Source organism: Jaculus jaculus, chromosome 12 (assembly GCF_020740685.1).
Source record: "Jaculus jaculus isolate mJacJac1 chromosome 12, mJacJac1.mat.Y.cur, whole genome shotgun sequence".
NCBI classification, from domain to species: domain Eukaryota; kingdom Metazoa; phylum Chordata; class Mammalia; order Rodentia; family Dipodidae; genus Jaculus; species Jaculus jaculus.
The window spans coordinates 91,870,511-92,014,689 of NC_059113.1; the positions used below are offsets into that span (position 1 = coordinate 91,870,511).

The following is a 144,179-nucleotide window of genomic DNA, read 5'->3' on the forward strand; positions in this document are numbered from 1 at the left end:
TGGGCATCAGGTTTACGTGAGTACTGGGGAATTGAACCTGGGTTCTTTGACTTTGCAGGCAAAAGCCTTAACCGCTAAGTCATCTCTCCAGCCCCCATGTCTTTTTCTTGGGGGGGGGTAGGGTCTCACTTTAGCCCAGGCTGACCTGGAGTTTAATATGTAGTCTCAGGCTGTCCTTGAACTCACAGTGATCCTCCTACTTCTGCCTCCAGAGTGCTGGGATTAAAGGCATATGTCACCATGCTTGGTGAGAGAACTTTAACTCTTACACCTCACTGCCTTTAGTACAGTAACATGTAAATGAATAATAAAAAGATGCCTTTCTGTATGAAGAACAGTATCATATCAACAAGAAAGGTGTGCAGGCTAGTGTAATAACCAAACCTCCATGCTCTTGTGTAGTGGACGTTTCATATGCATCATTCAAAGTTGCTTCCTCTCTGATGCTCATGCACAGATTGGGCATCAACCTGAAAATCTAAAATAAAAAATATAAAATTAAAGTTGACAGGATGCACAGTTTCAGATTTTGAAATATTTAGAATTTGGAGTTTTGGGTTAGGGAAACTCCACTAACAAACTCAATGAAAATACTCCAAAAATCTCCAAAATCTAACATCTGGTTCTAAGCATTTTGGATAAGGAATGCTTAATCTAAATTAAAGATAGACTTGTGATATTTCTAGGTAGCTGTCTAGCCATTTTCTTTCCCTCCCTCCCTCTCTCTCTCCCTCCCTCCCTCCCTTCCTTCCTTCCTCCCTCTCTCCTTCCCTCTCTTCCTTCCACCTCTTTCTTTCCTTCTTTCTTTCTTTCTTTCTTTCTTTCTTTCTTTCTTTCTTTCTTTCTTTCTTTCTTTCTTTCTTTTTCTTTCTCTCTATCTCCCTTGTTTCTTTCTGTAGGATCTTCCTCTAGTGCAAACTGACCTAAAATTCCCTATGTCTCAGGCTGGCTTCAAACTCACAGTGATCCTCCTACCTCTGCCTCCTGAGTGCTGGGATTAAAGGTGTGCGCCACCACGCCCAGCCTGCCTAGCCATTTTCTATTGTGTCACCTTGACTTGGTTCACGAATTGATACACATTGACGGCTTACTATTTGCCATTCAGAATTACTCTAGGCCCTAAGAATAGTGTAATTATCTGCCCCAAACTATGAAGTATATAACAGATGTAAAACATGATGGGAGCAGATAAACAATACACAAACCCTCTATCAGATGAGCAAGAAAAATATCGTTGAGTGATATGTGCTATGTAGAGATTATAAACAGACTGACTAGTTTAGATTGTGTGGTCAGACAAGGTCCCTCTGAGGAGGTGACATTTAAACAGAAATCAGGTTGACAATCTTTTACTTGTGGCATACTGTGCAATCAACAGCGGCAAGAGCTAGTAAAATTGTAGGTCACACATCTCAATTCCTGGATGAGGTGATGTAAGTGTAACCACAAACACTCCCCAGAGCATTGAAGAAACCCTGTGGAACAATGAGTGATCCCCAAATTGGTCAGAAGTTACGACATCATTATGCCTCAAGCAGTTCGCAGTTCAGTAGACTAAGTTCCTATGATCCTTCTGTGGTTTGATTGAAAAAGATCCTTGGCTGTCAGGCTGACTGCCAAAGTGGGTGTTTGTAACCGCCCAACAGAGCCCAAAGAACATTGCGATTTGTAAAGCAAATACTGGCTGTCTACAAATGATATAAAATCTGGGAAACAGTAGGGCCAATGTTGGAGAAAGATGGAAACTCGGGATTCCTCCTACCTAATACTATTGGGTCCAAGTGCACTTGGGAACCGACCATTTGGAGGAGGGAGGAGGGTAGGCAGAAAACAGTCCACCAGTTCACAGACTCCCAGGACAGATGCAAAAGGGTGCTCTAGACTGCTTCAGGACATCACTTCCCATGGCCACCATCATCGACGGATTTGGGTTCAGTGAGAAAGACTTCCTTAATGTGGACTGCTGTGGGGTTGGGAATGTCTCTAAAGTAAAGACATTAAGGCACGGCCATGTGGAGAGTGGGCATCTTTAGAGAAGTGGACATTTATCATCCTTGCTTGGCTCTATAAGAAAATATGTACATGTAATAAAAAGACTTTGCCAGGCATGGTGACACACGCCTTTAATGCCGGCACTTGGGAGGCAGAGGTTCAGGAGGATCACTGAGAGTTCGAGGCCACCCTGAGACTACCTAGTTAATTCCAGGTCCGCTTGGACCAGAGTGAGACCCTACCTCAAAAAAAACAAACAAACAACAACAACAAAAAAAAAAAACAAAAAAACAACTTTGATGTATCTTAGGTATTGTTTGAAAATTGATTCTTTAGAAAAAGTTCACCTGGGAAAGAGGGTACTTTCCCAGTGATAAAGTGCTTGACTTGGGCCTGGGTTTCATCGCCAGCATTGAAAACAAAAATTGAAGAAGATTGGCCGTTATTCTCATGTAATATTACATATCATAGCATATATATGTGTACACACTATTCCTGATAGTCACAGAAACTGATGTCAATTGTAGAAAAAGGCACCCAGTTTCCCCTGGTGCCCACAGACAGCAGTGAGTGAAGACGCGGCCCCTCCTGACTCGGGCTGTATGCCAGAGCTGGCCCACAGGAAGCCTTCAGGTAGGTGACTTGGCTGGTTCTCTCTCCACATGGTGCTTTGGAAGATACTGTTTCGCAGGGTTGGGGAGATGCTTCTGTCAGTAAAGTGCTTGTTTTTATGGGCGTGAGGTCCCGAGATCAGAGTCCTGGCATCCATTCACAGCTGGGAATGGCAGTGTGTGCTGCTTGGTGGAGGCAGAGGATCCATAGGGCTTCTTAGCTAGCTAGTCTAACTGAATCAGTGACAGCTCCAAGATCAGCAAGCACATCTATCTTAAAATAAAATAAAATAAAATAAAATAAAATAAAATAAAATGAAGAGACTTCCCGTTAAGATGGCAGAATGGGGGCTGGAGAGATGGCTCAGCAGTTAAGGCACTTGCCTGCAAAGGCTAATGACATGGGTTCAGTTCCCCAGTACCCACATAAATCCAGATGCACAAAGTGGCACATGAATATGGAGCTTGTTTGCAGTGGCTAGAGGTTCTGGTGTGCCCATTCTCTCCCTCTCTCTCTCCTTGGAAATAATAAAATAAATATCTAAACACCAACAACAAAAAAAGATGGTGGAATGTGACCCTTGCCAAAGAAAGCTGGGTAAGAAAAAAAAAAAAGAGGCAAGAGAACACATAATATATTCTGCCAAAAAGTGAAGGTGTGCTTCCAAGGCTCAGGATCTATTGCAGAAGAGGTAGGGGAAAGAATGTAAGAGCCAAAGGAAGGGTAGGACTCCTTACAACGTGCTCCTCCCAGACACAAAATGGCCTGGATATCCATGACCTCACAGTGCCTGACACTACCTACACAAGACCGTCATAATAGGAGGAAAAGATGATGACGTCAAAATAAAAGAGACTGATTGAGATGGGGCCGGGATATGATGGAGAATGGGGTTTCAAAGGAGAAAGTGGGGGGAGGGAGGGCATTACCATGGGATATTTAAAAAAAATTTGTTTTGTTTTTTATTTTTGCTTATTTATTTGAGAGTGACAGACAGAGAGAGAAAGAGGGAGATAGAGAGAGAATGGGTGTGTCAGGGCCTCCAGCCACTGCAGACAACCTCCAGATGCGTGCATCCCCTTGTGCATCTGGCCAACATGGGTCCTGGGGAATTGAGCCTCGAACCAGAGTCCTTAGGCTTCACAGGCAAGCACTTAAGCACTAAGCCATCTCTCCAGCTCATGGGATTTTTTTTTATAATCATTGAAGTTGTTAATAAAAATAATTTTTGAAGAAAAAAGTAGTGAAGATGTGTAAGGAATTATTAGCCTAGGGAAAACCTCTGGGGAGAAGCAGGAGGGAGCTAGGAACTCCACAATCAGCAAGGATTGGGCTGCAGCTGGTGGCTGCTGGAAGGAGCCTCTACTCCGCTGCCTTGCCTGTTCCAGCAAGAGCAAAACTATGGGGAAGGAATCCTCACAGTCACATTGGTCTTGAGAAAAAGAAAAAAAAAAAATCCCTGAAGGAGAAGACAACAGGGTCCAGCTAATCAGCTCCAGAATAACTTCGGACAGTTTTCCAGACCTGCCCTCCCACCACCGGCCCCAGGAACCAAGGGATTGGAGCCACCCCTCCCCCACACAGCACTCAACCCGGCTGATCTGAAGAGCAGGTGAACCTCGTCAGCTGAGCCGAGCCCAGAGTGCACCAAAGACGGAACCAGCTTCATACTCAACATAGGTGAGACATCCCAAACAAGAAGCTTTTTCTTCTTAGGTAGTTGTGACCACTGGAACGACTCAAAACTCACCAAAGCGCTGAGAAGAAGGGACAATGGAGTGTTCAGCACCGAAACAGCTCTATGACTCTACCAAGGCTCAGGACCCATTGCAGAAGAGGTGTTGGAAAGAATGTAAGAGCCAAAGGAAGGGGAGGAGGGCTTACAATGCTGTCTTCCAGACACAAAGTGGCCTTGATATTCATGACCTCAGTTACATGAGACCTGAATAATAGGAAGAAACAAAATGATGACATCAGTATAGATGACAGGTGAGGTGGAAAGAAAAAGGGATCCAGTGGAGGGGGACTTGGGAGGAGGGAAAAGGAGGGAGCTGAGAGGGGTTTAGGATCACTGCAGCAGACAGCTTCAGGTTCACTGAGATGAACTTTCACACCAGGCACAGTTATGGAGAAAGAGATATTTATAGAAGCTTACAGATCCAGGGGAAGTTCTATAATGGCAGAAGAAGCTGGCCTGCCTTCACAGGCCCAAGCAGAGAGAGAGAGAGAAGCAAAAGCCACATAGCACACTTTAGGAACTCCAGCTAGGCACACTTTACATATCTTTAGCTTGAAATCTGAAACCCACCACCACACCTTAAGATACACCCAGTGACACTGCCTCCAGCCAGGTGGCTGCAGATGCAAACTATAAGCAATAAAAAACTGAATATATTGGGGGCCATCTATTCAAACCACCACAAACTGTGGCTCTAACAATCTTTCCACTCCTTCTTCTGCAAAATTCCCTGTTGGGTGTATTTTTTTTTTTTTTTTTTTTTGAGGTAGGGTTTCACTCTAGTCCAGGCTGACCTGGAATTCACCATGTAGTCTCAGGCTGGCCTTGAACTCATGGCGATCCTCCTACCTCTGCTTCCCAAGTGCTGGGATAAAAGGTGTGTACTACCACGCCTGGCTTCATGTTGGGTCATTTTAAGTGTATTTCAGTGATGGGATCTGAGGAGCCTCTAGATGTCTGGTTTGGTAAGTGTTGAGTGTCCTCAGTGTCTGTCTCCTTCACCCTTGTGCTGACATCAAGTTCATAGAGAAAGCAGCACTCTTACTCATTTTCCCCAATTCCTCTGGGGTTTCAACAGGGGCCGGCGTGAAATGCGGTGGGTCATTTATCTCCTCAGGTCCTACTCCCATCTGAAAAAGAGAAACAGATTCTCTAATGGAGAGTGAGGTCAGCACAGGTTGAATGGGATAACCATTATTGATTTAGAGAGAATTTAAAGGGTGTAGAGCCTCTTATATGCCAAGATTAGTGGGAGCTTGACATTGGAAAACAAAATTCTTATCTGGATATGATTCTGACTTGTTTCCCAGTTCCAGATATGGTTTCATTTCCACTAAGCAGATCTGTTAGTCAATCCAAGAGCAGTTGGTTACCCACCGTGGCTGAGTGCCACTATTGCACTTGTGTGAGCATCATGTCAGGTTGTTTGCTTCTGAGTCACTTAGACTTTGAGTTGCTTGGACAGATGTTGGACACTTTCCCCTGGTAGCTCATGTAGTGCCTTCCAGCACTAGATGGGCTAATTGTCTTGGGGGCTCTTTTGGATTCCAACCAGGTCTCTGCATGGTCCTTGCCAACCACGTTTGGTGTCTTCAGCAGTAGAGTCTTACCATTAACCTCTGGTGGGTGGGTAATCAAGTGCTCTGACAGAAGTCTGTCTTCTTTGTTTTGGGAGATCTAGTAGGTCTCTCTGGTCAACAGCTCATTGTGGATGTAAACCACATCCTGGCACAGGGACTTACAGGCCAGTGCCAAGAGAAAAAATAAAAAGACAGAGAAGAAAGAGAAACAGTAGAAATTTAATGTTAGGCTCTATTTCACCTTCTCCAGGGTCTTTGGATTCAGGTGCTTCCCCTAAGGTCCTTGAGAGTTCCACCTTTAGTCTGACTTCCAGGACATAGGATAATGGTACAAGTTCAATATGGGTTCAGTTTTTTTTTTTTTAATTAAAATTTAAAAGAAAAGTGACCCAAAGGCATATGGACCTGCAGTGCCATATGGCCAGGGTCAGGTGGAGCCATGGCCACATGCCAGTGCTGTACAAATCTTGAACAACGGGGTTGGAGACATCCTAGAAATACTGAGTGATATTAACTATGCATAAACTCCGTGACCTATCAGCAGTCCATCACTCTGCTAATTCCCAGAGAAGTCAGGTAAGTCTCCATAGAAGATTGTACAGAGATGAAAGTACAGCCTCATTTGTGGTTGCAAAGATCTCAATATGTCCAATATATGATTATAGGCATACGTGTATATATGTATATTTGTTTGTATGTAAGTGTGTATCTCTCCACCTACCTGGGTCTCTGTCTTTATCTAGTTGGCCTTTCCAATCCACAGGTTCCTCACTCACAAAGTCAACCAAAAATTGATAGTGTTTGAAAGAAGCTATGTTGGTATTGAACATCTACAGATTTTTTTCTTGAGATAATTCCCTAAACAATATAACATAATAACAAATAGGTATTTAAGCTGGGTGTGTTTACACACACCTTTAATTCAAGAACTTGGGAGGCAGAGGTAGGGGTATTGCCATAAGGCCACCCTGAGACAACATAGTGAATTCCAGGTCAGCCTGAGCAAGAGCCTACCTTGAAAAAAAAAAAAAAAAAGAAAGAAAAGAAAATGTGTATTTATATAACATTGATGTTATGTAAAGTACTATACGCAACTTGGAAATGATTTAAAGCATAAAGGAAGATGTATGTGGATGATGGACTGTGTTATTTTATATAAGGGACATGGGTGTCTACAGAGTTTGGTATTTGAGGGATTCTGGAACAAATTCCATTCCCATACTGATGGATGACTTTCCTGGGTAGAGGATTCCCCTCTTGCATACATAGATTACTAAATACCATCCAGTATTCCACAAAGGCCTTAAATATAGTATACATGTGTGTGTGTGTGTGTGTGTGTATACACACACACAGAGGCACACACATATATAGACTATGCTCAGTTTGTGTTTTGGTTTTTTAAGGCAGGGTCTTCCTTTAGCCCAGGCTTACTTAGATTTCATTATGTAGTCTATCAGGCTGCCCTTGAACTTGTAGCGATCCTCTTACCTCTGCCTCCCAAGGTCTGGGATCCAAGGTGTTATGCTACCATGCCTGGTTAGAAAATTATCTTTTGGAAAAATAAAAATTGAAGACTAAAGTGACCTTAAAATGCCAGAAGGGAACAGAAATGAGGATTAGTTGCGTATATGGACAGTTTCTTCAAAGATTTAGAATGTAAATGATGTGGTCATCTTGCTTCTATTTTCTTTCTTTCTTTCTTTTTTTTTTTTTTAAAGGTAATGTCACACTCTTGGCCAGGCTGACCTGGAATTCACTGGGTACCCTTGAACTCACCGTGATCCTTCTACCTCTGCCTCCTGAGTGCTGGGATTAAAGGCGTGTGACACCACGCCTGGCTTACTTTCTTTGGGAAGATTTTCCTTTCTCCATTCTAATGCCAGGATTGTCTCTGCCAGGGCTAGGCTGACCAGAGTAATTCTGTTCTCTCCAGCAGACCATGACTGAGTATAAGAGACAGTAAACAGACCTGGGCCTGCTCATCTTCCTAACACTGAGGAAACATAGACCCAGAGCACCAGTTTTTCATTATGCACAAATATTGCCCCCAAACACCAAGAGAACAAACATACATGTACATTTCTGCTCACTGTTGGTAGACTATTTTTCCATCTTGGGATATTTTAAAAGCATGCAAACTTAATTGACATTAATCCTAACCGTTATGCTTGGAGAGAAATAGAAAGCTATAGTTGGTGGGGAAATGGCTATATTCTGGGAAAAACATGTGCCAGTGAGTAGTGAGTCAGGGTTGTGCCCTGGAGGGGCCTGGGCTTGTCACTTGGCTGACAATAGGCGACTACGTAGACTGGGCAAGGTCGTGACCCCCATCTGGGACAGATCTATCACACAAGACGGAATACACAATTGTATCCACCATCACAGAATCAACTTGAAATAAACAGTGATCATCAGCTAGATAAAAGGACTGTGGTTTAGGACCAAAGAGGGAAAATGTGTGGAATTCTCTTTACTCCCCTGGGAAGATTCCATGACTCTTCTGATTATATTTAGAGTTGGCATGGCTGTTCCTAATTTACTACCTCCCAGGAACAAACACCCTTGGTGACTCCACTGGGTCATATCCGTGCCCAGAGCTTAGGAAATGAGGAGATATTATGCATTGTGGCTTCAAGTCAAGAGTGGACATACTGGCCTGTTTCCTGAGGTGGGCAGGGGGAGGGGGGTGTTGGGAGACCCTGCTTTGCAGTGGCAAATTTTCTCTTTGATTATTTCTTGATTCGAGGAGCTGGGGCCTCCCTCCCTTCAGTTTTAGAAACGCAAAGTCAAACAGTGCCAGGGCTGACCAAATATAGACACTGGGTTACGGTGTTTTTACTACCCAGAGAAAAGCATGACAGAAGCTTTTCCAAATGTATATTATTCCAAAACTACGGGAACTTTTAAAAGGGGAGACACCAGTGGAATTTCTCAACAAGCCAAGTGCACATGGTGCACACGTGCTCTGACGTAAATTTGTTTCAAATATAGAGGAAAAGCAGTCAAAATAGCGCTGTGCTAGTGATTTCCCAAACACAGGAATGGAAGGCTCAGGATTACAAACCAGGAGGCAGGAGAGTACATCATCGCTGGGTGCATGGATCATGTCAGTGATGTGTAAAGGACTAGCAATACTATTGAAATCAATGGAGGTGACATGTCTGATAGGCACCATTTCTCTTGGCTATTTCCAATTAGTTTCATTGCTTTAGTCATTTAATGTTTGTTGGCTAGGTTTATTGTCTATCTACCTATCATCTATCTACTTACTTATCATCTCTCTATCTTCTATCATTTATCTATTATTCATCCATCTGTCATTATTTATTTTTGTAGCGCTGGGGAAGGAACCCATGCCCTTGCACTTGCTAAACAAACACTCTACCAATGACCTCCACGCTCAACCTCTGGCTGGGTTTAGTTTTGAATGGAAAATGATATTTACTGACCTAAAAAGCCCCTCACAATGTATAAATAACATTGAACTCCTTGTAAGGGTGCTGTTCTCCCATAGTGATGTCATATTTATGCTTACTAACTATGAGAGGTAGAGAAAAGGGCCTCACATTTTGTTCATGATGTTCAGCCCTGAAACAGAAAGAATTCTGACCATTCTGTCCTTTGTGCCAATGTCTGCTGAGTCACCACCAAGCATTTCATTGCTGTTGTTTATTTATGCATCTTATTTTAAGTTTCTGGCAATTAACAGGATGTATTGTGGTGGGTGTTCACTCTGTGTTGAGAGAAAAGATAAATTAGGGGCAGTGAAGGAGGGATGGAGAAAGGGAGGGAGGACAGAGCGAGAAAGTGGTGCAACAGGAAGACAGTCAGGTCAGGGAATCTGATGATTCATTTCTGCTTGTCAATTTGACAGGATTTAGTCACCGTGGAAATGAATCTCTGAGCATGTCTGTGAGAGATTTTCTAGATTGGGTAAGTTGAGGTGCGATGACCCACCGTAGCTGTAGGCAGTTTCCTTCCATGGGCTGAGGTCCGGGATGGAATAGCTAAGGTGGAAGGGGGCTGAGAGGAAGCATCTGCCACCCTCTGCTTCTGGGTGACAGACGCAATATGACCAGCTGCTTCCAGCTCCAGCTGTGAGGTCTTCCCTGCCTTGGCAGACTGTAATCTTGAACCGTACAATGAAATAGACCCTTCCTTAAGTTGCTTCTGGTCAGGTGTTTGGCCACAGCAATGAGAAATCCAGGGTGCTTTTCTGAATGAAGCTGTAGAGGTGGGCACGCATTTATCAAAACTCCTAGGATGGGGCTGGAGGGATGGCTTACCAGTTAAGGCATTTGCCTGCAAAGCCAAAGGACCCAGGTTCGATTCCCCAGGACCCACGTAAGCCAGATGCACAAGGGGGCGCACACGTCTAGAGTTCCTTTGCAGTGGCTGGAGGCTCTGGTGAGCCCATTCTCTCTCTCCCTCCCTTTCTCTGTCATATAAATAGATAAATAAAACATTTTTTAAAATCTCCCAGGATGTAGAGCAAAATGAAGCCTAGTGCAAACCATGGGCTTTAGTAATAACATGCATTGCTATAGGTCCATGACTGGTACCAAGTACACCACACTCATGTAAGTAACAGGGGAAACCGGAGAGAGGAGGAAACTTCATGTTTCGATCAATTTTCCTGTAAACCTTGAACTGATCTAAAAAATATCCAAAAACGCAAAAAGCTAAATTGAGACAACATAGGTGAGATGGTCTTAGAATATGTTTCTTCTATGTGACAGAAAACAGTATTTAACCAGCAGAAGTCGAAACGTAGTAACCGTGTTGATTCTCTTCAACAAACCATGGAAAGATATTGAGAACTGGAACTGGGGACCTAAAAATTTTCTTCAGTCTTTGTGATCTGAGAGAGAGATAGAGGGAGAGTGCGTATGAGTGAACCAGAGCTTCCTGCCACTGCAAACAAACTCCATATGCATGCACCACTCTGTGCATTTTTATTTTTATATTTTTACTTTTTGTTTTTTTGACATAGGGTCTCACTCTAGCTCAGGCTGACCTGGAATTCATTATGTAGTCTCAAGGTGGCCTTGAACTTATGGTGATCCTCCTACCTCTGCCTCCTGAGTGCTGGGATTAAAGGCGTGCGCCACCATGTCTGACTCACTTTTATTTTTTATTTATTTGAGAGAAAGAGAGAGAGAGAGAGAGAGAGAGAGAGAGAGAGAGAGAGAGAGAGAGAGGGAGGGAGGGAGGGAGGGAGGGAGGGAGGGAGAGAAAGAGAGAGAGAGAGAAGCAGAGACAGAGACAGAGACAGAGAGAAGTGCAGAGACAGGAGGTGGAGATGTACAGAAAGATGGCACAGTTGTGGGCATATTCTGAAGCAAGTGTCCCCAAAATCATGGGTAGAAGGTACTAGAGAAAGGAATGAGAAATAACTTCAAAGATTTAGTCTTGAATGGCTCTAAGATGGTGCTGTATTTAACCGAACAGAGGAATATGATGGTGGCTCTAATTCTTCTGGAGCTCCTGAGATTTTCCCCTGTTCTGTTCATTGCTATATCTCTAGTATCCATTTGTAGTGTGTTCAACATAATCTACTGGGATGATAAATAAAAGAATAAAGGAGAGAGTTAATTGCTCATTTACAGCAAAGTAGGTGGATGGAGAATTGAGCACAATTGGGAAGTATCTGTTTAAAAGGAAACTTTCTGGGGCTGCAGAGATGGCTTAGCAGTTAAGAGCTTGCCTGTGAAGTCTAAGCACCTTGGTTCAAGGCTCAATTCCCCAGGACCCACGTAAGCCAGATGCACAAGGTAGCACATGCTTCTGGAGTTCATTTGCAGTGGCTGGAGGCCCTGGCACGCCCATTTTCTCTCTCTGCATGTCTGCCACTCTCAAATAAGTAAATAAATAAAAATAAACAAAAAAATTAAAAAGAAAGAAAGAAAGAAAGGAAGAAAGAAAGAAAGAAAGGAAACTTTCTGGGGGCAGTGGAGATGGCTTAGCAGTTAAAGGCACTTGCTTGCAAAGGCTAATGGCCCGGGTTCACTTTCCTAATATCCACATAAAGTCAGACACACAAAGTGGCGCGTGTGTCTGGAGTTCGATTGAAGTGGCAGGAAGCCCCGATGTGCCCATACTTTCTCTCTATCAAATAAATAAACAATAAATATAAACAGTAAGAGGCTGGAGAGATGGCTTAGAGGTTAAGGCACTTGTCTGAAAAGTCTAACGACCCAGGTTTGATTCTGCAGTACCCAGCTAAGCCAGATGCACAAAGGTGGCACATGCATCTGGAATTTGTTGGCAGTGTGGCTGGAGGCCTTGGCACACCCATTCTTTCTCTCTCTATATGCCCCTCTCTCTCCCTTTCTCTCTCAATTAATGTAAGTAAACATTTTAAAAAAAAGTAGAATTGCTTGCCTGGCTATTAAGGAGAGATTTGGGAAGGCATTATGTAACCAACATTTATTTCCTAGAAAGAACTATGTATAACGAAGAGACACTTGCGAAGCTTCTGTAAACTTTTATTTTATATTCAACGGGCCACTGCGAACTCAAGGCCTTAGCTTCTGGCTCATTTCTACAAAGTCACTTGTTGGAAACATGTGGTAAAAGTAGAAATTGGAAATATTTCTACTAGCAAACCAGGGTACTTTACCAGTCCATAAACAAGATGCATGTCGAAGCCCGTGTATTCAGAGATCTGTGACTTTCTGAATTTATAAAATGCATTCTACACATAAGAAACAAAGTATCCTAAAACAACTGTCTAAACACAATGGTGTGGACCTATGTTAAAGATACGCATCACTGCACACGACACCCCAGTGCCAGACTGCAACTCCACTAACACACAGAGGAGCAGTAGCTAGCCCTGAAATTCAAGCAACCGGAACCCGATGGATTTGAGTTGTGACTGACTGTGATCAAACATGACCCAACAAATTACCTTAGCTAATTTTATCACCAATAAATCTATCTGGTCAAGTGTGCTAGAAACTTCAGGCAATTTGTCAATGTTGGCACCCCATTAAATTGAGGGTTAGAGCAACGTAACCCTATGCTGGGGTTACAGCTCAGTGGTAGGGCACTTGCCTAGCTTGTACAAAGCCCTGGGTTTCTTCCCCAGCACTACAAAAGAAAAAAAAAAAAGAAAAAAATAGAAAACAATATAATACTTCAAAGTGTCATAACTTTTGCTCCAGCATGGGAAACACTATGACTCCCAAATACTGCTTTGTCAAACCATCCAACCTAGTAGAACCCTGTATTGTTGGCTGGAGGCTCATTGTCTCTCATGATGCACCCATCAGTGCATCCCATCAGTAACAGTAAACATGGCCACAAGATTTCTGAATGCAGGAGATTCTTATGTATTAAGGCTGATCAAGGTGGGTTATGTGAACAACCTAAAATCCACTCAAAATATGACCTTTGGGGGCTGGAGAGATGGCTTAGCAGTTAAGGTGCTTTCTTGTGAAGCCTAAGGACCCATGTTTGACTCTCCAGATTCCACATAAGCCAGATGCACAAAGGTGAGGCAAGTGTAAGGTCGCACATGCCCACTAGGTGATGCAAACATCTGGAGTTGGATTGTAGTGGCTGAGGCCCTGGCCCACCAATTCTCTCTCCCCTTCTGTCTCTGTTTCTGCCTCTCTCTAAAAAAAATGTGCTTTGGCACAACCACAGGGCATTCTGATTAGATTAGATTAGATTAGATTAGATTAGATTAGATAACATCCATAGTACCATATATTACATACACAAATATATTCCATAGAGACAATCACAGAAAAATTGGCTAAAAAATTTACAATTGTTTATATATGAATACATACATATATATATATATATATATATACACACACACACATACACACACAATAAAAGATTATTATTTTTTTGTTCTCACAGTCTGTAAACATCTGGAACAGTTCCCAGTAAAGTCACTGTGGGCCCTTTGAAATGATGACCATTGGGAAGTTGGGAAGGAGTGGTTAAATAAAGATGTAGGTTCATATTGGAATCCCAGAGAAGTGAAGAATTAAAGGTTCTTGGTAGTAATAATTACATTTCACTGATACATTCAACTTATCAGGTTTCTTTGAAATTGTTTCCTATCTGGAAAAAAAAAAAGAATGACTAATAAAACCTTTTAAGCCAGTTAACACTGTGGGAGAAGTTAAAATGATAAAAGGGAATGTGCATTATATGTATGTATATATCTATTACTATTACAAAGTCCAAAGAAAATTTCCAGATTCTCAGATACATTCACTCTCTCCTGGATGTGCCTCAGATGTCTAATGTCTAATCATCATACTGAAAGTTTTAGGCATAGTTCCATGACACATTTTAAATTGTGGAATATGGCTTTTACATGAAAAAAAAATCACATAAAAATATTTGGCTTGTGAAAAAAATAGAACTATTTAACCCTAGTTTTGAGGCAGGGTCTCACTCTGCAATCCAGGCTGGGCTCCAACTCATGATTCTCCTGCCTCAGCCTCCCACATGTAGGGCATGTTCCCCATACATTATTCTTCTGTTTAACATAAAAAATTAAAAAAAATACCTTCCAAGATCTTCTCTAACTAAACATCTTAGTGCTATCTTTCTTTTGTTTCTCCAGGAAATGTCTTTCTCTAGCTCAGGCTGACCTAGAATTCCCTATGTAGCCTTAGGGAGGCCTTGATCCTCCTATCTGTGCCTCCCAAGTGCTGGGATTAAAGGTGTGCTCCACCTTGCCTGGCTTGTCTTTCTTTCTTTATTGTTTTAATAATAATAAATGTAAAGCTTTAAAAAATTCCTTGGGTAGCAGCTATTGAGCTGCGATACGATTTTATCCAGCTCGTACTTCCCGCGCTTGTCTCTGTTGCAGCTCTGGAACTCATGTTTTATGAACAAAACGGTGACCCAACCACTCACCTTAGTGTTTTCTTGTTTTCCCTCTTTTTTTATTTTTTTAACAAAGTATGTGAAAATAAGCTCAACAATCATGTCTAAGCTATTATGCAGCCAAAAAAAAAAATAATAATAATACTGGCATTTCAAAGAAAGGTACCCTAAACCCACACTGTTGAACAAAAAAGGTCATAATCTCTAAACATCCATGTTTTGTTTGTTGGTATTTTTGGAGACAAAGACTCACGTGGTCAAGGGTGACCTTGGATTTCGGATCCTCCTCCACCTCCCGAGTGTTGGGAGCCCAGGCCAGGCTCACCATGCTTGGCAAGTTCTCTAAACTCTTTCAATGACCAGTTCTCATTGGACATTCAACGGAACGGCTATGAAAGCCGCTAATGAACTTGAAAACTCTATTTTCACGCCAATGTCCCTTGAGTTTCCATTACCCCTTGACTCCTCACTTCTGAGTGCTGGGCATGCCATGCGAATTAGGAAAATTACAGAAGAAAGAGCTAGCAGCGAGTCCTCCATACACTGTGGGGGACCACACCGAGAGCGCATTTTCTTCTGCGGGTGGGAGCGAGTTAGAGAGAAAGGACCCGGGAAGGAAGTTCGGGAGGACGGCTGCTGCATGGTGTTTTCTCCACTGAGACTTGAGGCACACTCAAGTGCATTTCTGAAGATAGTTAGTTGACGCTGTCCTTGTGGCTGCTCCTCTCAGTGTTGTGGTTGTTCGGATCTTGGTTCTTCCACTGCATGCTGGTTCCATTCATGGGGACTGAGGTCATCAGGCTTTTGGATTGGTGACAACAGCAACAGAGGCATGACTAGGGAAGGGAAGAATACTTTAAATGACCTGAGCCACCCTGTCAACCTATTTCCAGTACAAGTGGACATTGGGGTCCACTTATGATATTTGAGCATGGACATCTGAGGACAGCCAGGTGGGCCCAGACAGTTATCTGGGGTATGGAGCCTGTCATATCCAGGCAGAGGTTAGGCTTCATCTTCAAGAGAGGGAAAGATCTCTAACTTCTTGTGTGAATTCTATTCTCCAAGTTCAAGAGCAAGGGAAGGCACCAGTGTGGGAGCTGTGTGTTCTACGGCATGGAGCCCAGTCATGGCTGTGCAGGGCCTGGAGGGACATGACTTTTCATCAGAATGTACTACTCAGCATTAGGTATCTCAGCTGATCCTCATTACAGGCTAGGGCACAGGTGCCCCTTTATGAAGGATAGTAGTGGGGTCCAAAGGATAAAAAGAACACAATTTAATGGGGTCGGAGAGATGGCTCAACAATTAAGACGCTTGCCTGCAAAGCCTGAGAACCTGGGTTTTATTTTCCAGGATGCACATAAAGCACAAGATGGCACATGCATCTGGAGTTCGTTAGCAGTGGCTAGAGGCCCTGGCATGTCCATTCTCTTTCTCATTCTGAATCTGCCTCTTTCTTTCTCTCTCTCTCATAAAAATAAATAAACAAATAAGAAAGTAAGTAATAAAAAAGAACACAAGGGTTTCCAGGTTAGCCTCTTCCTCTGGTATGCTGTGTTTTTGGAAGACTTAGCAAATATGTTTTTTTAAAACATTTTTTATTTGTGTGTGTGTGTGTGTGTGTGTGTGTGAGAAAGAGAGAGAGAGAGAGAGAGAGAGAGAGAAATTTGGCACACCAGGGCCTCCAGCCACTGCAATCAAACACCAGACATTTGGGCATGTGTGACCTTAGGCGTGCCTCACTTTTGGGTGGCTGGCTTACGTGGGGTCTGGAAAGTTGAACATGGTTCTTCAGGCTTCACAACCACTAAGCCATCTCTCCAGCCCTGTTTCCTTTTATTTATTTTAAATTTTTTAAAATGTTATTTATTTATTTGAGAGCAACAGAGAGAAAAAGAGGTAGAGAGAGAGAAAGAGAGAGAGAGAGAGAGAGAGAGAGAGAGAGAGAATGGGTGCGCCAGGGCCTCCAGCCACTGCAAAAGGATTCCAGATGTGTGGGCCCCCTTGTGCATCTGGCTAATGTGGGCCCTGGGGAATCGAGTCTCGAACCGGAGTCCTTAGGCATCACAGGGAAGTGCTTAACCACTAAGCCATCTCTCCAGTCTGTTTCTTGTTTCCTTTTAAATTGTAAGTTCTGCCAGGGTAGCTGCTGTGAGAGTTCTCCTTGTCTTCCCTATCCCAAAGCACTGCGCATAGACTGGGTACTTACTGCTCCAGAAGCTTTACGTATATGTCCCATTGAACGGAACTTGCGCGACAGCTGCTGAGCTCATGTAATTTTACAGAGGAGGAAGTGGAGGGAACAGAAGTACTGAGCGGCCCTGGGATCCATAATTAGCAAAGGCAGAGCTGCGATGTTGGGTGAGGCTGTTTGCTTCCAAGACCCATTCCTGTGACCTCTACACTGCTCGGCTTAACGTTAATGTGGGCTAACGTCAAACACCCTGGTCCAAGATAATGAATCCTAGTTATCATAGGTCCATGCTGAAGTTGTTCCAGAACTGAAAAATGCCACAGCACTAAGGCATGCTCGAGGCTCCAGAAGAGCATTATTGGCTGAGCTGGAAGGAGGCTTGGAGATAAACAGGCGGCCAGCTAATGAAATTACAGCAGCACAGATGTCTTGAGAAATAAGCATTTACTTTCCTTGAAGAAGCGGCTATTAAATGCACTATTTAGTCACTTTTGTGAGAGCTTTCTTAACAGTAGGGCTGATGTTTGGTTAAGACTGTGCTTCAAGTCTGAGAACTTGAAAGGTGTGAGTTGGTTTTATGAACTTGGGGTGCCTGGATCACATGTTTAAGCATTCCTTTCTGAAAGAGGGCACTAAACTGGCATGGATTTAATTAGCCCTGTTAGTCTTAACCTCTGAATACATACTGCTTTTCTGCTACCCTGACAACCTGACTCTCTTTCTACCCAACAGAATGTGATGATTTTCATTTCTCTAACCAAAAGGACTGTGGCTGATCAACATAGTAGGAAAATTGGCATTTTCTGTGCCCATTGGGTATTTAATATACTTCTTTGGCTGACCTTACAAAACACTTGCAAATAGTCTTACCTGGAAACAATTTTTGAATTTCTTGCTCACAAAATACAGAGCGATTGGGTTTATACACGAATTCATGGTTGCCAAGTTGATGCCGATGTAATCCATAAGCAGCAGGAAACTATAGCAAAAGAAAATGGTGTACCGTAATGAGAACTTGCTGTTTAAAAATCTGCCAAGTTGCATTTATCCCTATGCTAAGCATTTTTCTTGCCCAGGAGCCATGTCTTGTCGGTGGCAGTTAGGATTTTGTAAAAAAAAAAAAAAAAAAAAAAGTGCTGGTTTAAGCGGTGGCTTCGGTTTGGTGGAAGGGCTAATGCTAGATGAACCCTCGGTTACCTGAAACCTTTGTGCACAGCCCCAGGAGAGGAACAGCAAGATTATAGATGTGGCGTGCACAAATTTTGGAATCAGCTAAAAAAGAAAAATTATTGACTTTGCAATTTTAATTTCTGGGACTAACGAGAATGTGAGGTCGATGTAAAATTTTTATGAATGTGAAAAGCAGAGCTGGAGAGATTGCTTAGTGGTTAAGGCACTTGTCTGCAAATCCAAAGGACCCAGCTTCCCCAGCAGCCACATAAAACCAGATGCACAAGGTGGAATCTATGCCTGGAGTTCCTCTGGAATGGCTGGAGGCCCTGGTGTGGCCACTTTCTCTCTCTGTCTGCCTCTTTCTCTCTATCTCTCTCTCAAATAAATAAATAAGATAAAAATTTGGAGAAGCAGAGGAACCCTGATTTCCTAAAGGGGACGCAGAATCATACCTAAGCAATTCACATCGGTTCTTGTCCATCTCATCATATACAGTTTTCTTCAAGATACGGCTTAGGTGAAGCGGGAACCAGCACAGAGCAAAAATTACCACCAAGCAGAACACGGTTTTTGCCACTTCTCGGCGCTAGGAACAGGAGGAAGAGAAAGCAACACAGAAAGTTCAATGCCGTCGTACTAGTAAAAGTAACTACAGGACAAGGAGCGGGAGACACTAGGGAAGACCTGGGGGAGGCCTCCTCCACTCACTGGACCTTTGCTTTGCAAGCCGTAGAGCATAACTTTCTCATCAAGGAGTTGCTAACAAAGATGCTTTGCATGGCTTCCAGGAAGGATGATGGCCCCGGGCTGCTGTATGGCCACAGCAGAGGCTCTATGCCAGCAAAGCGGTGGGAAGTGGCTGGAATCAATCAACCCTGGGGGTCACCAGTGTCTGTGGGGGAGGTCTGATGGGTGGTGGTGCATACCATGGAGGAAAGAATTAGTTAATAGTGCATTAACACGTAACTAGCCTTAGAGATGCCTTGGTGGATATGGAGACTGAATATACCATGAATACCATGACATGCTGAACAGAAACAGCAAGGACAATCCATTCTTTCCTTTTCCTGACCTTAAAACTAGCATGGAAATATCTGTGCTTTTTATAATTTAATTAATTTATTTGCAAGAATATATATCCATAAATATGTATATGTATAGATATATATATGAATACACACACACACACACACACACACACACACACACACACACACATATGTATGTGTGTGGAGAGAGCTGCAAACAAACTCCAGATGCCACTTTATGCAACTAGCTTATGTGGGTACTGGGGAATTTGAACCCTGGGCAGTCAGGCTTTGCAAGTAGCACCTTTAATACCTGAGCCATCTCTCCAGCCCATACTTTTTTTTTTCTTTTATTTGTTATTTCATATTTTTTTTTCTTTTGAGGTAGGGTCTCACACTAGCTCAGGCTGATATGGAATTCACTATGTAGTCTCAGGGTGGCCTCAAACTCATGGAAATCCTCCTACCTCTGCTTCCTAAGTGCTAGGATTAAAGGTGTGTATCTGGCTCATTTCTTTCTTTTTTTAAAAAAATATTTTATTTGGGCTGGAGAGATGGCTTAGTGGTTAAGGTGTTTGCCTGCAAAGCCAAAAGACCCAGGTTCAGTTCCCCAGGACCCATGTAAGCCAGATACACAGGTGGTACATACATCTGGAGTTCATCTGCAGTGGGGTTAGAGGCCCTGGCACACCCATTCTATCTCTTCCTCTCTGACTCTCTCTCTCAAATAAATACATAAAAATAAAATATTAGAATATTATTTATTTGAAAGCAGAGACAGAGAGAGATAGAAGAAAGGCAGATAGAGAGAATGGGTCTACCAGGGCCTCTAGCCACTGCGAACGAACTCCAGATGCATATCCCACTGTGCGTCTGACTTTATGTGGGTACTGGGGAATAAAACTCTGGTCATTAGGTTTTGGGGGCAAATGACTTAACTGCTGAGCTATCTCTCCAGCCTCCCCCCTTCTTTTTTTTTTCTTTTAGTTTTCCCAGGCATGGTCTCGCTCTAGCTCAGGCTGACCTGGAATTCACTATGTAGTCTCAGGGTGGCACCGAACTCATGGCAATCCTTCTACCTCTGCCTCCCAAGTGCTGGGATTAAAGGTGTGTGCCACCATGCCAGGCTCCCCTCCTTAAAATTTTTTAAACAATTTTTTTTATTTTTATTTATTTATCTGAGAGTGACAGACAGACAGAAAGAGGCAGATCAAGAGAGAGAGAGAGAGAATGGGTGCGCCAGGGCCTCCAGCCACTGCAAACGAATGCCAAATGCATGTGCCACCTTGTACATCTGGCTAACATGGGTCCTGGGGAATCGAGCCTTGAACTGGGTCCTTAGGCTTCACAGGCAAGCGCTTAACTGCTAAGCCATCTCTCCAGTCCCCCTCTTTTTTTTTTTTTTTGATACAAGGTCTTGCTTTATTGCTCAGACTGGTCTCAAACTCCAGGGGCTAACAGACTCTCTTGCCTCAGCCTCTCTGGTGCTGGGAATACAGCATGTGCTCCTTTATTTAATAACATGTGGTTTTCAAAGGTCTATGTTTTGCAAAGAGAAGGATGAGGGCAAGTGATTATCAGCAGTGTTGATTATAAAACGAGAGCAGGCTGAACATGGGCTGACTTCAATGGAAGCTTTACACATCTCTGGGCCTGTTTGTCATCAGAATAACCACAGGCTGGGAATTCTTTCCATCCATTCATTTGTGTGCATTTTGCTGGAGTGTATCTACCATCTTCCGTTCTCTTACCAACCTAAGTAGGATTATAAAATGCAACTTGCCTGCAACTGGAGTCTATTAATGTCAAAACAAAACCAACTGACAACAGGTTGGGAAGATGATGTTGGCTCAATCTGGAGCATATAACCTTAAGTCTGGGAGCCTACCATAAATCCATATGATGAGTTGGGCCATGTAAAAATGCTGTGGCACTTGTCACAAATTGGCACTCAAACCAAACAACCAGGAGCTTTTAATCTCCCACACAGTAATTGGACAAGCTGAGATATGGTACCAGACTGATGATACAAGGGAAAAAAATAAAGCACTCCACTTGGTAAGGGATGGCAGTGTCTTGATTGTTTGTTTGTTTGTTTTGAGGTAGGGTCTCGCTCTAGCCCAGGCTGACCTGGACTTCACCATGTAGTCTCAGGGCGGCCTCAAACTCGCGGCGATCTTCCTGCCTCTGCCTCTGGAATGCTGGGACTAAAGGCATGCGCGCCACCATACCTGGCTGGGATGGGGTGTCTGAATGGGCCATTTTGTATACCTAGAAATCCACAGTACCTCCAAAAGATACAAAAGGAAGGCATTTGGGAGAGTATAGCCTTCCCTGCACATATCCTCAGAGGATAACTCTTACAAAAGGCAGTATATTAGTATACTGTCCTGACATCTGACACTCACGTAACCAACATCTCTCGTCCTCTCTCCCCTTCCCACCATTGCAGTCTTGGTTTTGCTAAGGCAGCTGCGGGGAACTGAACTATTCATCCACATGACCATCCGCACAGGTCTGACCAACTAGCTGAAACAGAGATGGCTGTGTGTCACGAGACTTAATAGGGAGATTGCACTGGTGACACGCGGATGCCTTCTGTGCCCTTCCCCTGCCTGCTGTCTGGGTATCAGATCTGAAACAGGGTTGGCACGGCTGTCTTTCAAGACTGAAAGATGGGTCAGCAAAATGACAGATGCCTGGCCTCTAAGCTCCTTCAGTCACAGTGGTTTGGACTGTACTAAAGCCACTTGAACTTCTTTTTGAAAGTTATTTATTTATTTATTTGAGAAGGGGGGATGGGTGTGTCAGGGCCTCCAGCCACTGCAAATGAACTCTAGACGCATGCGCCACCTTGTGCATCTGACTCACGTGGGTTCTGGGGAATTGAACTGAGGTATTTGGCTTTGCAGGCAAATGCCTTAACCACTAAGCCATCTCTCCAGCCCCTCAGAACACTATTTCCCCCACCCCCAAATTCATTATAATTAATTTTATCCACTTCAGGAATCAGAGTTAAGAATTGCTTAATATCTTTTCATCTGAAGGGTTTGAAACATTCATGCCTGAACAAAGCCATGCTAAAGTTTATTAATGCCACCGCTACCGAATGTCAATAAAAGATAATAGCTACCATTGGTGTGACACATTAGCTTTTACAAAGCATGCACATGGGCTTCATGCCCTTTGATTCTCATAATAACTCTGATTCATACATGCTTATGCCTGGTTTGCAGACGAAGAGCTGAAGCACAAAAACAGCCAGGGAATACTTGAAAAGGGTCGCTGGTGAGCAATGATGCTCACGTATGGTAATTATGCAGGGTAGGGTCTGGTCATCTATCAGCGGCTCCAGGCTCCTCACTTCCCTCCGTTGCTACCCAAGACTGACCCACAGCCATACTTTACTTTTTGTTTATTATTTATATTTCTATAATTTATTATTATGAGAGAGAGAAGAGGCAGATAAAGAGAATGGGTGTGCTAGGGCCTCTAGCCACTGCAAACAAACTCCAGATGCACATGCCACTTTGTGCATCTGGCTTTATGAGGGCAGTGGGGAATTGAACCTGGGTCCTAAGGCTTTGCAGCAAATGTCTTAACCACTAAGCTATCTGTCCAGCCCAAGGTTTACTTTTTTTTGGGGGGTGGGTTTCAAGGTAGGGTCTCACTCTGGCCCTTGAACTCGCAGCACTCCTCCTACCTTTGCCTCCTGAGTGCTGGGATTAAAGGCATGCACTACCATGCCTGGCTCAACTTTTTTTATTTAGTTATTTGAGAGATGGGGGGGGGAGAGAGACAGAGAGAGAGAGAGAGAGAGAGAGAAGTACATAAAGAGAATGCAAACAAACTCCAGACGCATGTGCCATCTTGTGCATCTGGCTTAAGTGGGTCCTGGGGAATTGAACTTGGGTCCTTTGGCTTTATAGACAACTGCCTTAACCACTAAGACATCTTTCCAGCCCCTAAGTTTTACTTTTTGAATTAATATAAATTAACATTTGCTGAATACCTACGAAGAAGTAGGTTCTACTAGGCATCTTTTATTCCTGTAAGAGTCCCCCAAATGTATTGCTACAAATATGTTAATGAGAAACTAGATGTTTAGAGAGGTTAAGCAACTTTGTTGAGGCCACATGACCAGGAAGTATAGGAATCCAGTTTTGTCTTCTAAAGTCTCAAAAAAATCTCTTCTAGGGCTGGAGAGATGGCTTAGCGGTTAAGCGCTTGCCTGTGAAGCCTAAGGATCCCGGTTCAAGGCTTGGTTCCCCAGGTCCCACGTTAGCCAGATGCACAAGGGGGCGCACGTGTCTGGAGTTCGTTTGCAGAGGCTGGAAGCCCTGGCGCGCCCATTCTCTCTCTCTCCCTCTATCTGTCTTTCTCTCTGTGTCTGTCGCTCTCAAATAAATACATAAATAATTTAAAAAAAAATCTCTTCTAGTTGCTGTCTAGAGGTGTCAACATTAACTCTGGGCCCACCCAGATGTTACTCTTTTCTGTGTACTCAGCTCTATTTCCTTTCATGAGTCATATTTTGCATATTTCAAATTAACCTCCATTTCTCCACTATCCGTGTGCTTAGTACCTGTGGTGGTTTGGATATGAATGTACGTCCTCCATTGCCTCAGGGATTTTGATTAAGGTTAAGCTTCCTGCTCAAGTCTCCAGCAGCCTGCTGGAGGAGCTGTCATTGGGGGCCGATCTTGCAGTCTAGCCCTAAGGTCTGTTCAAAGCCAGTTTGAGCTCTGGCTGTTCTCGATTGGTGGTGTTGGTTTGTGCTGTCTGTGGTGGATGCTGAAGTGAGCCAGATTCTTCTGCTATTGATGATGGTGTTTCCCCTGGAATCTGTAAGCCTGAAATAAACCCTTTCCTCCCATCAGCTGCTTCTGGTCAGGTGTTTGTCACAGCAGTGAGAAAGTAACTGCAGCAGCACTTATTTCACATTATAACACGGACCTTGTCCTCTTGCACAAAATAGCCTCAGTCCTCCGCTTCTCCACCCAACACCACTTACCCTCTGTCCTTCATACACAGACTGTTCCGCCACAGTTCCACCTCAGATAAAACTTGGCTTTGCACAGTAAATGCTTCATCATTCTATTTTAAAAAATATATATATTTTATTTATTTATATGAGAAAGAAAAAGAGGGAAGGAGGGAGGGAGGGAGGGAGGAAGGGAGGGAGGGAGAGGGAGAGAGAGAGAGAATGGGTGCACCAGGGCCTTCAGCCTCTGCAAATGAACTCCAGATGCATGCGCCCCTTTGTGCATCTGGCTTTCGTGGGTCCTGGGGATTTGAACCAGGATCCTTTGGCTTTGCAGGCAAACGCCTTAACCACTAAGCCATCTCTCCAGCCCCATCATTCTATTTTTAATAGTCTTGTGTTTGTATTTATGCTTTATTTATTTATTTTTTTGCATGTGTATGGTGTGCATGCATGTGCATATGTGATTGTGTGTGGAAGACAATAGCCAATATCTGGTCGCTTTCTTAATTGCTCTTCACCTAATTATTATGATGATTTAAAAGATCTTTAAAACTATTTTTACTATTTTATTTATTTGAAAAAGAGAGGGGAGAGAGAGAGATACAGATAGAGATAGAGATAGAGAGAGACAGAGAGAGAGAGAGAGAGGGAGAAAGAGAGAACAGATGCACCAGGGTCTCTAGCCACACAAAACAAACTCCAGACGCATGTGTCACCTTGTACTGGGGAACCGAACCTGGGTCCTTAGGCTTTGCAGGGAAGTACCTTAACCACTAAGCCATTTATCCAGTCCTATTATTTATTTTGAGATAGGGTCTCACTCTAGCTCAGGCTGACCTGGGATTCACTATGTCATCTCAGGGTGGCCCCAAACTCGCAGCAATCCTCCTATCTCTGCCTCCCAAGTGCTGGGATTAAAGGTGTGCGCCACCATGCCTGGCTTCAGTCCTTTCTTAAAAACATTTTTGTTTACTTATTTGCAAGGAGAGGAAGAGGGAAAGTGCGAGGGAGAGGGCAAGGATGAGAGCAAGAGAGAGACGGGCACACCAGTGCCTCTAGCTGCTGCAAATGAAATGCAGATGCACAAGCCACTTTGTGCATCTGGTTTTACACAGGTACTGGGGAACTGAACCTGGGTCATTAGATTTTGCAGGCAAGTGTCTTACTTAACCACTGAACCATCTCTCCGGCCCTATTATTATTTTCTGAGACAAGGTTTCTCACTGAACTTGGCACTTACTGATGCGGCTGGGTATGTTAGCCAGCTCTACCTCTCCAGAACTAGGCTTATAGGGACCTGCCACTATGCTCAGCTTTTATTTATTTATTTATTTATTTATTTATTTATTTATTTATTTATTTATTATTTATTTGAGAGTGACAGACACAGAGAGAAAGACAGATAGAGGGAGAGAGAGAGAATGGGCACGCCAGGGCTTCCAGCCTCTGCAAACGAACTCCAGACGCGTGTGCCCCCTTGTGCATCTGGCTAATGTGGGACCTGGGGAACCGATCCTCAAACCGGGGTCCTTAGGCTTCACAGGCAAGCGCTTAACTGCTAAGCCATCTCTCCAGCCCATATGCTCAGCTTTTACATGGGTTCTGGAAATCCCAACTCAGGTCTTCACGCTTGTGCAGCAAGAGCTGACCAATGAGCCACCTTCCCAGCCCGTGTCTTTTTTTTAAATATATTTATTTATTTGAGAGAGAGAAAAACAGAGACACAGAAAGAAGCAGGAGAGAGAGAAAGAGAGAGAGAGAGAGAGAAAGAAGAATGGGCACACCAGATCATCCAGTCACTGCAAACAAACTCCAGATGTATGAGCCACCTTGTGCATCTGGCTTACGTGGGTCCTGGGGAATCGAACCTGGGTCCTTAAGCTTGGCAGGCAAGCGCCTTAACTGCTGAGCCATCTCTCCAGCTCTTGCCCATGTCTTTTGCTCTATAACTAGACTATAAAGCCCACACAGGGAAAAGGTCACATGCTTCTTTCTGTCCTGACATAGTTCCCAGACCATATGCATATGCTCAATAAAACCTTGGCAGAACAACTGAGTACTCACTTTCTTTTGAAGCCCGGCCTTATAGGACCATCTGTTTCAAGGCAAGACCCTCTTTTCACAAAAGGAATCCCTAATACTATATAAAGAAAATAGTTCCAAGATGCAGTTTTATTTTTAGGAAACCAGCCTAAATCTGTTACATACGATGTGGTCACGTGTGACTGAGGGACAAGTGTGTGTTGTGAGAAATGCGTAGCTAGGCAATTTCATCACTGTGCCGTAATGAGTACACCTGCACAGGTCTAGATGGTTGTCTATGTCACACCAGGCTGTATGGATTTAGCACCAGGAATGTTCAATGTGTAGGCTGCTTGCATCCCAGGATAGCTATGGATGTATCCCTTTACATCTGCAGATGACGTCATATAGCAACGTCAAAATGTTGGCTAGCCATAGCTAGCCTGTTGCTTATGGGTTACAAACATACAGCAGAATATTCTATTGTACCAACTATCACACGCCACTGTACCATAATGGTGTTCACCCATCTTAACATGTCTAGACGTAGAAAAGATGCTGGAGGGCTGGAGGAATGGCTTAGCGGTTAAGGAACTTGCCTGCAAAGCCAAAGGACTCAGGTTCAATTCCCCAGGACCCACATTGGCCAGATGCACAAGAGGGCACACGCCTCTGGTGTTTGTTTGCAGTGGCTGGAAGTCTGGTGCCCCCATTCTCACTTTTGCTCTCTCTCTCTGATTCTAATAAATACATAATAAATAAAAAGAAATGTGGTTAAAGAAAAGACGCAGGAGGGACCAGGAGGATTGCTCATTGGTTAAAGGCACTTGCTTGCAAAGCCTGCTGGCCTGGGTTCAATTCTGAAGCCATCTCTGTAAGCTAGACACAAAAAGCAGTGCAAATGTCTAGTGTCTGCTTGCAGTGGCAAGAGGCCCTGGCATGCCTACATATACATTTGTGCATACAAATAAATGAAAAGAAAGAAAAGACACACCAGGCAGTTTAAAACTTCACTTCCGTTCTAAATCATACATAACCACCAATGTATATGCAGCGTCGCCTCGACTACAATGTCAGTGAAAGCCAACAGCCACACTCCCAGCCCTGCTGACCTCAAGGCAGGCTTGGCCAGGTTGTCGTGAACTGGGTGGGGTTACCTGCTTGAGGTGCTCGCTGAGGGCGATCCTGAGGCTGCCGTTCCTTCTGTTCAGCATCTCACACGTCATGAGGGTGTAGAAGATGGCGGTGCACACCAGGGGCATGCAGAAGTAGAACCCGAAGAGCCACCAGTCCTTCGCATCCTGGTAAAACTGCCCAGCGAAGAGAGGAAGAGGGACACGTGACATAGGGTAACAGTGCGGCATCTCGGGTCACCTCAGTGTTTGTGCTTGCACGGGGATTTGTTTATAGCCTCTTTGCTGGTGGTAGAGAAGCTTGCAATGGACTTGTTGCAGTCAGGTTCGCATTGCTGGCAGAAATCACCCGACCAAGAGCAGCTTGTGGGAAAACAGAAAGGGTTTATTGTGGCTTACAGACTCGAGGGGAAGCTCCATGATGGCAGGGAAAATGATGGCATGAGCAGAGGGTGGACATCGACCTCTTGGCCAACAACAGATGAGCCACAGCAACAGGAGAGTGTGCCAAACACTGCCGAGGGGAAACTGGCTGTAACACCCATAAGCCTGCCCCCAACAATATACTGTCTCCAGGAGGTGTTAATTCCCAAATCTCCATCATCTGGGAACCTGACATTCAGAACATCTAAGTTATGCAGGACACCTGAATAAAACCACCAGAGGACTCAAAACTCTTTTTATCCCCCTCTTTTTGGTTTTTCAAGGTATGGTCTCACTCTAGTCCAGGCTGACCTGGAGTTCACTATGTAGTCTCAGGGTGGCCTTGAACTCACAGTGATCCTCCTACCTCTGTCTCTCAAGTGATGGGATTGAAGGTGTGCGCCACCATGCCCAGCTCCAAACTCTTTATTTTTATGGGTCTGGAGAGATGGCTTAGCAGGTTAAAGGTTTTTGCACTTGCCAGCAAAGCCAAAGGACCCAGGTACTATTCCCCAGGACTCACATAAGCCAGATGCACAAAGTGGCACATGGGTCATTCATTTTCAGTGGCTGGAGGTCCTGCCATGGCTATTCTCCCTCTCTTTAAATAAATAAAATAAAAATTTTAATATTTTTATTTATTTATTTGCATGCATAGATAGATAGAGACAGACAGAATGGGGCCTTAGGATCTCCAGCCTCTCCAAACTGCAGATGAATGAGCCACTTGGGCACTGGGGAATCGAACCTGGGTCATTAGGTTTTGCAGGCAAGTTCCTTAACTGCTGAGGCATCTCTCCAGCCCCATCTTTTTTTTAAAAAAATATTCATTTATTTGAGAGAGAGAGGGAGAGAGAGAATGGGCATGCCAGGGCTTCTAGCCACTGCAAATAAACTCCAGACACATGTACCCCCTTGTGCATCTGGCTTATGTAGGCCCTGGAGAGTCGAACCGGGATCCTTTGGCTTTGCCGGCAAATGCCTGAACTACTAAGTCATCTCTCCAGCCCCCCAGCCCCATCTTTTATTTTTCTTCAGTGCTCGGGATCATATGCAGGGCCTTGTGCATGCTAGGCAAGTGCTAGACCACTGCATGCATCTCCAGCCCAATTTTAAAAAATCTTTGTATTGACAACCTCCATATATATGATCATAATCTTCTACCACAACCTTCCCTTTTTCCTACCCCAGGACCCCCTCCACTGAATCCCTTTTTCTTTCCAACTAATATCTCTTCTATTTTGATGTCATCATTTCCCCTCTCTTATTGTCCAAGTCTTGGGGTAGGTCACATCAGCCACTGTATGGTCATGAATACCATGGCCAGTCCAATTTATTTTTGGATACTTTGAAGTCAATTTCAATTACATAACAGAAGAGGGCTAACCAATCAAAAGAATTTACTTTCTGAAACTCTTAAAGTAGGATTTGAGATATTTGCCTTCATTTATTGATGGGCTTTACAAGTTTGCTAAGGCTTGGTTGGCTTTTTGGTTATTGTGGTTAAAGTGTAGTCAGTGAGAATGGCTGTTTGGGAACGGTGAAGGTTATGAATGGCTGATTTGTGTAGCCTTGGTTCATGGGAGTTAACCCTTTGCCTGGTATGCCTGCTATGTGACCCTGGAGCTAGGCAGTTTGAGCCATCAATAACTTCACTCTCTCCCCGCCCCCCCTTTTTTTAAAATACTTTCCACCTGGAAAGTATTGAGGCACACACCTTATCTGCAAGCTGACTTAGCATTATCTTCCCATGGGCAAGGATTTGTAAATATCCAGATAGTTTGTTTTTATGACTTTGTAAAGAAAAAAAAAAAAAACAAAAACCTCAATACCCTGTGAAAAAGAAAGCTGGATAATGATACCAAAATTCCCTTTCCTACCAAATTAACCACCAACTTGGGAAGCAATGCCTTCTCCTTCCCTGTGATCTTTTCCCAAGTTGTTTATTTAGTGAGGGCGATGTAGCCTCCTGTGATAGCTCAGTTCCCACAGTGAGAAGTGACCAGGCTGCTCTGTGAAAACTGGACCATTTCTGTACACAGGGAGAAGCCAAGTGGGCTGTATTTACAATATGCTTATTAAAATAATCTAAAATTCGTTCCAGGAGACAAAAGATCAGTCAGGGGTTCTCAATTCTTTTATGCCACAGACCCTCATGGAAGTCCGGTAAGCATGAAAATTTCTTCTGTGGACAATCCTTTACTAGGCAAAAAGTAAGATATGCATAATCAATGATACCAAAACATGGCCATCAAAATATTGAACATTAATTCCAGATATAGTAAGGTACATATCAAGATATTGAGAAGTAATGGTGGCCCTAATAACTATCAGGATGTTGACACAGGCCTAAACATAAATATTTCAGGATCACATGAGTACATTTCTGTTAGTGAAAAAGTCATGGTACTTTTAAAAAGTATTGCGGTTTGGGCTGGAGAGATGGCTTAGCGGTTAAGCACTTGCCTGTGAAGCCTAAGGACCCCGGTTCGAGGCTCGCTTCCCCAGGTCCCATGTTAGCCAGATGCACAAGGGGGCGCACGCGTCTGGAGTTCGTTTGCAGAGGCTGGAAGCCCTGGCGCGCCCATTCTCTCTCTCTCCCTCTATCTGTCTTTCTCTCTGTGTCTGTCGCTCTCAAATAAATAAATAAATTTAAAAAGAAAAAAAAAAAGTATTGCGGTTTGTTGCCTGCGTTCACAGTCAGAGGAAATGATACATTTCAGTTAGAATTTAATGAAAATAAACATATAATTTCTTCTCCATCCAAGCTGTCTGAACCCGTGGGTTTTAGTCTCTGGTTAAGCGCAAACTCCCCAAACGAGTTCGCTTATTCGAATCTATTACACAGATACTCCCCTAGTCCCATCATCGAGTAGAAGGATTTCGGTCTCCAACTAAAAGAGAAGCAGACTCATTCTGTCTGTCTTTTTTGTTTGGAGTGCAGCACAAACACCCTTTGAGTGCTCTAGTCTCTTACAGCTCCTCACACATGGTGCATTGCTGGCTGGGTGTGAACAGCCCACAAACAGCTGCCTGGGGCCTGGAGGCTGACCCCTGAGAGGCTGGCTGGGTACCCTGCCCCCTCCTTAGTAGAAGCCTGCTCAGAAAAGGCTCCTATTTCTTTTGAACTGTTGTCACCAGCCAGGGACTGGAAGGGGCCTCAGGCCATTCTCGGGTAGAACAAAGTTGAGGAGGGAAGAAGGGAAATAAAGTTTGAAGAACAGGGCTTTAGACTTGGAATGAATGGATCATCAATTCAACTCATACTCTTATTTATTTATTTGACAGAGAGAGAGAGGGGGGGGGGGAGACAGGGAGGGGGAGGGAGGGAGAGAAAGAATGGGCATGCCAGGGCCTCCAGCCACTGCAAATGAACTCCAGAAGCATGTGCCACCTTGTGCATCTGGCTTATGTGGGTCCTGGGGAATTGAACCTGGGTCCTTGGGCTTTGCAGGCATGTGCCTTAACTGCTAAGCCAGCCCTCAACTCATACCATTTTTGGCAATCTCAGAAGCTACCCCTTCTGTCACAGGTCACCCTTTGGTGAACACCTATATAGTGACATTGGTCTTTATGAAGTAACCCATTTAATTTTGTCTACCTCCAGTGGTTAGTAGGTCAGTGTCATTTTTTGTTTCTTCAAGGTAGGGTCTCACTCTAGCCCAGGCTGACTTGGAATTCACTATGGAGTCTCAGGGTGGCCCTGGGCTCATGGCAATCCTCCTACCTCTGCCTCCCGAGTGCTGGGATTAAAGGTGTGCGCCACCACGCTGGGCTTTGAATCCTCTTCTAGTAAGTTTCTCTCCCAAGCATTTTTCTCTAGACTATTTGGACTTCACTCTGTCCACATGCTCAGGAAAGCGCTGCATTGGCTCAGCACCCCGCCGCCTTGGTTCTCACTGGGAAGACTGACTCAGTGAAAGGCCAGCGGCCAAGCACACGTCCTCGACTTGAGGTGCACAGGCTGGCCGTTCTCGTGATCATTTTTAATCTCAAAGCAAGAATTTCCAGGCAGGATAATTGATCAATTGCAAAATCATGAATTCCATGAATTCTCCAGCTTAGGGAAGCGTACCTTGCGATGTCTGTAATTGATTAAATGTGGAATCCGAGCGGCATGATGCGTACATCAAAGCACTAAATTATGCCGACTTAAGGGACATAGTTCCTTTTGAGTCTTTCCTCAGTCCACATGTAATGTAATCATCTTTGCAAAGGAAATAAGCATTTTAAACATGTTTTCCAATATTCTCAGACATGTCGAGCTTCCCAGAGGAGCACTGATGTGGTCAGGTGTGCCAAAGAACAACTTAAACTTGTTAAACTAAAATACTCTTTTCACAAGTTCTCTAGTTTTCTCTTCCTTGCATGTCAGACTTAGGGCCCATATTGACATAGCAGAGGTAGGTTCAATTCTACTCTGTGTTACTCAACCCATATTTAAATGTTATTTATTTATTTGAAAGAGAGGGAAAGAGGCAGATTGAGAGACAGAGAATGGGTGCACCAGGGCACCCAGCCACTGCCGACAAACTCCAGATGCATGTACCACCTTGTGTATCTGGTTTATGTGGGTCCTGGGGAATTGAACCTGGGTCCTTTGGCTTTGCTGGCAAGCACCCTAATCACTAAGCCATCTCTCCAGCCCATGAACCCATATTTAAAAACAGTGACTAAATAAATTGCATGTCCCTAAGTAGCATGAAATCAGGATCTGTGAGAGAGAATGTCATGTGCTGTGTTTTTTATTATAAAAACAAATTACATTGTTTACGTACCTGTTTAGTCTCTTAGTAAATTAGCCTTAGAATTCTTAGTTGTGTCTACAGTTGTGCTACAAAACTGGAAAACAAAGCAATTTATCTTAAAAATTTAAAAATCTATTTATTTGCACAGGTGTGTGTGTGTGTATGTGTATGCAAACCAGGGTCTCTTGCCACTGCAAATGAATGCCTGTTTAGCTTTATGTGTGTGGCTGGGGAATTGAACCCAGGCAATCAGGCTTTGCACACCAGTGTCTTTAACCACTGAGCAATCTCTCCTCAGCCCCTAAGGCAGTTATTCTATAGGAGAAGCTACCCACTAGCCTAACATCCCCTCTTCCTGTGGCTGAAGGATACTGACTGAATTAAAAGAACACACAGCCAGGTGTGGTGGCGCACGCCTTTAATCCCAGCACTCTGAAGGCAGAGGTAGGAGGATTGCTATGAGTTCAAGGCCACCCTGAGACGACATAGTGAATTCCAGGTCAGCCTGGGCTACAGTGAGACCCTAAGCTTTTAGAGATAGTGACTTATGAAGGCCTCCTTCCTTCCCCACGGTGATTTGTCTCCAGTTCTAGCACGTTTTTCAGAGAATAATTTCGACTGGGAAAGTGTAGTTTGTTGTGAAAACAGCAGTACCTCCATGAACTTGGTCGTGGCGTTGAGCATGCAGGTCTTATGCTGTTCACCCTTGTATTCAAAGGGCACCATGACGAAGCCGATCGCCTCTGGGATGGCCAGGATGAAGGAGAGGATCCAGATGGAGACGATTTCAATGGCAGTGATCAAGGGAATCCCAATGCCCTGGACACGACTCCAGGAGGCAACTGCCCTGTACCTGGTGGGAGAATCAAGTGGTCAGGATATTCTGAATTTGTTTTGGTGATAAGCGCTACAAAGCGCTTCCCCTTGACTGAAGAATAATCATTGGCTCCCCCCGCCCTCCATTTTTGTTTTTTTGAGGTAGGATCTCACTCTAGCCCAGGGTGACCTAGAATTCACTATGTAGTCTCAGGGTGGCCTCGAATTCATGGCGATCCTCCTACATCTGCCTCCTGAGTGCTGGGATTAAAAGGTGTGCGCCACCACACCTGGCTCCAATCGTTAGCTTTATAAAAAAAATTTCTGTGAAGGTTGGGGTGATAAACCAGTTCCATCCATTTGGGGAATGATTGCCTATCCGTCCGGAAACATTAGTACCTGAGGTCTAGGGAAGTCTTGGGAGCTTCTAGAAAGTGGCTGGCACAGATGGCTAAGCCTGTGTCTATGTGCGTGTGTGTGGTATGTTAAATAGAAACTTTGTATGGGCACATCATGTGTTGGTACCATCCTTTCCCTCCCCTCTGGCCTCCTCGGTGGGATTGCTGGGATTCCCCAGGGGGTTGTGGGAGAGGAGTTGTGAAAGCAGCCATCAGTCATTGTGTGCTTTAAGCTGAGGGAAAACTGGATGGTGGAAGGGCTAGTGAAAGATGCTAGTAGTTTTTACATCATCAAATAACAATAATATTTATTCCTCTTTGTATATTAAGAAAACGGAAGGCCTGGGGAGATGACATGGTACAGGGGTTAAAGGTACTTCCTTACAAAGCCGATTGGCCCAAGTTCAATTCCACAGTCACCCACAAAAAGCTGGACTAGCATTCTTTGCAAGTGGCAAGAGACCCTGGTTTGGGCATGCACACTCATACACACACACACCTATGCAAATAAATAATTTTTTTTTTAACCTTTGAAGGTGGGGTCTCACTCTAGCCCAGGCTGACCTGGAATTCACTATGTAGTCTCAGGGTGGCCTCGAACTCACTGCAATCCTCCTACCTTTGCCTCCTGAGTGCTGAGATTAAAGGTGTGTGCCACCACGGCCAATAATAATTTTTGATTTTTTTCGAGGTAGGGTTTTATTCCATCCTGGGCTGACCTGGAATTCACTATGGAGTCTCAGGGTGGCCTCAAACTCACTGTGATCCTCCTACCTCTGCCTTCTGAGTGCTGGGATTAAAAGTGTGTGCCACCACACCCGGCAATAATTTTTTTTTTGGCACATGCACACATACATACACAGGTGCAAATAAATAAATGAAAATTTGAACTGAAAGAAAAAGAAAACTTAATTTACGTTTTATTTTAAAAATTCTTTTATTTCTTTATTTTTATTTGCAATCAAAGTGAGATAGAAGAGAGACAGACAGACAGAATGGGCATGCCAGGGCCTCTAGCTGCTGCAAATGGACTCCAGATGTATGTACCACATTCTGCATCTGGCCCTATGTGGGCGCTGGAGAACTGAAATCAGGTTGTTAGGCATTGCAGGCAAGCACCTTAACCACTGAGCCATGTCTCCACCCCAAATTTTATTATTTTTTATTTTATTATTATTGGGTTTTTTTTTTTTTGAGAGTGAGAGAGAGAGAGAGACAGAGAAAGAAAGAGAAAGAGGCAGAGAGAGAGAATTGACAAGCCAGGGCCTTCTCTGCTCTGTGAATGCACTCCAGATGCATGCGCCCCCTTGTGTGCGTGTGCAACATTGCACACACGTATCACTGTGTGTGGTAACGTGGGACCTGGAGATTTGAACATGTGTTCTTAGGCTTTGCAGGCAAGTGCCTTAACCACTAAGCAATCTCTCCAGGTCCCAATTTTTATTGTTTAAATAATATTTGTATTTATTTATTTGTAAGGGGAGACAGAAGAGGAGAATGGGAGCATCAGGTCTCTTGCTACTGAAAACAAACTCTAGAGGCACATGCTACTTTGTGCATCTGGCTTTACGTGGGCACTGGGGAATCGAACCTCGGACCATTCGACTTTGCAAGCAAGTGTCTTAATAGCTGAAGTGGTTCTAGGTATTCTATTTATCCTTGAGTGAGTAGTGACCAAACATACTCCTTTTATCTACCTTCAGAATATGATCACAGTGGGCTTGTAACAGGTAGCAGTTTTAGTAAATAAATGTCATTTCTGTAAATGTCAGAAGGTGATTATATCTCAACCCATTGTAGTTCTGTGCTGGAGTATATATATATATATATATATATATATATATATATAAATATACAAGTTACAATTACCTTGGTTCCTAACCTTTAGAAAGGTCTATAAACTAACAGAATGGTTCACACAGAGTTTAGGATATAGGTGCAACTGAACAATTATGTCAATAAAAGCTCTCTGACATTAATACATTATGCTTACTTTACTTTTTACTTTGTTTCTGTTGGTGGTCTGTGCGTGGGAGCTAGGGTCTCGCGTATTCCAGGCTGGACTAGAACTGACTATCTGATGATGACCTGAACTTCTGATCTGCCTACTTTCATTTCCCAAGTGCTGGTATTATAGGCATGTACAACCATGCTTGGTTACTTTAATATTTTTTTGTTCATTTTAATTTATTTATTTGAGAGTGACAGACAGAGAGAGAAAGAGAGAAAGAGAGAGAGAGAGAGAGAGAAAATGGGCACGCCAGGGCCTCCAGCCACTGCAAACGAACTCCAGATGCGTGTGCCCCTTGTGCATCTGGCTAAAGTGGGTCCTGGGGAATTGAGCCTCGAACTGGGGTCCTTAACCTTCCCAGGCAAGCGCTTAACCGCTAAGCCATTTCTCCAGCCCTTTTTTAAACTTTAATTTGTGTGTATGTGTAAGCATGCCAGGATCTCTTGCCACTGTAAATAAATGCCAGGGACATGCACCCCTATTTGCGTCTGGCATTATGTGGGCTCTGGGGAATCAAATCTGGGCTGGCAGGCTTTGCGAGCATGAGTCTTTAACTGCTGAGCTATCTCCCCAGCCCTTCTTGAACATTTCTGTGATAACAATCACAATCTGGTTTAGAAACTCCATGCCATGCTCTTTGACCTGGTGTGATGGTCTGATGCTAACTGATTTCAGACTTACTATGAAGAAAAGATCTGGGACCCGGCATGATATTTTTGTGGCTTCATTCTTGAAATTTTTGTTGCTGTTGTAATGGAAAGAGAACATTTTCTTTTTATAGCTTTCATTAGATAGTGCCAGAAGAAGGCTGTGAAACACACCAAAACACTGGAGACAGGTGCACTAGGGTTTGCAGGCATTTACTCTTGAAGGTTAGTCAATAAAGACAAAGTGACATTTAAGTTGTTCCCATCTACTAAAGTGAGCCCTTGTCAGGTATATTTAATGTGCCATCTTGGTGCGTCTATACATGTGTGGAAACACAGCTCCTATGACTCATGATGCCATATTCTAGATTTACTTACAGATCAGAACCTACAGGCAGCTATGCTGTGAGAATGCTACATTATATACTTACATACAGTTTGCTGGAGAGAAGTTTGGAAGACATCTTTAGGGTCAGTATGATTTGTGTGCCTTGAAAATGCTAGAAAAAGGCTATGTTATTTCAGAATGGAATAAAGCACAGCTATGCAAACAGACCAGGAAAATCCTTTCATGGTATCACCCCAGGTTTTAAAATTTAGGGTTCTTTCTTGGGAGATGAAAATTGTGGTCTATTTTGTTTTCTGCTTCTTTTACTATTCCCACCCTCTTTTTTTTTTTTTTCTTTTTTAAGCTGGCAGCCTACTATCCAGAAAAAGCTAAAGGGAGTAGAGATGAGATGCCCTTTCCCAGGGCCATCAACTGGATTACATTGATTTCTTCTCCTCTTCCTTCAGCTCAGTTAGGTGAATTTAAAAATATATTTGGGGGCTGGAGGGATGGCTTAGCAGTTAAGGTGTTTGCCTGCAAAGCCAAAGGACTCAGGTTCGATTTCCTAGGACCTATGTAAAGCCAGATGCACAAGGGGGCACATGTGTCTGGAATTCATTTTCAGTGTCTGGAGGTATTAGCATGCCCTTTCTCATTCTCTGTTTTTCCTTGAAAATAAATAAATGAAGAAAAAACTACAATGATTTCCTACTCCATCCCTCTTGGAATACCCATGAAGTATATTTTGAGCTGTCTAATCTCTTTCTTCAGGTCTATACTCAGTTTATTTCTTTTTATCCTTTTTATTGAGAATTTTAATATATGAATAAGTGTAATTCAGGCCCAATCCCTTCCCGATATTCTTGTTGCCTTCTTCTCCCATCTAAGTTCCATTGAACACCTCCTCTCTTCAAGTAGCCATTCTTCTATTTTGACAACTTTCTCTCTTTTATTTTTGTGAGATGGGGCCTCACTATGTAGCCAGCGTTGGCCTGGAATTTACTAGATAGCCCAAGCTGACCACAGATTCATGATCTTGCTGCCTTACCTCCCAAATTCTGGGATTACAGGTGTGCACCATAACTCCTGGCTCAATTAGGTCATTAGCTAGAGGTTTTTCCTGAAGATCCTACGTAAAAATGTGACTTTCTGGAACTACATTGTTTCACTCAACCTGTTTTATTTTTCTTCATAGTTCTTTCTACCATGTAACCAACCAAATGTTTTCTCATCCCCTACTGCCCACCTCTCCCTTTAGAACATTAGTTCCACCATGTCAGATGTTCTGAGCATTGTTCACAACCCTCAGAACGCAATCAGTAGCACTCTCCACTTTGAACATATTTCTGCTTTTCAAGCTTGCCCTGGGTCAAGCAATCTATTACAAGTGAATACTTGGGGCTGGAGAGATGGCTCAATGGTTAAGGCATTTGCTTGCAGGGCCTAGCTGCCTGGGTTCAATTCTCAGCACCCACCTTTACCCATGACTATTTACATAAGCATAGTTTAAATATATACTTTAGGGGGCTGAAGTGATGGCTCAGTGTTTCAAGGTACTTTCTTGCAAAGCATGATGCCCTGGGTTTGATTGCCCAGTAGCCACATGAAGCCAAATGCACATGCATCTGGAGTTCATTTGCAATGGCAGGAGGCCCAGGTGTGCCCATCCATCCTCATTTTCTCTCTGTCTCAAATAAATAAATAAAATATTAAATATATGGTTTAATCATATCAGTTACAATTTCCTTCTTTATTCTATTTATATGAACAAATACTCTCCCATCTTTGTCAATAAGCAAGACACTAATCAGTTCAATGATTGCACATAATAACATCCCATCTTTGTCAATAAGCAAGACATTAATCAGTTTAATGACTGCACATAATAACATGGATTGATGCCACTTCCATAAATCTTTCCAGTGTTTATGCCACTTCTAATGTTTCACAGTAGTCAATAACACACATTTGTATCTATATAGACTTTTTCTCTGTCTGAGTGATTTGCCTGTAGGAATAATCATGAGTATGATTGCTGGATCAAAGGTAGCTCAAACACATTTTTTTTTTTTGAGATAGAGTTTCATTCTGTAACCCATTCTAACATAGAACTCATTACGTAGCCCCAAGCTGACCTCTAACTTGAGACCCTCCTGCTTAGCCTTCAGACTGCTGGAATTACAGTCAGGTGCCAGCTCCCCTGGCTTAAGTACTTTTTAAAAAAATATTTTATTGCTGGGCATGGTGGCACATACCTTTAATCCCAGCACTCAAGAGGCAGAGATAGGAGGATCACCTTGCGATCGAGGCCACCCTGAGACTATATAGTGTAGGTCAGCCTGGACTTGAGTGAGATCCCATCTTGAAAAACCACACAAAAAATTTTAGTTATTTATTTGCAAGGAGAGAGAACGCGAGAGAAAGAGAGAGAAAAAGAATGGGCGTGCCAGGGCTTCTTGGGGCTACAAGTGAACTCCAGAAGCATGTACCACTGTGCATCCGGCTTTACATGGGAACTAGGGAATCGAACCTGGGTGGACAGGCTTTGCAAGAAAGTGCCTTTAATCACTGAACCATCTCTTCAGCCTCTCTAATACTTTTTAAAAGTTTTTCTTTTCTTTCTTTCTTTCTTTCTTTCTTTCTTTCTTTCTTTCTTTCTTTCTTTCTTTCTTTCTTTCTTTCTTTCTTTTTTTGTTCATGGTAGAGTCTCACTTTAGCCCGGGGCTGAACTGTAATTCACTATGTAGTCTCAGGCTAGCCTCAAACTCACAGTGATCCTCCTACCTCTGCTGGGATTAAAGGTGTGTACCACTATGCAAGTCTCCTCAAGTTTTTTTTTAATTTTTTTTTGTTCATTTTTATTTATTTATTTGAGTGTGATAGAGAGAGAAAGAGACACCGAGAGAGAGAGAGCGAATGGGAGTGCCAGGACTTCCAGCCACTGCAAAAGAACTCCAGACACGTGCGCCCTCTTGTGCATCTGGCTAACATGGGTCCTGGGGAATCAAGCCTCGAACCGGGGTCCTTAGGCTTCACAGGCAAGCACTTAACCACTAAACCATCTCTCCAGCCCTCCTCAAGTCTTTTAAAATCAGCTTCTAACAAGTGTTTGTTGATGAACGCTTTCTTTCAAGGGAATTTTTAAAGATTTTCTTCAATTTTGCTACTTCCATAAGGTGAAGTGGAATGTCTAACTTTACTTCTGCCCAGCTTTAGTTAATTGCAGGTGACCATGTGTAACAGTACTTATGATTTATATATCTTCTATGGTAGACAAATTGGTTATTGTGCAGAGGGTTGGAGGTAAAACACTATCAGAAAGAGAAACGAGGTTAGTTGTGTGAAAACAGCTATGACTGCTTTGATTCTTTTGCCACTGAACTCAAAAGTCAGGCTAGCCTGTGACTGCTTTAGTCAATGCAACAAGGCTGGAAGATGCTACTGTGATGAGCTCACTCTTCCAGCGGTCAAGGGACCAGGCAAGTGTGCTGCGGACCCGAGAGACATGCTGAGAGCCAGCTGCAATCTACCCGACACCCCAATCGAAGTGACAAGGAACAGAATTACCCAAATTCCAGATCCATAACATGGTGAGATCTGAGAAAATGGCTGTCTTAGAAAAACTGCGCAGTTCCAGAGCAGTTTGTTATCCAAGAGAAATGGGGCAGCAAAGCTAACTGGTTGCCTGATCTTGACAGTGGAATAAGATAAAAGATGATTAAGTGTGTACTACAAGAACATGATCCTGGCTTGTCCTTGCCAGCGTGTGACTCTGTCCACTTCCTGTCTCTCCTGGCCCAGCCACCTTGGTTGTTACACAGCAATTGAAAATTAAAACATTAAGAGAATATGGAGGAAATTAGTCCAACTCTAAATGAACATGAGGTGTTTCAGAAAATCATCTTATGCTACTTGGATTAGGATAAACCTCTAAGAATATCAGAGACCACTGAGCAAGTTTTTTAAAAAAATATTTTTTGTTTACTTATTGAGGGAGAGAGAAACTGGGAGAGAGAGAGAGAGATCGTCAGGGCCTCCAGCCACTGCAAACAGGCTCCAGATGCATGTGCTGTCTTGTGCATCTGGCTTTATGTAGGTACTGGGGAATCGAACCTGGCTCCTTTGGCTTTGCAGGCAGGTGCCTTAACTGCTGAGCCATCTCTACAGCCCCTGAGCAAGTTTTGAAGAGATGGAGCTGAAGAATAGACAGTCAGCTTTTAAGCTCAAGGCACATGAAACAAAGCTACCTTATTAGTGGATCTTTGCAACCTTCCAGGGATCTAATTATCCCTCTTGAATAGTTGTTAAAAGAGTATTATCTTTTTATAGCCTCCTTCCACAGACATCTTTTCAAGTTGGATCTGTACCCAGACCTGTTTATGGCCTGACCCTTCTACTTTAAACAAGACGGTTAACTTCACAAAGAACAGCCAGGACTCTCTCCTCCTCTCTTCTTCTGCTCCCTCTCCCCTCCCCAAACATACTGAAAGTCATAGTTAAAACTCACTGGAGGAGTCCTCAGCACTGAAACATCCCTAGCACACTCTCCAAGGCTCAGGGTCCATTGCGGAAGATGTGGCGGAAAGAATGTAAGAGCCAGAGGAAGGGTACCACTCCTTACAATGCAACTGTCCAGTCAGAAATTGGCCTCGATATCCATGACCATGCAGTGCCTAGCAATACCTTCACAAGACCCTCATAATAGGAGAAAAAGATGATGACATCAAATTAAAAGACAGACTAATGGAGAGAGGGAGGGCATATAATGGAGGGCAGAGTTGTGAAGGGGGAGGGAAATATCATGGTTTGTTGTCTGTAAGTATAGAAGTTGACAATAAAATATATATATATTTTAAAAATCATCATTATGGCAGGCAAGAAAACTCTTCTTACTGTTAGGAATAGCCAATCATATTTCATTGGGAAATGTTCATTCATTCCTTTAAAAAGTATTCTATTTTAGCCGGGTGTGGTGGTGCACATCTTTAATCCCAGCACTGAGAAGGCAGAGGTAGGAGGATCTCCATGAGTTCAAGGCCACCCTGAGACTACATAGTGAATTCCAGGTCATCCTGAGCTAAAGTGAGACCCTACCTTGAAACCACACTCCCTCAAAAGTATTCTATTTTAGCATTAAATTATTTTTGCTGATAAAACTGAATAGTATCAAAGCTTGCTCCTAATTTTCTTCATCTTTTCTGAAATTCTTGCTTTATCTTTTTATAAGAAAATAAGAATATCAAATTAAACTTAATTTTAAGGAGAAATTAGTAAAAAGATTAAATCAAAAAAGCCAGGTGTGGTGGTGTGAACCTTTACTCCCAGGACTTGGGAGACTGAGGCAGGAGGATTGCTGTGAGTTTGAGACCAGCTTGAGACTCCATAATGAATTCCAGGCCAGCCTGGGCTACAGCAAATTAAAATAAAAAGAAAAGATTAAATCGGGACAAGTCTATAGTTGAACAATGAAAACTCAGTCAGTCTGATACAAATCACATATCTGGTCTTCCTCTCTCATTTCTCTTATCCTGATTAAAAGGTGATAGTGAGAAATTTAGAACTTTTCTTTGATCTTACAGTATGTGTTCATCACTGCGATCAGTGAAATCATGAACTCAGAACTTACTGTGTGATTTCTCTTATTTTTTATTTTTCCTCAAAACGATGTCAAAATAAGACATGACTACCACATTAATACTTTTAAAATATCATTAAAATATCAGGGTGACTCTTCCTCCTGGATCCTAATTTGATTCACGTTACAGGCAAGAACAGTAGGCTTTCACACAAAATTCAAATTGTTTTGTTTTGGCATATGTACATGACGTGTAGATGTGTATCCACGTGAATGGGGGCTTGGGGTGTGTGTGTGTGTGTGTGTGTGTGTGTGTGTGTGTGTGTGTGTGTCCAGGTCAGAGGGAAACTTTCCTGGCCTTCCACCTCCTTTCAGACTGGGCCTCATGTTGCTCCACCTTGCTTTTTAAAAAATATTTGGGGCTGGAGAGATGGATTGGTGGTTAAGGTGCTTACCTGTGAAGTCGAAGGACCTAGGTTTGACTCCCCAGTACCCATACAAGCCAGATGTACATAGTGGCGCATGAATCTAGAGTCAGTTTACAATGGCTGGAGGCCTTAGCATGCCCATTCACTCTCTTTATCTGCCTTTCTATCTCAAATAAATAAATAAAATATATTTGTATTCATTTATTCAACAGAGTCAGATGAATCAGTATGGGCACACTGGGGCCTTCTGCCACTGCAAGCAAACTCCAGAGGCACATGCTACTTTGATCATCTGGCTTTATGTGGGTGCCGGGGAATCAAACCCTGGCTGACAGGCTTTCCAAGCAAGTGCCTTTAACCACTAAGCCATTTCCTCAGCTCCACTGTTGCTTTGTTCCCAGGCTAGCTGACCCTGTCTCTGTCTCCCTTCTTGCCCGTAGACCTGACTGGGTTTACGAAGGCCTACAACTCAGATCCTCATGTCTGCATGACAAGTGCTTTAGCCACAGAGCCCTCTCCCCAGCCCCACAGACTACTGTTTTGATAAATCCACCTGCTTTCCCTCTTTCCACTATTTTTTTTTTTTACATAGTGCTGCCTGGGTGTGGTGGCGCACACCTTTAATCCCAGTACTCAGGAAGCAGCATTAGGAGGATCACCATGAGTTCAAGGCCACCCTGAGACTCCACAGGGAATTCCAGGTCAGCCTTGTGTAAAGCAAGAACCTACCCTGAAAAACAAAACAAAAACAGTGCTTGTGGGCTGGAGAGATGGCTTAGTGGTTAAGCGCTTGCCTGTGAAGCCTAAGGACCCCAGGTCGAGGCTCAATTCCCCAGGACCCACGTCAGCCAGATGCACAAGGGGGCGCACGCGTCTGGAGTTCGTTTGCAGTGGCTGGAGGCCCTGGCACACCCATTCTCTCTCTTTCTCACTCTCTAACTGTCTCTTTCTCTCTCTGTCACTCTCAAGTAAATAAACAAAAAAATAGTGCTCATTTTTATGAGACCATATTGTAACCAATGAAGGCTCAAAGCATATGACGTTGACAAGAAATAAATGTGAATGTGATTCATTCTGTAGTGTGAACATTATTGAAATAGAGATGTCCAGTACATTCCCTAAGCTTGGAGTCAGCACCAAGTGTAACAAGAGTAAAGAGCAGATTTAGGGCACAGAGACTGAGGAGTTTGTTACCAATGAGAAAGCACCTGGATGACGTCTTATTTTAGTGAAGGTGACGTTTTGAAATGGATCATTTCCTTGGTCTACGCGTCAGACCCTATCTTGATGAAATAATTTTTGGTGTCAATATATCATCTCTTCATTTTCTTTTTCCATTTAAAAAAATATTTATTTTTATTTATCTATTTGAGGACAACAGACAGAGAGAGAAAGAAGCAGAGGAGAGAGAGAATGGGCACGCCAGGGCCTCCAGCCACTGCAAACGAACTCCAGATGCGTGCGCCCCCTTGTGCATCTGGCTGACGTGGGTCCTGGGGAATCGAGCCTCGAACCGGGGTCCTTAAGCTTCACAGGAAAGTGCTTAACTGCTAAGCCGTCTCTCCAGCACTCTTTTTCCTTTTCTAAATTGTGTAGAGAGTGTTGTGGTGTGGTATGCTCTGTGTACTGCAGCATGTTAGATATGGCATGTGCACATGTGTGTACGTGCATGCGTGTGTGCATTTGTACGGTGGCTGGAGAACTTGGGGTGTCCTCTGTCATCCAACCGTGAGCTTCTCTGGGACCGAGTCTCTTGTTCAACCTGTGGCTGCTGTATTTTTTTTTGAGGGAGGAGATGATCAAGTTCCAGTGATTCTCTGCCCCCCAACAGATTGGGGTTACAGATGTGTGTGACCATGTCTAACTTTTCTGTTAAATGTATTTATTTATTTGCAAGTAGAGAAATATAGAAAGAGACAGACAGAGAGAATGGGTACACCAGGGCCTCCAGCCATTGCAAATGAACTCCAGACCCATGCACCACTTTGTGCATCTGGCTTTACACAAGTCCTTCGGAGGTAAGCCCCAGTTGCTAGGCTTTGCAGGCAAGCGCCTTAACTGCTGAGCCATGTCTCCAGCCCCCATGTCTAGCTTTAAGTGGGTTCTGGGAGATTTGAACTTTCGCATTCTCAGGTCTGATCTCTAGTGGCAAGAGCTCTGCTCTTAACCACTCAGCCATCTCCACCACCTTTTTTTCCTTTCCCTTTTTTTTTTTTTTTTTCTTTTTGGTTTTTCGAGGTAGGGTCTCACTCTGGTCCAGGCTGACCTGGAATTAACTCTGTAGTCTCAGGGTGGCCTTGAACTCATGGCGATCATCCTACCTCTGCCTCCCGAGTGCTGGGATTAAAGGCGTGTACCACCACACCCGGCTCTTTTTTCCTTTTCTTAATGAAAAATAACTCACATTCCATTTGGTATACTCCTCAAGGATGCATGAGATGAGGGAAGGACATGAAGTGAGAGAGGAGACCCCTCACACGAAGCATGAGTGTGTGACCTCAGACACCCACTTTATATGTATCAGGACTGCTTGAAGCTCAGAGAGATGGTCTCCTGAGATTTTCTGCTTTAAAAACAGGAGAGGAGGAGCCAGCCTGGGACCTGTGGTGAGACTGACTTGTAGGACTGACAATTTTTCCTCAGCTTTTTGTATTACTCTTTTTTTTTTTTAAGTCACGAGTGCTTGATCTGAATTTTAAATAATGTTTTTGAAAATTTATTTATTTGCAAGGAGAGAGAGAGCGAGAGAGAGAGCGAGCAAGCAAGCATGCCAGGGCCTCTTGCCGCTGCAAATGACCCCTAAGATGCATGAGCCACTCTGTGAAACAGGCTTTACATGGGCACTGAGGAACTGAACCTGGGTTGTTAGATTTTGAAGTCAAGCACCTTAATCACTGATTCATCTCTCCAGACCTTGAACTGAATTCAAAAATTTTAGCTCTTTAAATATGTTTGTAATACCATCGGAATTTCTACCATTTCTTTTAAGTTGAGGTCTTTTATTTCTGGAGATAGAAAAGATTGTTAATTTTTTTTTTTCTACTGCTTTGTGGCTTAAGGTTCCACATGCTTGAATACAGAAAAGTGAAGACTGCATACATTGATGATTGGCCCCAAGGCTGAGTGGATGTGGACTTCATTAAACTGTTTCAAACCCAGTTTCCCTATCTATAAAATGGAGATAATTATAACCCACATTCCAGTTTGTTTCCCCTTCTGTTTACATGGGTCTATTTACAATAGCTAAGCACTGGAATGAATCAGCGTAGATGCTCACTGACAGGTGAATGGATGGTGTAAAAGTGACACATAGAAACAATGGAATCCTATTCAGCAATATAGAAAACTGAAATTATGAAATCTGCAGGAAAATGGATGGGTCTGGAGAGAATCATTAAATGAAGTGACACAAGCTCAGAAAAGTCCAAGACCTCATGTTCTCTCTGATATGCGGGTATTAGTGTATAATATTTACAAGTATGTACACATATATGGGGGAGAATGTGGGTAAAACCTATAAAGGTAGAACCATAAGCAAAAGTGAACATAAAAAGACTGGGCTGGCGTGGTAGAGCACGCCTTTAATCCCAGCACTCGGGAGGCAGAGGTAGGAGGATTGCCATGAGTTCAAGGCCATCCTGAGACTACATAGTGAATTCCAGGTCAGCCTGGGCTAGAGTGAGACCCTACCTCAAAAAAACAAAAAAAAAAAAAAAAAAAAAAAAAAAAAAGATGAGCTGGGAGAGGGGCGAGGGAAGGGCAAAGTACCTGGGACATGTAGAAAACTCTTGGCAGCCATTTGTGAGGATTGTGGAGCAAGAGAAGATACTTGGTAGGTTTTTCAGAATTGGATAAAGAATTCTTCTACACATTATGAAACATTTCAGGCATTCCAAAATGCACGGAGAAGAAAATAACAATAACATGCATTCACTTCTTAGTTCAAACATTACCCATAGCACTGAGTAATAGTGTCTCTTTCCTGTTAAGATTACCAGTCCCTGAGGCCCTTCTTCACTCTACTTGGAATACTATAACCCCAGGGGAACAGCAGCAGGGGCAAGTCAGTAAAAGAGTATAACCTATTATAATTTATGTAAGGCAAAATTAAAAGGATGTTACCAGTCTGAAATACAGGATTTACATGTTCTAGATCTCTGCAAAAGTCTCAAAAGGACTGGAGAGATGGCTTAGTGGTTAAAGCACTTGCCTGCAAACCCAAAGGACCCAGGTTCGACTCCCCAGGACCCACGTAAGCCAGGTGTATAAGGGAGCACATGAATCTGGAGTTCATTTGCAGTGGCTGGAAGCTCACCCCTCTCTCCACCTGCCTGTTTCTGTATCTCTCTCTCAAATAAATAAATAAATAAATAAAAGTAAAATTTTTTTTAAAGTTTCAAACAGTTTATTCCACTCAATATATTCATTTAAAATATTTTTATTACCTTACGAAAGCTAGGTGCATATTCCTGACAAAATGCACAAGGTACATATTCGCCTGAGTCCAAGATCACTAATAATCAACACACATGTGAAACAATTTGAAATAGCATAGAGAAGCTGACTAATGATTTAATTGACTTGTCATTAGTTTTGAACATCAACTCTCTTGGCTTTTCTTCTTGAGAAGTGGTTTTCTAAACCCAACACAAGAACCAAGGGAAAAAACCAAAGAGGGAGGGTAGGGGACATAGAGTATGTTTCACGTGTATGATATACATATATGAAAGCTTAACCCCCCAATTCAAGCAACCATCCACATTACCTGTCGACACTGAGAGCGCAGAGGTTCAGGACAGTGATTCCCACCGAGGACTTCTGTAAGAACGGGAACAACTTGCAGAGAAACACGCCAAAGTCGTTGTGGTCAAAAGGCCAGCGCCCCGCCAACAGCTGAAAGAGGAGACATTAGTAAGAACAGCAGCGTGAAATGGAGCCATGGCTTAGCGGTTAAGACGCTTGTCTGCAAAGCCTAAGGACCCAGGTTTGATTCTCCAGTACCTACCTAAAGCCAGATGCGCAATGTGGCCCATGCATTTGGAGCTTATTTGTAGTGGCTAGAGGCCCTGAAATGCCCATTCTCTTCATCCCTCCTCCCATCCCTCCCCTTGCAAATAAATAAATCAGTATATAAAATATAAAAGAAATAGCAGTGTTGTCTAGATTACATGGCCAGTTATATTTCTAGTTACATTGCTTTTATTTTTTTCTTTTTTAGTCTTTCCAGCTAGATTGGTGACAGATGAGAACTGTTGGCATTTATGTTTTTCTGTAATATCTTAAAGATTCAGGTTAGGGAGATGGCTCAACAGGTACAGGGACTTGCTTGCAAAAGCCTGTCAGCTTGGGTCAAAATCCCCAGCCGCCCATGTAAAAGCCAAATGGGGCATTCATTTGCAGCTGCAAGAGACCCTGGCAAGCCTGCCCCCCCCCCCCGCACCATGTGCAATAAGTAAAAAATAAAATTAAAAAGATCTTTAAAAATATTTATTTATATATTTCCAAGCAGAAAGAGATAGGGAGAAGAGAGACAGACAGAGAGAATGGGCACACCAAAGGCTCCAGCTACTGCAAACAAACTTCAGATGCATACACCACTTTGCGCCCTAACTGCTGAGCCATCTCTTCAGCCCTCAAAATAGATTTTTTTTTTCTTGGTTTTTCAAGGTAGAGTCTCACTCTGGCCCAGGCTGACCTGGAATTCACTATGTAGCCTCAGGGTGGCCTCGAACTCACAGTGATCCTCCTACCTCTGCCTCCCGAGTGCTGGGATTAAAGACATGTGCCACCATACCTGTCTCTCCAAATGGATTTAAATTTTTTTTGTTTTATGTTTATTTATTTATTCGAAAGTGACAGACAGAGAAAGAGGCAGAGAGACAGACTGAGAGAGAATGGGCATGCCAGGGCCTCCAGCCACTGCAAATGAACTCCAGACACATGTGCCCCCTTGTGCGTCTGGCTAACGTGGGTCCTGGGGAATTAGCCTCGAACCTGGGTCCTTAGGCTTCAAAGGCAAGCTACTTAACCGCTAAGCCATCTCTCCAGCCCTCCAAATGGATTTAAAAGAAAAGATTCAGCAACTTTTGGTCTGGAACTATCTGGGGAATATAATATTGTACATGTTGTACTTTATGATAATTTATATAGTAATGCATAATACACCTAGTGCAGATAGCATATTATGTCATATGCTATATTAAATGTATTATGTATTGGATGTATTCTACATAAAGGTAGTATATATAAGATACAAACTAACCACAGAAATACACCTCTGCTTTCCTGAAATCGTCATGGTTTTGACTTTTCAGTGTAGCCCTGGGGCGTGGGCAGGTCACTGCTTAATTGAGATGCAGGCCGCCAAGTCTCACCGAACCTTAGGCAAAGCAGGGCAACTCAAACCGGAGTCGTGTACGTGGACAATAATGGATGCACTGCACGTTTGACTTGGCCCTCTGCATGACACCTGAGCTTACCTTCCCCTCTCCGCTTCTGGCGTGGGGTGTGATGAGGGGATAACATAAGCAGCTGTCTGGAGGCGGGCGTGGTGGCGGCCCCCTTTAATCCCAACACTCGGGAGGCTGAGGTCAGAGGATCCCTGTGAGTCTGTGGCCCAGCCTGGGCTAGAGTGAGTTCCAGGTCAGCCTGAGCTACAGTGAGACCCTGACTCAAAGCAAAACCAAAGCAAAAATCCTCCAAATTAGGTTTGTTCTCCTTATACAGAAAAATGAGGTTGCTGTGATCTTTTCAGAGGAAACGTATGCTGCAAACCTAAAATCTTGGCTCTCACACAACAGAATAGCTAGCAAGTCCCATGGAGCCTGGGCTGAAAATAATTGCTCAGTTAAGTAATGGGGAAGAAAGGTCCTTGCTGGGTGCATGGTATCATTTCAGGAGTACACCTCATATTAGCGTTCAATCTCATCTTTGTTAGTGACTCAGCATTTCAAACTCACTCCATTCCGTAGGAAATTGTGGTTGCTAACCTGACAAATCTGTGTTTTTCTTTTCTTTGCAAAAACCTTTTTGCCATCATAACTCTAAGTTGAGCTTTGAACTTCTACCATGTCTAAGAGATTATGTGAGCTTCAATTTTTAATAATTCATTTATTTATTTATTGAGAGAGTGAGAGACATTGGTGGGGGGAGACAGAATGGGCGTACCAAGGCCTCCAGCCAGGGTAAACGAGCTTCAGACGTGTGTGCGCCACCTTGTGCATCTGGCTTTATGTGGCTACTGGGGAATTGAACCTGGATCCTTTAGCTTTGCTGGCAAACACCTTAACCGCTAAGCAATCTCACCAGGTCTGCTTTAATTTTATGATCACTGTGTTTATTAACATGGAGAGAGGCTGGTGGACCAGAACCCTATTCATACAAGATGGGTAACCTACATATTTTGAGGACTTAATAACAAAGGCACTCTTCCATTCTATTATTATGTATAAGACATATGACTCGATTTCAGAGGTTTTCCCCTTTCATTTTTCACATCAATTTCCTCCTGCTTAATTTTCTAAGAGAGCTTTTTCCTTCAACCTATTCTTGTTTCTGGCCTGTTCCTCATCTCACTATAACCAGTCTCAGTTGGAGGTTTATCAAAATTTCCACATAAACTTTTATCCAAGGACAACCCCAGGACTCTTTACACAAACACTGTTCTAAACTCTGACATTTTTTTTCATGATCTTAACAAATAATTATACCATTGGTGACTGCTAGTTATTAATGCCTGGCACAAGTAAAAACACAAAATGGTATTTATGAGATGAATCACTCTTACAAAGACAAGAAAACACAAAAATGACTTTTTATTGAATATGAGTTTAGGATTTTGGCCCAAAATTACAATTCTCCATTAAAGACCATGGCGATGTAGTTGGAATGTGTAGGAGTTGTCCCAGGATATGCTTTGGAGTTCTTCCTTTGCCAGAGTCTAAGAGGATCCTGAAATTCTTACAGATGGATTTCCCAACTTACACATCCAACAGAGAGAAAAGAAAGAATGCTTTTTGTTAATAAAGGAGACTAAAATCCTGTGATGGTCTAAATGACAAGTGCTAAGAGAATGATGCAGAAATTCCCTCAACTAAATATGATTTTTATTTTTATTTATTTGAGAGAGAGAGAGAGAATGAATGGATGCACCTATAGCCATTGCAAATGAACTTCAGTCATGTGTGCCACTTTGTGCAGCTGGCTTTATGTGGGTATTAGGGAATCGAACCTGGGTCCTCAGACTCTGCAGGCAGGAGCCTTAACTGCTGAACCATTTCTCTAGCCCACACACATGGGGTTTTTTTTGTTCATTTTTATTTATTTATTTGAGAGTGACAGAAAGAAAAAGAGGGAGAGAGAGAGAGAGAGAGAGAGAGAGAGAGAGAGAGAGAGAGAGAGAGAAAGGGCGTGCCAGGGCTTCCAGCCACTGCAAATGAACTCCAGACGTGTGCCTCCTTGTGCATCTGGCTAACGTAGGTACTGGAGAATTGAGCCTCGAACCGGGGTCCTTAGGCTTCACAGGCAAGCGCTTAACTGTTAAGCCATCTCTCTAGCCCACACATGCTTTTTTTTTTTTTTTTTTTTTTTTTGATTTTTCGAGGTAGGGTCTCACTCTAGCCCAGGCTGACCTGGAATTCACTATGGAGTTTCAGGGTGGCCTCGAACTCATGGCAATCCTCCTACTTCTGCCTCCCGAGTGCTGGGATTAAAGGCGTGCGCCACCACGCCCGGCTCCACACATAGTTTTTTGATAGGCTTCCCAAGCTTCAGAGAAGGAAAGGGGATACAGCATAAAAGCTCCCACCCATGAGAAGGCAGGAAGAGTAGAGCCCCCATTTGTGATTCTTCTCATCTCAGTCACGTATTTTCCTTTTTCAAGTTTGCTTAAGCTTTCAACTAGAATTAGAGTGGTGTTAGGCATGATGGAAGGACATAAAGGACAGACCTTTAGAACTGGGAAAGGGACAGCAAAAATCTCAAGGAAGGGCTGGAGAGATGGCGTAGCGGTTAAGCGCTTGCCTGTGAAGCCTAAGGACCCCGGTTCGAGGCTCGGTTCCCCAGGTCTCACGTTAGCCAGATGCACAAGGGGGAACATGTGTCTGGAGTTCGTTTGCAGAGGCTGGAAGCCCTGGCACGCCCATTCTCTCTCTCTCCCTCTATCTGTCTTTCTCTCTGTGTCTGTCGCTCTCAAATAAATAAATAAATAAATAAATAAATAAATAAATAAATAAATATCAAGGAATTGTCTTTCTTTGACACAAACATATATAGTGATGGTTTGTTGTTTTTGTCTTTTTCTTGGGGTAGAATTCTCCTTGAAGTCAATGGAACAAATCACCAGAGGGAACTTTCTGGTGTAATCACAATGTGAACTTAACTTATATTCGCTTCATTCTGAGGAGATGTATGGATCCTAATTGCTCCAGTGATTCTGAGAAATTAGGCCCTTGCCTGTAAAGATTTTCATCTCTTTTGTTTGGTTAAGTATAGTTTACTTAAAGAGGCTATCTTGAATATCTCCCAAAGGCTTATTTATGGAAAACTTAGTCCCTAGTCTGTCGTTCTCCTGGAAAGTTCTGGAACCATTAGGAGGTATGGCCTAGTGGGAGAAAGTTATGTCATTGGAAACATGTCCTTGAAGGAGATATTGGGTGTCAGCCTTCTTTCTGCTTTTCTGATTCACAACTGCCCTAAGGTAAACAGCATAGCTGCCCCCACATCATGACCTGCCTCCCACATCATGACCTGCCTCCCACAATGCACTGCTTCACCACATGCTCAAAAGCAGTGACACAAACTGACCATGGCCTCAGACCACTAGTTAAAACTGTGAACCAGGGCTGGAGAGATGGCTCAGTGGTTAAGGCACTTGTCTGCAAAGCCTAACAACTTGGGTTCAATTCTCCAATACCCATGTAAAGCCAGATGCAACAAAATGGCACACATGTCTGGAGTTTGCTTGCAGCAGCTGGAGGCCCTAATGTGCCCATTCTCTGGTTCTCTTTGTCTCTCTTCTCTCTCTGCTTGCAAATAAAATAAAATAAAATAAAATAAAACAAATATTAAAAGCAGCAACAATGACTGTGAACCAAAATAAAACTTTCTTCTATTATAAGTTGATCATTTCAGGTGTTTTGTTACAGCAATGGAAAGCTGTTAGCGCACCCTTCTAAGAACGGCACATTTTTCTTTCCTGAAAACAGTCTTGGAGCAAGCTGAAGTCTGTTCAGATCGTGTGCCATTTGTGCACTAAACAAATACAATCGAATGGACCATCCTGACCCGTTTCACTTATTTAGAAATGACAATTTGGAAAAATTTTCCTGAGTGTAGCACTTGAGGAAAAATACTGGGAATACACCCTTCCCATCATTTACTAACACTTCAAATTAAAAAATATAACTTTAAAATGGGAAAAATCAAGTTGCACAATAATGTATGCAATAAAAAGTGTCTCTATCAAGCCCCCACTCCCTTCCCAAAGACAAACCCTGTTACTGGAATGAGTTTTCTTCCAGAACACTTGCAACATACATATTATCTTTTCTTTGCAAACAAGCAGAAACACATGGAAACGACACTTTTAAAGCAGTTCATTACGTCCTCTTAATCCTAGGGCAGTTCTATGGAAAGCACGATTGTCTAGTTAAAAGGTTTTGATCTTTAAAAACACATTGAAGTAACAATTTAAACCAGGACCAGAACTGAATAGTAACTACTTAGGATAATATGTAGACCATGGCAAAACAAGTCACTGACTTCTTTCATGTAACATGCGATTATCAATTCCACAAAAGAAAAGAAAAAAAAAACAACAACAACAAAGTAGGCTGACAAATTGACAAGTCACATGGGTTCAAAGGGTCATTGTGGCACATGGAAGTTGTCAGAGCTGATTTTTATTGCCACAAAAGGGTCTGTGTTATGACAGCCTCACCCTGTGTCTTTCCAAGGACATCATGTGGTAACTAGCACATAGGATGTGTCGAAGGATTTACTGAAGCCAACTCAGTAATAAAGGGTATTCTTACAATAAAAAAATTAAAAATTAGATAGTACAACTTGATTCTGAGGACATACTCATCCTGTCATTTATTTTTTAAAAAAACTCTTATGTGTATGTGTTCTCTCTGTGCGTGTGCGTGTGTGCGTGTGTGTGTGTGTGTGTGCACGCGTGCGCATGTGCAGGCCAGGGGACATCCTCAAGTGCTACACTCAGGAAAACTGTTCACTTCCTTCTGAGATGGAGTCTGTCATGGGCCCGGAGCTCACCAGGTAGGTTAGACCGGCTGTTTCGAGAGCACCAGGAGTCATCCTGCCTCTGTCTCCCTGGTTCTGGGATTACAGCTGGGCACCACCATGCCTGGCCTTTTACATGGGCCCTGGGTGGGGAGGGTGTCAAACTCAGGTCCCCATGCTTGTGAGGACAATAGCCCTGCCATCCAGCTGTTGTGGAAGTGGGAGCTCAGGCTGCGGAGGGTCACAAATCCCGCTTTGTGTGCATCGACGCTGTCCAGCTTCCCGAGGGCTGCAAGCGAAGCTCTGGGGGACAGCGCACATCCTGCGACTAACCGCTCCCCATGCCCTCCCCTGACCAGTGGAGCACCCCAGAAGGAAGCCCCAGATAGCCCAGGGCCATCTGCTGAGCAATGCACAATCGCCTCATTCCAACCAAGGGGACCTTCTGCGGTAGAAATCTGTGTAACAAGCCCCCAACTGTCCCCTGAACACGAAAGCACTCCTGAGATGACACAGATTAATGTGACAATTCTCCATTTGTGGGGCCACTTTGGATGGCTTCAAAGTCAACATCATAAAATTGATAGGTTACCTTAAGGAAAAAAAAAAGTGCGTGGTGGCACACACTTTTAATCCCAGCACCCTGGAGGCAGAGGTAGGAGGATCACTGTGAGCCCAGGGCCACCCTAAGACTACGTAGTGAATTCCAGGTCAGCTTGAGCTAGAGTGAGACCTTATCTTGAAAAACTGATTTAACTCAATAACCCTAATTTAACTCAATAAGTTAAAAAATCATGAAAAATAAAAACAACTAAGCTGGGTGTGGTGGTGCACACCTTTAATCCCAGCACTGGGGGGGCTGAAGTGAGAGGATCTCTGTGAGTTTGAGGCCATCCTGAGACTACATAGTGAATTCCAGGTCAGCCTGGGCTAGAGTGAGGCCCTTCCTGGGGGTGGGGGCGCCAAAGCTCCTGCCAGATAGAGATTGAATAAGAACTTGTCTACCACACACTGATGAGCATCTTTTTAAAAAAATAAATATTTATTTATTTGATAGAGAGAAAGAGGGAGTGAGGGAGGGAGGGAAAGAGAGAGAGAGAGATATGCACAAGGGAGAACATACATCTGGAGTTTGTTTGCAGTGGCTGGAGGCCCTGGCGCGCACATTGTCTCTCTCTCTCTATCTGCCTCTTTCTCTCCTTGTCTGTCTGTCACTCTCAAATAAATAAATAAAAATAAACAAAAAAATTGAAAAAATAGTAACTCTCTAGGATAATACTCCTTGGCTATAAGTAAGACTTATTTAGGGAGCTCTTAAAAATCCCAGTGCCTGGGTCATGACCCTAGACTGGTGCTTATCAGCCAGGGACACTTGACTGATATCAGATATTTCTGGTTATTAGCAACCAGCAGGGTTGTTCCTGGTTATCTGGCAGAGGCTAGGAGCGCTGCTAAACATTGACAATGTGCAGGACAGGGATCTCCTTCAAATAAGCATCCAGCCCAAGATGTGAAGAGTGTCTGGATTGAAAAGCCCCATCCTGGTGGTTTTGAGAGGTGACTCTGCAGTTAAGAGCCCTTGGGACTTAAGCACAAGGATCTCTCCAGCCAGAGACCACCAAGTTCAAAACCCACATAAATAACTGTTGGCAAGGCTATGCTCGTCTGTAACTGCAGTAACCTGACGGTGCAGAGTAGAGAATCTCTGGAACTCACTGACAGCAGCTCTGGGTTGAAGGAGAGTCCCCATTTCAAAAAAATACATAGATGAGGGATAAGAAGACATCCAACCTTCTCCCCTGACCTCTGCTCACATGTGTATCGAATATGTGAAGCAGTATACATACGTGTGTGCACCATACCACACACATACCCCACCACGCCCATCCACACAAGCATGCACAAACGCAAGCCTAGAATCTCTGGAATTGGGGGCCCAGGCAGCAGTAGTTTCTGAAGCCATAGGTGGTCCAGCATATGGCCGAGGTTGCCAGGTGCTGCTACGGAGTGGGGAAGGTCTCAGAGTTGGGTAGCCTCAGAGATACTCATTGGGGTCATTGGAACACCGATGAATGGACTACATCCACAGAGGCTGTGACTCAGCAGGTCTGGTGTGGGGCCTCGAGAATTCACATTCCTACCAGACCTCCAGTATTGATGCTACTGGCCTGCCAGCCTCAGTGTGAGAATCACTGGTCTCGAGGCGTCTTGTGTAACAGCTAGTAGCCAGTTATAACAGGATGAGCAGAAGAAGTATGTAATACGTCTTAAGAATGAAACACCTTAATAGTTTGGGGTGATGTAGCTTTACATCTCTTCTCTTACTCTCCCAAGGGCATCAGCATATGGAGCCGTAGTCCAGTAAGAGGGACTCTGGTGTCTGGGCCTCGTCAACTTGATGCGGCTTGTTCATGGCCTATATTCAAGGTATGCCGAAGCTCAGGAGAACTGAGTTTCATTACCTGCTGCTGGGTGACCTGGGATTAAGCCATTTAAGCCACTGTCAGTCTCTTTGTGTGTGAGCTGAGCGGGGGTGGCTGTCACCCCTGTCACACTGGAGCGATGGCCATTTGAGAGACTCAAGCAGGACAATGCAGACATGAACCTTCTGCAAACTGAACGAATACCACAAATGTCAGTTATTTTGAATTGCTTCAACTCATAATTATAAACTAAAGAGCACAATTTATGGATGGCTTAACAAACAAAACAGGAGACTATAAGCAAACATACTCCCCTTTTTCCCATTCCAGATGTTACGATGATTCCTCACGACTCAAGCCCGTTCCTTTGACATTGCTTTTGTTATCATCCTGGCATCTTAAAATGCTACAAGTAAAACCAGTGGCAGATTTTCCTTTGTCCCAATTTCCTTCCACCCCATCTGGTGAGACTGAGGCATTCTCCCCCTCCCCTTCACCTCACTCCACCCACTCTGGATAGGAATGAAGTATTTATGAGCACAGCCTGTAATAACTGAAAACCTCAAATTTAATATAATGTTCTCTTATTATGGGATTGCTTGGAATTGAAGATCTGGACAGGTATCAGTTGCCTCTCTATGCTTCTCTCTCCCTCCTTCCTTTCCCTCCCCTTCCTTCCCCACCCATCCCCTTCCTTTCTGCCTGCTTTCTTTCCTTCTTTCCTCCCTCCTTCCTTCCCTCTCTCTTTGCTCCCTCTCTCGCCCTCTCTCTTTTGTGGGAGAGGGGTTAGATGCATAAGTTGGTACACAGCTGAGTCAGTAGCAAAGAAAAAGAACCTTCTCTCCCAACACAGACTGAGATGAAATTGAGCTCTGCAGTACCCAAGACAGGACTCGTAAGGAGAACCTGCATCCTGGCTAATGCAAATCTGATACTATAAACTACATCTCTCTGCATGATGGAGAATAGCTTTTGCTCTTCCATTATGCCTAATTGCTTTAGGAATGAGGCAAAGCTTTCATAGAAAAGTAATAAACTTGGCTTGCCCACACAGTTTTTTTTTCTTTGTCAGGCTCCTTTTGTCTCCTGAGCAGGCCAAGAATTTGCAGTATGACACACAAATCAAGACCATGACTGGTGTGGATTGGTCCTGAGTGCTCCCAATGACCTAGGGGACAAAAGAGTCCTCCTTTGAACTAACAGTTAATGTGTGAGGGGTGGGTGGGAGACATGGCTTAGTGGTTAAGGTGCTTAACTACAAAGCCTAAGGACCAAAGTTCAGTTCCCCAGTACACACATAAGCCAGATGCACATGGTGGCGCATGCATCTTGAGTTCATTTTCAGTGGCTAGAGGCTTTGGTATACCCATTCTCTCTCTCTCATAAAGAAATAAAAATAATTTAACATAAAGAGTGTGGGTCTGCAGGTGATAGCTCAGTGGGTAAAGTACTTGCCTTGTAAGCATGAGGAAGTGAGTGTGAGTCCCAGTCCCACACAAAATGCCACATATGACGGCATGCACCTCTAATCCCAATACTGAGGAGGTGGAGAAGGGAGGCTCCTTGCAAGTTGCTGGCTAGCTAGTCTAGCCTAATTGTTGAGTTTCAGGCCAGCGCGAGACCCTGGCTCGGAAGGCCATTGGTGTTCTTGGGGATAACAGTTAAGGCTGTCCTATAGCTGCCACATGCACTTGTATGTGCAAATGCTCACACATAGGAACATGCATACACATGCAGGCACATACACCACAAATATAAAAAAGGCTGGGGAATGTAGCTCAGTTGGTAGAATGTTTGCCTAACATGCATAGAGCCATGCGTTCATGCTTAAACACTATAATATGGGCCTGGGAGTGCACAGGAATTCAAAGTTGTTCTTGGCTACATAGTGAGTTTGAGTCCAGCTTGGACTAGATGAGACTCCATCCCCCAAAAGAGAAGAGAGCGTGGAACCATTCTCTACCACATGGAACCCTTCTCCACCTCATAGAAATCTTCTCCACCACATGTACCCCTTCTCCACCACACAGACCTCTTACCCACCACATGGAACCCTTCACATGGAAGCCTTCTTCACCACACGGAACCCTATTCCACCCCACAGAACCCTTCTCCACCACATGGAACCCTTCTCTATCACATGGAACCCTTCTCTATCACATGGAACCCTTCTCTATCACATGGAACCCTTCTCCACCACATGGAACTCTTCTCTATCACATGGAACTCTTCTCTATCACATGGAACCCTTCTCTACCACATGGAACTCTTCTCTATCACATGGAACCCTTCTCTATCACATGGAACCCTTCTCTATCACATGGAACCCTTCTCTACCACATGGAACCCTTCTCTATCACATGGAACTCTTCTCTATCACATGGAACCCTTCTCCACCACATGGAACTCTTCTCTATCACATGGAACCCTTCTCCACCACATGGAACCCTTCTCTATCACATGGAACCCTTCTCTATCACATGGAACCCTTCTACACCACATGGAACTCTTCTCTATCACATGGAACCCTTCTCTATCACATGGAACCCTTCTCCACCACATGGAACTCTTCTCTATCACATGGAACCCTTCTCTATCACATGGAACCCTTCTCTATCACATGGAACCCTTCTCTATCACATGGAACCCTTCTCCACCACATGGAACTCTTCTCTATCACATGGAACCCTTCTCCATCACATGGAACTCTTCTCTATCACATGGAACCCTTCTCTATCACATGGAACCCTTCTCCACCACATGGAACTCTTCTCTATCACATGGAACCCTTCTCTATCACATGGAACCATTCTCTATCAGATGGAACCATTCTCTATCACATGGAACCCTTCTCTATCACATGGAACTATTCTCTATCACATGGAACCCTTCTCTATCACATGGAACCCTTCTCCACCACATGAAACTCTTCTCTATCACATGGAACCCTTCTCTATCACATGGAACCCTTCTCTATCACATGGAACTGTTCTCTATCACATGGAACCCTTCTCCACTACATGGAACTCTTCTCCACCACATGGAACCCTTCTCCACCACATGGAACCCTTCTCTATCACATGGAACCCTTCTCTACCACATGGAACTCTTCTCTATCACATGGAACCCTTCTCTATCACATGGAACCCTTCTCCACCACATGGAACTCTTCTCTATCACATGGAACCTTCTCCACCACATGGAACTCTTCTCTATCACATGGAACCCTTCTCTATCACATGGAACCCTTCTCTATCACATGGAACCCTTCTCTATCACATGGAACTCTTCTCTATCACATGGAACCCTTCTCTATCACATGGAACTCTTCTCTATCACATGGAACTCTTCTCCACCACATGGAACCCTTCTCTATCACATGGAACTCTTCTCTATCACATGGAACTCTTCTCTATCACATGGAACTCTTCTCTATCACATGGAACTCTTCTCTATCACATGGAACTCTTCTCTATCACATGGAACCCTTCTCTATCACATGGAACTCTTCTCTATCACATGGAACCCTTCTCCACCACATGGAACCCTTCTCTATCACATGGAACCCTTCTCTATCACATGGAACTCTTCTCTATCACATGGAACTCTTCTCCACCACATGGAACCCTTCTCTATCACATGGAACTCTTCTCTATCACATGGAACTCTTTTCTATCACATGGAACTCTTCTCTATCACATGGAACTCTTCTCTATCACATGGAACCCTTCTCTATCACATGGAATCTTCTCTATCACATGGAACTCTTCTCCACCACATGGAACCCTTCTCTATCACATGGAACTCTTCTCTATCACATGGAACTCTTCTCTATCACATGGAACCCTTCTCCACCACATGGAACCCTTCTCTATCACATGGAACCCTTCTGCACCACATGGAACTCTTCTCTATCACATGGAACCCTTCTCTATCAGATGGAACCATTCTCTATCACATGGAACTCTTCTCCGCCACATAGAACCTTTCTCCACCACATGGAAGCCTTCTCCACCACATGGAACCCTTCTCCACCACATGGAAGCCTTCTCCACCACATGGAACCCTTCTCTATCACATGGAACCCTTCTGCACCACATGGAACCCTTCTCTATCACATGGAACCCTTCTCTATCAGATGGAACCATTCTCTATCACATGGAACCCTTCTCTATCACATGGAACCCTTCTCCACCACATGGAACCCTTCTCCACCACATGGAACCCTTCTCTATCACATGGAACTCTTCTCTATCACATGGAACCTTCTCCACCACATGGAACTCTTCTCTATCACATGGAACCCTTCTCCACCACATGGAACTCTTCTCTATCACATGGAACCCTTCTCTATCACATGGAACCCTTCTCCACCACATGGAACTCTTCTCTATCACATGGAACCCTTCTCTATCACATGGAACCCTTCTCTATCACATGGAACCCTTCTCCACCACATGGAACTCTTCTCTATCACATGGAACCTTCTCCACCACATGGAACTCTTCTCTATCACATGGAACCCTTCTCTATCACATGGAACTCTTCTCTATCACATGGAACCCTTCTCTATCACATGGAACTCTTCTCTATCACATGGAACTCTTCTCCACCACATGGAACCCTTCTCTATCACATGGAACTCTTCTCTATCACATGGACCCTTCTCTATCACATGGAACCCTCCTCTACTACCTGCATATGTCTAGATTTGAGCTCGGCCATCTTCCTGATCCCATAGCCTTGACATGCTGCCTAACCTATGCTCTGTGTTCTCTTTTAAAAATGACGATAGTTTTGCCTCTAAAGATGACTGCAGGCAGCGGCAGAGACAATGCATAGAAAAGGCTGGGCGGAAGAAAGGATCTGGAACTGTGAACTGTAGCCACTGATTGCCTGTGGTCAGCAATCATTATTTTTTGTCCCCTTTTCTTTTTTTTTTATACTTAAAAAAATTTATTTATTTATTTATTTGAGGGAGTGAGAGAGAGAGAGAGGGAGAGAGAGAGAGAGAGAGAATGGGTATGGGTGTGCCAGGGCTTCCAGCTATTGCAAACACATTCCAGATGCAGGCATCACCTTGTGCATTTGGCTTATGTGGGTACTGGGGAATTGAACTGTGATCCTTAGGCTTTGTAGGCAAATGCCTTAACCACTAATCCATCTCTCCATCCCCCTTTGTACCTTTTTCTAAAGAGATGGTGTGTTAGCTTTCTGTCATAGTTACATAATACTTGAGACAATCAAATTGTAAAAAGGATGAAGTATTGCAGCCTATGGTTTCAGAGGTTTCATCCTTGGTTCTTTGGCCCATGGCCTTTGAACCAGCTGCACACCACGTTGGGAAGCATGTAAGGAAGCAGGCTGCTCACCTCAGGGTGAAAAAGAGGAAGAGTCAGGACATGACTGCAGTGACCTAACTTTCTCCCACTTGAGCCCTCCTCTTAAAGGTACAGCCACCTCTCAATAGTGCCATGGGTTGGGGACCAAGCACATTAGCCTTTAGGAGGTATTTAAGATCCAAACTAGGGCACATGATGAAGAAAGATAAGCCAGGTCACCTGGTATGGGATGGTGTCAGGAATTCACTTGTGGGAGATAAGGAGAAAACAACAGCTCTTAAAGAAGCTCTAAGCAGATGGATTGATTGGCGGTTAAGGCACTTGCCTGAGAACCCTAAGGACCTAGGTTCAACTCTCCAGATCCCACATAAGCCAGATGCACAAAGGTGAGGCAAGTGCAAGGTTGTGCATGTCCACTAGGTGGCGCAAGCACCCGGAATTGGATCACAGTGGCTGAGGGTCTGAGGCACCAATTCTCTTTCTAAAAACAAAAAAAAGAAGAAAGGTCTAAGCAGCACCCCATGGGTTCTCCACAGAAGAAGGCCATGTGGGCTAACCATGCAGAGATCAGGCTCAGGAATGGACTGTTTTGTTCCTGGATGTGACCTAAGAGCTATTCACTGTTCCTCAAAGAAAACTGCAGGTAAAAAGTGTAGTTATGTAGTGTGGCTGATGCGAGTCTTAAATGAATTAACACCAGGTAGTTAGAACAGGCCTGGCCTCCAGGGAGTCACGCATGTGAACTCCAGCAAAAGGCCAATTCTGAGGATCTCTTTCCTGTTCCTGTGACCGGAACACACGGGATGGCTGCTATGACTTGCTACCCACGTCTTCCTCCACTGGACGTTCAGTGTGCAGTCTCTACTGAGGCCTTGACCTTCTGGAATCTGAGACATAGATGTTAGTAACAACTAGGTGGAGGAGAGGAAAAAAACACCCAGCGAAGAAAGCACTCTTTCAAACTACACTTCCATGAAGAGCCATGAAGAATTTTTTCCTTAGAGGAAAAATGTTCAGCCATGAGACAGGCTCCTCATCCTTTGGTCTCAGACACCAGAGGGGGTGCCAATCAAACGGAACATCTCCTAGGAGTGACTCTGCTGTGGGATACCGGAAGTGAAGGGCTTGAGTCTTCTTGGTTTGCAAACATAAAACAAAAGCATTATTGGATGGAGAGGATGCAACTTTAAAGCAAAAAAAAAAAAAAAAAAAAAAAAAAAAAAGATGTGCTCAACATTGAAATTGCATGGTTTAATTGCAAATGATTGGCCATTCCTTAAAGGCTTAGTTCATACCACAGTGAAGATCTATGTTGGAAGAAAGCTGGCTTCACTTGATGGAGAAAAGTTTCATATGCATGTCGTGAGTGGAGCCTTATAATTCAGTTATGATAAAGTGCAAGCAGAGTTAATTACAGAAAATTAGTGCTCTGGGGACACATAACAAACCCTAAAAACTAGTGGAAGAATGTTATCTTAGTCATATGTCTCAGAGATAGAATATTCTAGTGTTTATTAAAAATAAGCATGCAGGAAGAAAGAAAGCATATTAAAACCAAATGAGCAGAAGTCCACACGTGTAGGGTTAGACAGTAGTCCCCAAAGTCTGTCACCAGTGCTGCTACTGATATGTAGGCAAACATGGAAATCCAATGGCATATCTGGAAGCACAAAACATATGCAATGACTTGTTGTGTATGCTCTTAAAAGCTTGACTTAGTTCTTTGTTGTGAAGTGTGACATGTGTTCACAATTATCCTGTATGTGGATAGAAACACAGAACCCATAAAGATATGGTAGAGAGCATGAAGAAAATGATGTCACATGTGTTTTGTAGGATAAAGAACAGCATTGATGCTGTAGCTGACGTGTGTTAGAGGAAAAAAATGGAGGTGACTTTGAATATCTAATAATAAAAATTGATTAGAAAATAAACGTTCACAGTGGGCATGGTGGCACACGCCTTTCATCCTAGCACTCAGGACACAGAGGTAGGAGGATTGCTATGAGTTTGAGGCCACCCTGGGACTACATAGTTGTGGTCATTTAGTTCAGGTGTCCCCCATAAACTTAGGTGTTCTGAATGCTAGGTCTCTAGCTGATGGCAATTTGGGAATTAATGTCTCCTGGAGGCAGTGTATTGTTGGGGGTGGGCTTATGGGTGTTATGGCCAGTTTCCCCTTGCCAGTGTTTGGCACACTCTCCTGCTGCTATTGTCGATCTTATGTTGACCAGGGGGTGATGTCCACCCTCTGCTCATGCCATCATTTCCCCCTGCCATCATGGAGCTTCCCCTTAAGTCTGTAAGCCAAAATAAACCCTTTGCCCCACAGGCTGTTCTTGGTCATTGGGTGTTTTGTGCCAGCAATGCGAACCTGACTGCAACAATAGTGAATTCCAGATCTGTCTGGGCTAGAGTGAGACCCTAGCTTGGAAAACAAACAAAGAAGAAAAAAGAAAAGAAAAGTTCACAATTGGGGCCAGAGAGGTAGCTCATAGGTTAAAGGAGCTTACTGGTAAAGCCTGTCAGCCCAGGTTCAATTTCCTAGCCATCCATGGAAATATGGATGGTAGAGTCTTCATTTGCAGTGATAAGACATGCATGCACACACACACACATGCAGAGAGAGGGAGAGAGAGAGGGGAGGGGAGGGAGGGAGGGAGGGAGAGGGAGAGAGACAGGGAGAGATATTAATAAACACAAATGTTAAATTAGAAAATTCACAATTCTAATAGCAGAGGTATAAATGAACACAGATAATGTAAAGATGTCTGAACTACTATTGATGTGATGGCCCTACCCATGAAGATCACACGCATTTTAACATGTCACCCATTAAAGTTTTTAGAAACCTGGCTATTAGAACTGCTATATGTAGTGTACAGAATATTACAATTCTGTCCAAAAATCTTCGAGCATTGATTCTCACCTCTGCCAGTTAAGAAATGCTGGGCTAGGGGCTGGAGAGATGGCTTAGCATTAAGTGCTTGCCCATGAAACTCAAGGACTCCGGTTCGAGGCTTAATTCCCCAGGACCCATGTTAGCCAGATGTACAAGGGGGTTTATTTGCAGTGGCTGGAGGCCCTGGAACACCCATTCTCCCTCTCTCTCTCTCTCTCTCTCTCTCTCTCTCTCTCTCTCTGCCTCTTTGTCTGTTGTTCTCAAATAAATAAATAACAATAAACAAAAAAAGTTAAAAAAGAAATGCCGGGGTAGAGCTCAATGACTCTAAATTTTCAGCTAGCTTCTAAGCATTATGATTATTTTCATGTCCAATTTGAAACTGGTTCACTGAAGATGTTGCTGCATTTATCCTTGACCATTACATAACGAACTCTGACATGATATGGGTGCATATGTAGACATCACTCAGACTGTGTCATGAGAGTAAATTCAAACAAGAATTGAAAACCCAAGGAGTGAGAGAGGGAGAGAGAGAGAGAGAGAGAGAGAGAGAGAGAGAGAGAGAGTCTGATAGCCCAACTGAGAGATTACCTCTGTCATGCCACCTGCAAGCAAGGCTCGTTGCAATTAATGCCTTCATGAAAGCAGAATCACTAGCACCTGGCTCTCCAGGTTCTTTTTCTTTTAAAAAATATTTTATTTGTGTTTATTTATTTATTTGACAGAAAGAGGGAGAGAGAGAGAGAGAGAATGGGCGCACCAGGGTCTCCAGCCACTGCAAACGAACTCCAGACACGTGTGCCTCCTTGTGCATCTGGCTAACGTGGGTCCTGGGGAATCGAACCTGGGTCTTTCGGCTTTGCAGGCAAATGCTCTAACCATTAAGCCATCCCTCCAGGCCCTCTTCAGGTTCTTTTCATAGCTGGGACCACAGATGCTGGGTTTTCATATTTTTAAAGCTTTATTGGCAATTTTTAGACATACGTAGAATGCATCTTGATCAGAACAACCTCCATGACCTTCTCTCTCCCCCTTCTCCCTCCACTGAACCCTCTCTTTGTCCCAGCTAGCTCTTCTACTTTTGTAACTGTGCGTGTGTGTGTTCGCACCCGCATGCATGTGTGCACACGTGCACACACACACGTGTGTTACTGAGTTTAATTAGTGCTGCTTGCATGAATCTGGGTGAGGGGTTATTTACCAGAGCACATACAATTTACCAGTGGCCACATCACTGAAGAAAATATCTCCCCCACTCCCAGCAACACCATAACAACCACTAACTCCTCTGGGATGGAAATGGGCCTCATGTCCTCCTCCACCAGCCATGGTGGAGTGTTGATGGGTCTAATGGTGCTCAGGTAAACATGGATACTGTGAGCTTGTGAATGCAGCGACCATGTCCTGCCCCAAAGCCAGCATTCCACAGCACTTCTTCCCGTCCTCTGGCTCTTACATTCTCTTTGGCTCCTCCTCCACAATGCTCCTCAAGCTTTGGAAGGGATGACTGACCCATCACATTCTGAGTCTAACCTTCCTCCTTTCTCTCCTCAAATATACACACGATGCCTTCTGTGTGCTGACATCTGAGAGCTGAGCCCATAGGAGAGATTTCCATGATCAAACTCTGCTTTCTTCCTTCTTTTTTTTTTTTTTTCTTTTTGGTTTTTCGAGGTAGGGTCTCACTCTGGTCCAGGCTGACCTGGAATTAACTCTGTCATCTCAGGGTGGCCTTGAACTCATGGCAATCCTCCTACCTCTGCCTCCCGAGTGCTGGGATTAAAGGCATGCGCCATCTTCCTTCTTTTAACATCTCATAGCTTCCCTCCCCCAACATACTTGAAAGAACTGTGCATACAGAGGACATGTGTATCACAGGATTATAAGTATGTGTACACACATGCACGTATTGTCAAGAAATGGAAAATGAGGCTGGGGGATGGCTCAGTCACTAAAGCACTTGCTGGGCAAGTGTGAGGAACAGAGTTTGAATCCCCAGAACCCATGTAAGTGCCAGCTGCATGGAACCCTAGCTCCCAAGAGGTGGAGATAGGAAATCCCTCAGCTAAGGTGGCTAGCGAGACTAGCTGAGTCGGTGAGAGACTGCCTCAGTATATAAGGTGGACGGACATCAAGGAAGACATTCAATGGCAACCTCTGGCCTCCACATGCACATCCATATGCACACAACTCTACACACACACGTGCCCACACAAATACATACATGTACACATGCCACACATGCAAAGGAAGGACCCTGGCATGTATTTCGTATCTCCTCACCACTTCCTCTTTGATTATTACATTGCCTTCTTTACAGTTATTAAAGAAGTAGTCCCAGACCTTTTGATGTATAGGTGGGAGAAAATTCACTTTTTTAAAAAAATTATTTGTATTTAGTTGAGAGCGACAGACAGAGAAAGAGAGAGAGAGAGAGAGGAGAGAATGGGCATGCCAGGGCCTCTAGCCACTACAAATGAACTCCAGATGCGTGCACCCCTTTGTGCATCTGGCTAACATGGGTCCTGGGGAATTGAGCTTCGCACTGGGATCCTTATGCTTCACAGGAAAGCGCTTAACCATTAAGGCATCTCTCCAGCCCAAAATTCACTTATTTTAATTATGATCATATAACCTAATTGTCCCATCCAAACAAATATGAAGTAAAGCAATTTTTATATTGAGTAATTTCAATTATGTAAAGCGTTTTATCCTTTGAGATCATTAAACATGATTTACTTATTTGTTTGTGTGTGGAGGGGTGTGACACCGTCTCCTGCTGCTGCAAATGCATGCTCAGTACACGTGTCACTTTGAGTCTGGCTTTCCGTGGGTGCTGGAGAACCGAACCCAGGCTGGCAGGCTTTGTAAGCATCTAAACCATCTCCCTAAACCTTTTTAATATCGCTAGAGACTAGTTATTTTTCTAGCATGAAATTTCTCTGTAACAAGTGGACAAGTCTCCTGCACCTTCTTCATTTTCTTTTTCCTTAACTGAAATGTGAGTGTCTGCCCTCAAATCTGTCCACTAGTCTACTATTACTTTTAATGACTAACAATGTAATAAGCACAGCTCAGCACAGGGTGAGAGTCAAAAACTTGTTCAGTTTGGATGAGAAAACAGGGGACTTATCCAACAGTTTTAAGGGACACCTGGTTATTTAGCCCCCAAAGAGCACAAAATTCTGATGTTCACAATATGTATTTTTTTGTTTTTTCAAGGTAGGGTCTCACTCTAGCTCAGGCTGATCTAGAACTCATTCTGTAGTTTCAGGCTGGTCTAGAAAAACTCACAGTGATCCTCCTACCTTTGCCTCCTATGCATTTGGATTAAAGGCAAGGGCCACTATGCCTGGCAGGGAAAGAGAGAATGTACGTGACAGGGCCTCTAGCCACTTTGTGCATCTGGTGTTACTGGGGAATCGAAATCAGGTCATTAGGATTTGCAATCAAGTGACTTAACTGCTGAGCCATCTCTCCAGTTCCTGATGTTCACAATCTTAAAAAAAGAAAGGGGAGGGCTGGAGTGATGGCTTAGTGGTTAAGGTACTTGTTGGTCAAAGGACTCAGGTTCGATTCCCCAGGACCCATGTAAGCTAGATGCATATGGAGGCACATGCGTCTGGAGTTCATTTGCAGTGGCTAGAGGTCCTGGCATGCCCATTCTCCTGCCTATTTCTCTCTCTTAAAATAAATAAATAGATAAAAATGTCTTTAAAGAAAAAAGGGGGAGCAAGGGGGAAGACAAAGAAACAATGGGCTTCAGTTATTCTGATCAGAGTGTCACTTCTAGAACAGATCTAAGATGTGTTAATAGTGCTCCATGGGATTGGACCCTCATGATATATGCACATATATGTATGTATATATATATATATATATATATATATATATATATAAACATATATACATATATAGTATATATTAAGATAATTATTTGAGAGATTGTGTGATATATTCAAGCTCAGTGACAAACCATCTTTACAAAGAAAACACATTTTAATTTTTGGCATTTTGCTTATGTGGGGTTAGGGCATGTACCATCTAAAACTATTTTGGGATATGAGGTCTTCTGCATTTGTAAAGTTTCAATTTTGAATGTTGACCTTCCACAGGACCAAATGATGGTGGAAGAGAGGCAGGGATGGAAGATAGGGGTAAAGACGTTGTTGAGATGCCACAGGAATTGTAAACAGCCAGACAGTTAATATTTTTGGCTTTCTGGGCCATGTGGTATCTTTTGAAGTCACTTACAGAAAGGGTCATTGAAAATATGTAAGCAATGGGTATGGCTGTGTGCCAATGAAGCTAATTCTGGGGGTTGAACCTGCGTCCGTGCACATGCTAGGAAAGTACTAGAACACTGAGCAACTCCCCCAGCCTTCTCTTTACTTTTTTTAAAAATATTTTTGTTCATTTTTAATTTTATTTATTTATTTGAGAGCGACAGACACAGAGAGAAAGACAGATGGAGGGAGAGAGAGAGAATGGGCGCGCAGGGCCTCCAGCTACTGCAAACGAACTCCAGACGCGTGTGCCCCCTTGTGTATCTGGCTAACGTGGGACCTGGGGAACCGAGCCTCGAACCAGGGTCCTTAGGCTTCACAGGCAAGCGCTTAACCGCTAAGCCATCTCTCCAGCCCTTCTCTTTCCTTTTGTATTGAGACGGATAGCTCCTTAAGTTGTCCAGACTGGCCATGAACTCATTCTGTAGCCTTCAAATTGCAATCTTACTGCCTCAGCCTCCTGAGTAGCTGGGCTTACAGGCCTGTGCCTCCCAGCCTAGATTCAATACAATTTTTACATTAACAGTGGACCAAACAGACTTGCCTGTGGTACTATGCTTGCCCCCTTCCCCGCCCCCCCCCCCATGTGAGAATCAGACAGAAAAAAGAGGAAGTGGCCATCACTCACTGACTGCAAGTTAGGCCCTGGGACATCAGTTTAGTAGACATATTCCTTCTGGATTGCTCCTTTTATAGCATGGTCCAGTCGCTGGAGGCAATATTGAATCACTCCATAAAAATCAGCGAAAGTAGTACTGTGAACCTGGGCAACTCCTCAGGAAAAGTTTTCATGTTCACCTAAGTTTAAAGTCTTATTCATCTGATAGTAAATTCCAGGACTCGGAGAGTTCACACAGTACTGAATGCACTGCAAGATACTTCTGTTTAATATGTGGTCAGCAGCTTTGATACGTTCCTCTCTGTCTTTCTCTCTCTCTCTCCTTTTTTTCTTCTTTTTCTTGTCTTTTTTAGTTTTTCAAGGGAAGGTGTCCCTCTAGCCCTGGGTGACCTGGAATTCACTCTGTAATCTCAGGCTGGCCTTGAATACACAGTGATCCTCCTACTTTAGCCTCCCAATCAAGAATTATGTGAAAAGTATCTATTTACTGTTTACCTGTATGTGTAACAAAGATGTCAATATATGCACACAAGAATGTCTACAGATGAATTGTTCAATATAACTAAACTTATACCTCTAATTGCATGGGTATATTTTGAGACAGACATGCAAGGAAATACTGAACAACGGTGAGAACGAATGAGCTACAACCATGTACCACATACGGATGACTGTCAGAAACACAATGCTAGGTCAAAGAAGTGGGAACAAGATAATACGTCCCATGAGTCCATGTATGTGAAACATAAAAATAGATGTGTTCACACTGTTAGATGTCAAGAAGGGGATTGTTTTCAGAGTCCGGATAGTGACTTGGGAACTTCCGTTAGTCTATTTCTTGATCCTGATGATGTAAACCACAGAGCTGACACAAGTACTCTTTTGTATATATTTTAAAAAATTTTTTGTTCATCTTTATTTATTTATTTGAGAGAGAGAGAAAGAGAGAGAGAGAGAGAGAGAGAGAATGGGCATGCCAGGGCTTCCAGCCACTGTGTAAACAAACTCCAGATGTGTGCACCCCCTTGTGCATCTGGCTAACATGGGTCCTGGAGAATCAAGCCTCGAACCAGGGTCCTTAGGTTTCACAGGCAAGCGCTTAACCACTAAGCCATCTCTCTAGCCCTTGGATATTTTTACTATAATAAGATGTTTATGTTTGAAATGTGTTATGGCTCTTCTATGATGTAACACTACCATAGATTTCCTTATTATGCCATAAAATTATGTCCACGGGGGGAGGGGAACCCCTGAAAATGCAGATAACCAACAACATACTTTTCAATATTAAAATACATAAAGTCAAGATAATACGAAAATTCTACCATGACAATGTCACAACAAGCTTACCTGAAACAGAAGATGTTGTGAAAAACGAATTTCTTTCTGTGCTTATTGTCATTCTGTATTTTCTTTGGTAGTTTTTAAAATTATGTTTTCCGTTTTTGACCTTTTTGTACATGTATATAGTGGATTTTGATCTTATTCCCCTCAATAGCCCTCTCTTATCCTTCCCCCGCTCGCTAGCACCCTTCTTCTTCCCCATTAATCTTCATCTCACTTTCATGCCTTTTGATTTTACGCATGGAGTTAAGTGAGGGTCGTCTGCACGGTCACGGGCGGGAGGCTGTTGACTGTGGACTGGGCAGCTTGGCCAGTGGCCGCACCACTGACGAACCTGACACCCCCTCTCCCCGTAACCATTAAGTGAAACAAGCTCGTCTGCCTGGTAGGTGTGGGGTGTTATGTCTGCTTCCGCCACGATGGTGAGCAGTCTCAGGCTCAGTCTTGTGTGAATTCATGAGTGAACCAGCCATGCTGTATCCAGAAGAGGGTGTTTTGGAAGCCTCCTCCCATTCTCCTGTCCATACATTCTGTCTACTCCCTCTTCCAACAGCCACCCTGAGCCCTGGAGAGGGTGGTGTTGGTGTCTGTGTCCTTCTGGAAACTGAGCACAGTAACCACTCTTTCTCAGCAATTTCACCAGCCCTGTGTCTCAGCAGTTACCACTGCCACAACTTCTCTCGATTTAGCTTCCATAGCAAATACTATCTGTGCAAACAATAGAAATATGTAGGGAGGGCTGGAGAGATGGCTTAGCGGTTAAGCGCTCGCCTGTGAAGCCTAAGGACCCCAGTTCGAGGCTCGGTTCCCCAGGTCCCACGTTAGCCAGATGCACAAGGGGGCGCACGCGTCTGGAGTTCGTTTGCAGAGGCTGGAAGCCCTGGCAAGCCCATTCTCTCTCTCTCCCTCTATTTGTCTTTCTCTCTGTGTCTGTCGCTCTCAAATAAAATAAATAAAAAAAAAATTAAAAAAAAAAAAGAAATATGTTGGGAAACAATATTTATTACATACATCATTTTAACCTTTTTATTTCTTTATGAGAGAGAGAGAGAGATAGAGAGATAGAGATAGAGATAGAGATAGAGATAGAGAGAGAGAGAGAGAGAAAGAATGGGTACGCCAGGGCTTCTATCCACTGCAAACTCCAGACACATGCGCCACCACGTGCTGCTGGCTTACATGGGACCTGGAGAATCGAGCCTGGGTCCTTAGGCTTCACAGGCAAGTGACTTGACCGCTAAGCCATCTCTCCGGCCCACATAGATCATTTTAAAAGAGAAACTCTGGTAAACTCTCTACATTTAACTGTGAGATTAAGATTTCAGTCTTGGGCTGGAGAGATGACTCAAGGGTACAGGTGCTTGCTTGCAAAGTGTGAACCTTGTGTTCCATTCCCCAGTATCCACGTAACGCCAGACGCACAAAGTGGCGCGTGTGTCTAGGGTTTGTTTGCCGTGGCAAGAGGCCATGGTGTGTCCTCTCAAATAAATAAATAAAATGTTTTTTTTTTTTAAAAAAAAACATTTTAGGGCTGGAGATATGGCTTAGCAATTAAGGCACTTACCTACGAAGCCAAAGGACCCAGGTTCAATTCCCCAGGACCTATGTAAGCCAGATGCACAAGGGGGCCCACATGTCTGGAATTCGTTTGCAGTGGCTGAATGCCCTGGCATGCCCACTTTTGCAAAGTTCCTTTAGTTGACCTAAAATTCAGGTGGGATGGAAGCACATTCTTCAAATTAGAAATAAATAATAAAATTCCTTTAATTAGATTCAGTGGAGCCATTTCATAAAAGGAATATTTTATATGTAAATTGTTTTTAAAAATTTCTGTTAGTCACAGGAATAAGGATAAAACTAGAGGATATTGTGTTAAGTAAAGTAAGCCTGGCACAGAGAGATAAATCCTGTATGTTCACACACGTGGAGGCTAAAAGAAGATTTCACGCAAGTAAACAGCAGAGTTGTGGTTTCCAGAAAGAGGGAGAATAGGATGAAGAGAAATGGACAGACTGGGGCAGCTGGACTAGAGGAATAACTTGCAATGTTCTAGAGCACAAAAGAGGAAAGATGGTTGGCAATATTTAATTACGTACTTCAAAACATAGAGGGATATTTCTAATAGAGAGGATTCCAAATGTCCCCAACAGAACAACATGGAGATGGGCAAAGATAACTGGACAGTCATTTTCATTCTGTTTGCGTGTACTGAAATGCCACGATGCACCCGTATATATATTATGTGTCGATTTGATTAATTTATTACTTATTTGAGAGGGAGAGACAGAGAATGAGTGAGCCAGGGCCTCCAGGCACTGCAAACGAACTTCAGATGCATGCACCACCATATGCATCTGGCTTATGTGGGTCCTGTGGGGAATTGAATCTGGGTTAACTACTAAGCCATCTCTTCAGGCAAAAGTCTTTTTTTTTTTTTTTTTTTTTTGAGGTCCAGTCTCACTCTAGCCCAGGCTGACCTGGAATTCACTATGTAGTCTCAGGGTGGCCTTGAGCTCATGGTGATCCTCCTACCTCTGCCTCCCAAGTGCTGGGACTAAAGACATGTGCCACCACGCCCAGCTACCAAAAGTATTTTTTTTTCCAGGTAGGGTCTTACTCCAGCTCAGGCTGACCTGGAATTCACTATGGAGTCTCAGGGTGGCCTCGAACTCACGGCAATCCTCCTACCTCTGCCTCCCGAGTGCTGGGATTAAAGGTGTGTGCCACCATGCCTGGCCCAAAAGTATTTTTTAAGTTGAGGATTTGGGGCTTCATTTTCATGATCAGTTTTGACATTTCCCTAAATATCATCTACTACATTTATGTATCCTTTAAATTTACAGCCCCAAGAATTGACTGATGGGACTACATGGACTTCGAAGGCTCCTAAAAAAGAAACTATCATCTCAGTGAATAGAAAGCCTACAGAATGTGAGAAAATCTTTGCCAGCTATTTCTCAGAGAGGGGCTGAAACCAAACCAGTACTGCCAATCTACACATGGGCCAATGGACAGAACAGACAGTTCTCAGAAGAGGAGCTACAAATGCCCCCCCCAAAAAAAAAAATTAAAAAGCATTCAATCCTTAACCTTAGCCATCAGGGGAAATACAATTAAAACAGCTTGGAGATTCCATCTCACCTCAGTCAGAATGGCCATCATTGAGAAAACAAATGACAGCAAATGCTGGCGAGGATGCGACGCAAGAGGAACATTTGTTCACTGCTGGCGAGAATGTGGATGGAAATCCATCAGTGTGGAGGCTTGCAAAAACAACTAAAGAAACCACCATCTGACCCAGCGGTACCACTCCTGGGCGTACACTCCCAGGATTCGCTAACGTATAAGCCGGTACTTGCACATCCATGTTTACTGCGGCTCTTTTCACACAGCAAGGAACTGAAATCAGCCTACGTACACGTCCATCAGCAGATGAGTGGATAATGAAAATGTGATACCTGTTCCCAGTGGAGTTTTATTCAGCCATAAGGAAAAGTGTAATTATGAAATCTGTGAGAAAATGCATGAAATTGGAAAATATTATATTGAGATAAACCAGGCTCAGAAAGGCAAATACCACATGTTTCCTCTCTCATATGTGGACCCTAGCTTCTAATTGTTATGTATGTGTGTTTAGGTGGGTGGAAGTGTGGGTGGAAGGCAGGAAATAGAAAATAAGCCCGTGGGGAGGGGGGAGGAAGAAGTTGGTGGGAAGGGTAATCAAACACATGTGATATCAAAGTGAAAAGGGGGTCCTGAGGGAGGAAGGGTACAGTGTGCATGGGGAAGGAGTCAGGGCCATGAGAGCGAGGATGTCAGCCAAACTATGTACGAAAATGACATAGGGAAATGTGTTACATCATATGCTAATTCAAAACATCCCTGCACATCTGGTAGAACTGTAGGGTAGAAGGTCTGCAGAGCCAACAGGTAGCTTTCTTAGTCAGGCCTGGGGTCTCTAGCCCAGCTGCAATGACAGGCAGTGATAGGTCCTCAGTTTTTAAGTATTTGAAAAACTTTTTAAGGGACTGGAGAGATGGCTTGGTGGTTAAGGGTGCTTGCCTGTGAATCCTAAGGACCCATGTTTGACTCCTTAGATCCCACGTAAGCCAGGCACACAAGATGACGCATGCACGAGGTCGCACATGTGAGCAAGGTGGAGTTCAATTACAGTGGCTGGAGGCCCTGGCATGCTAATTCTCTCTCTTTCACTTTCTCACTCTTGCTCTCTCTCATTAAAAAAAAAAAAAAAGGAAAGAAAGAAAGCCAGTCTGTTGGGCTTGCTTCAAAAAAAACCTTTTAAAATTAAATATTTTTATTTATTTATTTGCAAGCAGAGAGAGAGAATGCGCACATCAGGGCCTCTGGATGTGGCAAACAAACTCCAAATGCATGCACCACTTTGTGCATCTGGCCTTATGTGGGTACTGGGGAATCAAACCCAGGTTGTTAGGCTTTGCAGGCAAGTGCCTTAACTACTGGGCCATCCCTTCAGAGCAGAACTTATTTTTTCTCTCTCTCTCTCTTTTTTTTTTTTTATCATGCCTAGAGACAAACTGTCCCACTTTTCAAGTACTAAGTGAATGAGACAATACTTTGGTATACAGCATTCCTCTGAGCACATGTGTCTAAGCAACAGTCTGCCTAAGAGCTTAGTCTTTCTTCTTAGTTAATTTATTGATATTTTAATTTCTGGCTCTCAGTCTATCTGTTGAGCTCACTAATATGACCATGAATATTAGATACAAAATCCTGTTTCCCAGATGCTCTAAGGCAATAGGGAAGACTTACAACAGAGATGCAATGTGGAGAACCAGCTCTGCCTCACACACAGTTTTCTTTGGAATATGTTACTGTTGTGGGCTGGAGGATGGCTCATTGGTTAAAGGCACTTGCCTGCCAAGTCTGACAGCCTGAGTTTAACTCCCCAGCACCCACACGAAGCCAGAGGCACAGAGTGGTGCATGCATCTGGAGTTCCTCTACAGTGGCAGAAAGCCCTGGCGCGTCGATTCTCATTCACACTCTCTCTTTTCTCTCTCTCCAAATAAACAAATAATAGTAAGAAAAAAAACTTTTGGTAACTGGGCAGAGTAACCAATGATAGAGTACTTTCTTAGTGTGTTCAAGGCCCTGGATTATACCCCTAGCATCATAAATAAATAACTAAATGGCAATAACTAACTTTCTGCATGTGTGTGGTATGTGCATATGTGTGTGGGTGTGTGTATGTGTGTGCAAATGTGTGTGGAGGGCAGAGGTTGATGTTGGATATCTTTTTAAAGAAAATATTTTATTTATGAGAGACAGACAGACAGAGAGAGAACAAGAGAGTCAGAGAGAGAGAGAGAGAGAGAGAGAGAGAGAGAGAGAGAGAGCGAGCGAGCGAGCAAGTGCATAGGTATGCCAGGGTCTCCTGCTGCTACAAATGGACTTCAGATGCATGTACCACTTTGTATGTCTGGATTTTTACATGGGTACTGGGTACTTGAACCTGGCCCGTCAGGCTTTAAGCAAGCGCCATTAACAACTAAGCCATCTCTCCAACCCAATGTTGGGTATCTTTTATCAATTATTTTCCACCTTAATTTTTGTTCTTTTTTTTTTAAATTTATTTATCTGAGAGTGACAGACACAGAGAGAAAGACAGGTAGAGGGAGAGAGAGAGAATGGGCGCGCCAGGGCTTCCAGCCTCTGCAAACGAACTCCAGACGCGTGTGCCCCCTTGTGCATCTGGCTAACGTGGGACCTGGGGAACCGAGCCTCGAACCAGGGTCCTTAGGCTTCACAGGCAAGCGCTTAACCACTAAGCCATCTCTCCAGCCCATCCACCTTAATTTTTGAGACAGGGTTTCTCAGTGACCCTGGGGCTCACTGATTCACTGACTAGCTAGCTAGTAGCCCTAGGGAATCCTCCTGTCTCCACCTCCCTAGTGCTGGGATTTCAGGTACGTGCAGCACACCCAGCTTTCATCGGGGTTCTGTGACAGTTATGTGTTTTGTTCACTGTTATTTCCCAATGTCTTTATTGTAGAGTATATATAGAAAATTTAGAAAAGACCCAGTGAGACAGAATAGCCAAGCGATTAGTCAGTTGCGCTCTCTATTGCCTGTGAATATGAAGCTGATCTAAAATAATGAAAGTCTTGAATTTGGGCAAGTATTAAGAAAAGTGTCACTTGACTTGCTTTCATTATTGCTATCATTCTCCAAGCATGTTATTTTAAAAGTTAGGATGTCAGGGAAACTTGTAGGGTGGTTAAATTCTTTCTTTCTAATTACAAAACTTATTTATTTATTTGCAAGCAGAGAGAGAGAGAGAGAGAGAGAGAGAGAGAGAGACAGACAGACAGACAGACAGACAGACAGAGAGAATAGGCACACTGGGGCCTTTAGCCACTGCAAATGAACTCCAAACACATGCGCCACTTTGTGCATCTGGCTTTATGTGGATTTTGGGGAATGGAACCTAGGTTGTCAGGCTTTATAGGCAAATGCCTTAAGTACTGAGCCACCTCTTCAGACCCACAGTGATTAATTTCTAAGATGCAACCTCTAAACGCCCACAAATATTTGTGCATATAATGTTAAGGTTTTCTGGCAGTGCATTTGGTTGTGGGTTCCCGAGTGCAAGAACACTGGGCGCTGAAAACTTTCTGCATTTAAACACAAGGCTACCCAAAATTAACACCAAATGCCACATTCAGTTTTACTATTGACTTCCATTTTAACGACTAACTTTTTAGCATAGGGCAGTTTTCCCAATAACAGCGAGAGCTAGTTAAAAATAAAAGAGTAGATATAGAAAGTAATCATTATAACTCCCAAGAGAATGTGGTAGATCCACCAGGCAGTTGTAGAATTTTTGGCAGGCTATCAGATCTATTTTGATGGAATTTCTTAGAACAGCTCATAAGTAACTACTCTAGTCTTAACATCAGCTTGAGACAGTATACTCAAGTCTCTCATGCATCTTGGTTTGTATGCTCTGTACTAACTGCATGCAATTTGCATAATAATATACTCACAAAATTCCACTACAGACATGCATTAGGATAAAATGTATGTGGATAAAAATGCTCTTGCTGGTTAAAATGTTAAAATCAAGGACACACACACACACACACACACACACACACACACACACACACAGAACATCATGGGAAAAGTTATTTTCCCAAACAAAACCTTTCTGCACCTTCATGTTAAATCTGGAACAAGGGCTGAGCTCTGTGATGGAGAAATACCATCAGCTATGACTCTATTCACCTGGCCACACCTCACAATAAGAACGCAGCATCTCTCCCTCCTTAGTCACGGAAACCATCCTGTGGTTATTTTCATCCCACATCACTAAGATGGGAATGATGGTGTCGTGAGCCAAGCACTGCGGGTTAGGAGAGCGGCCCCACGTGAGTATAATTACTTAACATGACCATGAGAGAAAGCAATGAGCTTCCCAGACACAGGAAGTGAAAAGTCAGAGGGGAGGTGGAGCTGGACAGGGTTCTAAAGCCTTTCCAGACAGCAACTTCCGCATAATAAACAGAAAATTGGCTAATAAATTTATCATTCTGTCATTTTATATGTACGCCGATTCTTAAGTAAGCTAGTTAGCATAATGAAGTTTTGCAATGTGCATATGTCTTTGCAATGCCAGAAAAATAACCTACTTCCTACTCTCTAAAGAGCAAATAAACCGTTTTGTGATATGAATGTTCATTTTTGTATTCTAAATCACTTGTAAGTTTAATATTTCTCTCTAAATCACATCACAACATTTCTTAAAGAACGAATATTACCCAGTAATATTATAAGGAGACTATTTGATTGGTTATATATCCCCAAGGAGAGAGGAAATCGGATAGCATAATGTCTGAACCATAGGAAGAGAACCTTAGTTGGCTCTAAGAACAACAGGAAGGAGGGAGCCCTCTGTGCTATGTGCTGTTCTGTTTCTCATAAATTTCAGATTTATGAAGCCCAAGACATTCTGGTTTGCAGAAAGAAAAGTAGATATGCGATCAATTTAATAAGCAAGTATGCTTTCAGGTCTGGATTTGCACGGGAGAAAAAAACATTTTGAAAGAGTCAACCACCACGCGCATTCTTATTCATTTGGGGGTGGGCATAGAGATGCAATGATAGGGCTGGAGAGATGACTCAGCAGTCAGGCCTGCAATGCCTAACAACCTGGGTTCAGTTCCCCAGCGCCCACATTAAGTCACATACGCAAAGTGCTGCATACATCTGGAGTTCATTTTTAGTGGCCAGAGGCCCTGGTGTACACGTTCCTTCTCACCCCACTGCTTGCAAATAAATAAAATATTTTAATAAAAAAGAGATGTGATGATAAGTGAGGACTATAGCAGCCTGCCTCAAGGAACTTGCAGACAAGCAAATGAGTTGGCAAATACAACGGAGCATGTGCTAAGCGCTTTCTTAGGGTTAAAGGAAGGAAGTGTTTCACGGAAATACGTGGGGAGACAGTAGCTCAGTCTGCACCATGGATAGCTGCCAAAGACACGGGCTGAGTTCTGAAGCACGAAGTGGAATCAGCCCAGGAGGCATGAGGGCAAATGATAGGCGGTAGGAAGATCATCCTGGTATCTTGGCCAGGCCAGGTTGGCTGGAGTAGACAGAGGTGGAGGAGAAGTCTAGAGTTACCCACAGGGGAACTGTGCCTGGGATACAGCGCATCAGCAAGGGACAGAGATCTTGACCCGAGGATACATTTTTCTCTCTTAAGATTTAGGGGACAGACCATATGTAATAAGCTCCCTGATTCTAGCACTAACACTACAGAACCCGACAATGCTCTCCTTTTCCTATTTGCTTGCTTTCTCATGTGTTAAAGGGGAGAACAATGACCACATATTGGTTTGGTGAGGAAGTTAACTTGGAAATAGTATATGCACTATGCAGGTATTATCTTCTGTCTCGTCAGTGAATGAAAATCCCTTTGTTAAATCACCACCACCATTACCACCACTACCACCAGCCCCCTCATCATCATTTGTATGACTTAGAGAAGTCTGATTAGAAGCTACTTTTAATAACATAGACCCAAATCAAATCAAGCCAAAATGAGCATTGCTGAGTTTAGACTATGTGACTTTTTTCCCCCTCTTGAGAGTTTAATTTGGCTTACAGTTTCATGTTTGTGACTTTTAATGTATAAGTCAAGGTGGTTTATTTCTTTTTTAAAACATTTTATTTTTATTTACTTATTTGAGAGAAGGAAAGGGGGGGGGAGAGAGAGAAAACAGGCACCCCAGGGCTTCCAGCCACTGCAAAGAACTCCAGATACATGCACCACCTTGTATACCCGGCTTATGTGGGTCCTGGCTTTGCAGTCAAGTGCCTTAACCGCTAAGCCATTCCTCCAGCCCAAGGTGATTTATTTCTGAGATCCAATTGCCATTGTGATTTACTGTGTCAAGAATTTACGTTTACATGGCCTGTACCACAATGGTGGGTTCTAGAACACTAGGCGCCCCTAGGAGTGCCTCTGGGGTCCATATTGCTTAATTCTTCTCCAGAGCAGCACTTGCGGAGTCTTGGCTGCTCACTGCAAAATATGCCTGGTAATTTCACACAGAAACCCTATTTGGTTTTCTGTTTCGTTGTTGTTGTCTTCAATAAGAGGTGGTGGCTGAGAGCGACAGAGTTAGGAATCAGCATTGACACTGGATTCTGTCACTGGTTCATAACAGCTCCACATTCTTGCTGTGTGTTAAATGGAGGTAACATTTATCTGTCATCTTTTCTAGACAAAATCACCCCCCTCCCCCATTTCAACTCCTTGCTACAAGTTCCTACGCTAAATGATCACAGTCACTCTTTTAACCTATTTCTTTCATACATATGTCTTCTCTCATTTTTGTTTCTGCTTAAAAGACAAGACATAGTGGCTCATGAAACATCTGTATGTACATCTGGATGAATTGCTATCCTGAAACTCCGTGGTGCCAAGCCTTGGCTCACACACAGACTTCACTTTTGGGAATTCTACTTTATTACAAATTATAACTCATATCTCCACAGACAACATTGTATGATATAAATATTATCTATGCCATTAGAGGATAAAATTATTAAATTCTGTATTCAAACCAGTACTATCCTTTGCTACTTAGGGAGGAGGTGGAGGGGGAGGGAAGGAAGGACTTTGTGCACTTGCATCACTGTGCGTCTGGCTTACGTGAATCCTGGGGAATCGAACCTGGGTTCTGTGGCTTTGCAGGCAAGCTCTTTAACCGCTAAGCCATCCCTCCAGCTCACCATTTTTTTTTTTTTTTTTAATTTATGATCTGTAAGTGTCTTGGCAGCAGTGGTTGAGGGCCTCCATGCAGCCTCACTGAGAAGGCCATTTAGGGCACTGCTACAAGAGTGTGGGTCTGGGAACTGTGTAAGACGCAGGGAAGCATGGGCCGGCGACAGAGAGCCTTGACAGTGGCATTTGGCAAGTAGAGCAAAGTTCAGCAGAGGTTGGGGACAGAAGCTCTGAAGGTGCAGAGACCAGTTAAGACACTCTGGAAATTCAAGTGTGGAGTGACGTCTTGCTAACACCCACAGACCATCCATAGCCACCCAGTCTATCAGTCCAGGGTCAGGACAGAGAAGAAACTGCCCAGCTGCCAGCTGTTTGTGATTCTCCATCACACTGCTCCATGGACAACTCCTAGCTAAATGACAGAAGCATACGATGTCAGGAGACAGGACACCTTATCATGGTATCTCCATGTTGTGTCATGACTGCGAGAGACTCAGCTCTCTGGCTCAAGACACCCTAGGATTGAGTAGACAGTTGAGACGGCTGGCAGTAATTGAGGTAGGACGGAGTTTCGGGTCATGCATATAAGCTACATTATTTCTTTTTTCGAGGTAGGGTCTCGCTTTAGTCCTGGCTGACCTGGAATTCACTATGTAGTCTCAAGGGCTCAAAATCACTATGGTCCTCCTACCTCTGCCTCCCAAGAGCTGGGATTGAAGGTGCATGCCACCACACCCATCTAGGTTACATTTTTAGATTTAAGACATACTTTACAGGTGAATCTCTCAAGGAAAATTTATGACCTCTATTGTCTAAGACTAACCTATATATTCCCATGTATCAAGTCAAATCAAACAGCATCAAGTACCACAAATAACAGTGTTTGCAAGCGTATTATTTGAGGAACAGAACATGCATGTCTTCATTCAAGTCATAGCCTCCGGTCAAGTGCTGATGTTCTGAACTAGATGGTAACCTTGGTTCTGTTGGCTGATTGTAGAAGAAATTGTGTTTGATGTGCCACATAGGGCATACAGGATTGACGGTCACAGAGGAAAAGTAAACAAAAGATGTACTGAAGAGTGTGATTCTTGGGTGAGGAACACCATGCATTGACTATCCTATTTGTTACATGTTTTGTGTGTATGTGTGTGTTTCAAGGCAGGGTCTCACTCTAGCTCAGGCTGACCTGGAATTTACTATGTAGTCTCAGGGTGACCTTGAACTCATGGTGATCCTCCTACCTCTGCCTCCCTAGTACTTGGATCAAAGGTGTGCACCACCACGTCTGGCCTGTTATGTGCTTTTAAATAACTTTTTATTTATTTGAGAGAGAGAGAGAGAGAGAGAGAGAGAGAGAGAGAGAGAGAGAGAGAGAGAACGAATGGGTGTGCCAGGGTCTCCAGCCACTGTAAACAAGCTCCAGAAACATCTGGCTTATGTGAATACTGGGGAATCAAACCTGGGTCCTTAGGTTCCGCAGGCAAGTGCCTTAACTGCTAAGCCATCTCTCCAGCCCTGCTACAAGGATTTTTTTTTTTTTTTGCATGTGTATATGTGTGTCCATACGTGTGTGAGTGCTCTTGTGGGTGCGTGTATGTGGAGGCCGGAGGAAAACTTTGGCATCATCTTCAAGTACCCAGTCTACCGCTTTTTGAGACAAGGTCTCTCCTTGGCTTGGAGGTCACTGGTTAGGCTAGGCTGGCTACCAGTGAGCTCCAGGGATCCCCTTTTCTCCATCTCCCAGTGCTGGGATTACAAGCATTATGTCACCATATCTGGCATTTACACAGGTACTGGGGATCAAACTCAGGTCCATAGGCTTGCAAGGCAAGCACTTTACCAACTGAGTGGTCTCCCCAGCCCCTCATGGCTTATATAACTAATACAAAGCATTTAATTTTTTTAAAATTTTTATTTATTTATTTAAGAGTCACAGACAGAGAGAGAGAGAAAGAGGCGGGGGGGGGGGGGGCGGGGAGAATGGGTGCACCAGGGCCTCCAGCCACTGCAAATGAACTCCAGATACATGCACCCCCCGCCCCCTTGTGCATCTGGCTAATGTGGGTCCTGGGGAATCGAGCCTTCTACCAGGGTCCTTAGGTTTCACAGGCAAGCGCTTAACTGCTAAGCCATCTCTCCAGCCCAATAGAAAGCATTTTTAAAGAATTCTACAACCTGGTTATTAAAAAGAAAATATGTTTCCCTCATCAAAATAAACTTGCAACTTGATATGATTGCTAAACACAATATTAATTGTGTGTGGAGAGTAGAAATTTATTTTATTATGGTCATGGTCTCCTAACCCAGAGAAGAGGCTGATAGAACAATGTGGAGATAATTCCTACATGCTGAGGCCTTTACAGCTCACTGTGGTGCTTTTAGCTTCTTTCTGAAGGACTGAGATAATCCAAGCACATCTTTTTAACCTAAAAGGTTTGTTTTCTAAAATTAATATTATCTAAATGACTCATGTTGCATTTAGAAAAACAGGAATTATACAACTGTACTCCTCCAATGTAATGACATGATGGTCACACTATTCACATTATTTAGAAATATAACAAGGTATATAAACCATGAGATTCCCTAAAGAGAAGAATCATACGGTCAGATAAAGATGTATTAATTTCCATATGGATGTAAAATGAAGTTTTATTTGGATTGCTATCAAATTTGGAAATATTTTGCATGCTGTGACTTGCTAAAGAGAAGAAATGACGTTTAGTCTGGTGACTGGTAGCAGATCTCAAAGACAAGTAGGTCTCCTTCCCAGCAAAGGCCCATGTTGATTTGTTAAGAAACTGCTTTGTGGGCTGGAGAGATGGCTTAGCAGTTAAGCGCTTGCCTGTGAAGCCTAAGGACCCCGGTTCGAGGCTCGGTTCCCCAGGTCCCACGTTAGCCAGATGCACAAGGGGGCGCACGCGTCTGGAGTTCGTTTGCAGTGGCTGGAAGCCTTGGTGCACCCATTCTCTCTCTCTCTCCCTCTATCTGTCTTTCTCTCTGTGTCTGTCACTCTCAAATAAATCAATAAAAAATGAACAACAAAAAAATAAAAGTAATTGCTTTGTACATGCATGATCATATCTACACAGCATACTGAATAGTGGTAGGGCGTTATTAGTCCAGAGATGGCTAATTATTCTCTTTAACAAAGACGAGCTAGCAGTGGTTTTATAAAGGCGCTTGCTTGCAAACCCTGATGGCCCAGGTTCAATTCCTCAGTACCCATGTAAAGCCAGATGCACAAGGTGGTGCGTGTGTCTGGAGTTCTTTTACAGTGGCAATAGGCCCTGGCACACCCATACTTACTCTTCCTTCCTCCCTGTCTCTCTTTCTCTCTCTCAAATAAATTATTTTTTTTAAAAAGATGAGCTGGTTAACTAGTGCCTTGCCTATGAGTAGTCAGTATTTAATGCTGTGACTGAAGAGTTAATCTTTGCAAATCTATCCCTTAAGAAAGATACCGTGAGAAAGTCTAGTGTTGAATACATATGGTAGCATAGATGGAAAGTCAAGAACTGTTTAAAAGAAAATAACAAGTTCTGGAGCATATGCTAAACATTTTAAATGAATTATGCATTTTCAATTCTGCATCACAGTTTGAGTCCAAAATATTGTTTTTAAGTGCAAATAGAAACATATGTATTCATGCTTCTCTGTGGAAAGAGATGGTATGTATTTTTTTGATTATGGTTTCATTTCACCACTTTTGCAAACAATGTGTGGTACAATTTTGAATGTTCTTTTTTAATGCTCAAAAATGTAATTACTGCCGGGTGTGGTGGTGCACGCCACGCCTTTACTCCCAGCATTTGTCAGGCTGAGGCAGGAGGATTGCTGTGAGTTCGAGGCCAGCCTGAGACTACATAATGAATTCAGGTCAGCCTGGATTAGAGTGAGACCCTTCATCTGTATGGTTAGACCCCTGATGTTTCTGGTAGACTCATGTACTCTCACTAGGACTTTAGTATATCTACTGGAAAATGACACATTACTCCAGAAAACTCAATTCAATGACAAAACTTGCCATTGGAAGTAATGTTTCACAACTCTGTCATCTACAATAATTTGTTTATGAAAAGGAGAAGGAAGAAGAGGAGAGGCAGGAGGAGGAGAGGAGTAGGAAAAGGAGGAAGAGAAAGATTGAGGAAAGCGATTTCCCTGAGTTTAGGAAAAAGACATTTCATAACATGCAGCACAAATATGGAAATTTCATTTGAATTTTAGTATCCTTGAATTATTATTATTATTATTATTATTTTTGGTTTTTCAAGGTATGGTCTCAATCTAGCCCAGGCTGACCTGGAATTCACTATGGAGTCTCAGGGTGGCCTTGAACTCACGGCGATCCTTCTACCTCTGCCTCCTGAGTGCTGGGATTAAAGGCATGCGCCACCACACCCGGCACTATATCCTTGGATTCTTTTTAAAAATATATTTATTTATTTATGTAAATATTTATTTATTTGAGAAAGAGAGAGAGAGAGAGAGAGAGAGAGAGAATGGGCACACCAGGGCCTCTAGCTACAGCAATGAATGAACTCCAGACGCATGCATCACCCTGTGCATCTAGCTTTTTATGTGGGTACTGGGGAATTGAACCAGGGTCTTTAGGCTTTGCAGGCAAGCAAGCACCTTAACCACTGAGCCAATCTGTATCCTTGAATTCTTGCAATAACTTCTCCCTCACAACTACACAAGTATGGAATAACTCATCCCTACTGGCTTCAGTTTCTTTGGTAATTAAGTAGTCTCTGAAGCAAGGCAATTCAAGTGATGCACGGATAGCCAGCAGCTCCTCCCAAGGGGGCACCAGGTTTTCTCATCTGTCTTTGGATCTTTCTTCCCTAGGAGGGGACACTCTATGAATGGCAACAGAAAAGCTGTCATAAGCAACTATCAACCAAGGCCCATTGTGAATGGCTATAGTTAGGTAGGACAATCTTGGCCTGTATCTCATTGTCTCCAAATCACCAGAGACTGAGCCAAGCCAGCAGCCCCATTGGCTTCAACCGATCACCTAGACACTTAAAATAAATCAGGGACTTTTCATTTCTGGTGCTATGTGGATTCTGAGCAATATTATATTGGAAAGGTCTCTGAAATGGAAGATAATAGTTAAGTACTTCGGGAGCTCAATATATCTGATCCTGGGAACTGAATCTCAAAAACAAAAAACAAACAAACAAAAAATCCCAAAAGCTGCCTGTTTAACCAGTAAGCTGAGCACCAAGGAGAATCGAAGTCACGAAACACCAGCATTTTCAAGAGTCACCCCGACATACTGTTTCAATCATCTCTAGAGCAGAAAATAAGCATCACCAAGGTGGTGCATGAGTGTGGAGTTCCTTTGCGGTGGCTAAAGGCCCTGGCATGCTCATTCTCTCTCTTTCTCTTTTTCTATCTCAAGTAAATAAAAATAATTAAAAAAAAAAATAAGTCACATAGAATGAATAATAAAATCATAGAATGCCACTGAGTTTTGAGATAGCAGAAATGTCTTAGTCAAAACAGCACATTTCCAAGGTCAGCCAAAGCCACAGAGACTCTTGATTGTGAAGCAAAAGCGTGTGTCCAACACTGCAAATAGATCTGTGGTTACTTCTTACCTTAAACACGTTGATAGGGAGATCAATGACCACGTAGATAAGGTCTCCAAGGGCGAGGCTGGCTATCAGTGCGTTGGGGCCGTTCCTCATACACTTGTTCTGATAAATGATCCTAAGCAGGGTCGCGTTCCCTACCATTCCCACGATGAAAATAGTACAAGATATCACAGTGTTGATGTACTTGAAAGCCGAAGTGATTTTCGTCTGCTGTGGGCAGTAATTGTGCATTGAGCCATTGCTGGGGAGGGCCAAGTTAGTGGGCCGGTGAGTGGTACCCAAGAAGTTGAACTCTGTCCCCTGAAAAGCAGTGAAGTCCTCCACATGACTGCTTAGATTTGTTCCGTCTCTCTCAGGATTATCACAGATGACATACCCCACTAGGGCCAGCCAAAAGGGTGCCCTGAGAAACGTTTCCATCTTGACGAAAATTCAGAGAAGTATCTTAATTCCTTTTTTCCTTTCCTGTTTTTTTTTTCAACCTGGAAGAAAAGAGTAGGAAAATTATTTTTGCTGCAAAAGATTGCTGCCAAAAAGATTGAAGTTGATGCCAATTTGCTGCGTTAATTAGAACATGGGCCACATTTGTCAATTAGATAAGATAACTATGTCAGGTTACCTCTGGCAGAGCAAACTAGGAAAGACCAAAGATTTATTAGGGCAAGAAATCTCCTCCCAATGTCTAGCTCTATCCATAGCTGTATTTATATCTAGATCGTACTCTGGAGGAAGAGCTTCCTGTTTTCCTTTAAAGCAGTCATTTTCCCGCCTCTTTTCATCTAGTCTAATGAGATGCATAATTTTATGCAATGCTGAAAGAACAAGAGGTACATTCATATTGGAAATGATTTTTTTGTTTGTTTGTTTTCTAAGGTAGGGTCTCCCTCTAGCCCAGGCTGACCTGGAATTCACTATGTAGTCTCAGGGTGGCCTCAAACTCATGGTGATCCTCCTACCTCCGCCTCCCAAGGGCAGTGATTAAAGGTATGTACCACCATGCCCAGCTTAAACTGATGTAATTTTATAATTAAAAATTCAACATTCCAAAATACACTCTGTTTTGCACATGAACAGGTGAACATTGGCGCAGGGAGTAGCCAGCCATCTAACATGTTAGAGATGCTCACTTAAAACTAGGACTCTGGATAACATGCAAATACATCCAGTAATCTTAGTTTTAATAAAATAAAATGATCTAGCTGAGGCTGGAGATTAGCTCTGTGGTAAAGTACAATGGGGAGCCTCCAATCTCCAGCGCTATCATAAAAAGGCAAAAAGATACAATTAATCAAGAGAAAAATATTTGTTTTGAAAACCTTGATGATTAATGTGCAACATCTACATCATCTTTGAAGAGATGTTTCCCCCTCTCCACCACCACCCTCCCAACGGTCCTATGCATCAGAAATCACCATCATGGGCACTAGGTGCAGGGGAGACTCAAAATTCATCAAAGCAGAAAGTCAGAGCTCAAAGCAAAAGGAGACTTATAACACATCACCCAAGACTCAGGGAACATCACAGAACAGAGGGGTGGGAAGAATATAAAAGCCAGAAGATGAGAAGGAGTATTTTGAGGCATCATCCCCCCCCCCACAGAGACTGCCTGGCTTATTCATAATCTCACAGTGAATGCAGAAAAGCCCACTGACAGCCATCAGTAGAATGGGGTGGCAGAGAGGGAACATGTGAGTGTAATCCAATGGGAGTGTGACTAATTTAGAATATATTCCTACAACGAAGTTCTAAGTAAAAAAATATTCAATCCAGAAACAACTGGATGCCAATGTATCAAAAACAAGCAAACTGAGGAGAAAATAAACGTAAATGCAATGAGGGCAAAAGGACTCGAAGTAAAAATCTAATGGCAATTCTATAATGTGTAGGCATCTGTCAGTAATGATGTTCTATATGGTCTCTTTCATCATAACTCATGTGACATACATGAAATCTTATTAAAGGCAGTATTGAATTCAGCCTACATGCAACTCACTGTAATATCTCTAGGTTTTTTTTTCTATAAATCTGGAATTATTCTATAACCAAAAAAGAAATGACCGTCGCCAAATCTGTCAATAAGTGTTGTGTGAGTGACAGGCCTTTTCAGCCTTGTCACACTGTTTGGCGCTTTCTGTTCCCATACTATCTTTAGAGCATCCTATCTAGCGAGGCTAATTCGTGCCAGACACTGTGCCAAGCTACACAGTTCTGTTAGGACACCAGAACTCAAACTCAGGAAGGCTCAGTGAGTAGCTTGTGGAGGCCACAGGTATTAGCAATGCTGTAATTCTTCTTTTATTTCCCCCTTTTTCTTCTGCTACATGTGCATATGTGGCGAGCATACGTGTATGCATGTTCACATGTATTTGGATGCATGTTTGTGCACATGCACACAAGAGACCTTATTCTCAGGAATGCCAAGCACTTCTTTTTGAGGCGGCGTCTCTCGTGGGGCTGGGTCTCACGAACTAGGCTAGACTGGCTGGTCTATAAGCTTCAGGTTTCCTCTCGACTCTGCCTCAGCGCAGGGACTACAGCCATGTGCCACCAAGCCTGGCATTTTCGTGTGGGTACATATTGCAGTTCCCTTCTCATTGCTGGACAAACAGCTGATGGGAGGGAAGGGTTTATTTTGGCTTATAGTCTCAGGGGGAAGCTTCCTGATGGCGGAGGAAAACATGGCATGAGCAGAGGCTGGACGTCACCTCTGCCGCAGCAGGTGGTTGACAGGAGCAGGAAAGTGAGCTGAACTTTCGCAAGGGGGAGTGGGCCCTAACACCCCTAAGCCCATCCCCAATAACACACCTTCTCCAGGCAAGGCTCCACCCACCAAATTTCCATCAGCTGGGGACCAAGCATTCAAAGCACATGAGTTTATGGAGGGCCTCACTTTCAAACCAGCACAGTACTGGTGATTGAATTCAGGTCTTCATGCTTGTCAGGAAACCATGGGAGGTATCTCTCTAACTGTACAACATTGCAATTCTAAGGCAGTTCATCCAGTCCGACTCTGTGCCTGAGGTTTTTTTTTTTTTTTCTTCCTAATTTAATTTATTTATTTGAGAGAGAGAAAGAGGGAGGGAGGGATGGAGAGAGAGCAAGAATGGGCATGCCAGGGCCACTGGCCACTGCAAACAAACTCCAGGTGCATGCACCCCCTTGTGCATCTGGCTTATGTGGGCCCTGGAGAGTCAAATCAGGATCCTTTGGCTTTGCAGGCAAAAGACTTAACCACTAAGCCATCTCTCCAGCCCCTGGGGCCTGACCACTATAAAATCTGATCTGTTATTCTGTGGCTTTATGCTCACAATGTTTCACAGAAGTCTCTAGAACTTAGATGAAGAAAAAGATTGGGGATTGTGGCCAGTTTTTTTCAAAAGACCACTTGGTGTTTGTATTGTTACTTGCAAAAAGCAAGCTGTCTCTCCTGCCCAGTACGTCTAGATGTCTCCTTCAATACTTGAAGAAGACATTGGGAAACCGAGAGAGAATGGTGGTGATAAAATAGCAATCAAAGGCACACCAATACCGCCCCGCCCATTTCAATATTTGTATACTTGTTTTTCAGCAGGCTTTCATTATTTTTTAAATATTTTATTTATTTATTTGACACACACACACACACACACACACACACACACAGAAACAGGCAGATAGTGAGACAGAACGGGTGTACCAGGGCCTCCAGCCACTGCAAATGAACTCCAGACACATATGCCACCTTGTGCATCTGGCTTACATGGATACTGGGGAACTGAACCTGGGTCCTTAGGCTTGGCAGGCAAGTGCCTTCACAGCTAAGCCATCTCTCCAACTTTCATCAGTTTTTAAATGAAGAGACATAGCCTTGTGATTACACATGGTGTGTCTATGCTGTAGACACCCAGGTCTTAAATTTATAATTTTTAAAAATTGTGTCCTGTTTTACAAGCCACTTTTTAGGAATTTTGACAGTTATGGGAAATCACCAAGCTTAGGTTTAATCTGTATGTTGACAAATTAAGATATATTTATGTTGGCCAGGCATGGTGGCACACGCCTTTAATGCCAGCACTTGAGAGGCAGAGGTAGGAGGATTGCCCTGAGTTTGAGGCCACCCTGAGACTACCTAGTGAATTCCAGGTCAGCCTGGGCTAGAGTGAGACCCTACCTCGGAAAAAAAAAAAAAAGAAAAAAAGAAAAAAAAATCTACTTTTCAAAACCAGGGACGTGCCTGTAATTCCTATCTATCCTTAATTATAAATAGTTTGCAGTTTCCTCTGCCTCTTATGGTCTGGGATATCTCATCAAATGTCAATAAGCCTACAAAAAGCCACCATTTCCTATCCACTAGGCCAACCAGGGCTCCAACATCAAAGCCTGTTGAAGTCCTCTTTGGATTATGAAGACCAAGAGGTTTTTTTTTAATATCTTGACTGCTTCATGACAGCAGCTTCCCAGTTTCCCAATCTTATTCGAATTCAGAAGGGAATAATAACAACAGCTTTCTTGAACATGAGAGGTAGAGGTCTTTTCAGAAAATGAATGGCTTTTGGTCTGTTAAGAGTCAGCTGGGAGGCTATTTCGTGATCTACCTGGCTGCAGCGGGCATTCTGTCACTCTTCAGAGGTCCCACTGAGCATACCAGAGGAATGTTTGATGACTAAGGCAGGAGCTAAGAAGGCCAAAGCTATGGGCTTTCATAATGGTGTGACCCGTCCATCTTTCTGCCCTTCCTTCCAACAGGGACACTACCATAGAAATAGTTTCTTTTGACACCTCCGTCAGCTTTCCACAATTCCTAAGCTGCACATCTAAGGGACATCTAAGACACATGGATCCCATATTGTCATTGAGTGAAAAATACCAAGCCCAATGAAAGAATGCTCTCCAGTGCAAAGTACTTTCCCCAGGGAGTGTGCGTGGCTGACTGTTCTGCATTCAAGTCTCTGTTCTGAGTCACTTGTTGCAATCACAGCTCTGGAGGAGCAACTTGGGCTCAACCCTGAAGGGTATGTCTATAGATTCAGACATCTTCCTCTTGGGGGGAGGGGTCCAAGAATTTGCAGGATTGCCAACGCTATTATTAAAGGAGAGGACCGAACCCTTGCGCTTACGCGCTATTTAAGTTACATTGGACTGTCAGGATCAAAGTTCATTTGTAATTAGTAATTTGGAAATTCCAACCTTCCCCAAACCGCACATGTTTAGGGCGGGCAATTTACACAACGTGATTGCCAAGGTGTTTCTAGCTAGACAACACTAAAAACAGATGGGGTTGGCGGCGCTGGTAGGGGAACCATAAAAGACTACAAGTGGAGGAAAAAAACCCCAAAACTTAGAATCCCCTCCCCCCAGTCCTTTGTGGTTTTGCTGTCTGAGTAAGAAATTAGCCCCTCCGTTTGGTGGCATCCAGGCTTTCATCTGCCTCAACCCCCAGGACTATCAGGGGGGAAACCATTGGGGTGTTGTAAACAGTGGCTGGTTATCTGAAAAAACGGCCCTGGTTTTCTGCACGTGAAACGCAACAAGTGCTCCCTTTAAAGGACAGCACGGAACAAACCGCTCAGACACGCAACGGTTAGGTTCCCCAAGGTAGCTGCAGCGGGAGGGAGGTATTCCCAAGAGAGAGGGGTCCTTCGCACCAAGTACCTTTGGCACACCCAGGGTGGGTGGTGGGTGACAAGCCAGGAATCAAAAGCCCCCCACCCCCACCCCGGGAAGGCCACTTCCCAAGCAGGCTTTGGAGCAAGCAACAAACTGTTCTTCAAAGTTCCTGCATGCCTGGGAAAAAGGGGGACACCCCGGGGAACTACTGGACTTACTTTTCCTAAAATATTCCGAATCCCTCCTGTTTTTGATCTCTGATCCAAAACCCATCCTTTCCCCAAGCGCGCGGGGCACCCGCCCGCTGGGCGCCTGGGACTGGTGCGTGCCAGATCCGGGTCGCCAAGGCTTCAGGAGCTCCCGGCTGCTCCCAGCTGGGCACCCCAGGCAATGTTCCCCCCAACTCACACACACCCACACACTGTCCCTCTCCCCTGCCCCAGAAGGACCGATTGCACCGACCTTGGAGCTGGGCGGGCGCAGACGGCGCCTGGAGCTCGCGGCAGCCGCGCCTGGGCCGGACGAAGCCGGAGCCGCGAGCGAGGGTGGCGCGCACGGTGGCCGGTGGCCCTGCAGCCGCGCGCCGCCGGTGCCCCGGGCTCCACGGCTGCTTAAGGCTTAGGAGAAACTTCCTGGGGCTCCTCTTGCCGAGTCTGCAGCCTCCAGCGATGACCCCCTTCCCCCGATGGGGACAGACAAGAGACTCCCCAACTCCTCTCCACGGTCGCCAAGACCACAGGGATGGCTGGGAAGGCGCGCGCGCGAGGGCTCGCAGGGAAAAGAAAACTCCGGAGGAACACGCCTCCCGCGGGTCCTCCCTGGGCTCCCCAAGCTCCCAGACCGTCTCCTCCACCCTGGGACCAGACTTCGAGAGCCTCCTACCCCGCCAGCCCTCCTGGGAGGCAGCCACAGAAGCGCAGCGCGGGCCGCCCCCTCTCCAGGCCCCAAGGACAGGAGTCTTTTAACTATTTCCTTCCTGAAATGAAGTTGGGCTGGGGGCTGGGTAGTTCAGGACCCAGAGTAGAGTGAACCGAGCGAGCGGAGCTGGGGTTGTGAAAGTCCTGGAGGAGGAACCCAGGCCCTTGGCCAATGAAGCTCAGGAACCAAAGGTGGGCCGTCCTTTGTCCCCAGACCCTTTGGCCTGGTTTCTAGGAACTTAAGGAGCTCACATTGAAGGCAGGTCCTTGTATCTAGTTGTGGGTGGTTCATCTCTTGAAACCAGCACCTTAAAACTGTGTTACTTGGACCTCAAGGCAAAGAAGGAAAGCTGGCGAGTGCTTGGGAGGTTTTAGGGTGTTGTTGAGAGAGATGGGGGATGGCCCACAAAATTCAAGGGGTGAGAGGCAAACTGCAGAAGGAGGTAGGTGTCAGCGTCTTTGTCATGGTGGGGCTAACGTTGCCAGTGGGAGGGCAGATGAGGTGCGAAGCCATCGCCTGTGCCCTGGGGGTTGGGGGCAACATGGGGGGCAGGGGTGTCCTTGGAGTCCTCCAGCATCATGCGGGGTCAGTGCAGGGTGGAAATGAGAGGCACATTGGGCACATCCCGTGGCACACTGCCTGGTGAGAAAGTGCCCCTTCAGAAGACAAGGTAAAGCAGGGGCTCAGCCACCACCACTGCGTGCTCAGCAAGCTGCAGTTTGGGCACTGCTTGTCTGCGCCAGGTCATTTTGGTACGCAGCAGTGGCGAGATTCCAGGAAGGAATGTGCCCCAAAGACAGGAAGTTGAAGCTGCCACTTTCTTTTCTTTTCTTTCTGTTGGTTTGGTTTTGATTTTTCTTTTTCCTCCGAGGTAGGGTCTCACTTTAGCCCCGGCTGACCTGGAATTTACTATGGAGTCTCAGGGTGGCCTCAAACTCATGGCGATCCTCCTACCTCTGCCTTCCAAGTGCTGGGATGAAAGGCCTGCGCAAAGATGGTCACTTTCTTAAGGTCTGGGCTGAGACCAAAGCACAATTGTGGTCCTGCTCTAGTCCTTTAGTCTCGGGTCTCAGATTAGAGGTAAGGACATCAAGACAACCCCTCCCCCCCCCACACACACTTGTCAACGTGAGACTTGTCAAGGAATTTAGAGACTGTTCTGCAAAGCCATCAAAGACAACTGCAGAATACTGCGAAACCTGCCTGAAAGGGGTCATTCCATTCATCTAGTTCCGTCTAGGCCTTGCCCTGTGTGAATCTGGCCTATCTTTAGCTTCTCCCGCAGGGAGACAGGCTAACTAATAGCTTTTGTAAGTGCCTTAGTCTTCACTATAAAAAAAAGCGGGGGGGGGGGGGGGCGGAACACAACCTTCTGGATATACAGCTTGGCAAGCTGACAGTCTTTTTCCAGGAAGAAAAGTTACTGCCTTCTCCCAGAAGAGGCGGTGCGTGACTTGGTTTGTGAGAAGCGCTGGATTGTAGCTCCCGCTCACCCTGGGACCAGACACCCTTGTGCCATCTAGAACTCAGCTGCCAGTCAGTCTTTGTCACAGCCCGCCGGCCAGCTCCCACCTCTTGGGGCAGTTGACCCCAGTGCGGCGCAGGACTAGTTATTAAAAATTCTTTCTTGGCACCCATTAGGATGGTTACTATTTAAACAAAACAAAATCAGAAAGTAACAAGTGTTGGCATGGATGCTGAAATATTGAAACTCTGGTCTGTTGCTGGTAAGAGTTTAAAGTGGGCACAATATTAGGAAACGGCAAGGCGGTCCTCAAAGCGTCACACATGAAATTACTGTAAGATCTCGCGTCTAACTCCATCTACCTGGGACCCCTCTTCTATTACCCTCCGATGTCTGAAAGTCTGTAAGAATGGGAGCCCTAAAGAGCTTTGCTCTGTGTCCACTTGACCCTAACTCCTTGCTTCATTCTCCCTCACCCCCACAATGTCTTTATTCAGGACTGTCTCCCAGCACTATATTAATTTTGGGGTCCCTTAGATATATCCACTAGTGAAAGTTTCCCAACTGCCCCACCAGACAACTGCACTCAGTTCAAAGAAGCCAGATTGGTTATTGCACCAATTCCCTGAAGGTAATCAGGGGCAGAGATTGAAGCATTTAGGGTGATGGGGTTCCCTGAAAGTAAAAGAGGGAATGTCCTTGAGCCTGCCCTTGCAATCTCCACTTTGCTAGAGGTCAGAGAAGGAGCTAGCTTCTTATCTCTTGATGCCTAAAGGAGTTCCCTAGGCCTGTTTTTCCATAAAGAACTTGAGTCCCTCCCTTAGGAAGGAGTGCCTCTTTCCTAGAATCAAGAGTCCTCGGAGGATTCACCCTGAACCTGGCACTGTGGTTGGTGAGCTCAGCCCCCACTCAGAATCTATAATTGACCCCAATTTGAGTCTTTAGTTGGGGGTTTTACACCCTCCTGCCTTCTTGTGGGCAGGGCCTCTTCATCCTATCTCCCCAGTCCTTCTCTTAATCTAATAAAGTCTAAATTTTAAAAGCTGACTGCATGATTTCGCAATTTCACTTCCGGGTGTGTATGTAATTTAGTACGTGACAGAGGGGGACTTGAGCGGATCCTCACACATCGATGGTCACGGCAGGACTATTCAGAATAGCCACAAGGTGGAAGCACCCCAGTGTCCACTGAAGACTGACTAGGGAAGCCAAACGTGGGTTCACATAGCTGACGACGTATTACTTGGCCTTAAAAAAGAGAATGGACTTTGGATACTTGCTGCATCATGGATGAACTCAGGAAGCATTATGCTAAGTGAAGTGTGAGCTGGTCACAAGGGAACATGTATTTTCAAGCAGCAAAAATTGCATATAATCATTTACTTTAAAGATCTTTCATTTTTGTCTTTTATGTATGTGTTTATTTGCAAGGTGGGGGGGGAGAAAAAGAGAGAAAAAGCGAGAAAGGAAGAAATGGGTGTACCAGGGGCTCTTGCCACTGCAAATCAACTCCAGATGCATGCGCCACTTTGTGCATCTGGCGTCCTACACGGATAGTGGAAAACTGAACCTGGGCCATTGGGCTCCTAACCGCTGAACCATTACTCCAGGCCAAGTTTAAAGTTGGACTTTATTTGTGATTCCAGCATTGGGCAACATTTCATTCCATAAAGTAGAATAAGTTTCCCAAGTTGATTTAGACGCAGAAGGGCTGGAGAAAGCCAGAGATGTACAAGGAGTCTATTGGCCATTTCAATGTTACCTCCTTGTAAGATGGGCATGGGGAAACAGATTAGCAGCAAAATACCCGAATGGATGGCCTCAGGTCACTGAAGGTTGCCTTATTATTCGTTTTGTTTGTTTGTTTATTCATTCATGTGTGTCAGTGTTAAGGCAGAGGGAATTCCAATTAAATTTCCCTATTTGGAAAATTTGTTGGAGCCTTAGGTCAGATAGCAGACTAGTTTCACACAGGTGACATGGACTTTAGTCAAAGTAACTCCATTTTGAGTTTTAGACTGTTTTGTTCAGACGCTTGGTCCAAAACAATAGCCTTCTGTATTTTTTTTAACTCAACATTATGATCCCACGTATGCTAAATTCACAGAAACACAGGAGGAAAAGTGGTTACTGTGAGTTTGGAGAATGGGACCATAATGTTCACTGTGTTTCAGAGTTTTCTGTTTTTTTTTTTTTTTTAATTTTTAAAAACTTTTTTAATGTTTTGGTTTTTTGAGGTGGGGTCTCACTCTGTCCCAGACTGACCTGGAATGCGCTCTGTTGTCTTGGGGTGGCCTTGAGCTACTGACAATCCTCCTACCTTGGTCTCCAAAGTGCTGGGATTAAAGGCATACGCCACCATGCCCAGCATGTTTCCGTTTTCATTTGGCATGATGAAAAAGTTCTTGAGGTGGAGGAAAATGTCTATGAACTGTGCACCTGAATATGGTTAAGTGATGAACTGATACTTAGAATGGTTCACCATGATTAAATCTTCTTCTTGACATCAAGTCAAAATCCACTGCTCTGTCCTCTCAGGACCTGTACTTCAATTCTTAACATGGGTTGGCTGCCTCTTTTATGAACTTCAAATATGAATAAATGCATTTCCTTTTTTTAATATATTTAAAATTTTTTATTTATTTATTTACTTGAGAGAGAGAGAGAAAGAGAAAGAGGCAGGGAGTAAGGGAGACAGAGAGAGAGAAAGGGTGGACTAGGGCCTCCAGCCACTGCAAATGAATTCCAGTCGTGTGTGCTCCCTTGTGCATCTGCCTTACCTGGGTCCTGGGGAATCAATCCAGGGTCCTTTGGCTTTGCAGGCAAACACCTTAACTGCTAAGCCATCTCTCCAGCCCCATAAATGCATTTTCATGAGTCATCAGCACACACCTGCCTAACTAACAGCTTGTCCTTGCCTCATTCTAGTGAGAGTGACATTGATTGATCTCATTTTCCCTGTTTTACTTTGAAGGAAAATGACCCTAGTGGACTCAAACCAGGCTGAGGTGGAGGTGAATTTCTCTCCACTGACCCCTTTCTCTGTAGCCAAGAGTTAACATACTCGCCTTACCTCTATGTCCCTGCTTTGTACTTCCAATGGGGTATTTTCGAGGTAGGGTCTCACTTTAGCCCAGGCTGGCCTGGAATTTACTGTGTAGTCTCAGGGTGGCCTTGAACTCATGGCAATCCCCCTACCTCTGCCTCCCAAGTGCTGAGATTAAAGGTGTGCACCACCACACCAGGAGAAAAAGAAAGAGAGAGAGGCAGAGAATGAGCACACCAGATCAGATACACTCGCCACTTTGTGCATCTGGCTTTGCATGGGTATCAGAGAATGGTACTTGGATCATCCGACTTTACAGGCAAGGGCCATTATCAGCTGAGCCACCTCTCAAGCCTGAATTTCACATATTTGACCACGTTTTTCAACGTGACTGCCAAAAGTTATTCATTTTCCCTGAGTGGAGATTTAGAGTTGTTTGGGTTATAGGGAAACTTGCTTGAATCATCCCTGTCACCTGGTTGTAGTGGCTTACCTCATGGAGGAACATTCTAGTGGCTCACTGTGGTGGTTTGATTCAGGTGTCCCCCATAAACTTAAGTGTTCTGAATGCTAGGTTCCCAGCTGATGGATATTTGGGAATTAATGCCTCCTGGAGGGAGTGTATTGTTGAGGGCGGGCTTATGGGCTTTATAGCCAATTTCCCCATGCCAGTGTTTGGCACACCCTCCTGTTGCTGTGGTCCACTTTCTGTTGGCCAGGGGATGATGTCCACCCTCGGCTCATGCCATCATTTTCCCCTGCCATCGTGAAGCTTCCCCTTGAGCCTGTAAGCCAAAATAAATCTCTTTTTCCCAGAAGCTACTCTTGTTGGGTGATTTCTACCAGCAATGTGAACCGGACTGCAACACTCACCTCATGGAGGAACATTACTGTAGTGATATTTACAGCGACTTCAATCAGTACTGACTTCATAAGCAACAATCACTGTAGATTAAGAAGTGCTCAAGACAGCACTTAAAAACCCATTGTTTTTTGTGCTTTCTTCATCAAATGTTCCTGTGAATTTAAGTTTCTTGATTCAGGTTGCAAATCCATTTCACAGTCTCTGTGATCCCCAAACTTGAAAGCAATATGAGATCTGTGTGTGTCTGTGTCCGGATTTGCTGGGCTTATGGTGTGCTTTAAATTTTTTTTTTAATTTTAAAATTTTATCTTTATTTATTTGAGAGAGAAAGATGGAGAGAGAAAAGGAGAGAGAAAGAGAGAGAGAGAAAATGAGCATGCCAGACTCTATAAACAAACTCCAGATGCATGTGCCACCTTGTGCATCTGGCTTACATGGGCCTTGGGGAATTGAGCCTGAGTTCTTTGGCTTTTCAGGCAAGTGCCTTAACTCCTAAGTCATCTCTCCAGCCCTGCTTTATTTTTTGTTGTTTTCATTGAGACAGTGAGACAGAGAGACAAAGAGAAAGAGGCAGACAGAGAGCGTGTGAGTATGGGCACGCCAGGGCCTCCTGCCACTGTAAGCAAACTGCAGACGCGCACACCACTTTGTGATCTGGCTTTATGTGGGTACTGGGGAATAGAACCAGCTGTCAGCCTTTGCAAGCAAGTGCCTTACCCACTGAGCAATCTCTCCATCCCATGGTGTGCATGTTCTGTGATTTCTGTTTGGAAGTAGAACAGATCCATGCCCACCGAGTCTCTGCATGTAGTAAGGTGTGAACCTTGGCCTGCTGGAGAGCCTGATGCTCGAATGTCCTCCGTCCCTTCATTGACTACTTTAACTTTCACTGTTCTGGTAACTCTGCCAGTGATCTTTAGTGCCTGTAATGGTTACTGTGACATATCTCCTGCTTTAATGTCCCAGGACAACCTACTTCTTCAGCGATGGAAAGGAGAGCACATTAAGAGACTTGGAGAAGCATAACGTGAGACAGAGAGAGAGACAGGGCAATTTTACTGTCTTAGATTGGGTCTGAGTTTGGGTAAACCAACTATACAGGTCATTTTTTTTTTGTTTTTATTTTTTATGTTTTTGGTTTTTTATTTTGTGTCATGGCACATGTGTAGATACAAGAGGACATTCTTGGGTGTCACTCTTGCTTTGTTTGAGGCAGAGTCTCTTGTTCAATGCTGCCAATGCCAGGCTGGGTAACCCTTGATCTTCCAGGATTCTCCTGCCTTCACCTTCCTTCTCTCCATAGGAGGCCTGGGATTACAGACCATTGCTGCTGTGTCTGGTTTGACATAGATTCTGGGGAGCTGAGGTCAGATCCTCATGTTTTCATGGTAAGTACTTACTGACCCATCTCCCCAGCCATCATTTTTCTTTGACAACTGGGAAATGGGCATTAGAAGCTACTAAGAATTCATTAATTTGTTGTTGTTGTTGTTTTGAGGTAAGGTCTTACTTACTCTAGCCTAGACTGACCTGGACTTTACTATGTATGTAGGCCAAACACAAAGTCACAGTGATCCTCTTACCTCTGCCTCCTGCATGCTAGAATTAAAGGGGTGCACCATCATGCCTAGGGAGGGGAACAGGGAGAGGGAGGCACACCAGGGCCTCTAGCCACTGTAAACGAACTCCAGATGCATGTGCCACCTGGTGCATCTGGGTTTACATGGGTACTGGGGAATTGAACTTGGGTTGTTAAGCTTTGCAGGCAAGCGCCTTAACCACTGAATAGATGCATCTCTTCAGTCCTCATTGATTTTATTGAATGTGAAAATACAGTTTTGATATACAGAAGAAATGCTAGACATTCTTAAGTGGGAGACGCAGTTTACTTTTCACTGCCAAAACAAAAGCAGCTTGGGTTTTAAAAAGAGCAAAAGGCATAGAGAAATTAAATGGGGGACAGCCACAGAAACACATGCCCATTTCACAAGGGAGAAGTTGAAGGACCGTAGAGCTACTCAGCTGTAAATGTGTACTATTGTTTAAGGATAGTAAAGAATGACCTCGAAGGGGATGCAGGGGTCAGGGGCCAAGACTGGCACTGCCACCACAGGCCCTGCAGAAGTCTGGGACGACCTCACGTAGGGAAAGTAGAATAGCCTGTGGGTTTCAGTAGGGCCTCAGAAACAGCGTCAGTCTTAGAGCCACCATGGTGACGCTGCAGCCCTCGTGGGCTGGAGGACAAGCTACCAAACCATAGAGAATATTTCTTAGCCCTTAAATTCGAATAAATTCTAATGGAATTTTTTTTTGGCTGTGTTTTGGACTTGCCTGGGACCTGACTCCCCCCCCACCCCCCGACTTCTTTTGGAATGAGAACAATTGCTCTCTGCCTGCCCACCACCATGTTTTGGAAGCACATAACACATTTCATGGGTTCACAGCTAGACAGGAATTTCGCTTCAGGATGAATTGTACTTCTCTTCTCACTCAGGTCTGATTTAGGTGATAGTTAAATGAGTTCAGACCTTTTCTTCTATCACTGATGCCAGCTGGAACGAGTGAAGATGTTTGCAGCTGTTTGGATGCAACAAAGATAATGTTTTACAAAATATCTCATTTATTATTTATTTGCAGAAAAGTGAGTGAAAGACGTGTGTGTGTGTGTGTGTGTGTGTGTGTGTGTGTGTGTGTAAGGAAGAGAGAGACAGAAAGAAGAGGTGCAGCAGAGCATCTTGCCACTGCAAGCAAGCCCCAGAAACATACTCTGCTTTGTACATCTGGCTTTACGTGGGTACCAGGGGATAGAATCTGGGCCATCAGGCTTTACAGGCATGTGGCTTTAACCGCTGAGCCATCTCCTCAGCCCCCAAAGGTAATTATTAGTGTGAGAAAGACAGGAATTTTGAGGGGGGAAGAAAGTTCTAGGTTGTCCATTTCCCTCCAAATTCACATGTTGACCTCCTAACTTTTGATGTGAACTGTTTGAAGGGGAGGCTTTTGGAGACAATATAGACTAGGTGAAGTCACGAGGGTGGGGTCTTATAAAAAGAGACAACAGAGAGCTAGGCATCTCTCGCCCCATGTCACAAAGTAGTGTGAAGGTGGCCATCTGCAAGCCAGGAAGAAATTCTCACCAGAACCTGACCATGCAGCCATCCTCACCTTGAGATTGCAGTCTCCAGAATTGTGAGAAAACACACTTTTTTTGTTTTTTTTTTTTTCATTCAAGGTGTCCAGTCTAAGGTATTTTGTTATTGTAGCTTACTAAGACAGCAAGTTTGCATCTATTTGTAAATTTATCTAAGCACATCTGCCTATTTCTATGATTGTGGGGTTATTAAGCTTTCCTTTGAAATAATTTTTATGGTTTCATGTCTTCTGTAGTTGGTGTCATGTCTGATGTGATGGCCTTTCCCAACTATCATACTAAATGGTAACAATGATAACGGAATGATTTTTTTAATAAATACTGCTGCTGTTATTACTACTGACAATGAGAATGATAGTAACAAAATGGCCATGGTGGTGCACACCTTTAATCCCAGCCCTCGGGAGGCAGAGGTAGGAGGATTGTTGTGAGTTTGAGGCCACCCTGAGACTACGTAGTGAATTCCAGGTCAGCCTGGGCTAGAGTGAGACCTTACCTTGAAAAACAAAACAAAACAAAACAAAACAAAACAAGAGCTGAGGACTTTAGGGAAGTTACTGCAATGAGGGCCTCATGGATGGGAAGTTAGTCTGAAAGGAGAGGTCGGGGGAGGGGAATAGCCACCACACCTTGAAGCCTTTCTCTCCCTTTTTCCATAGGACAGAATGACACTCAGGAACTCTGTGGCCAACAGGGTACCACCTTGACACAAGCAGCAGACTTCCCACAATAGCTCAGGGCTTCTAGTGTCCTGAATGTTGACATCCCAGCTTCTGGAGCTGTGGGAAATGATTTGTTCCTTATAAATTGCCCAATCTTAAGGAAAAGTTGCCAATCTTCAGTGTAATTGTGACCCAAAAAGACTAAGGCACTTACGTAGGTAGCTAATGAGAGGGAATTGAATTGTTGAGCTGTAATGAACTTCAGAAATCATCGACACCAACTCTGTCGTGTGTGATTTATTTATTTACATAGTTTTTATTTATTTATTATGTGTATGTCTGTGTTTGTGCATGTGTGCATGTCAGTGCCCGTGAGTGTGGGCTTGTGTGAGTCACATGGATGTGTGAAGATCAAAGGACATTCCATGTGTCTGTCATCTTACTTTTAGTCAGCTCTCTGAATAGCAGGCTATCTGCCCATGAGCTTCTGGGAGATTCTCCTGTCTCTGCCTCCCTTCTTGCTGTAGGCACACTGGCATTACAGATTCTAGCATTCCAGTGTCTAATTTTTACATGGGTTCTCTGGAATCTTGAATTTAGGCACTCGCGCTTGTACAGTGAGTACCTTATCCACAGAGCAGCCTCCCCAGCCATTCCCCTGACTCTACTATGATGAGGGAACAAGGTCTAAGGGTGTGAGTTTTCCAGTGGTGATAATGGTTTCTTAGTAATTTAGGTTGCCACATTCCCAGCTAGCACTTGCATAGTCTGTTAACAAAACCTTGGGATACAATGTTATTTTGTAATGTCTCTAGTCACAGTGACTTTGCATAGGGTCATGATCTTCTCCAATAGCATTTATTTGAGAGAGATAGAGCACAAATGTAGCACATTGCTGCCTCCCCACCATCTTTTGCCATGCTTGCAAGGAAACTACATTTGTTAATCTGATGAGTTCATTCTCTTCTTTAAATAAAATATTAAAAAAGAAGTTGCTTCCTTTCAACCAGGAGAAGGCAGACAAAGTTTTACCTAGACATAGAGAAAATGGAATCTAAACAAAACGCTGTCCATTCTAAAACTCATATTTTAAGTTTAATAAAACAAACAACAATCAAGGCTCGGAGAAAGATCTTTATATAAAAAGGACTGAATCAAGGGATATGGTGGAAGATACCTTTAATTGCAGCTCTGGGGAGGCAGAGGTAGGAGGATCACTATCAGTTCTACGTCAGCCTGAACTAGAATGAGACTTTATTTCAAAAAAACTAAAAAGAAAACAAAACAACAAAAACCACTGATTCATTGACATTTTTCTTACTATCATGGATAGTATGTGTGATGGTTACATTAATTAGTGTATGCCCTGTGAGGCCAGCCAGAACTCTGTGCCTCAAAGGGCCTTTAAAATTTGTCTTTGTCTTTATTCTAGAGAAGGACCTTTTGTGTCAAAGGTATGGAATTCATATTGTGTGCCAATTACTCAGATTTATCCTTGAAGCTGAAAAGCAGCAATAGACAGTATGTATGTAGAGCTATTTTTTTAAGAAACTGCTTTAAATTTTTTTCTGATTTATTTATTTATTAGAGGTAGAGAGATGGTGAGAATGGGGGCATCATGGCCTCTAGCCACTGCAAATTAACTCCTGATGCATGTTCCACCATGTACATCTGGCTTACATGGGACCAGGAGAATTGAACCTGGGTCCTTAGGCTTTGCAGGCAAGTGCCTTAACCACTAAGCCATATCTCTAGCCCCAGGGCTGTTTTAATAATATTCTATTTGTTAAGATAGGTGACAAGTTGGTGTGATGGATGTGCTGTAGTTTGATGGCCCCTGTATTAGTAATTTTTTTTTTTTATCATTGTGGTCAAATACTTTACAGGAAGAAACTTAAAGTAGGAAGGTTTTATTTTTCCCTGTGGTTTAAGGATCTAGTCAGTCTATTGTGGGAGGGACGGTCTAGTGCTAGAGTGGTTTATGACTGTGGTGGAAGGAGGCTGCTTGCTCACTTCTAGATGGGTCAGGAAACATAGATGAGACAGGAAGTGGGCTGGGCTTTAAACCTCAAGTCTCCCCAGTGATGCACTTCCTCCAGCAAGGCACTACCTCCTAAAAGTTCTACAACCTGTCAAAACACCATGGGGACTAAGTGTTCACATGCATGAGTTTATGGGGACACAGTTCACATTCCAGTCATTACATCATCTAATAGAAAGCACCACACAGCTTGCAGATAGATAGCCCTCATTAATGAAAAGCATTTTGGTGTTCGTATTTGTTCTTTCTTTGGTAGTAAATTTTCATCAGATCAATAATGCATAGTATACTCTCACTCCAATACAGAAATGTATCATCACTTAAAATACTTAAAATGTATTATCGTTTAAAACACTTCAAACATTTGGAATAGCCATCTTCTATTTCACTCCCCTTCTTAGAGGGATTTGATCTTAACTATTTAGTGCCTATTCTTTTAATGTTTCCAGAAACTTATAAACACACAAAGACAAAAGTACATAGATATATGTTTTTTTTTTGTTGTAAATGGGCTTATGTTATACCTTAAATGATATAGCTTGCCATTATTGTTATATAACTTTTATGATTGGTTGCAATTATCAGTGGTGCAACTATTTGTAAGTGTGTGGTGCTGGGGATTATACATGGTAGGCAAATGCTCTACCACAGAGCTATAGCACCATCCCCAACTGTACAAGCTGCCTGTTCTTTCCTGTGAGAATGTGTAGACTATCCCTGTAGAATTATGAGCTGCAAGTGGGAGTTGTTATCTTTAAACAAGACAAGATCGATTCTCCTTAGAAAGGGTTACGCTCCAATTGTGAGTGATGGCTAACGGGATTTGGTAAAGAAAACAGCAGTCCCATTGAATGGTTCTATTTATGACACAGTACTGTGGCTGGAACTTAAAGTAATGGAACATCTTTCAGGACATATAACAAAACATATATATATTTATAGCATTTTACGGTTGAAGATATGTGATCTTGGGTAAGTTACTTGGCCTTTGTGAGTCTGCTGATGTGTAAGAATAATTTAGTTATAAGATTGAATTATCTATTACCTTCTTTATTCTTTATGACTCTAGGACTCGTTTCCTATGGAATTTATCTTAAAATGGTTTTAAGATTAAAAAGTATAACTTGCTATAAAAATAAGTGCCTAGGATGTAAAATAGACTTTGTATTAGGAAATAAAGTGTGTTTATTAATCATTGATCAGGATATGGTGAAAGATAAGATTTAGGAAGATTAATCTGGCAACTTGACAGGCGTGTTTTATACATCTGAATGTAAGTCCAAACCAAAATACATAAAGATAAAAAGAAACCGCTTGGCATATTATCCTATATGGAGCATTAGTGTGGGAATAAAGTGGTGATGGACACTGCTTTGGTGATTTTGGAGTAAAGTTTATATCTTTACTCCAAACCTAAACATATTTATAGTGAAGACTCATGTAGCAGCTAGGTTTATTGTGACAGCATCCCATGCCTTTTACCTGGACAACATAGAGGCTTAAAACAAGATTGGTCTATCAGTTCAATGATGGCTTATTGGCTCCTGAGGCTGGGTTGGGCTAGGCTCAGCTGGAATGTTTTCTGCTCATCATGGTTGGGCTTATTTATGAAGTTGGATTTCCTACTGTGTCTTTAGTCAATTAATATCTAATGACTTCACACACATTTGTGGCTTTTGACTGCAGTGATTGTGTGTGCGTGTGTGTGTGTGTGTGTGTGTGTGTGTTAGGGGAAATGGGGTAGGAATAACTGGCCCATGTTTCTTTCATCATCTAGCAAATGACTTTGGAGCCTTAATCTGGCCATGTTAAGGTTCCAAGTATTGTTAGAGGTGGCAAACCCTGGGTCTCAAATGTCTACCTGTGTCATGTGAGCTTATTGGTCAAAGCAAGTTACATGGTTAAGTACAAAGTCCCTGTTGGAGAGAACTAACCAAGTATCTCAACCACTTGCAAATGAACTAGGAATTTGGAAAGAGTAGTGTAGTGATAAGGAGACAGGTTGACTCCAGTGGGTAAGATAGGATTAGTAAAAAGATGATTGAACAAATGACAGCAAACATTGGCGAGGATGTGGGGAAAGAGGAACCCTCATTCATTGTTGGTGGGAATACAAACTTGTACAACCACTACAGATATCAGTGTGGAGATTCCTGAAAGAGATAAATATAGAACTACCAACAGACCCAGTTATTCCCTTACTGGGCATTTACCCTAAATGCTCCATGCTTCATTATAGAGGTATTTGCTCAAGCATGTCTATAGCTGCTCAATTCATAATAGCTAAGAACTGGAATCAACCAGGTGCCCATCACTGGGCCAATGGATAATGAAGTCGTGGTACATTTCCACAATAGAGTTCTACTCAGCAGTAAGAAAAAACAAAATTTGTAGGAAAACGGGTGGAGATAAACTACCCCTTGCACTTCTGCCAAGCACCAGTTGAAACCACAAGGAATTATGGTGATGAGCAAGAGTTCTACTTCCATGCTGAACCTGACAAGCAGGGCCAGGGTGAAGGAGACAGATGCTGAGGATACTCAATGCATACCAAAGCAGAAATCCAGAGGCTCCTAAGAGCTCATCACTGTAATAGACTTAAAATACACCCAGTAAGGCTCAGGGAATTTTGTGGAAGAGGGGGAGGATAGATTTTAAGAGTCACAGGTTGGGATATCATGCCCAGAAGTATTGCCTCCCTACAATAACTGACTGCTGCACCCACAACACATACCCCACAACCCCATGGGGAATACCAGCGGCTCCACGGAAGAGGGTCCCCAGTGGAACACATGATGTATCCATATATGTTCTTTTATTTTGTTCTTTGAGGAAGGGTCTCACTCTAGCCCAGGATGACCTGGAATTCCCTTTGTAGTCTCAGGGTGTCCTTGAACTCATAGCGATTCTAGTACCTCTGCCTCACGAGTACTGGGATTAAAGGAGTGTGCCACCACCAAACCTGGCTACAAAATATACTAACATATATAAAAAAGTGTACCCTTGATTAAAATCTTTCTCTAAAAAATGTAACAAACAGCCACTCATATTTTGTACAAGTATTTTGTACACATGGTTCAATAAAGCTGAAGAGTTCAAATTTTTCTAAATAGTGTAAAAAAAAGATGCTATAATTTTTTTCTTTTCTTTTTTTGTTTGTTTTTTGAGGTAGGGTCTCACTGTAGCCCAGGCTGACCTGGAATTCACTATGGAGTCTCAGGGTGCCCTTGAACTCATGGTGATCCTCCTACCTCTGTCTCCTGAGTGCTGGGATTAAAGGCGTGCGACACCACACCCAGCTTGATTGAATTTTCTCAGAGGGAGTTCCAGATACCTCAGGGTTTTTATTTATTTATTTTTGTTGTTTATTTTTATTTATTTGAGAGTGACAGAGAGAGAGAGAGAAAGAGGGAGAGAGAGAGAGAGAGAGAGAGAGAGAGAATGGACACATCAGGGCCTCTAGCCACAGCAAGCAAACTCCAGATGTGTACTCCACCTTGTACATCTGGCTTACGTGGGTCCTGGAGAATGGAGAATCGAGCCTAGAACTGGGGTCCTTAGGCTTCACAGGCAAGCACTTAACCGCTAAGCCATTTTTCCAACCCACTAAGCCATCTCTCCAGCCCTAGCTCAGGGTTTTTAATTGAATACTTTATTCCAGGTTGTCTTCTAGATATAGCAATAAAAAAAAATGAGTAAAACAGGACTTTATTCTTAAGAAGCTTAGCTCGCAATGGTGGAAAAGGCATGGGAATTTCTTGAAAGTAACCCACTGGTTAGTAGGCCAGAGCTATCTGCTAAGTGGGGAATCAGGAGACATTTTTTGTAAAGGCCATGTACTAAACATTTCTGGTTTTGTGCATGACCAGTTTCTGTTCAAACTGCTATGTTCTTCTCTAATAGCATGACAGGCACCATAGACTATGTTTATAGACGTGGCAGAGAAAAGAATATTGATAGTGAATCCATTAGGGTAGCCGGAGAGGGAAGCCGGGTTTGGAAGGCCAAGGGTGGTTGTGGGAGAAGAATTCAATTTTGAAACAGTTTGAAAAAATTCAAACGGAGATGGCTGATATCTGAGGATACATAGCTACAGAGCTGGGTCTACGTCAGGGCTTCAGGCTTGAAATAGGAGCTCATGCTATTTGGTAACTGAAGCCCCTGAGTTAGATGCATTTCTTTTGGAAACAGAATGTGAAAAAGAGATCAGAATGCGCCCCGTGCTATGCTTTGGGTTAGGAGAACAACAGCTAGAAGAGAAATATCAGAGGAGGAGTCAGGAAAGAGCAACGTCTGTGACACAGAGAAAGAGAAGTGACTAGGCGGTCAAGAGAGGGCAAGGGAATGAAGAGTGAGTGGCCAAGGAGATGGCCAGTGGGGATATGGTTTTGAGGATGACAGACTTAGCCTTAAGGCAAACTTCTCTCTTCAAACACTTGAAATAGCTTACTAATTAGAAACAGTGCCAAAAGACATGCAGCCTTACTGCTAAGTTTGAATACAAATCCTTTTACTAAATTTATATTTTGCCATCTGTGCAAGGAAAGTCAACACCATTTACAATTAACACGCATGTTAGGCTTTATAAGATGCCTTGGTAGCTTTTGGAAAAGGAGTTTATTGGGAAACATTTTGTACTTATATTTTTCTGGAGTGCTGATCAAGGAGGAAGTTGTAAGGTAAGATGTGAAGCCCAGCCCTTTTATTTCTAATTTATCTTTTTAAAATTTGGAGATGTATATTATCATCTCATAGGAATTATTCTTACTAACATGAATCAACTATACATTATTAAGGCATAGTATTTCTTTTTTTAAAAAAAAAAGATTTATTTTTTTTACTTTAAAAAAATTTTATTAACATTTTCCATGATTATAAAATATATCCCATGGTAATTCCCTCCCTCAGTATTTCTTTTTTTTTTTTTTTTTGATTTTTCGAGGTAGGGTCTCACTCTGGTCCAGGCTGACCTGGAATTAACTCTGTACTCTCAGGGTGGCCTTGAACTCATGGCGATCTTCCTACCTCTGCCTCCCGAGTGCTGGGATTAAAGGCGTGCGCCACCACGCCCGGCAGTATTTCTTTTTAATAAATATGTTTACTTACTTCTTTGCTCTTTTATGTTGATATTTTTTATCATAAAGCATTGCAAAAATAAAAAATCTTAGAAATTAAAAAAATATGTTTATTTATTTGAGAGAAAAGATCAAGAGGCAAACAGAAAGAGAGTATGGGCATACCAGGGCCTCTGCCACTGCAAATGAAGTCCAGAGGCATGTGCCACGTTGTGCATCTGGTTTGATGTGGGTCCTATGTAGCTGAACCGGGGCTGTCATGGTTATGTAAGCAAGTGACTTTAACCACTAAGCGATCTCTATGGCCCAAGGTATATTTCTATATACATGCACATAGCACACACTGCTCAAACTCTGTCCTTTCTGCTTCCCTTTTTCTCATATCTAGCAATTGCTATCCTATTTTCAGGGCCTTATCTGAATTCTGAGTTGAGAAAAAAAAATAATAACTGAGCTTTCTTAGTCTTCTTCTTGTTTGTTTGTTTTGAGTCCGGGTCTCACTCTGGCCCAGGCTGACCTGGCCCCCACTGTGTAGTCCCAGGCTGGCCTCAAACTCACAGTGATCCTCTTACCTCTGCCTTCCAAGTGCTGGGATTAAAAGTACACACCACCATACATGGGCTAGCTTTCTTGTTCTTAATGAATACTTATTTGTTTGTTCATTGGCGTGTGTGGTATGTTGTGTGTGTGTGCATAGGATACGCACATGTGTGTGCAGGTACACACATGCCCCATGTGCACGTGTGCAGAGGTGAGAGCAGACAACCCATTATCCTCCTCCATTGGTCTTCTGTATTATTTCCATGAGACGGACTCTCTCTCTCTCTCTCTCTCTCTCTCTCTCTCTCTCTCTCTCTCTTTCTCCACTTCCAAAGCTGTTGTTGCTGGTTTCCCTGGCTGACCAGTGAGTCCAGACAGTTCTGTCTCTGCCCCTGCAGGACTAGGGTTACAGGTATGTGTGGCAGGCCTGTCTTTTCATGTGGACCCTGGGACTGAACTAAGGACCTCTCAGAACCTCATGCTTGTGTGGGAAGCATTTTTGCTTGCTGAGCCATCTCTCCAGCTCAATAGTGTGCATTGAATGATTATATTTAAATAGTGTTCAATGAAGAACATGTTCTGTAGCAGAGCTTTCCTAAATTTTTTTTTTTTTTTTTTTGTCTCAGCCAAAGTTTGAAGATTATAGTCTGAGATAGATCAGTTTTCTTCTATAAAGAGTTTGGAATCAGGGCTAGAGAGATGGCTTAGCAGTTAAGATACTTGCCTGGAAAATTTAAGGACCCAGCTTCGCCTCCCCAGAACCCGTGTAAGCCAGATGCACAACGTGATACATGTGTACAAGGTCACACATGCACACAGGGTGGCACACGCTTCTGGAGTTTGATTGCAGTGGCTAGAGCCCCTGGCATGCCAATTCTCTCTCCAATTAAAAAAAAAATTAGAATCAGTCAGTTGGGTATGGTGTCACAAGTCCATAATCCCAGCATTTGGAAGGCAGAGGCAGGAAGATCAGGAGTTCAAGGTCATCCTCCTCTACCTAGTGAGTGTGATGTCTAGCCTGGACAACATGAGATTCTGTATTAGGAAACCAATTAATAAAGGAAGAAATTAATTAATTAATTAAGGTGGCCTTGCCAAAATGAAGATGGAGAGATTAGGCTGCACCACAAGGGCCTTTGCTTACAGCTTTTATTTATTTATTTATTTGACAGAGAAAGAGGGAGAGAGAGAGAGAGGCAATGGGCATGCCAGGGCCTCCAGCTATTGCAACCTATCTCCAGACACATGCTTCTCCTTGTGCATCTGGCTCACGTGGGTTCCTGGGAATCGAACCTGGGTCCTTTGGCTTTGCAGGTAAATGCCTTAACTGCTAAGCCATCCCTCCAGCCCTGCTTACAGCTTTCTGATTTGACCCTGGGAAGATGCATGAATAGTTTTGCTAGAGATATGATGATAAAATACCACAGACTGGATGCTTGCTCAACACAAACTTATTTTTCACATGTATGGAGTCTGAAATTCCAAGCTATTAGCAGGTTTTGTTTCTTTCTTAAAAAATGCCTATTTATGAGAGAGGGAGGAAGGGAGAGAGAGAGAGAGAAAGAGAGAGAGAGAGAATGAGAATATGGATGTACCAGGGCTTCTAGCCACTGCAAACAAACTCCAGACACAAGAGCCACCTTGTGCATCTAGCTTATGTGGGTCCTGGGGAACTGAACCTGAGTCCTTAAGCTTTGCAGGCAAGCACCTTAACCACTAAACCATCTTTCCAGTGCCGCCTCCTTTATAAAATGTTATTTATGGTTTGTTTCTTTCTGATGGCTCTTTCCCTGTGTCCTACATGGTCTTCCCACTGTGAGTACCATGTCTCTGTCCTACATTTGTCTGCGTCCTAACCTTCTCTTTTTAAAAAGTATTTATTTATTTATGAGAGAGAGAGAGAAAGAGAGAGAGAGGGAGAGAAAGAGGCACATAGCGGGAAAGAATGGGCGCACCACCAGGGCCTCCAGCCACTGCAAATGGACTCCAGACACATGCGCCCCCTTGCTCAGGTGCGTACTGAGGCATTGAACCTGGGTCCTGAGGCTTTCACAGCCTTAACAGCTAAGCCATCTCTCCAGCCCCTAACTTCCTGGGAACCCCTGAGTATGACCACACTTTATTTCAGTTGCTTTTCAGAAGCCTATCTGTGAACACAGTCACACTTTGGGGTACTAAAGTTTAGGAATTCAATGAAGAAGTTTGTGGAACATAATTTGGCCCCAAACAGCTACAGTTGTCCAATATGGTTTGAATGTCGCTTCGCAGGCTTATTGAGCATGCCTGTTACACTCCCATTACATTCCAGGCTCCACGGCTTGGTTGTACCTTGCTATCCCATGCATTGTATGTTGGGTTTGATAACTTTAAATGATGCTCATGCTTTGCTTTTTGCATTTCACGAGTGTATATGTTTTATATATTTTCGTCTCATGAATATATATATATATATATATATATATATATATATATATATATATATTTGTGGAACTATTTCAGAGTAAATTTTACAACATCATGAAAAATCTTAAGTGCTTTTTCATACAACTCTAAAATAAGTTTTTCCTACTTTGTGCCTGTGTTCAATGTTTATTTAAAGTATTTGATTTTGATATTTTCTTTTTTTTCAAAATATTTTTCTTTATTTGTAAATAGAGAGGAACAGAGAGATAAAATGGATGTGTCAGGGCCTCTTGCTACCGCAAACCACCTCCAAATACACGTGCTACTTTGTATGCCTGGCTTTACATGGGGACTGAAGAATTGAACCAAGATGGACAAGCCTTGCAAGCAAGGGCCTTTAACCACGGAGCCATCTCCTCAGCTCCCTGATTTTGACATTTTCTGAAGCACTCATTTAAAAAAATTTTTTTTGTTATTTTTATTTATTTATTTGAGAGTGACAGACAGAGAGAGAAAGAGGCAGATAGAGAGAGAGAGAATGGGTGCGCCAGGGCCTCCAGCCACTGAAGATGAACTCCAGATGTGTGCGCCCCTTTGTGCACCTGGCTAACGTGGGTCCTGGGGAATTGAGCCTCAAATCGGGGTCCTTAGGCTTCACAGGCAAGTGCTTAACTGCTAAGCCATCTCTCCGGCCCTCATTTTTTTTTTCCTGTTTCCTTTTAACCAGGTCTATATCTTCTAGGTTGGTGTTTCACCAGCATGTTATAATTCCTAACGTGTCCTGCGGTTAAGTAATACTGGGAAATACTGATGTGAGTGTGGAGGAAGTGTGTCTGTGCTGCTGTTCATTTTAGTCACCGAGTGTTGGCATTGCTCACTGCAGGTGAAGCTTACTCATGCTACATTTGGGTAATCTGTGAGCTCAAGATGTACTCATCATCATGTTTGAAGATACCAAGTTTTTAGACATAGTTTTAAGTAACGTTTTAAACTTCTATTTTTTTTTAACCCTTGTCTATTCTACTCGTTAGAGATGTTCTGGCTGTATTAATGTTTTCTGGAACATTCATTTATTCACTTTGTTTTTCAAGGTAGGGTCTCTCTGTAGCCTAGGCTGACCTGAAATTCACTATGTAGTCTCAGGGTAGCCTCGAACTCAGTCCTCCTACCTCAGTCTCTTTTTATTTATTTAATTTATTTTTTTATTAATTAGTTTTGTACTGAGTGAATACAGTCAATTTGGTACCATTATTAGGTTCATCCATGACCTACCCCCTCCCCTTGACCCTTCCTTGTTGAGGTATATGGGTCATCCATTGTGGAGTTAGCCCACAGTTGTGGGTAGGATAAATATCTCTGCATATCATGACCCAACATGTGGCTCTGACATTATTTCTGGACCCCTCTTTCGCAAAATTTCCCTGGGCCATGTTGGGTTCATTTTTGGTCTGCTTCAGTAATGAGGTGTTGGGGGCCTCTGGGGCTCTGGATCTCTGATTTGGTAGGAGTTGATTAATTGTACCATTACTACTGGTCTTCAGTGTTTTTTGTTTGTTTGTTTGTTTGTTTTTGTTTTTAATCCTTAACATCTTGTAGCTAATTTAAGAGTCATTCCAAAGACTCCATTCCCATCTGCTTTTCTTGCCTTTACTCTGAATGAGTTCTACAATCACAGAGCGATTGTCTTGTACATTTCTATCTTAGTCCATTTAGGCTGCAGCAGCAAAATACTGGTGTGCATTAAGAGCAAGGTTGCTAGGGGCTGGATCACAGAGGCATGGATGTCACCTTCCCTCTCCAGAACTGGTGTCTGATCTGAAATGGATGCAAGCCACAACCCCTCAGCAAGAGCTTCTTGCTTCTTCCTCATCTTTCCCAAGGCTTGGTACACCTGGGGGCTTCCAGAGTCAGCCTCTTGAGCCACCAGCCAATCAGGTCCTTTTTACTCACATCCCCCACCGAAGCCTTAATTCCTGGAGAGAGACTTTTCCCTATGTCAGGGAGAAATTCTTTTGGCTTGGGTTTTCCTGCTTTGCTTTCCCTCCTAACTTGCCCTAAAATAAATCTCTTAATTCATAATTCTCAGTCTGTGTTTTCAATTCTTTGATAATTTGTACAAGTACTGGGTGGTCTCTTGCATCTCTATACAGATGTAATCCCTTCCAGGACTCTAACCTCACATCAATTCTGTAGTATGTCCTTATATGCCATAGAAATGTCTTCCTTACAGTTCCAGAGGCCTGGAAGAATCAAGAATCAGTCACTGCATATGTGGCATCTGAGAGGGCTCACTTCCTGGTTCACAGACAGCACTCTGTTGCTGAGCTGTCAAATGGCAGAATGTACAAACTCCCTTGAGCCTCTTTATAAGGCCACTAATCCTTTTAACGAAAGGTCTGCCCTCTTGATTTAATCACCTTCTTCAAAGCCCTACTTCCTAATACTATTACCTTGGGGGTTAGGAGCTCAGCATGTAAATTTGGGGGTGGGGCTCACAGAAAATGAGGTGGAGGAGGGGACTGACTTGAAAATGCATGTGCACACTCACTCCCAAACACATGAACACACACACACAAACACACAGTCAGTCAATCAGCGTAGAAAAATGCTCTTGTCTATGTTCATTGTCACAGGTTAGGCTGTATGTTGACCCTCCATGCTCTCTGAGTTTAGAAAGGCAAATTCATTTGAGTTTTTTCGTGCACTCGCCCTCCAGGCTTACTTTTTCCTGCCCTGGAATCAAGCCTTTACATGTGTTAACAGTTTGGATCACAAATTCCAGCCCAGATCCTTCTCAGAAGGGCATTGTCATCATCTGATCACAGTTGACTCACCTCACTAGCAAGCTCCTCTAGATGGGGCCAGCCCGATCGATCTCCTTTTACCTGGCACTCCAGGAACTAGGATGCATTCATTCATTCTCTTCTGGACTGTTTTAGAGCTTGTTTAATTTTATTCCCCTTTCCCCTTTTGGGGGTTCTACTAAAAATAGAACAGATACCTTCTGGCCCTGTAAAATTCAAAACTGTGGTATTGATTTGTTTGACAGAGAAAGAGGAAGAGAGAGAGAGAGAGAATGAGGCAGAGAGAGAATGGGCATGCCAGGGCCCCCAGCCACTGCAAATGAACTCCAGACGCTTGTGCCCCCTTGTGCATCTGGCTAATGTGGGTCCTGGGGAATTGACCTGGGTCCTTTAGCTTTGTAGGTAAATGCCTTAACAGCTAAGCCATCCCTCCAGCCCAGGCTGCCTACTTTTGAATGGACTATTAGAGTGTGGCCTGGTCTTTTTCCCCCCTGTATCTAGTTGTTTTACCGCATTAGTGTTTCTTTAATGGCAAGAGTTAACATTTGCTATTACACATCAAACTGTAGCTGGGAGATGGCTCAGTAGGTGAGAGGGTTTGCTATACAAGCATGAGGTTCTGACAGGGGCTAGTTCTCCCTGATGGGTTTCCCAATACCCATGTAAACAGCTGGCAAGGCCAAATACGCCTGTAATCCCAGTCCTGTAAGAAAAAGCAAACTGTAGCATTACTGGGTTTGTGATCCGCCAGTAAGACTAAAAACATCCGATCTAGGTTTAACGAGAGACTCTGTCTCAAGAAAACAAATGAGTAATGGAGGATGCCCAGTATTCTCTGGCCTCGGCATGCCCATGCATGGAAAGCACACATCTGCTTGCACACACATGTGCATAACACTGTGTACTTGCACACGAAACATCACACCTACTACATGCACAAGGCCAACACAGCAGCCTTTGCAAATGTATTCACAATTGCTGTTTTGTTTGTTTGTTTTGTTTTTGTTTTTTTTTGAGGTAGGGTCTCACTCTGGTTCAGGCTGACCTGGAATTAACTATGTAATCTCAGGGTGGCCTCAAACTCATAGTGACCCTCCTACCTCTGCCTCCTGAGTGCCGGGATTAAAGGCATGTGCCACCACACCCAGCTTTCTCTTTTTTTTTTTTTTTTAAGGCAGGAATCTCACTTTATCCCAGACTGACCTTGAACTCAGTCCATATCCCCAGGCTGGCCTCAAACTCATTGCAATTCTCCTACTTCAGCCACTTGAGAGTTGGGTGTAAAGGCATGCACCACCATGCCCAGCTCTACAGACAACATTTAAAAGTTTAGTAATATTTGGGGCTGGAGAGATGGCTTAGTGGTAAGGCATTTGCCTGCGAATTCAAAGGATCCAAGGACCCACGTAAGCCAGAGGCACAAGGGGCGCACGCGTCTGGAGTTCGTTTGCAGTGGCTGGAGGCCCTGGTGTGCTCATTCTTTCTTTGTCTCTCTTCTCTCTCGCTGTCTGCTTGCAAATAAATAAATAACAATAAATAAGTAAAAAGAGTTTAGTAATACTTAATAAGATAGAGGGAAGGCATGAATATATCTTGTTTGCTTTGTGTTTGTGTTTATGTGTGTCCGTGTGTGTGTGTGTGTGTGTGTGTGTGTGTGTGTGTGCACATGTGCGTGTGTATACAGGCATGTACAGGAGGCCAGAGGACGACCTCCAGTGTTATTCTTCAGTTTCCATCCAATTATTTTGGTTGTTTTTGTTTTTTCAAGATAAGGTCTCACTCTAGTCCAGGCTGACCTGGAATTCACTATGTTGTCTCAGGGTGGCTTCGAACTCATGGCCATCCTCCTACCTCTGCCTCCCCAGTGCTGGGATTAAAGGCGTGAGCCACCATGCCTGGCTCTCATCCAGTTTTTTTTTGAAATACTGTCTCTCAGTGGCTTGCTGGAACTTTCCAAGTAGGCTAGACTGGCTAGAGAGAGTCCCAAGGTTCCCTGTGCCTCTCCTACCCCAAGAGCTTACCCTCACATCTGCACATCTGGCTTTTTTTTTTTAAATGTAGGTTCTTGGGATTCATCTTAGATCCTTGACTGGTCTATCACCCAACCTGCAAATCTCATACCCTTACCAGAGTTTCTCTGGGAATTACCATGTAATATCCTATTTTCTCCAAAGGGACAATGTTAATTTTGAGGATTCCATATTTTTCTAAAGACTCCCACTTAACTAGTGTAAAAACAGAACTGTAGGAACCCAGATTTTAAAAAATCCTGATAAAGGGCTGGAGAGATGGCTTAGTGGTTAAGGAACTTGCCTGTGAAGTCTAAGGACCCATGTCTGACTGTCCAGATGTTAGCCAGTTGCACAAAGTGAGGCAAGTGCAAGGTCGTACATGCCCACTAGGTGGCTTAAGCATCTGGAGTTCAAATGCAATGGCAGAGGCCCTGGCATGCCAATTCTTTCTGTCTGTCTGTCTCTCTTTTTTTTTTTGAAGCAGAACTGCTGTGACTTTATTTTGCACTATGTCTTCATTCCTTTGTGTTCTTTATTACACTCTGGAAATACAGTGTGTGTTGTTGTCATTCTCCTGAAAGGGCTTCCTTAGGGCCTACTGGCTATTTTAGGATTGCAGGCGACACTGACTCTCCTCAAATCCTGTTTTTATAGCTCCCTCCCTCCCTCCCTCCCTCCCTCCCTCCCTCCCTCCCTCCCTCCCTCCCTCCCTCCCTCCCTCCCTCTCTTTCTTCTTTTCTTTCTTTCTTTCTTTCTTTTTTTTTTTAATTTGATTTATTAGTTTTCTTTTCATCAAATACAGGCAGTTTGGTACCATTGTTTAGGCTCATCTATGATCTACCCCCTCCCATTAGACCCTCCTTGTGTCTGTCTCTCTCTCTAAAAAAAAAAAAAAAAAAAAATCTGAAAAAAATTTCCCATTTTTTTTTTTCCTCATGGCAATATTTTTTAAAGAAGAGGACCAACCTAGGGAGCTCCATCTTCACCGTCCCCAACATCATGAACTTATTGCCTGACCCCACACAGATGGACGCTTCAAGGACATCAGCTCTTCAGACACTGTGTTGGCAGATACCGTTGATGATCTACTAGTGTCATTATTAGCTTATAGGATCAGGAGTTTTCAAGGAAGAAGTCTCACAGTAGAGCCACAACTGGAGTCAAATAGCATTTTAGCTAAAGCTCATGTGCTTTGGATGGTGACAAATATGAATTACTAATAGTTAAAAGTTTGCATGCACATTAGTCATTGCATGTGTTCTATGGTTCCCACAGCGTGGCAGAGAATTTAGATGTATGATAGCTTGATTGGCAGGTTTTGAGGAGAAACAGATGATTTGGTTGCTTATAAAAATGTCACTCTGGCGCAAGTGCACAAGGTTGCACATGCGCACAAGATGGTGCATGTGTCTAGAATTTGATTGCAGTGGCTAGAGGCCCTGGCAGGCCAAGTCCCTCTCTTTCTCTCTGGAAAAAGTAATTTAAAAAAATGTCATTCTGGGGCTGGAGAGATGGGTTAGCAGTTAAGGTGTGCTTGCCTGTGAAGCTTAAGGACTCAGGTTCGATTCCCCAGAGCCCACGTAAGCCAGATGCCCAAGGTGGGGCATGCATCTGGAGCTCATTTGCAGTAGCCAGAGGCCCTGGTTAGCCAATTCTCTCTTTCTCCCCCTCTCTGCCTCTTTCTCATATAAATAAATAATATTTTTTAAAGTGTCACTATAGGGCTGGAGAGCTTAGTGGTTGGGGCACTTTCCTGCAGAGCCCAAGGACCTCAGAGCCCACGTAAGCCAGATGCACATGGTGGTGCATATGTCTGGAGTTCATTTGAAATGGCTGGTGGCCCTGGCACACCCATTTCTCTCTCTCTAGTAAATAAACAAAAATAAAATATTCAAAAACATTTAAAAATATCATTCTGGTTCCTGTGAAAACAATATTGAGGTATAGATGGATGGAGAGCACTAGAGGAGATAGGGAATAAAGCAAGGTTCAGTTTTATGCATGGAAGTTTGAAATGCCCACCATAAAACTAGGAGTGTCGTCTGGGGAGGGTGTAGTAGTGCGGATAAAGACGGGAGCTAAAGATGGAGCCGTGGGCCCCACGTCATGGAAGTGGGCGGTAGGAAAACACAGGGAAGGAAACACCAGAGGAGCAGCTACTGAGTTGGAAGTAGGACTGCAGGTTGGGGTACCTCAGAAGGCATGGGGAGCCGGGCATGGCAGAGCACGCCTTTAATCCCAGCACTCGGGAGGCAGAGGTAGGAGGATTGCTGAGAGTTTGAGGCCACCCTGAGACTCCATAGTGAATTCCAGGTCAGCCTGAGCTAGAGTGAGACCCTACCTCGAAAAACAAAGAGAGAGAGAGAGAGAGAGAAAGGCGGGGGTGGGGGTGGGGATGGAGAAAGTGTTTGGAAAAAGAAGTCTCTTAAATTCTTTCTCAGTTAATGTTCTTACATTGCTCAACAGCATACCACTTGGTATCTTGCTCTTGATTAGTTATGTCTGTCCTTGATCTACTATGTCCAGTGCTGCTGAGAAATTGGCAAGAATCCTAAACTGAGAGTGGACTAGGCAAGATGAACTTCTTGAGGACCTTGGCAAGGATGGTGGTAGAAAAAGCAGATGGATGGAAAATGGCTGATGAGCAAGGGCAGATGGGGGGGGGGGGTAGAGGCAACTCTGTGGAGGAACAACCATAAGGGGAGAGGAAGTGGAGTGCTATCATAGCATACATACATATATATATGTGTATTATTTTATTTGAGAAAGAGAGAAAGAGGCAGAGAGAGGGGGAGAGAGAATTGGCATGCCAGGGCCTCTAGCCACTGCAAACGAACCCCAGATGCATGTGTCCCTTGTGCATCGGGCTCATGTGGGTCCTGGGGAATCGAACTGAGGTCCTTTGACTTGTAGGCAAATGCCTTAACCACTAAGCCATCTCTCCAGCCCTGCATGTTCATATTTTAAGTGGAGTATTGTCACGGCCTGGTTACGTTTTCATGGGAATGACTCAGAGTAGTGATCTAAACTGCATATACCGAGGGTAGTTATCATTCTAGGAGCTAATATTTCCGCAGGGCTCTGGAGAATGGCTTTCACAGGACAGGTGGATGAGCTGGCCTTACCTGGAAGCAGCGTGAGCTCATTCAGAGTATGAGTGGAGGTGGAGTGTGGAGGTGATGACACCCAGTAATTGTAGATTTGGTGGTATAAAGAAGAGGAAGAGATTTCTGGCATTTTTCTGCTTTCACAGTGAAATAGGAAGCAAAGCCTATTGGCAGTGAGGCACTGGGTGTGGAGGCCCAGGCCTGTACTCTCAGCATTTAGAAGACAGACGGAGGAGGAACATAAACAAGATCAGTCTGGGGTACACAGTCAGTATGAGGACAGCCTGAGCTACTCAGGGGGACTGTCAAAAAAAAAAAAAAAAAAAAAAAAGAAAGAAAGAAAGAAAATAAGGATTGAGGAAGAATTGTTAGATAGAGGTTTAAGAAAAGAATCAAAAAGAAGACAAGGGAAGGGATGAAATAATTGTCTCTAGTCCAAGACTTCAGAGGCGTGGGAGGCATTCTCATTTGCATTGATCCTGTGAGATCTCAGGAAAGAATTCAGGGAGCACAGAGGACTCACCCGCCTGAGATGGGTGTTCCTGATACTGAAGAGTCTGTGCATGCAGTGGTGTGTGCCCTTTCCTTCAATTGTTCATGTCAGTGGTTCTCAACTGGAGGTCATTTCACCCCCAAACTTACCTCCAGAAACGCCCGGCGACATTTTTTTTTTTTTTTTTGAGAGCGACAGACACAGAGAGAAAGACAGATAGAGGGAGAGAGAGAGAATGGGCACGCCAGGGCTTCCAGCCTCTGCAAACGAACTCCAGACGCGTGCGCCCCCTTGTGCATCTGGCTAACGTGGGACCTGGGGAACCGAGCCTCGAACCGGGGTCCTTAGGCTTCACTGGCAAGCGCTTAACCGCTAAGCCATCTCTCCAGCCCAACCTGGCGACATTTTTATTTGTCACAGTTGTGAAGGAGGGAAGGGTAATGAGACTGGTATTTGGGTTTAGAGATCTGCACGGAATGTTCTTCTGACCGTGACAGCACTTGAAAAGGAATGATGCCATGAATATCAAATCAGACTATAAGGCCATGCTGATGAAAATGCACACTCCCCATTGAAACTATGTATACATAAGCTACACATATGCAGTTATTGATTTAGATACAGGAGAGAATTTGCATTTTTTGCATTTATTCCAAGGGGAGTCCTTGGAAGAGTTTTAAAAAATGTTTTATTTTTTATTTTTTATTTGAGAGAGAGAAAGAAAGACAGAAAGAATGGGCACCCCAGAGCCTCCAGCCACTGTAAACAAACTCCAGACACATGTGCCACCCTGTACATCTGGTTTACGTCAGCCCTGGGGAATCAAACCTGGGCCCTTTGGCTTTGGAGGCAAGCACCTTAACTGCTAAGCCATTTCTTCAGCATGTATGTATATATGTATGTGTATGTGTGTATATATATATATGGTGGCTTTGGAGGCAAGCACCTTAACTGCTAAGTCATTTCTTCACCATTTATATATATGTATTGGTTTTATGAGGTAGGATCTCACCCTAGCTCAGGCTGACCTAGAATTTACTAGGTAGTCTCAGGGGTGGCCTTGAACTCATGGCGATTCTTCTACCTCTGCCTCCCAAGTGCTGGGATTAAAGGCATGTACCACCACGCCTGGCTAGCCCCCCTATTTTTTAGAAATATTTTGTTAGTTTTCCTTGGAAGAGAACAAGCAAGAGTGATTATCTGATTAACACCATACCCAAACACAAGCCCACTCTACAATATCAAGCTACTTACTATCAATCACGGGATATAAGAGGGCCTAAACCTATCATACTGTCTATCAAAAAAGTGTTATCTCAATTTTCCGGGTGCTAACTTACTCTCTGTTGGAGAATCTGCTTCTCTTTTCCAGATAGATGCAGATCCTAAGAAGAGAGCTGCCCCAACATACCTCAAAAGGGACCCAACTGAAACTAAGGACAACTGGCGAAATAAGCAAGGGTGATGTTTTCCTGTGAACTGGATACCAGCACAAAGGGGAAGGAGATCAACGCAGAGAAAAACCAACTCCTACCAAATCAGAGAGCCAGAGCCTCAGAGGCCCCCAACACCTCAGCACTGAAGCAGACCAAAAATGAACCCAACATGGCTCAGGGAAATTTTGCGGAAGAGGGGGTGGAAAGAATGTCAGAGTCACATGTTGGGTCATGATTTGCAGAGACATTTATCTTACCAATAACTGGGGGCTAACTCCACAATGCACGATCCATTTTCATTAACAAGGAGGGTCTAATGGGAGGGGGTAGATCACAGATGAGCCTAAATAATGGTACCAAACTGCCTGTATTTACTGAAAAGAAAACTAATAAATTAAATTAAAAAAAAAACAAAACAAAACACTGGGCCAGCAATGCTGCAAAGCATCCTACAAGGCTCTGGATAGTGCCCCACAGCTAAGAATTGGTTGCTCCTAAATTTCAGTGGTGTCTGAGTAAGCAACTCTGATCCATGAGGTCATAGAACACATAGATTATAGAACAAATATACCTCAGGTCAAAATTCAAGTGCATTTGAAGAAAACAAACAAACTATGGCTCACCAGGAAGGATAAGAAAACGTCCACCTACATACTGAAAGTAGATTTAGTCATCAGGCTGTCAGATCACAGGCAGTTGGCCTCGTGGATGTTCCTCAGTGCATGTAAAGTACTTACTTATTATTATTATTTCTTTGGTTTGGGGACCTTTTCATTAATTTTACTTTATTTATTTACTTATTTAATGTTTCATTTCTTTTTTTAACCTTTCTTTGTTGTATTTATTTATTTATTTATTTCAGAGCAAAAGACAGAGAGAGAAAGAGGCAGATATATATATAGAGAGAATGGGCGCGCCAGGGCTTCCAGCCTCTGCAAACGAACTCCAGCCGCCTGCGCCCCCTTGTGCATCTGGCTAACGTGGGTCCTGGGGAACCGAGCCTCGAACCAGGGGTCCTTAGGCTTCCCAGGCAAGCGCTTAGCCGCTAAGCCATCTCTCCAGCCCTTGTTTATTTATTTATTTATTTATTTTTCTTATGGACGTACTTGGTATGAATATATCCTTTCCTGCGTCCCTGCCCCCATTCCACTGGGGACTCTCCTCAGTCGGGTTGCTAGGATTCCCCATGGGGTTGTGGGTTATGAATTGTGGGAGCAGCAGTCAGATATTGGGGGGAGGCAATGCCTCTGAGCATGACATCCCAACTTGTGGCTCTAACAATCTTTCCGCCCCCTCTTCTGCACAATTCCCTGAGCCATGGTGAGTAAGTTTTAAGTCTACTTCAGCAATGAGCTCTTAGGAACTTCCAGATCTCTGCTTTGGTGGGGGTTGAGTGTCCTCAGTGTCTGTCTCCTTCACCCTGGCGCTGATTTTCAGGTTTACCATGGAAACAGCACTCTCTCCCCAATTCTTCTGTGGTTTCATTTGGGGCTTGGCTGAAGTACCGTGAGTAGTTTATCTCCTCCGGTCTCACTGCCTTCTGAAAAAGAAAAACCGATTCTCCAATGGAGAGTGAAGACAGCATAGGTTAAATCAGATAAGTGATATTAACTTTGGGAGAGTTTGATGGATGTAACCCCTCTTTTAGCCAAAGACTAGGGGGAGCTTGTCACTGGAGAGCACAATCTTTGTCTCCATGGGATTCAGACCCACTTCCAGATATGGGGTCCTTTCCAGGAGCAGATCTCTTAGCCAATCAGAGAGCCCTTGGTTGCCCACTGAGGCTGTGTGCCACCATCGCCCTGGTGTGTACATCTTGCCAGGCTGGTTGTTTCTGAGTAGCTTAGACTCCTGCTTGCTCACACCAGTGTTGACCACTTTCTTCCAGGGGCTCAGGTAGCACCCTCCGGCACTAGAAAGGCTAGCTGTCTGGGAACAGGCTCTCTTCCAGATTCCAGCTGGGTTTCAACAATAGGGTCTTACCTTTTACCCTAGGCGGGTATTCGGATGCTTTGACAGAAGCCTGTCTTGTTTTGGGGATCACATAGGTCTCCCTGATCAACAGCTCATTGTGGGTATCTCCCATTTCTGGCACTAGGAGTTACAGGCCAGAGGCAAAAAAGCAAACAAACAAAGAAAAACTAAAACACAGATAAAAAGGTTAGGCTTAATCCCACCCTCTCCAAGGCTCTTCTTTTCATGTGAACCCCCATACTCCTGTTGAGGGTCAAGTCTTTTGGTCTACGTTCAAGAATAAGGGTTTCTAAGGCACCAGTTCATTCTGAGTTTAGTTGTGTGTTTGGTTTCCCCACCCTCCTCTTCCCCTCCCCCCAGACCCATCCATCCCTATTGTCTGGACCTTGAGTTGCCGATCAGGTATGTCAGCAACTCCAGCTGATCCAGGTTATGAACCACAGATGAAGTATTTTCAAATTGTATGATTTTATCACAACCTCCAGTTTCATCTTTTTGTATGGTTATTATTATTATTATTATTTTTTTTTGAGGTAGGGTCTCACTCTGGTCCAGGCTGACCTGGAATTCACTATGTAGTCTCAGGGTGGCCTTGAACTCACAGTGATCCTCCTACCTCTGCCTTCCAAGTGCTGGGATTAAAGGCATGCGCCACCACACCCAGCTCTTGTAAATTAATTTTTAAGTTAACATATAAGGTGATGGGTTTCATTATGGTATTTTATGTTTATTTTTTTATATATTTCGTTGAAAGCGACAGAGAGAAGGAGGGAGAGAGAGAGAGAGAGAGAGAGAGAGAGAGAGAAAGAGAGAGAGGGAGGTAGAGAGAATGGATGCATCAGGGCTTCCAGCCACTGCAAACGAACTCCAGACGCGTGCACCCCCTTGTGCATCTGGCTAACGTGGGTCCTGGGGAATTGAGCCTTGAACCGGGGTCCTTAGGCTTCATAGGCAAGTGCTTAGCCACTAAGCCATCTCTCCAGCCCTCATTATGGTGTTTTAATACAGAGGCTATTATACTTTTTCTTTTTCTAATTGGATGTGTATATGTGTGGTGTACATGTATGTATGGACACACCCTAGAGATTCCTGTATGTGTGTGTTTTGCCTATATCTGAACCTATATGTGTGTCTGATGGGTACATACATTCAACAGGGAGTGCATATTTTAATCAGCATGGCTTTATAGATCAATGTGATATTTACTTCATTATTCCTTTTCAATTTCAGTTCCTCTTTTGGTTATAGTGATTATTAAAAGTATGTTTTGGAATCATTTTTACAAGTTCTATTGTAAACAGGATCTTTAAAATTAGAATTGCATTGAATCAAATTGGCAAACATTGATATCTTTTAAAAAACTTCTTTTTGACAACTTCCATAAATGTAGACAATATACCATGATCATGATCCCCTCCAACCATCTCTTTTTACCCCCCTCCCCCATGCCCCTTTCGTGAACCCTTTCTTTCCAATTACTTTCTCTTCTAAAAAATTGATTCTTGCCAGGCATGGTGGTGCACACCTTTAATCCCAGCACTCGGGAGGCAGAGGTAGGAGGATTGCCAGGAGTTCAAGGCCACCCTGAGACTACATAGTGAATGCCAGGTCAGTCTGGGCTTACGATTCTTTTCGTGAAGCCTTGCTGAGGAGGGGCTCTGTGGAGTTGACGTTCCCACACCTGCGTGTGACAGTTTTCTCTGTTTTGATTTTTCCACTAGTCAGATACCATCTGCTTTCTATTCCCTTACAATTTCTGGTCTATTGTTTATACCTTTGCTTGTTTCCAGTGCTGTCAGGATTTCCGACTTTAAAAGGTCTTTTTCATATTCTCATGTGAGGTTTCATATGAGGAAAGATGAAGAAGTCAACATAGCATGTGTTTAGTCTGACACCTTGAACTGTAAGCTTCCTGAACTTTGGTAAGTCCCAGCAACTCAGCAACTGCTATGACCATATTGGACTCTTGCTTATTCTCTTTTCTACCAGAGAAGCCTTTTCCTTCTCTGTTAATGTATATATTATATATGCATCTATATTATATTATATATAGTTATATATAGTTATTTATAGTTATATATTATAGTTTATTGTTGGTATATAACTTTGTAGTTAAAATATATACTAGATAGATATTTAACAATTTTTTAGTATTTATTTATTTATTGCAGAGACAGAGAGGGAGGGAGGAAGGGAGAGAGAGTGAGCGAGCATGGGTGTGCCAGGCTCTCTAGCCACTGCAAACCAACTCCAGATGCATGTGCCACAATGTGCATCTGGCTTGTGTGAGTTCTGAGGAGTTGAACCTGGGTCCTTAGGCTTTGCAGGCAAGTGCCTTAACTGCTAAGCCATCTCACCAGCCCTAGAAAGATTTTTTAATGACATCTAAATCTTTAGATTATGTATGATGTCTGAGCCATGAACTTTTTGAGCACTGGACATGCAAGGTTCTAGGTTCCATTCTCTGCACTGAAAAATAAAATTTCCAGTGCTCAAAAAAGTTCATGGCTATATCACCAGCACTCTTTTATTATTTTTGATTTTTGAGACAGTTTCAGTAAGTTTCTTAAACTTGCCTTAAACTCATTAGGCAAGCACTATATCACTAGCCTTCTTTTTTCACTTTTTATTTTTTTGTTTATTTTTATTTATTTATTTGAGAGCGACTTACAGAGAGACAGATAGAGAGAGAGAATAGGTGCACCAAGGCCTCTAGCAACTGCAAAGAAACTCCAGATGCGTGCGCCCCCTTGTGCATCAGGCTAACATGGTCTTGGGGAATCAAGCCTCGAACTGGGGTCCTCAGGCTTCATAGGCAAGTGCTTAACCGCTGAACCATCTCTCCCAGCCCTCACTTTTGATTTTTGAGACAGGGTCTCAGTTAAGTTTCCCAAGTTTGCCTTAAATTCATTCTGTAGTCCAGGCTGGGCTTGAACTTGTGATCCTTAACTTTCAGAACAGAAGGAATATAGACCTACATTGTCAAGACCAGTGATCATTGTCTTTTCAATGCTCTTTTTGGTAAGCCACTCAGTAGACCATGCTGTAGTTTAATCAGTAAGTAAGCTGACACCTGACTCATTGTAAACCTTCAGACAGGGGACAGGGACAGCACTGGGTGTGGGGTGGTCTCTTGTCTTCTGCTTATCAGTTGTGACAGGGATGGAGACAGCTCCAAGCTGCCACCTGCAGTAACCAGAGGTTTTCTCTTAATCTTTTAGTGACCTTGACCCGGACTCCAAATCTTTTGTTTCAACGCAGATTTTTAAGATCATTATGAAACAGCTGGGGTTTACTAAAAATATTTTAATATAGATTTTTATTTATTTATAAGAATGAGAGAGGGAGAGAGAGAGGAAAAGAGAGAGAGAGTGAGAGAATGGATGCACCAGGGATTTCGGCCTCTGCAAAGAAACTCCAGACACATGAACCACTTTGTACATCAGGCTTTAAACGAAGACTGGGGAACAGAACCTGGATCATTAGGCTTTGTAAGCAAGTGCCATTAACCACTGACCCATCTCCCCAGCCCTTAATATCGGTTTTAAACATGAGATTTAAGAGAAAGAGAGGTGCTCCAATACAAACATGTATCCAAGAGCGCGGACAAATGTGGGTTTGTCAGAGAGTGTTGCACTTTGTTGAATTTCCTATGCTGGCATTTAGGATTGGGCTTTGAAGCTATCGTCTTCCCAGCATTGCTGAGGAACCAGGTGGGGTCACAGGGTGGCTGTGAAGGGCACTGGGAGAGATTGCAATTGATGAGAACACAGGGGTGCACGCTTGTTTCAAATTGATGCTTCCCAAAGGAAAGGAAAAACAAATTGAGAGCTGGACGTGTTCAGCATGTGTCTGCTTCAGCATACCTTAGGGCTGAGTCTTCCTGAGGGCTCTCCTTTTGTTTGCTCCTAACAGCAACGAGTGTCACCCCAAGATGCTTCTTCTTTTAATTAGAGTGCCTAATTGGGTAGCCTGTGTGAGTCAGTGTTCAGTTAGGAGAATTCTGCCAGGCAAGGGATTGTAAAAGAAACAAGGCTGAAGTCAGGCCATGAAAACCCAGCATTGACTTAGGTTCAGCTAATTTGCCAGGGAAAATAACCTTGGGGTGTATTTATTGTAGAAGAAATTTAAGGATTCTAATGGATCAGGATTAAGGCTTTGGAAAAAGGCAAGGATTCATTAACAACAACAACAACAACAAAAATCCCTCTCTCCTATCCAACCTTCCTGAGATTGAAGTTATGGAAACAGAACGCTCCAAGGAACAAAAGCTGTTGAAAGTTTGTTTGTGGTGGTTGGAGGGGAATGGCATTCCAAAAGAGCAGAATAGAATAGCGGATGCTGAATGGACAACTCAAGACTCTGTCCTTGTTCCAGTGGTTCAAAATCTAGAAGCTACAAATTGACTTTTGGATATAAATATGCTTCCTAATTTATCAAATTCTTTGGGATGCTGGATAGATTGGTAGCTTGTGTGCACATTTAAGTGCAGAACACAATAGATTAACAATTAGTTTAAATATAACACAGTTTTGAATATCATAAGTGTTAGTTCTGGCTTTGCAATGGAGGACCAAGTGAACAGTTTCTTGGATCCAAGACTTTATTCTAATGAGGGAGATGGAGAAGGGGGGCAGAGAGATAGGGGAGACAGAGATGAGAGAAAAAGGGGATATGTGCATGAGAGAGAGAGAAAGAAGAAGAAGAAGGGAGGAGGAAGAAGAGGAGAAGAAGAGAAAGAGAAAAGGAGATAGGGAGGACAAAGGAGAAAAGGGGAGTACAGGCCTCTGAAATAGATAGCCCAGAAGAGAACCAGGGAGGACCATGGTTTTAAGTGAGGGAGGAGCACTGGGTGGTTCACGAAGGGGCTTAGAGGGAGGTGGCTTTCCCTCCTCTCAGCCCCTAGCTATCCTCAACTGATGTATTAGAAGGTGCTCACAGAGACCCAGAGTCTAGCAAGGCCATGTGGTAGGGGAGAGTGGGGGATAGAGAGAGCTTGGGGACTCTAACAATAAGATCTGTAACAAAAAAATGTTTTTTGGAAGTAGGGTCTTATTTTAGCTCAGGCGGACCTGGAACTCCTTCTGTAATCCCAGGCTGGCCTTGAATTGGAATTCACTATTGTCTCAGGGTAGCCTTGAACTCATGGTGATCCTCCTACCTCTGCCTCCCAAGTTCTAGGATTAAAGGCGTGTGCCACCATGCCCGGCAATAAAATATCAAAAAATTTTTAAAAAAATACTCATGGCACTTTTCAGCCATACGCATTTGTGACCATCCCCTAGAGATTCTAGAGCATGGGAGTTCAAGAGTGACTTTCAAATGATTCAGCATTTATTTTAATTTATGGTCAGGAACAAGACCTACTGACTGTGGGTTATTAGCAAAGACTCGCCTGTTATGTCTGAACCACTGTGTCACTGCTTTGAGGATGTGTTCATCTGACTCCCTAGTATACCAGAAAAGACCCGGACGACGGGCTCAGGTTGGACATAGTGCAGAATAAGGGAATGATGGACACAGAAGTAAGCAATGACGCTGTGAAAATGACAGCCCGTCTATAGAGAATGGACAGAAGGAGGAAAGAGCCCAGGGACTAAGCTTAGGGAAATACAAACTTGGCTTGTTGGAGTCGGAAAAATACAAAACAAACAAACAAAACAGCAGCAGCAACAACAACAAAACCATTGTGTCAGAGAACCAGTAGTTTCAGAACCATGATCCATTTAAAATATTTTTATTTATTTTTTTGCAAATGGACAGAGAAAGAGATGTAGAAGAGAGACAGAGAGAACGGGCATACCAGGGCCTCCAGCCACTGCAAACAGACTCCAGATGCATGTGCCACCTTGTTCACCTGTTCTTACATTGGCACTGGGGAAGTGAACTTGGGTCATTAGGCTTTACAGGCAGGTGCCTTAACTGCTAAGCCCTTTCTCTAGCCCTGACTATTTTAGTAATATAGTAATTTATTCATAAAGTAAGGCAGAATGGCGACTTTTCTTGTTCTGGTAACTGCCTTTTAAAATTAAGTAGTGGGCTGGAGAGATGGCTTAGTGGTTAAGCGCTTGCCTGTGAAGCCTAAGGACCCCTGTTCGAGGCTCGATTCCCCAGGACTCATGTTAGCCACATGCACAAGGGAGCACACACATCTAGAGTTCGTTTGCAGTGGCTGGAGGCCCTGGCATACCCATTCTCTCTCTCTCTCTCTCTCTATCTGCCTCTTTCTGTCTCTGTCACTCTCAAATAAATAAATAAAAATGAACAACAACAACAAAAGAAACTAAGTAGTAACTCCTTCTTTTGATATTGAACTTCTTCCTGAAGGAAGCGGAATATATCTAAAACCTAATGATTTAAAGGACCTGAAAACATCTAGCTAGTGATTGTTGAATGGATTGAGATCAACAGTGGTCACCAAATAAAAGGTCCAAAAAATCTGGTTAAAAAAATAGAACCAATTGGGTACGTTCAACATTTTCCCAAGACTAAATCAACCTGAATTGATGGAGTTATATCTGCTGATAAAAAATAAAATAAATAAATAAATGCCAGTCCAAGGCCCATCTTTAGTGATTTCAACTTGGCAATAATGAACATATTCATACCCTCTCTGTAAATAAACACACTGAACAATAGTTCTCCCTGGCTGAGATAGATCATTTCTTTTCCTCAGAAAATGCTTTCTTTATTTCCTTTGAGAAATATTCTTTCTGCCCACCATTTTAAAACAGCAGCCAGTCATAGGATGGAAAAAAGAACCTTTGATTATAACTGCGAGGATTTGGCTAGGACATGGGAGAAGTTATCAAAAAGCCATAGCTGCCAAGAACTAATGATTCTCCTATTAATTGACATGTCTGGGCTAAATTGTCTTTAGAGACAGTGGTTAAAGTATTAAAGTAACAAAGAGGTAATAAGTACTTACTCAAAAAAAAAAAAAAAAAAAAGAAAGAAAGAAAGAAAGAAAGAAAACAAAACCCTACGTGCCCGGTCTTGGCAGGGGTGTCCTGAGTAAAATGTTCAATGGCTTCTTTAGCTTTCAACTTAAACAGAATGTGCAACACTACCCATTAAATCAAAAACCAAAAATTCTTCAAATGGTAAAGTTCAAAGCAGATAAAATTCAGGTAATAAAGGGTAATACAGTTTTGGAAACTTACACCAGCCTGGGCGCATGCTCAGCCTCTGTTTATAATCATAAGCCACCACACCTTGCTTGACATGGATTTTCTGAAGTGACCATAATGGGCTTTCTCCTCATCCAGAAAAGAGGTCTGCTAAAACTTGCAGGCCATGACGCTTACTTTGTTCCTCAGCTATCAACAGAGTTAGGGTTGAATTCAATGATCTCTAAGGGGCATGTATACTCTAAATCTCCCAGTGGCTCATGACGCAGAGAGCTTTCTTCTGTCTTATTTGTTCTTTGCAGACTGGCTTCCCCTCTTCTTCCCATTCCCCTTCCCTCCTTCCCCTCCCTCCCTTCACCCAGTTCTCTTCTCACTTTACTTTTGTTTTAAATTATACTTTATTTATTTGAGAGACAGAGACAAAGAGGCAGATACAGAGAGAGTGTGGTCACACCAGGGCCTCTTGCCATTGCAAATGAACAGATGCATGCACCATTTTTTGCATCTGTTTTACACGGGTGCTGGGGAATCGAACCCAGGCTGTTAGACTTTGTAAGCAAGCATCTTTACCCACTGAGCCATCTCTCTAGCCCCTTACTTCACTTAAAAAAATATTTATGTAGCCGGGCGTGGTGGTGCATGCCTTTAATCCCAGCACTCGGGAGGCAGAGGTAGGAGGATCTCCGAGAGTTCGAGGCCACCCTGAGACTACATAGTGAATTCCAGGTCAGCCTGAGCCAGAGTGAGACCCTACACCAAAAAAAAAAAAAAAAAAAAAAAAAAAAAAAATTATGTATTTGCCAGCAGAGAGAGAATGTGAGAGAGAATGGCATGCCAGGGCCTCTTGCTACTGCAAATGAACTTCAGATATATGCGCCACTTTGTGTATCTGGCTTTATGTGGTTACTGGGGAATTGAACCTAGGCCATTAAGCTTTGCAAGAAAGTGCTTTTAATGGCTGAGCCATCTCTCCAGCTCCTCACTTCACTTTTTAAATTTTTAAAATTTGTTTCTGACAGAGAGAGAGGCAGATAGAAAGAGTGAGAGAGAAAGAGAATGGGCATGCCAGCTTCCAGCCACTGCAAATGAACTCCAGACACATGTTACCACCTTGTGCATCTGGCTTCCACGGGTCCTGGAGATTTGAGCCTGGGTCCTGTGTCTTTGCAGGCAAGTGCCTTAACCACTAAGCCTCGCTCCAGCTCCTCATTGCACTTTAAAAACTTTTCTTTTAAAAAAATATTTTTATTTTTATTTATTTATTTATTTGAGAGAGAGAAAGAGAGAAAGGGAGAGAAAGAGGCAGATAGAGAATGGCACTCAGAGCCTCTAGCCGCTGCAAATGAACTCCAGACGCATGCGGCCTCTTGTGTATCTGGCTTACGTGGGTCCTGGGAGTTGAACCTGGGTCCTTTGGCTTTACAGGCACATGCCTTAACGGCTAGGCCATCTCTCCGGCCCTCACTTCACTTTTTTTTTAATCCTTAGTCTTTCTTTTCTTTCCAGAGCTTTCTAAATGCATCAAAAAAACCTTTCTAGGGCTGGGGAGATTGCTCAGCGGTTAAGGCACTTGTCTGTGAAGCCTAACAACCCAGGTTTGATTCCCCAGTACCCACACAAAGCCAGATGCACAAAGGGGCACATGCATCTGGAGTTCATTTGCACCTGTTAGAAGTTAGGCTTTGCAGCTGAGTGCTTTAACTGCTGAGTCATCTTTCCATCTTTCTGTAGCACCTGCCCGCTTGCCAGTGTTTACCTTTCGCGGACACACCATACTAACTTCCGTGGAATAAGACCAAACCCACTCTCCTACTTCTGACATTAAAATGATCAAACTTGCAACACCCACAAAGTCTTTGGTGTTTAATAAAATATCAGAGCTACCATCCCATCCATTGTCACTATTATTCTTTGTGACTGCTCATTTATCTATTAAGACGGTGACTGTTCCATTGATTCTATTGGATGTTACCATCGACCAGCATCTGGTGTGTATAAAAATGGTCATGGTTGCCTATGGATAACTACAGGCAAGACTGTAACAAAGTGTCCACATACATCTTTCCGCACCTGTACGGTTGTAGCCTCACTAGTGTACATACTGTTCTCTTATACTTCAGAGTTCAATAATCAATTTAAGGCAAGAGAACATGTTACTACTTAAGAAATATATTTTCAAGGAACACCTTTCCAAACATCTCACCTTTGACCAATTATTGCTGAATCTGGGAATGACTCCTTTCTGGAAAATTTATGATGAAAAACAAGGGTTTTCTTCCTTAAAGTGTTTTCATGCTTTCCTTCACAGTAGTGTATAATGTCACCATAGATGCCTTTTGGTCTTGGTGGCCAGGAAGCTTGGGAAGAAGCAAGGGGCTCAGTCCATTACCCTTTGTGGTGAAGGCATTTGTTTCTGTCTTGTTTTCTGGTTTTAATTTTATTTCAACTGTGTTATTTTATAATGGCAACACATTTTTTACATAGGTAATCAATAATAAACAAAAACTTTTACTTCTTTAGAATTCATTTTTGTTTTTACTTCATAGTAAAAAAAAAAATTTCCAGGTTTTACTTAACTTGCCTGGCAGATATATAGAGGCTGATAAGCTGTACATGGAAATCTACTTATGCATGTGTACTCAACATCAACCTTGGAATTAAGCCCCTTCTTTTGTATCTTAACCAGAAAAGACACAGTGGATCTCCTTTCCAGTTCTTTCTATTTTTGGCTATGGCCGATGACTTTCCAAAAATTCCTTTTCAGGATGAAAAGGTTCCATTCTTTCTTTACCTCCTAGTAGCAGGTTGTGGGTAGGTGAGGACAAGGGGTCACTTTTCATAATTTTCTGAATCTCTCTTTTTGGATCAGTCAAGAGATAAATCTCATATTAACTTAGTCATTTATTTTTCTCCCAAATTTATCTCTTTAGGTAAACTATGTGGTTCAGCTTAACGAACCCAATGTCAACACCGCTTAAGCTCCCTAAGTCTTGCTAGTGTTCTTCAACAACAAAAAGTGTACATATAAAATATTGTATGTGATATATAAAGACGCATAGCTAGTCAGTGGGGAGAAAGTGAAAGGTTTTCTTTTGAGATCTTGTATCCATTCTATTAAAGATGGCCACTCTCTCCAGTTTTATTCAACACAAGACTATGAGTGCCAAGAGTAATTAGACAAGAAAAAGAAGTTAAACATATGTAAAGCAGAAAGGAAGGAGTAAAATCACCTCTTGTATTAGATACTATCTCATTGCTGGGACAAAAAAATAAGTCACAAAAATCAGTTTAAAGTAGGAAGGGTTTATTTCAGCTTATAGTTCTAAGTTGCGGTCTCTTGTGGTGGGGAAGGTGTGGCGGCGGAAGCCTGAGGCAGGGCTGCTCACATTCAGCCCGCGGTGAGGAAGCAGAGAGTGGTGAAGGTCAGCGTTCGATGGGCTCTCTCCTTTTGGTACAGTTCAGAATCCTATGGGGTGGTCCTACCCACAATTAAGGCATGTCTTCTTACCTCAGTTAATTAATCAAGATCATTCCTTACAGACAAGCACAGAACCTGACCTAGTCTAGATAATCCCTCGCAAGTGATTCTAGGCCCTGTCAACTTGATGGTCAATAAAACTGTCACACCTCTATTTGACCATGATCCTATGCATTAGGAAGCCCCAATTCTATCCCCCCATCTTTCTTAGAACTAATAAATAACTATGGGTATAAGCCTTAGGGGTATAAAGCCTGCCCTTGTCTGGATAAATGCATATATTACTCTCACCAAATTGCCCTGAATGCACTACACTTAATGTTCATATTCATATAGTAATACTAATCTCACTTCTGATTAGAGAAGCTTCTCTTTTCAGATGGCAATGACCACTCAGATAACCCAAAAGGCAACATAGTGCTGAGAAGAAGGGACAGAGGAGTGTCCAGCACTGAGACATCTCACACCCTCCAAGGCTCAGGGTCCATTGTGGAAGAGGTGGTGGAAAGAACGTAAGAGCCAAAGGAAGGGTACCACTCCTTACATACAACTGGCCAGACAGAAATTGGCCTCGATATCCAAGACCTCACGGTGCCTAGCAATACCCACACAAGAAAATAAATAAAATAAAATAATAGGAGAAAAAGATGACATCAAATTAAAAGAGAAACTAATGGAGAGAGGGAAGGGATATGACAGACAGCAGAGTTATGAAAGGGAAAGCAGGGGAAGATAGGGAAATACCATGGTTTGTTGTCTATAAGTATAGAAGTTGTCAATGAAATATATATATAAAAGCTTGGCGTGATGGTGCATGCCTTTAATCCCAGCACTTGGGAGGCAGAGGTAGGAGGATCGCCATGAGTACAAGATCACCCTGAGACTCCATAGTGAACTCCAGGTCAGTCTGGGCTAAAGTGAGACCCTACCTTGAAAAACAAAACTATGTGTGTGTGTGTGTGTGTGTGTGTGTGTGTGAAGAAAAAAATAACTGTGGGTATAGAATCTTATAAAGTCAACACACAAAAACTAAATTTCTTTAAATAAATCATAAGCTGAGAAAAATTAAGAAAAGAATCCTTTTTTTATGATAGCATAAAATACTTAGAAATAAAATTAGCCAAGAAGATGAAAATTATGTCCTAAACCATGAAACATTGATCAAGGCATCTGGGGAGGGCTAATAAATATTAACTATCCCATGCTCATAGCCTGGCAAGATTAATGTTAAAATGTCTATACTAGCCAGGCATGGTGGTTCATGCCTTTAATCCCAGCACTAGGAAGGCCGAGATAGGTGGATCGCTGAGAGTTTGAAATCCAGGTCAGCCTGGGCTCCAGTGAGGCCCTACCTCATCACCCCCACCAAAAAAATGTCTATATTATTCAAAGCAATCTATAGATTCAGTAGTCCTTCTCCATGTCCCAATGGAATGACTCATATAAATAGAAAAACAATTCTAAACTCTGTAGGGAACACCACAGAAGACACCAACCAGTTGAAGTAGCTCTGAAAAAGAAAGAGTTCTCATTCAGAATGTTTTTATGAATAACCTTGCCTTAGATTTTGGGATATCTAGCCTATTCAGCCTATTATTACCATATAATCATAGTAGTTGGGTAATTCCCATAAAATGTTACAGCACTTAATCCAATGTCAGCAAGTCTTGACCATGAAAAAGGGTTGTTGGTCTAGGACTTGACATATTAGATCTTAAATGAGAGATAGTCTCCCTGCCAAGGTTAGATGTCTGGAGGCTACACATTTTGAGAGCACACAGGACCATAACTTTTTCTTTTTTTCCTAAGAAATGGTCCTCCCCACCCTCACTGGAGCTGAGTACTGTGTGGGGACCAGAAGCTTCTATTCCTGTACATACACAGAGGACATGGCACGTTGCTTGACTAATTAGTTATTGATTATCTTTGAAGGGTTATTCTTAAACACGCAATGTTTCTGCTCATAGGGAAAGATTCTGTGCTTCTATGGAAATCTGAATTTACCAGTCATAAAAAAAAGCCCAGCACCAGGGTTTACCCTGTTCCAAGTACCCAAATTTACTACTTTGTATCTTGCCTGAGCTCTGAGGTTTCCTTCTTCTCCATCTGCAGTGCCTTGCTGTCCTCCCCATGCCAACTTAATAATGCCTGGAGTAGAAGCAGGAAATGGTAGTCAAAGTTTGGCATTCTCATCCCACAGAAGTTGGGATTGTAGTCCCCCCACACCCCAGGTCACAAAGACCTGAATTACAGTTCCAAGTCCTACATAAGCAATAACCCTGCATGATTTAGAACAATTATTTAGTCCCTGAGACACTCTTCACCTATAAAATGAGCAAAATAAAATAGGTCTCTTCCTATCTGGCAGAGTGTCTAAGAATGGACTGTGGTCATGTATGTGGAGGAACTTTACCGATCATAGGCAGGGGGGAATCCCTTCCCATGCAACCAGAGAGTCGCAGTGGATTCGTCTTATAAAAATAGGATTTTTGAGTTGGTTCCCAAGAACAAGTGCATCCTGGGTCTTGCTAAAATGTCCCTTGACTGGACCCTATGTCCTTTTCTACTTTTTTTTTTTTTCCATTTCACTTCTCCAAGAATATTTTCTCCTTATCTTTGAGATTTCCCAGGATTTGGAACATTGTGTTACAATATAGGGAGGATCACTGGTTCTTCAGAAGAGTTGTGTTAGCTGCTTAACTTAGACCTGAGAAACTACCCCTTCTTGGAGCTCTTTTCCTTCCTTCCATCCCACCCCAGTTTAAACATTTATGTTGGCAGGTAGTGTGTGAGGTGTTGGGAGAGAAAGGCAAAAAGAAACAGTGAATGTTTGAATATGAACTTACAAACAATAAGTAACCCCACCCTGAATTATGATAAGGTGAATTCTAAAGATAATGTTCCAAGAATAATAATGGAGCAGCGATGAAATCCAAGTGATTAGTTTCTGAAAGGCTTTGGGGATAGATGATACTTGAGTGGTAAGTGCCTGACAGGTAGGCCTTTTGACATATATGTTTGTGTGTGTGTGTATGCATGTGTATATGTACACATATGTCTATGCACACATATATATGTCTATATATACATAACATACATATGTTTATATCAGGAGGAAAGAGAGAACACAGGATGAACTTCCAAACCAGACACAGTTTGTGGGAGGAAGGGATTTAGGTGAAGCTTACAGATCCATGGGGAGTTCAACTGATGGTGGAAGGAGCCGCCCCCCTCACAGATCCAGGCAGAAAGACATGACCACAAGCCAGCAATGCAGGAACCTGCAGCAGCATCAGGACCCCCAGAGCTCACACTGCATACCTCAGGTGGGAATTCAGATCCAGACCCAGTAACACCTCAGGGCTGGACCCCAGGGTCTGCCTCTGGTGACATCTCCCTTAGCCAGGCAGCTAGAGGCCAGCTTTTTAATAAGAACACCTGAGTCTATTGGGGTGTTTGTACATATACACGTATATGTCTATATCAAGGAGAAGGGTGAATACAAAGGAATTAGGATGCAGGACAATAGCTGATGGTAGCAGAGGATCAGACTAGAATGTGGAAAAGTAGACAGGGACTGAATTGTAAGAAGGACACATTTATTTTTGTGTGTGCATATGCATATGTATGTATGTATTTTTTTATTTTACTTTAATTAATTAATTTATTTGACAGAGAAAGAGGGAGAGAGAATGGGCATGCCAGGGCCTCCAGCTACTGCAAACGAACTCCAGATGTGTGCACCCCCTTGTGAATCTGGCTAACATGGGTCCTGGGGAATCGAACCTGGGTCCTTTGGCTTTGCAGGCAAATTCCTTAACTACTAAGCAATCCCTCCAGCCCTGTATTTATTTATTTATTTTTACCCCATATTTACTAGTTTTATTTCCTACATTCATATTCACTATCAGATAAGCAGTTTTTTAATTAGATCCAATTCTTTGTGGGTTGTTTTGTTGGTTTGTTTTGTTTTAAGAGGTAGGGTCTTTCTGTAGCTCAGACTGAATTGGAACTCAGTATTCTTATGCTAACCTCAAACACACAGTGATCCTCCTACCTTGGTCTCCCAAATGCTGGGATTAAAGGTATGTGCCACCACATCTGGCTGTTTTGTATTTGAAACTCAGTCTGACGATGCAGTTCAGGATTGCTCCTAGCTCACAATCCTGCATTGCCTTCCTGAGTGGCAGTGTTTGACACCATACTGGGTCAACTGTTCTTATGCTTCCTATGATATCTCATCATAGTGGGATTTGGAATCTTTTCTTTTTAAAAATTTTTTGTTTACTTTTATTTATTTATTTGAGAGCGACAGAGAGAGAAAGGGAGAGAGAGAGAGAAAGAGAGAGAGAGAAAAGGAAAGAATGGGCACACCAGAGCTTCCAGCCACTGCAAATGAACTCCAGATGCGTGTGCCCCCTTGTGCATCTGGCTAACATGAGCCCTGGGGAATTGAGCCTTGAACCAGGGTCCTTAGGCGTCACAGGCAAGCACTTAACCACTAAGTCATCTCTCCAGCCCTGGAATATTTTCTTAAAAAATATTTTATTTAGTTTGTTAGTGTTGTGGTCAGGTTCACATTGCTGGCAGGAATCACCCAACCAAGAGCAGCTTGTGGGAAAAAGGGTTTATTTTGGCTTACAGGCTTGAGGGGAAGCTCCATGATGGCAGGGAAAAGTGATGGCATGAGCAGAGGGTGGACATCACCCCCTGGCCAACATAAGGTGGACTACAGCAACAGGAAAATGTGCCAAACACTGGTAAGAGAGAGCTGGATATACCACCATAAACCCACCCAACCAATATACTGCGTCCAGGAGGTTTTAATTCCCAAATTGCCATCAGCTGGAGACGTAACATTCAGAACACCTGAGTTTATGGGGCACACCACCACATTCTGCCCCGGGCCCCCACAAACTGATAGCCATAAATGATGTAAAATGCAATGCATTCAGCCCAACTTTAAAAGTCCCCAATACCAATGATCAAATATCCCCACAGTCCAAGGTCTTTTAACTGAACTGTGATACCAAAATAAAATAAAGTAAATAAGGAACAAAAAAGAAAAAAAAAAAACCATAATGGTACAAAGTTAACATTCACATTGCAAAAGATAGCACTGGGCATAGCAGAAAAAAAAATTCATCCAGTACATGATTTAAACAGGGCAAACATCAACTCTGTAACTCTAAGTCCAACAGCTGTAGTCAGTGAGAAGTCTCCAAGTCTGATAATTGTAATCAGTGACAAGTCTCTGGAGTTCCAATTCCACCTCTCCAGGCAGGCCACTCAGAGTTCCAGAAAAACTTCATTTGGTGCTGACAGCTCTCCTTAGCAGCCATCCCTTAATCCTGGTATCTCAATTGTGTCTCTACTACAACCCATGGTTCATCCTCATGGCTCCACTGGGCTCCATGCAGGTAATTCAACAAACCTGCTTCATACAGATAGTCGCCATTTCCAAAATACAAAAACATGTTGTAAATTCAATGACCCTCTCCTTCTTGCATTTATTATACTCCATAATACCAGCTGGGCTACCAACTTGTTAATCCAGGGGGAAATAAAGCAGACTTTGAAGAACAGGATACTTCTTGAGCACTCAGGCCCCTTTAAAAGAGTCTCCATTATTTCTATCATCCCAATGCAGGTCAGATGGCCCAATCTCAAAGGTTTTAATCTCTCATGCAATTGCAGCTATATCCATATTGTGCAATATTCCTCTGTACATACCAGTCCTTTTCTATGCAATGCAACCCTGCACAGGTTCACAGGACACAGGCATAACAGCAAGCTGCTCACACAAACTGCTTCTAGCTCAGTTCAGGCAAAGCTCCTTTACATCCTCATAAGCCAAACCTCACAGTCTGTATAATTCTCATTGCATTCAGGTTTGTCAACTCGGATGAGAATAGTCCATCAAGCTGTACTTATAGCACTGCAAGGTGTTTCCTAGGCTAAGATTTCAAATACTTTCACATTCCTCTAAAAAATGTTAGTTCTAAGAGGCCCAAAACCATACAGTCAAGTTTCTAGCAGTAAGGACCTCACTTCTAGCTACTAACTTTACTGGGGCAGTCAGCTTTTCATTGCTGCCAGCAAACACCCAATCAAGAGCTGCTTGTGGGGAAAAAAGGGTTGATTTTTTGCTTATAGGCTTGTGGGGAAGCTCCATGATGGCAGGAGAAAACGATGACATGAGCAGAGGGTGGACATCACCTCCTGGCCAATATCAGATGGACAATAGCAACAGGAGAGTGTGCCGAATACTGGCAAGATGAAGCTGGTTATAACACCCATAAACCTGCTCCAATAATGCATTGCATCCCTGAGGCTTTAATTTTCAAATTTCCATCAGCTGGAGACATGACATTTAGAACACCTAAGTTTATGGGGGACACCTGAATCAAACCACCACAGTGATTATGAAGTTTATTGTATCTTATGGAATGAACACATAGAGGGAATGTGCTTTGTGAATGAGTGAGACGAAACACTTTGAAACAGTTTCCCAAAAACTATGTCAAGGAGAAGGCAAAAAGATGCATTTAGTTTACAAGTTACATATTGGCATTTGTGAGCCATGAAATTTACAGTTAGACTTTGAAACATGTGGTGAACATATAATGTCATTGTGGGGAGGAGGAAGGATTGAGAAACCAGTTCTTCTTACTCAGACAATACCCCTGTGGGCCACACACTTACTAAAGATGACACTTTAATTGGGAATAGTTACAGGCAGAAGGAAATTTTAAGTGAAAGTATGTAAATATCTATTAGCAAACTCTCAGTACACAATAAAGTACTATTAACTATTGTTATCACACTGTATACACATCAAGTATAAATGTACTCATCTTATAACTTAAGTTTTATACCCTGAGAATAGAACTTAAGCATTCTCTCTCTTTTTCTCTCTCATCTATGTGTGGAGATACATTAATTTACTTAGTGTGGTAATTATTTGAACAATGTATAGCAAAATATCACATCATATACCTTAAATAAATATACATTTTTTGTCAATTATAGTTTAATACAGCAGGAAAAATAGGTCTCTTCTACACCAGAAAGGCCATGGTTTGAACAAAGTATTTTTTCAGAAGATCAGTAAATTCCTTTCTTTTCTAAGTACCAAAATCAGGGAATTTCAGGTTGGGTTTAGAAGCCTGGAAAGGTTCTTTTAATGATCCTCTCAATTCCAGCCCAGCTAGTGTTTGCTCTTAAATTTATTTGTTATTTATTTATTTCTTTTTCTTTTCTTTCTTTCTTTCTTTCTTTTTTTTGAGATAGAGTCTCACTCTAGTCCAGGCTGACCTAGAATTCACTATGTACTTTCAGGGTGGCCTCAAACTGATGGCAATCCTCCTACCTCTGCCTCCTAACTGCTGGGATTAAAGGAGTGCACCACCACGCCTGGCCTTAAATTTAGTTTAATTTAATTTATTGGAGAGGGAAAGAGAGAGAGAGAGAGAGAGAGAGAGAGAGAGAGAGAGAGAGAGAAATAGAGAGAGAAAGATATATATGAAGAGAATGGGCAAACAAGGGCCTCTAGCAACTGCAAATGAACTCCAGATCCATATCTGGGAATCGAACCTGGTCCTTAGGCATTGTAGGCTAGTGCCTTAACCAGTAAGCTGTCTCTCTAGCCATAGTGTTTGCTTTTTACAAAAATATTTTATTTATTTGCAAGCAGAGAGAGATAGAGAAGAGAGACACAGAAAATGGGCATGCCAGGGTCTCCAGCCACTGCAAACAAACTCCAGATGCATGTGCCTCTTTGTACATCTGGCTTTATGTGGAATCAAACCAAGGCTGTTAGATGTTTCATGCAAGCACCTTAACTACTGAACCATCTCTCCAGCCCAGTATTTGCTTTCTGAGGTGCTCAAGCATCTCACTTTTTTTTTCGAAGTTTTTACATGCGTATGTAGTCAGGCAAACATTACTTCAGTCTTCAGCGTCTCAGGAAGGCTTTGGAAGGGGTGTCACATTCTCCACTATCTTTTTATTCCAAGGAAATTCCAATGGTATCATCAACATTTCCCTCTTCCACAATCCCATGAACGCGTCTTCATTGTCCACAGACTTTTACACGAGACAGGTGACAGGGAGCCGCGGCAGCCACATCTGCCGTTGTGACAGCCTTCACGATCATTACGCTCTCTACTAGAGTTGCTGCCGAGTTTGGAGGAAAGTGCAAGAAAGGGAGATGACAAGGGGACCCAAGATGCTGAAGATTTCACAAAGCCTATCCCACTGCAAGAGTTAATTACTGGAGTCCCCTCCGCTCTGCTATCGTACCCAGCTGTGGGGACAGTTTTGCCTCCAGGCTGGCTCCATCCTCAAGATCATGACATCTGCTCTTCCAGGGGGCTTCTGCTGCTGGGATGTACTGCACGTCCAGGCTGGTCAGCCCAGTCACAGGTCAACTCCTTGCAGTAATTACTATCTCATCAATGTGCACATTCTACCTGATCTGTCTCCGGAGAACCCTGACCAAGTGTCCCTTGGTAGAATTTGTTTGTTCCTCGTTCGGATTGAGCAGTTGGACCTGGGCTTTCCCATCAGAACATCAAATATAGTCCATGTCACCTAGACTTTTCTCTCAGGTGTTGTTTTCCGCATGAGGTCAAGAGCTTGGCTGGTCAGAGGACACGGTAATGAAATGGCTCGGGCATGGAACATGCCAAACAGGGCTTTTGTTCTATTTTGCCTCACAGCTCTCGTTCCCCCCTGGCTTCATTAGCCTATTAATGTCACGTTCCGTTTGAGGTTGAGCTGTGCTGCTCTTTGTTGGCAAGAAGGAATGTAAGCTTCTTTTATTTATGCCTATCCTGTTGTCCTGACCTCTTTTTTTTTTCTTCTTATTCTGAGGAAAGATGGCTAGAGTTTTAGTGAGGATAGTTCACAATCTCATTTTTAGATTTGTTTCAAAGTGAAATAATCCATTTATACTTTAAATTCTCGGTTTGCTAACCAAACCTGTTTCAGTACAACATTTTTCCATAGTAACATAAAGTAATAGAGACGCTCTCCCCTGCTGTCTAAGGAGCCACCGCTGGCCACATATTGTCACTAAGCACTTAAAATGTGACTACATTTTAAATTTTAAATGTGCACTAAATTTTAAATCGTTATTAATTTCAGGCTATTTGTACTTAAATGGCCAGACAGGGCTGAAAGTGTCCGCATTGCACGATACAAGTGCAACTTTTTGTGTAGACAGATTTCCAGCTTATATTTTA

General features: G+C 43.3%; 1 protein-coding gene across 1 annotated transcript; it reads right to left on the reverse strand.

Annotated features, from left to right (window-relative positions):
* Positions 1-13,441: 13,441 nt before the first annotated feature.
* Ednra (endothelin receptor type A) lies at positions 13,442-87,220 on the reverse strand. Its single transcript, XM_004655839.2, has 7 exons — positions 86,749-87,220; positions 47,467-47,594; positions 33,153-33,351; positions 27,352-27,504; positions 18,610-18,743; positions 17,855-17,963; positions 13,442-15,623 (listed from the first exon to the last, which is right to left on the reverse strand). The coding sequence occupies exons 1-7, from the start codon at positions 87,163-87,165 to the stop codon at positions 15,483-15,485; spliced, it is 1,281 nt and encodes a 426-aa protein (XP_004655896.1). The 5' UTR covers positions 87,166-87,220; the 3' UTR covers positions 13,442-15,482.
* Between the last annotated feature and the right edge of the window lie 56,959 nt (positions 87,221-144,179).

Coding starts and splice junctions, on each gene's coding strand:
- Ednra (XM_004655839.2), bottom strand. CDS start 87,165: ATGGAAACGTTTCTCAGGGCACCCTTTTGGCTGGCCCTAGTGGGGTAT. Junction 27,505..33,152: donor CCACGACCAAGTTCATGGAG/GTACTGCTGTTT, acceptor TTCGCTGGGCAG/TTTTACCAGGATGCGAAGGA. Junction 18,744..27,351: donor TCAGCGAGCACCTCAAGCAG/GTAACCCCACCC, acceptor TCCTGTTCCTAG/CGCCGAGAAGTGGCAAAAAC.